Consider the following 144,179-nt stretch of genomic DNA (forward strand, 5'->3'; position numbering starts at 1 on the left):
GTCTTCTGGATAGCTTCTGGTTTGCACAGGAGCTTAATATAAAGCTGGTAATATCTAATGATATATGAAAATAACAAACTAGTTTTTCAAGTGTGTATATTCACATATCCAAAGTCTACCATATTCTAGACATATGAAATTAAGTCCTGGTGTTGTTGCACTGAAATTTAAAAAAAAATAAATTAAAAAATATTAAATCCTGGTGTTTGTTGCACTGAAAGGATGAAAAAGAATGGCTTTTACTATTATGTTGATAAAACAAGCTTGAGCAAATGCAATTTTTGATTTACAGCTACTAATATTTTCCTGCATTAATGCTTGCATCCAGCTTCTGTTTTCTGGGTTTAATTTACTCCTGATTGAAATATACCCTTTAGTAATTCTTCCAAGAAGAGTCTGTGTGGTAAATCTGCAGAGTTTTGTCAAAATATATTTTTATTTAGACTTGCTCTTGAAGTGTACTTTAATGAAACAAAGAATTTTGGAAGCAGGTGGCAGACCTCAATGGCAGGGGAGGAAGACTCCATGCTCACTTCCTCCTACAAACACATCCAAATTACACTTCTTACCAAGCAACTACCTATGAGAACAACTTGAAGACTAGAAGAAAATATTTCCCACAACTAAAGACTTAAAGAAGGGCCAAAACAATTGAGATACAATGAGTGGAGATTCAGTAGAGTCAGAATCAACACTCCCAGGCAGATAGATGACCTACAAATAGGAGGAATATTCCAGCCTCTGAGTCCTCCCAAGGAATGAGTTGTCCAAGCTCCACATCAGACTCCCCAGCCTATGGATCCTTCACCAGAAAGACCAGTTCCCAGAATATCTGGCTTACAGGGCAGAAGGGCTTGTGTATGAAAGAACAAGAGGGCAATAGGAAACAAGTTTTCTTCTTAAAAGGCACACAGACTTTGAGTCCCAGGGCACCAGAAGAAGTTTAAAAGAAGTCCAAGTCAGACCTACCTGCTGGTCTTAGAGAGTGTCCTGAAGAGACAGGAGGAAACTGAACTCCCTTTGGGAGTAGAGATGTTGATGGTAGCCATTTTAGGGAAATTGTTCTACTATAATAACCCTGGTTTAAGCCATTTTGGAATCCTCCCACTAACCTGTGGACTTGGGCTTGCCTGCCTACCAGTGGGCTGTCACAAGGCCTGGGCCACCCAGATCACACAGACATCTATGCAGGACCCATCCTTACTCTCCAGTGGGCTGGCACACAAGTAGGCACCCACCACCAGGGGCCCACATTGATCTTTTTTTTTTTTTTTTTCCTGACTGTGACAAGTCTTAGTTGAAGCACTTGGGATATTTAGTTGCAGTACCTGGGAAGAAAAGTTATGACCAACCTAGATAGTATATTCAAAAGCAGAGACATTACTTTGCTGACTAAGGTCCGTTTAGTCAAGGCTATGGTTTTTCCTGTGGCCATGTATGGATGTGAGAGTTGGACTGTGAAGAAGGCTGAGTGCTGAAGAATTGATGCTTTTGAACAGTGGTGTTGGAGAAGACTCTTGAGAGTCCTTTGGACTTCAAGGAGATCCAACCAGTCCATTCTGAAGGAGATCAGCCCTAGGATTTCTTTGGAAGGACTGATGCTAAAGCTGAAGCTCCAGTACTTTGGCCACCTGATGTAAAGAGTTGACTCATTGGAAAAGACTCTGATGCTGGGAGGGATTGGGGGCAGGAGGAGAAGGGGACGACAGAGGATGAGATGGCTGGATGGCATCACAAACTCGATGGACGTGAGTCTGAGTGAACTCTGGGATTTGGTGATGGACAGGGAGGCCTGGCGTGCTGCAATTCATGAGGTCGCAGAGTCGGACACGACTGAGCGACTAACTGATCTGAAGGTGTTTAGACACGACTGAGCTACTGAACTGAACTGAACTGAACTGAAGGTGTTCTATGGAAAATGTTTTCTCTTCTCTGACTTCTTTCTAGATTTTTCCTTTGTCTTTGGCTTTCTGCAGTTTGAATAAAGTATACCAAAGTATAGATTTTAAAAAATATATTTATTGTCCTTGATGTTCTCTGAGATTTTTAAATATTATTTGGTGTCTATTATTAGATGAGAAAATTCTCAACAATTTTTCTTCAGAATACTTCTTCTGTTGCTTTTGTTCTATGTTATTCTTATATTCCCACTATATATCTGTTCCACTCTTTGTAATAGTCTCATTCTTCTAGCATTTTCTGTTTCTATTTACTATAGTTCTTTTTACATGTTTTCTTTAAGTTTGATAAATTTCTACTGATATATCTTAAAGTTCCCTAATTCTTTACTTCTCCTATTCAATATACTGAGAAGTATATTCAAGACATTATTTATATATTTTTCTTATCTCTAGCATTTCCTTTAGATTCTTAGAGTTTTTCATGATCCATTACAGTTCAGTTCAGTTCATTTCAGTCACTCAGGTGTGTCTGACTCTTTGAGACCCCATGAACCAAAGCACACCAGGCCTCCCTGTCCATCACCAACTCCTGGAGTTCACCCAAACTCATGTCCATTGAGTCGGTGATGCCATCCAACCATCTCATCCTCTGTGTCTCCTTCTCCTCCTGCCCTCAATCTTTCCCAGCATCAGGGTCTTTTCCAATAAGTCAGCTCTTTGCATCAGGTGGCTAATCTTGTAATTAGGTATAAATCTTTAGTGCGCCTGGGTCCATGGGCTGTGACTTTCACAAAAGTCTGAGATTTTGAGGTTCCCCCTTCCCTCCATTTTTAGCTGAAACAAGAAGGGTAGAATGGGCTTGAGGTGGGTATATCCATTCTTCCAAGTCAGTTAGGCTTTGGGAAAATATTTTTATTCGAAGTCAGGCATTTGTTAGGAGCATGATACTTTGTGCATATTTTGATATTTTTATTCCTCCTACAGCTGGAAGCAAGATGGAATTTTTCTTTGATCTTCACCCCAAGAATCTGGTAGGGCTAAATGGTAAAATTTATGATAGTGTGTCGGTCCTTTTAAGGTTGGGCCTCCAGGAACTTTTTCCTTCCAACTCACAAGTGCTCAAGTCCAAAAATTAGTCAATTACTATTTAAGTGCTTATCATTTAAGCAGGTTCTGCTCCCAGAAAGCTGAATTCTCTGTTCTGTCTTTCTAGGTTTTGGAGTGGTGATTCACCCTGTTACCTCAGTTCTCTGAAAAATTTAAGAAGAGATGTTGATTTTAATTTTTTCAGAATTTTTTCTTACCTGAGTATGGAGTGATGCCCTTCAAAAAGTCTAAACATGTCAAACTATAATGTGGAATCTGACAGTTTTCTTTCAAAATTTTGTCTTTGTCTATGGTGTTCTGCAATTTTAGTGAGATATGTAGTGCATTTAATTTTATTTAGTTTGCTTGGTATACGGTATACATCTTTAATCTGGATAGTTATCTCATTCTTAAATCCTGGAGTATCCTTAGACTTGAGCTCCTTAATAATGCATTCATTTATTTCATCTCCTTATCTATTTCTCTGGAACCTCTGATTCCATCTTTCATATCTCTTAACCCTTTCTCTCATAATTTCCATTTCTTTAGCAAGCTGTAACAAATTTTTTAAAATCAATTAGCCTATTCTTGAATTCTTTCTTCAGTTGAGTGTAATCAGTGGTTACCCACTGAAAGTAAGCTTTATATATTCAAAACTGAATTTTCATTGCATAATTGTTCTAGTTGATTCATTTTCAATTAAACTATTCTTTCTTATAACATTCTATTCCTTCATTATGCATACTTTTTTTTTCTTTTTCCTGAAATCATTAATCATTTCAGCAATGATTTTGTAGGCTCTCCAAATGATTTCCTTATTTATCATTCTTGGTACATTAATTCTGTTCATTGTGTACACTAACTCTTCCAAATAAAATTCCATTTTTATTTATTTTTATTGTGAACTTACTTCAATGGAATTTGATCATTCTGTAGAGTGTTGCAAAGCCTGTAAAATGAACAATTTATTATACAGGAGTTTTAACTTTATTCCAAGTCTAGCCTCCAAAGATTGTAGCAATCCAGGATCAATTTTCATTTAATTTGGAAACTTGTGGATTGATGCATAGTAAACTCATTCTCCATTTGGATTATAAATCTTAATGAAGAAATGTTTGGCTTTTCAATTCCTCATTGATAATATTTTATTTTTCTACACAATGCTGTAGAAAAGTGCCAAGATTTCTCACCATTTCACTAACTTTGACTTGAAATTTTTCTATTTTATAAAAAATGAAATTTCTTTTTTTATAAAAAAATATCTTCTTGAGGTTCAGATTCTAAGAGGCACTTAGGTATAGCTTCCTCATGTTGAATGGTCAACCAGTCTCCTGTCCTAGCACTTGGACCTCAGTGTCCTACCCTTGGCTCAGTACGGTGTATGACAACACCTTGAGCATGGATCACATTCAGTTCAGTTGAGTTTAGTCACTGAGTCCTGTCTGACTCTTTGTGACCCTATGAACCACAGCACACCAGGCACATCCTGTCCATCACCAACTCCAGGAGTTCACCCAAACTCATGTCCATTGAGTCGGTGATGCCATCCAATCATCTTTTCCTCTGTTGTCGCTTTTTCCTCCTGCCCCCAATCCCTCCCAGCACCAGGGTCTTTTCAAATGAGTCACCTCTTCTCATCAGGTGGCCAAAGTATTGGATCTTTATTTTCAACATCAGTCCTTCCAATGAACACTGAGGACTGATCTCCTTTAGGATGGACTGGTTGGATCTCCTTGCAGTCCAAGGGACTCTCAAGAGTCTTCTCCAACACCACAGTTCAAAAGCATCAATTCCTTGGCACTCAGCTTTCTTCACAGTCCAACTCTCACATCCATACATGACCACTGGAAAAACAATACCTTGACTAAATAGACCTTTGCTGACAAAGTAATGTCTCTGCTTTTTAATATACTGTCTAGGTTGGTCATAACTTTCCTTCCAAAGAGCAAGCGTCTTTTAATTTCATGGCTCCAATCACCATCTGTGGTGATTTTGGAGCCCAGAAAATTAAGTCAGCCATTGTTTCCACTGTTTCTTCATCGGCTTGCCATGAAGTGATGGGACCGGAAACCATGATCTTAGTTTTCTGAATGTTGAGCTTTAAGCCAACTTTTTCACTCTCCACTTTCACTTTCATCAAGAGGCTCTTTAGTTCTTCTTCACTTTCTGCCATAAATGTGGTGTCATCTGCATATCTGAGGTGATTGATATTTCTCCCTGCCATTGTGATTCCAGCTTGTGATTCCTCCAGCCCAGCGTTTCTCATGATGTACTCTGCCTATAAGTTAAATAAGCAGGGTGACAATATACAGCCTTGACGTACTCCTTTTCCTATTTGGAACCAGTCTGTTGTTCCATGTCCAGTTCTAACTGTTGCTTCCTGACCTGCATACAGGTTTCTCAAGAGGTAGGTCAGGTGGTCTGGTATTCCCATCTCTTTCAGAATTGTCCACAGTTTATTGTGATCCACACAGTCAAAGGCTTTGGCATAGTCAATAAAACAGAAATAGATGTTTTTCTGGAACTCTCTTGCTTTTTCCATGATCCGATGCCAGTGGATGTTGGTTGGCAATTTGATCTCTGGTTCCTCTGCCTTTTCTAAAACCAGCTTGAACATCTGGAAGTTCACAGCAGTGGTTACATCCATCACTCCCTTTTTTATTCTCTAGTTCAGACAGGTTTTTATTGCATTTCTTTAAGTTCAGTGATGTAATGATTTTTGTCATTTTAATTTATTCAGCATCTCAATGTGATGGGGTTGGAAAGACATTTGTGTGTACTCAGTCAGTCATCCCACTCAAAATCATGACTTGACTGTATATATCATTTTAATGTGGATATTTTTCCAGAATTAGTTTTAAATTTTACAAGGTCTTTATTAGGATATGTGTGCTCACTTGCTTCAGTTGTGTCTGATCCTTTGTGACCTCATGGACTGTAGCCCGTCAGCCTCCTCTACCCATGGGATTCTTGAGGCAAGAATACTGAAGTCAGTTGTCATGCCCTCCTCCTGTATATCATCCCCACCCAGGGGTCGAACCCATGTCTACTGCCTCTCCTGCATTACAAATGGATTCTTTACCCACTGAGCCACCTGGAAAGACTTTGTTTAGAATAGCATCATGGTCATATGAAAAGAGCAAGATCTCTGGAATAAAACCATTCTCACTTGAATCCTCACCTAAAATTTTCTGGCCATAGAGAAACTATTTAAACTTTTGAATTTGATTTAAAATAACATAGTAGAATACCACTTTACTTTTTATCTTGGACTCAAAGGAAACAAGAAAAGGAATATCCTATTCCTAGCACTGATAAAACAATGATAGAAGGACTTATGAGACACAACACATAGAATTAGTTATAAAATTTGTAGGGCCCAGTGCAAAATGATAATGTGAAGTGCCTTTTGGAAAATTAGTGCAAATTTTAAGACATTAAAAGTATGGCATTGAAGCAAGCACCAGCAACGTGCTTGTGGCCCATGGGCACAATGCTTATAAAACCAGCTCTGATGGAGTATTTGGAAGAGATTCTAAAGGCAGTAGTGCTCAAACGGGGCACAAGAAAGTCCTGTAAGGGGGCTCTGCAACTATAGATCACAAATCTGTATAACACAGATTTTCAAAATTAATGGCACATATGAATGGGAGAAATCATTAGCAAGTTCAGAGGGATTTCTTTCAGTGAATGTCTTGTGGTAAAGACTTTGGATTGAGACTCTGAGCTTGCACCCCCGCCCCACAACTTCTGGTCATATGGACTTGGACACATTATATAACCACTCTGACTTCTTCATCTTGAATGTTTAATAGAATTTACCAGTAATGTCCTTGGTTTCTGAACTTTATTAGTTCTGACATGTCCCTCTTATTGAGGGTGCACTGAGACCTATCAGTTCACCAAGAAGAGGATGTACATTGAGCACCTAGTTTCAGACTATTGAAAGCCATATATATATATATATATATATATATATATATATATATATATACAGTCCTATGGGTTTTCAATTGCAATCCCTACTGGCCTTCAGTCCAGGAAATCTGGAGGTGTCTCCTGGATGACAGTGGTAAAAAATTGTGACACCAAATATATATATATATATATATGAATGATCCTTTCTGGGAGAAATTTTAGCTGTAGCAAGGCCACAGGGGTGCACAAGGATAATATCTTACTGCTTACATTCTCTAGAATGCCTCCTTAGCCTCTGGATGTATTGGAAAGCTGAAGCCTATACTTTAGGCTACAGCTCTAGGCTATATAAACAGGCCTTTCATTATTTCATTTGTTATTTATTTATTTTACAGGAAAACAGGAGTTATGATTTAGTCAGCTGTGTGTGTGATACCCTGGGGATGGAGGCCTGCCAAGTAGTATCTTTCTGATTGTCCCAGTCTGGGCAACTCAAGAATGTCAGCCCCCTTGGCCACCAAGTAAGGCAATCAAGTAGCCTGTATGGATTGTATGTGTCCAGTGGTTTTAGCTAGGCAGCCGGAGAGTATAGGGGACACTGAACATTCACTAGCTTCAGAAAAACAGCAGGAAAATGTCTTGACTGTATACACCTACGAGTTTCAGTAATGCATTGGTGGGTTAGTGCTCTGCCTACGCACATGTGAATTTTAGGCTGGAAGGAGGAAAATGTCATGATCAGTCAGTTCCAATAAGGAATTGAGGAGGTATTGCATCTGTGGGTACTCTCCAGCTTTAGTAAGGCAATGGGATAGCATCCCAATCCATCGCCCCTCTGTGTCTTTCAAGGCTGTGAAATGGTGTCACCTCTGAGCTCACTTACCAACCCTCGCAGGGCATGTGAAGAGTGAAATAATGGTATCTGCCAGTACCCCTGCCACCCAGGAGAGTTTCAACTATCCCTTGATCCTCAACAGATATTTTTGGATGAGTTTCCTTCACATAGAGTTTAGACACTTTCAAACTTTTTCCCACTGGATCTCAGAGTAAGTGGAACTGCGTGTGAGCCCTCTTAAAAGAGGGTCTCATTTTCTTAAAGTATTTCTGTGGGTGCTTAGTCACTGAGTCATGTCCAATTCTTTGTGACCCCGTGGACTATAGCCTGCCAGGTTCCTCTGTCCATGGGCTTCTCTAGGCAAGAATATTGGAGTATGTTGCCATTTCCTCCTCCAGGGGATCTTCCCAACCCAAGGACTGAGCCTGTGTCTCCTGTGTCTCCTGCATTGCAGGCAGATTCTTTATCTACTGAGCCATCAAGGAAGCCCCTTGAATTTTAGTTCTGTTCCTTTTCTCTGGCAGATATTTTGGGCCTTCATTTCTCCACTACAGATTCCAAGAGCATCAACCCCTCACTCCTCCAGGGGAAGCAACAGACTGATGAGATCCCTCCATATTTTGTATCGTGTGTCACCACACCAGGGGTTCACAGTGAGACTGTCTTTGCTTTGTCTTGATGTGGTCCTTTATCCTTATCTTGTGAAGAAGCAGTTCATCTATTTTTTTTGGATCTTTTTCAGCGAGGAATAATTCACATGTAGATGTAGATCTGGTGGGTCCAGGGAAAGAGATGCGTTCAGGATCTTCCTACGCTGCCATCTCGGACTCTTCCACCTAATTTTATTCCTTTCTGTTCTTTGAATATTTTCTTTTCCTGTTTGTAGTCACTCTCTTCTCTTTTTAAATTTAGCTTATTCTTCTATTCCTAGTTCCTTAAGTTTGGAGCTTAAATCATTTATTTAACACTGTTCTTCTTTACTAAGTATTAATGTTATAAATTTCCCTTTAATCACTGCTTCTGCTATTTTCCACATTTTTGTTATATAGAGCTTTCACTTTTATTCCATTTAAAATATTTTATAACTTCCCTTGTCACTTCCATTTTAACCCTTCAGTGATTTAGACATAAATTATTTAATCCCCAAATATTTTAAGCTTATCAAATATTACTTTTGTATTAATGCTATTATATACTATAGTCTAAAAAAGACTTTGAATAGTTTCTAGTCTTTTAGATTCACTAGTGGTTTTCATGGCCTAGAATATGATTTATCTTGGTGAATGTCCCAGGTGTTTTTGAAAATATTTTCTATTTTGATTCATGCTGGTGCTGCTGTTGCTAAGTCGCTTCAGTTGTGTCCGACTCTGTGCCACCCCATAGACAGCAAGCCCACCAGGCTCCCAGGTCCCTGGGGTTCTCCAGGCAAGAATACTGGAGTGAGTTGCCATTTCCTTCTCCAATGCATGAAAGTGAAAGTGAAGTCACTCAGTCGTGTCCAACTCCTAGTGACCCCATGGACTCAGCCTATCAGGCTCCTCTGTTCATGGGATTTTTCAGGCAAGAGTATTGGAGTGGGTTGCCATTGCCTCTCCATAGTTGTGCTGTATAAATGACAGTTTAGTTCATTTGTTGACACATTGATTCAATCTTCTATACTTTTATTACTTTTCTATCTACTTGCTCTATTGATTGTGGAAAGAGATACTGATGTTTCCAACTATAATTGTGGAATTGTTTATTTCTTATTTTAGTTCTACCAGTTTTTCTTTCATTTACTTTGAAACTCTGTTACTAAGTGCTATTTAGGAACCATGACAGTTATTGGACAATTGATTTTTCATAACTGCTTAATGTCTCTTGTTATCCTTAGTAATAGTCATTGTTCTGAAGCCTACCATTTATCATATTAATATAGTTATTCCAGACCTCTTTTGATTATTGTTTGCATGGTATATAGTTTTACATTTTCTTTGACTTTTGCATTTACGTGACTTTATATTACAGCTGAGTTTCTTTTATACAGCTTTTGGTTGAGTCTTTTTTATTTTTTAAACAGTCAGGTAAAATCTATCTTTAAATATCTATTTAGATCATTTACTTTCTATGCAGTTATTTATATCAGTTTCTTTAGATCTTACATTTTATTACTCATTTTCTCTTTATGTTTTTTTTTTGCCTGTTCATTGCCACTTTATTATTTTTCATTTTATAAATAAGTTTTAGCATTTTAATTTATATACTAAGCTTCTAGTGATATTTCTTTGTATTACTGCTTCATTCTTTGCTTTAAGGATTACAACATACATATGTCTAGCCTTTTGCAATCTAATTGGCTTAATATTTTAATACTTCACATGAAATTTAGATGTCTTAAAAACATGTAAGACTCCTTACTATTATCACTCTCCTTCATTTTATAGTTGTCAAATATATCTATATACACTTAAACCTACTGTCAGTGTGGTAATTTTTATTTTCCATATTTATGCATATATTTACAAATAAAAAATTTGAATATACACATAAATATTAAATATATTTTATGTGTATATTGGTGGCTCAGAGGTTAAAGCATTTGCCTGCAAAGTGGGAGACCTGGGTTCTCTCCCTGAGTCGGGAAGATCCCTTGGAGAAGGAAATGGTAACCCACTCCAGTATTCTTGCCTGGAGAATCCCATGGACTGAGGAGCCTAGTGGGCTACAGTCCACAGGTCGCAAAGAGCTGGACACGACTGAGTGACTTCACTTTCACTTTAAATATACACATAAATATTAAAAATAAAAATTACCACATTGACAGCAGGTTTTTATTTTCAGTTCAGTTCAGCTCAGTTCAGTCTCTCAGTCGTGTCCAACTCTTTGCGGGCCCATGAATTGCAGCACGCCAGGCTTCCCTGTCCATCACCAACTCCCGGAGTTCACTCACACTCACATCCATCAAGTCAGTGATGCCATCCAGCCATCTCATCCTCTGTCGTCCCCTTCTCCTCCTGCCCCCAATCCCTCCCAGCATCAGAGTCTTTTCCAATGAGTCAAGTCTTCGCATGAGGTGGCAAAAGTACTGGAGTTTCAGCTTTAGCATCATTCCTTCCAAAGAAATCCCAGGGCTGATCTCCTTCAGAATGGACTGGTTGGATCTCCTTGCAGTCCAAGGGACTCTCAAGACTCTTCTCCAACACCACAGTTCAAAAGCATCAATTCTTTGGCACTCAGCCTTCTTCACAGTCCAACTCTCACATCTATACATGACTACTGGAAAAACCATAGCCTTGACTAAATGGACCTTAGTGGGCAAAGTAATATTTCTGTTTTAGAATATGCTATCTAGGTTGGTCATAACTTTTCTTACAAGGAGTAAGCATCTTTTAATTTCATGGCTGCAATCACCATCTGCAGTGATTTTGGAGCCCCCAAAAATAAAGTCTGACACTGTTTCCACTGTTTCCCCATCTATTTCCCATGAAGTGATGGGACCGGATGCTAGATATAATAGTTTGAGAACTAAATATTTATACGTATATTTAGAGACTTCCCCAGTGGCTCAGTGGTAAAGAATCTGCTTGCAGTGCAGGAGCCGCAGAAGACTCAGGTTCAATCCTTGGGTCAGGAAGATCGCCTAAACGAGAGCATGGCAATCCACTCCAGTATTCTTGCCTATAGAATCTGATGGACGGAGGAGACTGGTGAGCTACTGTCCAAAGGGTTGCAAAGAGCTGGACATGACTAAAGAGACTTAAACACACATGCACATGTGCATATCTGAAAAAATATGCACATAAATATTATAAAAATAATAGTTATATATTGACAGAAGCACTCCCACCCAAGTCATGGAACTCCCTATTTGAGTTTCACAGTCGGAAATGGCACGAGGAAAGATAAAAATAAAATATGGATACCCCCTGCCCTCTTTGGAACATGTGGTCTGTTTTTCCTTATTCCTGTGGCTAGAAAGATGGGATTTCAATTGGAGATTTAGCCGACAGCATACTCACTGCTACACAGCCTCATGACTGGGGAGTTCCTTCAAAGTAAAGCACAAAAGAAACAGAAAATTGAGAATCCAACCCACATACAGCTTGTTCTCATATTTTTTACTTTTATCTATAGATTACTTGTAAGGGTCCTCAGGTAGTTGATTTTTTGCTTCTTATCCAGTTGCTTAGCAGAAGACACAGACTAAAGAGGGTATACTTGGCTGAAAGAAACATAATTCCATGTATGTTTCCCAGGATGATAAAAAGAGTTATGACAAAATGAAAAACTACTCATGTTATGTGTAAAATAGAGCACATGACATATTGATTTCATATAAGACTTTGGATTTATTCAGTAAACAAGATATACAAGTTTTATGTAAATTTAATGAAAAACATAGTATTTAAATTGAAATGTACTGTGTGAGGATAAATTTGCATCTGTGAATTGCTAGGGACCAGATAAACTGGATATCATGTGAATCTATAGAAAATGTTTCTCCTTGACCTTTCTGAGTAAATTTTACTGCTATGATGTGTACTGCATACTTAGTCATTAAAAAAAATTATCTTTACTAAAAAATACACATGAGAAACAAAAGGACATGCTTAAATGGAGTTTTCATGATTTGACACATATGGATTCTGGCTCTTAAATATTTTATTAATTTGTTTTTTAAATGATGCAAAAAATACATACAGTGGAATTACAGAGATTGGCGTTTAGGATTTAAACTTTCAAAGGAATGATGGACAACAAGCATAAATGCTATACCTATAAAAGAGTGATTTGACCTCTGTAAACCTTGATTTCATCATCTCTAAAAATGGAATAATAACTTTACTCTTTGTTAAATTTATTTGGCAGGTTATATAAGCAAGCATTTACAAAGTACTTCACCATGCTTCTAGTGCTTGATGCTCAGTAAATGACTGTTGATGTCATTATTATATGCCAGTATTATATCAGATACTAGGGAAATGAACCATAATGAAAACACATACCAAGTCTGAAGAAACAGTAGAAAAACATACTAGTGAAAAGCTATGTAACCACATTATAATCAAGTTATTGAATTACAACACAATAATTGTAAAAGCTTTAATATAACAAATACAACTGAACTTGGAGATGGAAGCAAAAGGCCATTTTCCTATGTATGTTATCTCACACTATCTACATGAAGTTTTCCATCAGTATGAAAAAAGATTATGTAAAATGTTAAAAAAAATGAGATCTCATCAATGTTGGGATAAGAAAAATCTCTAAGGTATTTTATTATGAAGATGCAGAGATACAAATGATTGTATGTGATTATGCTGCCATTTGAGTAAAATTAAATACACTCATGCACATATATATGATTATTATTGTAATGATATGTAGAGAAAAACCACAAACAGTATTTATCCTGGAAGAGAGTTGGGGTACAGTAACAAAACGGAGATTTGCTTTTCAACTTAGTTTTCAAAATATTTTCCATTACTTTATATTATGTCTATTTAGAATTTTAATAACACAGTTAGGGAAAACATAATATTGGAAAGTATTTTGATGTATTAATAAAATGTATATAGAGTAGTCATTCAATACCTAATTAATAGCATCACTTAATTAAAGAGTTCCTTCTAAGATCCATCAGCTAATTAAATTTTTTATTTATTATTATCATCCTTCCAAAAATCTTGGTGAATTTCCAGAACTTCCTTAGGGTGTCAGAAATATTCATTGATCTGCATACAAACTAAACTATTTATCAAATGTCTTACAATTTTCCAATATTTCTACCATTCCTTTCATTTTTCCTATAGTTTGCTAAGCTCAGAATGACATTCTCTGCTTCCTTTATGACTTTTTTATACCTGAGTGAAGAAAGGATTTCTGAGACTCCAAAGTCCAAGGGCTTTACTTGAGTAAACTTTGCTCAGGTAACCATGCATCTCTCCAAGTAGGTCACCTGGACTCTGGATTGAGGCCATCACTTCATCTTTGCTGCTCTAAGACATACATCGGGTCTCTTGGACTTTTCCAATATTTTGGTTTGACTTCTGCATGGCAGCATGGCATAAACATATTTTATATATGTGTATTTTGTCACAAATATGTATATATTTTTAAAATGTGCATATATAAATTATGTATATGTATACACATATGTGTATACATATACATATATATGTAATTTCGACCTAAAGCACATTGGGCCTTCTATAACACTCATGATTTTAAAGTAAGTTGTTAAACTATAGGAGTTTGAAGCAGACGCAGCAGGCTGCCTATTAAATACCCATTTTCTCTTTGTGCTTACTAAGACAGCCCCAGTTCTAATTGGGGTGACATTATGCTTTGCTAAAAATATGCTTTTTACCAAGCCATCTGGCTGCTAGGTAACAGCAATGTTGCACAGTTCTGTACAGGGCCACCCCTCAGTAGTTCAGGGCTCCAAGCAAGTGTTTTGTGGGCCTCTCTTTCTATAAGCAGTTTGATTAAAAATATATTACAGACTTCTGGTGAGCTGTATTAGACATATTTTCCTATTTCTCCTGATGAATGCAACTTAAAATCCTGATTATTAAATATAAAACAAACATAGAAATATGCTGAGTGGTGAAGAAAAGTAGATAGCCTGTCTAGGAATATGGTAACAAAGGGATGATATAAGGTATAAATCCTTTCGGTTTTCTCTTTGTCTTGTATATACCAGACTGTGAAGCCAACCACACAGAAATGTCAATGGACACAGATTTAAGAAAAATAAATAAAAAATAAACAAGAAAAGCATGCTTTCTCTGTTAAAAGGCCAAGAAAGGATAGACATGCAGAGCAAAAAGTTTTGGAAATAACCACTCTACTCCAGTAAAACAGCACATTGAAAAAAAAAAAAAAAAAAAAAGGAAGGACCCCACTCTCAATTCCATCAGCAAAAACTGAGTGGAAAACCAAAATTTCATAAGGTGTCCCAAACTCCTGGTCAGGGTGATGTCAGAGAAGGCATGGTCAGGAGCCAGCACTCTCCTCACCAAAGATCTTGGAGTGTCTTAACAAGCTCGCTGCTCTGTTCACACTAAGTTGACAACGTAAAGGACATCTATACGTCTCTCCTGCCTATGAGTAACAAAAAGCCTCTTTCCTGCCTGCTTGGAGGGATGGCAGAGGGGCTCTTACGGAGAGTTCCATTTCTACTAAGGCTTACTGAGAACAGTGCTACCTTCTCCATGGTGTCAGTGGAGGCCACGTGTAGAACAATAAAAGTACATCTCTGTCCTTCCTAGCCAGGTTGGTATAAGCGGCTGCCTAGGAAGGAATTTGGTCTACATATAAACAGCTCTGAGGAATGTGTTTTTTTATTTTTTATTTTTTTCCACTTTGGCTACAAGGCTTTTATTCAGTCAAAATGAGTATGACAAAACCCAAAATGGGGCAGGTGGCCCCCATATCCCCTCCCACAGATCCAAGCTTCTTAGGGGGAGGGGGTTCCAGGAGGAAAGGGGTGTGGAGACGACACTGCAGGGACCAGGGGCACTGCCTGGGAGGGTTGAGGTGCCTGGGTCTCAGGCCCAGCATTGGGGAGAAGGGACGATGCCCTTCCCCAAGTCCACAGGTACAAGACTGCAACCTTTCACGAAAATGCCACCAAGAGTACCTTCTTCAGCAAATTCACTAAAGTTTGGGACAGGCGTTCCTAGAGGGTTGGGAGTCAGGGATTTTATGATCTAATCTATACTTAAGGAATATACATTTTTTTCTTAAAAAAAGTTTTGTTTCTTCTATTTAAAAGTATGTTTGAGTGTAACCAAAAATACATATTTGTTTCCATTTAGTTTTTCCTCATCTCTAAGTCTTTCAAAAAGCAACACAATGGAAAAGAGAAATAAGAAGTCACAAGAACACAAATCCTTAAACACACCTTGTAGAAAAATAGTTACCAGCCATAACTGCTGATAGTGCTTGCTCCACTGCCCAGGGGGTGAGTCAAGCTGGCAGTGTCCCAGGGAACAGAGAGCTGGCACCCCCTCCCACACACACACACCCACACGCACACAACCGACACACACAGTACATTTCAGGGGCCAGTCTGCTCCAGTAGCTCTGCGGGCAAGACAGGGGGCAGGCGGGCTGTGGGGTGATGGCCCTCCCTTCCAAGGCCTAGGTTCAGAGAAGGTCCTGGGGGTCCCAGTAAAGGATGAGTTGGCTGAGAGGGTCAAAATGGGAGTGGACGGGCAGATGAGATGGAGCCCTGGTAGCATGCTGAGAAGTTTCAAGTCTAGAGCAACAACTTATACTTTCAGGAACAAATTTTCCTCTTATTTTTAGAGAGGAGCCAGGAAGGAAGGTCCAGTGATACAACACAGGCCGACCAAGAACCAGTGAACCTCAAGGTAGACGTTTTCTTTAACACCTGGAAATTGGGACATGTTTTTGTTTTTGTTTTTTAACTCTGGACTACAATGTGAGGAAAGAAGAGGTGCCCCTAAAGGGGCTTAAAGCAGGAATGCATGCATTCAGGGTTCTGTGGAGCAGGGTGCTGAGGCCATGGCCCTGCTCCCCCAAGGACATACATTCCAGCTGAGGTAAGCACTGGAAACCAAAACAGCAAAACTCCATCCTGAGAAAATAAAGTCGTGGAGAGTGACAGTGTCAGGCACCCAGCCACACCAGGGGCATTATTTTTGTCTAATTCACCTTCCTCTCTCTCTCTCTCTTTTTTTTTTTTTTTTGATTTTATGTTTGTTCTTTTTTTTTAAAGGAAAACATTAGTTCAGTTCCAAGTCATGTGAGTACAAGCAGAGGTGAAGGGGGGTCTTGGCCCAAGGTGGGGGCTCCTGCAGGAACCACTCTGGGTCCTTGGAGGGGTTTCTTGCTGAGGCTCCTTTAGGTCTTGACAATAGAGGGTCAGTCAGGACAGAAATGCAGAGAAGCCCCTAGGTGAATTCCACATAAAAGGAGAAATCTTGCCTTTAACCTGAGAATGCGGGGTTGCTCCCTCCAGAACCTGCCGGACACTGGCTACTGTCCTGAGGGAGCTCGTTGGACAACCAGTCCCCCACTCAGGAGGCCAGGGCCTATGTCCCCTAGAGTGACAGGGAAGCGGGGGCCTTGGCTCTGGTGTCATCTCCTCCAGAAGGTGGAACCCCTGAAGCAGCAGCATGGAGAGCTGGGTCTCCTCACACAGGGGCAGGGCCTTGGGGAACAGCTGTTCCAGTTCCTTCGTGTCCACACGTTTCCTGCCTTGAACCAGCTGGCCCCTCTCTCCCTGTCCCACCCCATTCAGCGCTGGGACACCAGGGTTCCTCTGGCTCCAGGGGCCCTAAGTTGGGGAGAGGTGGTTTTCCACACCCTTACTCAAGAGGACCCTGCCCCTTTGGCCAAATAAAAGGAAGAGGACACAAAAGATGATGCAGGTGACCTCAATGTGGATGCCGATGACAATGCCCATGGTGGATGTCTAGTTGTGGCCTCCTCTTTCCGACAGTCACATAGTGGGCTCAGGGGTGCCCTTTTAGATGCTCCCCTCAAAGACACAAAGCAGACTGTGGCATTGCCATCCCCATGCTGGCTGTAGGCAAGCAGCTTCACATGGTATACTGCAGTGGGGTCAAGCTGGCTTAGGAGATAAGAGGAGACAGTTCCAGGCAGCAGGATGGGACCTGTGAAGGGGGCTTTGCTTGCTGGGTGGTAAAAACACCTTGAAGCCACCCTCTTGCTAGGCCAGTGGGTTCCAGGGCTCCCACAGTAGCTACAGCGTGGAGCTGCCCAGGACCCTCACTGACATTTGAGGAGGGAGTCGCAGTTCGCCTAGAGTACTGGCCAGGGTGGGAGTGAAGGCTGAACTGCACCCGCCCCCCTCCACTCCAAGGTGTGTAGACTTTGATGTAGAAACTGTAGGCAGTGGAAGGCTCCAGGTGGCTCACCAGGTGCTAGAAGGTGCTCTTGCTGATGACTTCCTGATGCTCCAGCTCTAGGGAGTCGGCAGCCTTCCTGATGTATAGACCCACAATCTCCTTGGTCTTCACCAGGGGCTAGGTCCAGGACACGTGGACTTCAGTGGACAACAGGGGCCTGCAGCCCCTCAACCCATAGCAGAGTCAGTTTGAGAAGCTGACACTGTTCTATGAGAAGCTGACACTGTTCTCAGCCACACACTGGTAAATGGCCTCATCTTCCAGGCGATTCCAGAAATGGTCAGGGCCTCTGGGCTCCAGCACCTGTCCATTCTTCAACCACATCACATGAGGGGGCAGCTCACCCTGGGCTTGGCAGGTGAACATGGCTGTAGTCCCAGCCAGTCTGGAGATGGACTGAGGGTGCTGGACAAACTCTGCTGGGCCTTGCACCACCAGCCGGCTCTGGGCCCTTCTCCTCACCCAGGTGCCAGGCCTTTTGGCAGCATAGACATAAAGACGCCTGAGCACTGGACAGTCACCTCTGAGATGATGAAGTTCCCCATGCCTGGCACCTGGGTGCCCTCTTCCTCGATGGGGTGTTCATGCAGGGGACTCCAGGACACAATGGGCGCGGTAACACACTCAAGCACGGCAGTCTGGTGCACAGTCAGGGTGAGGTTCTCAGGCCCCACAAGGACTGTAGGCTCCTTGCGGCCCCAGAGCCCAAGCTTGTCACGGTGAAGACTCCGCTGTCCTTGGATCAAAGGCCGGTTATCTGAAGCACCCTCTTGGGCTGCAGTGTGTACCTCTCCTCGTCCATGTCACTGAGGACCTTGTTCTTCTCCCAAGTGATGAGGGGTTTGGGGAGCACATGGATTTGGCACTGGAAGCAGAACACACCGTCCTCCTCATTCCCAGTGGCCTAGGGATACACTTGGAAGTCTGACATGGTTGCAGCCTGGATTCAAGCCTTCCGACTGACCACCAGCCCAAAGTGGTTCTTAGCCACCCAAGTATAGTTCTCCTTATCTGAAGGGCTGCCTCCTCCATCCAGCAGGAAGTGGAAGATCATCAAGGACCTATTGTCCAGCACAGGGGAGTGGGGACTGTCCAGCAGCTCCACCTCATCCTTCTTCCAGGTGATTAGCACTGGAGGAGTCCCCTCCACCTCGCAGCCCAGCATTAAAAACAGGCTGCCTGGGGACTGCAACATCACTGCTTGGCTCCACAGCAAATGCCATTTCAACAGAGTGGTCAAGACCTTCACTCGCTGCAGGCAAGAGCAGCAACATCAGCAGCGGCAGCAGGAGCCAGGACGGCAGCTCCGGGGCGCGGTGCACGGAGCAACAGTGGGGCTCACGGTCTGCTAGACTCGGCGACGCCCAGCTCTGGGGTCTCTAGCAGGCTCACAGTGTTCCGTGGGGCCAGTGCCAAGGCTGAGCCAGAGGGGCTGGGGGCTGGGGCCCAGTGCTTGCCTCAGAGCACTGAGGGCGCAGGGGGAGCACTGCCCCTGGAGCCATCTTGCACCCCGGTGATCAGGAATGTATTTTGAAGAAAGAAATCTCAAGTATTGATAATTGAGTCCACCAAAACCCCAAGATATAAAATCAACACCCTAAAATTAATTGCATTTCTATACTAGCAATAAACTTGCAGAATCCAAAAATAAAAATGCAATACCATTTACAACTCAAAAGAAAAAAAAAAAAAGAAAAAAAGAAACCCAGAGGTTTAAATCTAACAAAACACATGCAGGTAAACTAAAAACTATAAAAGATGAATGAAGGAAACAAAAGACTATCTGAAAGATGAAATACATTATGCCTCAAAAAGAACCTAAATAAATGGTGAGACATACCATGGATTGAAGGGATTCAACAAAGTTCAGATGTCAATTCTTTGAAAATTATTATACAAGTTTATCCTATCAAAATGTGAGCAAACTTGTTTTTTTTAATTTTTTAAATATAAATTTATTTATTTTAATTGGAGGTTAATTACAGTTTATTCTAAAATTTCTATGGAAAGTCAAAGGAACTACAATAGCCAATATTCTGGTAAAGTAGATTAACAGAGTTATTTAAGATTTATTGCATAGCTTCAGTAGTCAGGATGGGACTCAGGATAGACAGACAGATCTATTGTGCAGAATAGAGAATTCAGAAACAGTTCCATACATTTACAACCAACTGATTTTTGACAAAGGTGAAAACACTTTAACAAATTGTGCTGGAGCAATCTATACTCATACTAAAGAATTATACTTCAGCTTAAACTTCAAAACTTACACAAAAAGCGTGGAATGAATGATAGATTTAAGTATAAAACTATAGAAGTATAAAAGTTAAGCGATAAGATAACATAGAGAAATATTCTGGACTTGGGGCTTGTTGAAGAGTTCCTAGACATGACATAGAATCCACAATCCATCAATGAAAAAATAGACATCTGATTTTATCAAAATTAAAAACTTAATCCATTTAAGGTTTAGAACTTGGTGAGGAGTTCATTGATATGACACCAAAACCATAATCTAGTAATTAAAAAACAGAATCTAAATTTATCAAAATTACAAACCTAATCCAACTGGAAATGGGAAAAGCCATGAAGGGACATTTTATTGAAGAGAATTTTTAGATGGTAAATAAACAAAAGAAAACATGTTTAACATCACTAACCATTCAGTTCAGTTCAGTCGCTCAGTTGGGTCTGACTCTTTGCGACCCCATGAATCACAGCACACCAGGCCTCCCTGTCCATCACCAACTCCCGGAGTTCATCAGACTCATGTCCACTGAGTCAGTGATGCCATCCAGCCATCTCATCCTCTGTCATCCCCTTCTCTTCCTGCCTCCAATCCCTCCCAGCATCAGAGTCTTTTCCAATGAGTCAACTCTTTGCATGAGGTGGCCAAAGAGAATGGTAATTTTATACCACAATGGAATATCACCACACACTTCATAGAACAGCTAAATTAGCAACAGTGACTAAATATCAAATGCTGGCAAGGATACAGAGAAACTGGATCTCTTATACATTGCTGATGGGAATGTGAAATAATACTACCATTCTGGAAAATAGTTTGACCTTCCCTTAAAAAATAGGTTAAACTTACACCTAACAAATGACCCAGCAATTATTTGGGCTTCGCTTGTGGTTCAGATGGGAAAGAGTCTGCCTGCAACGTGGGATACCTTGGTTCAATCTCTGGGTTGGGAATATCCCTGGAGAAGAGAATGGCTACCCATTCCAGTATTCCAATCAAGAGAATTCCATGGACAGTGGTGCATGGCAGGCTACAGTCCATGAGGTCGCAAAGAGTCGGACATGACTGAGCAACATTCACTCAGACTCACTGGGCAATTATCTCAGCAAAATGAAATCTTATGTCCACATAAAAACCTACACATGGTTGTTCATAGAAGCCCTATTTGGAGTGATCAAAACTGGAAACAACTCATAAATTAATGGTTAAACATCTGTGATACTCTGGAATTTCACTTAGAAATAAAATTGATTGAATTACCAACTTGAAAGGATCTCAAGGGCATTGTGTTGAGTGAAAAAGGTCAATCTCAAAATGGCCACACACTACTTAAGTATATTTATATAGCATTCTCTAAAAAAAATATTATAGAGCTGACAAAGGAATTAGTGATGGCCAAGATTTATGAAATTTTGGGGGAGAGGTGTGTATATAAGGATAAAAAGGTAACATGAGAGAGTCACAGATGTAGAAAACAATCCTATGGTTACCAAACTGGGGAAAGGGAGTCGGGATGAATTAGGAGATTGGGATTGACATATACGTACTGCTATATATAAAATGGATAACTAATAAGGGCCTGCTGTATAGCACAGGGAACTATATTCAATACTCTGTAATAGCCTAAATGAGAAACGAATCTAGGAAAGAGTAGATATACATATAACTGATTCACTTTGCTGTACACCTGAAACTAACATAGCACTAAAAATAAATGACCCAATCAAAAAATGGGCCAAAGAACTAAATAGACATTTCTCCAAAGAAGACATACAGATGGCTAACAAACACATGAAAAGATGCTCAACATCACTCATTATCAGAGAAATGCAAATCAAAACCGCAATGAGGTACCATTTCACACCAGTCAGAATGGCTGCGATCCAAAAGTCTACAAGGAATAAATGCTGGAAAGGGTGTGGAGAAAAGGGAACCCTCTTACACTGTTGGTGGGAATGCAAACTAGTACAGCCACTATGGAGAACAGTGTGGAGATTCCTTAAAAAACTACAAATAGAATTGCCTTATGACCCAGCAATCCCACTGCTGGGAATACACACTGAGGAAACCAGAATTGAAAGAGACGCGTGTACCCCAATGTTCATTGCAGCACTGTTTTTAATAGCCAGGACATGGAAGCAACCTAGATGTCCATCAGCAGATGAATGGATAAGAAAGCTGTGGTACATATACACAATGGAGTATTACTCAGCCATCGAAAAGAATACCTTTGAATCAGTTCTAATGAGGTGGATGAAACTGGAGCGATCATACAGAGTGAAGTAAGCCAGAAAGAAAAACACCAATACAGTATACTAACACATATATATGGAATTTAGAAAGATGGTAATGATAACCCTATATGCGAGACAGCAAAAGAGACACAGATGTATAGAACGGACTTTTGGACTCTGCGGGAGAGGCAGAGGGTGGGATGATTTGGGAAAATGGCATTGTAACATGTATCCTATCATGTAAGAAATGAATCGCTAGTCTAGGTTCGATACAGGATACAGGCTGCTTGGGGCTGGTGCACTGGGATGACTCAGAGAGATGGTATGGGGAGGGTGGTGGGAGGGAGGTTCAGGGTTGGGAACTCATGTACACCTGTGGTGGATTCATGTCAATGTATGGCAAAACCAATATAGTATTGTAAAGTAAAAGAATAAAATTTAAATTAAAATAAAATTAATAATAATAATAAAAAAATAAATCAACTGTACTCTAATAAAACTTAGTAAAAAAGATAATGAGGAAAAATTTGTGCTGATGGAATGGTTCTGAATCTTGATATAGTGTGGTGGTGATTACATGAACTTATGCATGTAGTAAAAAGACAATGACAAATCCTTGGATTTGATATTGTACTCTAATTATGCAAGATGTAACACTTGGGGAAACTTGGATGAAGGGTATGGCACATGTCCCTGTATTATATTTGTAACTTTCTACAAGGCTGTTATTATTTCAAAATAAGAATGCATATTGATATATATTATATACATACATATTATATGCATGTGCATTATAAACATAATTTTATAAATAATGCATAGCATACAAAGCATGTTATATATAATTGATTTAATGTGTCCATATAAAGTATACTGATTTACCAATTGATATATATGGCAGTGTGAAAAGAGAGGTTGTTACCTGTTTTTTATTATCCAATAAGTATATATGAAGATTCTTCATGAATCCGAACCAATGTGAGGTGTGGCAATACATGCTGTCTACTTTCCTTATAAATGTTCTTACTGAAGGACCCTAGTTTACTCTTGAGCTTTTTCCTCTGCTCCTTTTTTATAAAAATAGGAGTTTTCAGGGGAACCTAATACATAGTTTATGTCTCTCAAATGCTCTGCTTTCAGTATTGACTTCACTTGGTTCCCTTCTTGATATGTGTTGCTTTTCTTTATGAGATTAACTGTTCTCTTTGTTCACTGCCATATTCCCTGGATCTAAAACATATTAAGAAATCACAGTAAAATTTTCAGTGTCTGGATGTGTAAATATGCACTAAAGAAATTAAACAAATGTTTTTCATATGTGCCAACAAAGTACAAGATGGTCTATGTTGGGTCTCAGAAGGATATATAGGCATCAAATGAAAACATGTGAATGGCTTCACCACCCTTTTTTTCTTTTTTAACATTTATCTTTAAAAATTTTTTATTGAAGTACAGTTGATTTACAATGTTGTGCATTTTTTTAAATTAAGTTATCCTTTGATTGATTAATGAGACATTGTACCTTTGCTTGATTTCTGTAGTAAGTATTTATAGGAAAACTCAAATTATTAATCAAACAGAAATATCTTTTAGGCATTTAAATAAACAAAAAGAACCATGGTGAGATAAATTTCTAAATCCAAAAGTTTTGGAAGAAACAGTAAGGATGAAATAAAAGGACTGCATATGTATTTTCATTTTATTTATTTATTTGGCTGTGCCAGGTCTTATTTGCAGCACATGGAACCTTTTTTAGTTGCTGAATGTGGAATTTTAGTTCCCTGCCCAAGGACCGAACCTGGGGTCCCTAAATTGGGAGGGTGGATTCTTAGCCACTGGACCACCAGGGAAGTCCCAGGAATATATATTTTTAAAATAAAAGAATGTAGGGAAATGAAGAGGAAGAAGGATAAAAAAAACAAACTGAAATACAAGAGGCAGAATGATAGACAGGCTGTACAATGCTCACCCTCATCTTAGTCATCCATAATAACTCTTGCATAATGAAAAGCTTTTATGTAACAACATAAGAGATTCATCCCGCAGGACATGATTCAGTACAACAAAAATAAAATAAAGGTAATTAGTTCAATGATTTTTCAAGGAGAAACTGGCTGTTCTGCATTGTGCCATGTTGTGATATGCCTGTAGGAGGGACAATAAAATGGGGAAAGAAAAGATAAATGAAAAATGAACTTAATTAAGAATACATGTCATCTCCAGACAAACTGATTTAAATCATCCAAGTTGTAGAAAAACAATTTTAAACATGCAACAATTTATAGACTATTGTTTGTTAATCTGACCTAAGAAATCTAATGAAGATGACCTTTCCAATCAAAGGCCGAGGGAAACTTTGTTTTATAAAATGTTGTATAAAATTATCCACGGGGACTCCCCAGGTGGTTCAGCAGTTCAGACTCCATGCTTCTACTGCTGAGGTCATGGGTTCCACTCTTGTCCTTGAAACAAGATCCTTCATGCCAAGGGATAGGAGGCTTCCCAGTTGGCACAGCGGTAAAGAATCCGCCCACCAACACAAGAGACATGGGTTCAATCCTTGCCTTGGGATGATCCTCTTGAGTAGGAAATGGCAACTCGCTCCAGTGTTCTTACCTGGAAAATTCCATGGACAGAGGAGCCTGAAGGGCTGTAGTCTGTGGGATTGCAGGGTGTCCGATATGACTGAGTACAAGTACAATGCTGCATGGCACAGCCGATAAATAGACAAAACAATATAAAAACTGGAAGAATGTCATGTATGGATGTAAGAGTTGGACTATAAAGAAAGCTGAGCACTGAAGAATTAATGCTTTTGAACTGTGGGGCTGGAGAAGACTCTTCAGAATCACTTGGAGTGCAAGAAGATCAAACCAGTCAATCCTGAAGGAAATCAGTCCTGAATATTCATTGGAAGGACTGATGTTGAAACTGAAATTCCAGTACTTTGACCACCTGATGCAAAGAACTGACTCATTGGAAAAGGCCTCAATGCTGGGAAAGATTGAGGGTGGGAGGAGAAGGGGACGACAGATAGTTGGATGGCATCACTGACTTGATGGACATGAGTTTGAGTAAGCTCTGAGAGTTGGTGATGGACAGGGAGGCCTGGTGTGCTGCAGTCCATAGGGTCACAAAGAGTCAGACACAACTGAGTGATTGAACTTAACTAATAAAAACTGGACTCCAGCATAGTTAATATTTTTAATTAAATATAAAACTATAAAATTAGATTTTTCTAAATATCAAGGCACCAGAAAGTAAAACAAAATAGTAATTAAAAGAAAATGTAGTATTTGAAGGACCAACTAGAAATGAATAAAAATCATTAGTTTGAAGGGATAGATGAGAACAGAGTTAAAGAGACAGAACTAAACACACAATGTATATGCTATTGCTTTTTGTAGTTTTGAATTCGGAAACATAAATTATTTACAATCTCAAAAATGGAAATGAAATTGGAAAATAAGAGACCTAGGTACATAAACCAGATATTAAAAACTACAGAAAGAAAAAAAAAAATGACCCACTGTCAGGAAGCATTTAACAGGAGGCTTCCTGCGTGCTGTTTTGGATCTGTCATGAATCCTCTGTTCCTTATTAATTCCTGAATATTCAGGAATTAATTGGAGCAGCAAGCTATTCCTGGGGGCTTAGGAATGTATGTATTTCCTTTGTTAGTTTTTCCATATGGTGGTAAGTAACTATTTACGACTCTCTTCCTTCTTATGAACCATACGGTAAAAGTGATTATTTACAAGCCTCTCTCTTTCATATGGATGACCTCATCTTTCCTTAATAATTTGTAAGTTTTGATTTTAACTCTGCTGAAAATAGCTAAATACTCAAACAATGTTGAATAAAACACCTTTGCTCCATCAGAGCTTTGGTCCCCGTGTCTTCTCTCTCTCTCTTCCCTTCTCTCTCTTTCTCTCTCTCTCATTCTCTCTCTCTCTCTTTCAGGCTAATTCTCTGGAGCACAGAGGCCTTCTGAGTTCACTTTCTTGCCCGGGCTTCTAAGACCCTCTCGAGAAGGTGGTCTACGCCTTCACCCCATCTAGAACTGCCTGAGGCCTTCATGGACAGAGCAAGCCCTGTGTCAGGGACTTTACTGGTTTTCTGCATAAACCAAGGAATATCAGCCTCTTTCTCTCTCCTTTACTTTCTTATCATTGACTCTGGACCACCAGATTCTGGTCTGCTAAAGGATCTCAACAACCCACCACAGTTTTTGCTATTTTTTTAGACATTTAATTTTGAAATCATTTTGGTTTACAGAGAAACTGCAAAAGAAAAGAAAATGAAAGTGTTAGCCCCTCAGTTGTGTCTGACTCTTTTCACCCCATAGACTGACTGTGAACCTGGATCTCACTCCTTGCAGGCAGATTCTTTACCATCTGAGCCACCTGGGAAATCCAAGAAATTGCAAAAGTAGTACTAATTTTGCCCCACTTACCCCAACATTATCTCATGTAATGTTAGTAGATTTACAAAAACTGTGAAGGTAACATTGTCAGAATACTATTAATTTTATTCAAATTTCACCAGTTTTTCTCTTTATGCCCTTTTTCTGTAAATCTCAATCCATGATATCCATTGCAGTTGGTCTTTATGATTCCATTTTCAAGGTTAACACATGGATGATTTTTTGGTTTTTCCTTGTCTTTCATGAGTTTGTCAGTTTTGAAAGGTACTGGCCATCTATTTTTTATAATATCCCCCAGTTTAGGTTTGTCTAAGGTTTTGTCATGATTCAATTGAGGCTATAGATTTTGAGGAAGAATAAATGATAAGGGTCCTCCACACTGTGTCAAACAGGGGTATATGAACTCACTATGAGTTAATTCTGGTGATCTTAACATTGACTATTGGCTAAAGTGGTACTCGCTAAGTTTTTCTACTGAAAAAAAAAAAGTCATTTCTCTTGCCAGAAGTTGCTCTTTTACAAGTGAGATACAATCCAGCTGACATCCAAGGGGAGGGAGCTAAATTTCACCTTTCAGAAGGATGGTTATCAAGTAATAAGTGGACATACTAATTAGCTGTTAAAATCAACATTGTTGTTTTCCAGTGCTGTCCGCTCTTTGTGACCCCATGGACTGCAGAACACTAGACTTTCCTGTCCATCATCTCCCAGAGTTTGCCCAAACTCATGTCCAATGAGTCGGTATATCAATTAACAAATAATTTGAGGAGATATTTGGATTCTATTAAAATAGTCTTTTTCTTATCATAAAGTTTCCCACACTTTTTACAGCATTCATCAGTACATTTTTTTCCCCTGCAGCATTAACTGTAATCACTTTCTGTATCCCTCACTCATTTACCATTCATAATCTGGAATTTTTCTGTAGGCAATGTGTTCCCTCTCCCCATTCATTTATTTATTTATGCTACTATTAATTTACATCAGCATGAACTCCCTGATACTTGCTTTATTATTTTGATTGTAATTCAATATAATTATCATGATTTATATTGCTACTCAGATTGTTCCACTGGAAGCTATTTCACATGCCTTCTTTTTTTTTCCCCTTCCTTACATTCGAGAACTAGGTGTGTCTGACTCATGTTTCTTGCTTTATTGCTAGAATTAGCTATTTTGTTGAGTTCTGTTCCTTTTTTACAAATTAAACTTTATTGGAGTATAGTTGCTTGTGGCTCACCTGGTAAAGAATCTGCCTGCAATGCTGGAGACCTGGGTTCAATCCCTGGGTTGGGAAGATCCCCTGGAGAAGGGATAGGCTACCCACTCCAGTATTCCAGTATTCTGGCCTGGAGAATTCCAAGGGCAGTCCATGGGGTTGCAAAGAGTCAGACATGACTGAGAGACTTTCACTTTCACTATAGTTGCTTTACAATGTTGTGTTAAGTTTCTACTGTACAGAAAAGTGAATCAACTATATGTATGCATATATGCTTACTTTTTAAGATTTTCTTCCTGTTGAGTAGAGTTCCCTGTGCTATACACTAGGTTCTCATTAGCTACATTAGTTATCTATTTTATATATACTATCAATAATGTGTATATGTCAATCCCAATCTCTAAATTCATTTCACGCTCCCCTTCTATCCTTGGTGTCCATCCTTTTGTTTTCTGTAAAGAAGATCACTTATACTATTTTTCTAGCTCCACAAATAAGTGTTAATGCATTTGTTTTTCTCTTTTTGACTTATTTCACTCTATATGATAAATAGTGTTATCTGTATGGTGAACGGTGTTTAGTGTTTAGAAACCAAATCTGTGTCCCAGGTTTTGTTCACTCTACTGTGTTATCTTTGCATGATGTTCCCTTGGTATCTCTAATTTTCTTAAGGAGATCTCTAGTCTTTCCCATTCTATTGTTTTCCTCTATTTCTATGCATTTATTCCTGAGGAAAGCTTTCTTCTCTCTTGCTATTCTTTGGAACTCTGCATTCAAATGGGTATATCTTTCTTTATCTCTTTTGCTTTTCCCTTTCCTTTTTTTCACAGCTATATGTAAGGCCTCCTCAGAGAGCCACTTTGCTTTTTTTGCATTTCTTTTTCTTGGGGACGGTCTTAATTCCTGTTTCCTGTACAATGTCGAGAAATCTCTGTCCATAGTTCATCTGGCACTCTGTCTATCAGATCTAGTCCCTTAAATCTATTTCTCACTTCCACTGTATAAGTCATAAGGGATTTGATTTAGGTCATACCTAAATGGTCTAGCGGTTTTCTCCACTTTTTTCAATTTCAGTCTGAATTTGGCAATAAGGAGCTCACGATCTGAGCCACAGTCAGCTCCTGATCTTGTTTTTGCTGACTGTATAGAGCTTCTCCAGCTTTGGCTGCAAAGAATATAATCAATCTGATTTTGGTGTCGACCATCTGGTGATGTCCATGTATAGAGTCTTCTCTTGTCTTGTTGGAAGAGGGTGTTGGCTATGACCAGTGCGTTCTCTTCGCAGAACTCTATTAGCCTTTGTCCTGCTTCATTCTGTACTCCAAGGCCAAATTTGCCTATTACTCCAGGTGTTTCTTGACTTCCTACTTTTGCATTCCAGTCCCCTACAATGAAAAGAGCATTTTGGGGGGTGTTAGTTCTAGAAGGTCTTGTAGGTCTTCATAGAATCATTCAGCTTCAGCTTCTTCAGTGTTACTGGTTGGGGCATAGACTTGGATTACCACGATATTGAATGGTTTGCCTTGGAAATGAACAGAGATCATTCTGTCATTTTTGAGATTGAATCCAAGTACGGCATTTCAGATTCTTTGTTGACTATGAACCACTCCATTTCTTCTAAGGGATTCCTGCCCACTGTAGTAGATATAATGGTCATCTGAGTTAGAGTCACCCATTCCAGTTCATCTTAGTTTGCTAATTCCTAGAATGTTGATGTTTACTCTTGTCATGTCCTGTTTGACCACTTCCAATTTGCCTTGATTCATGGACCTAACTTTCCAGTTCCTATGCAATATTGCTCTTTACATCATCGAACGTTGCTTCTATAACCAGTCCCACCCATAACTGCGTGTTGTTTTTGCTTTGGCTGGATCCCTTTATTCTTTCTGGTGCTATTTCTCTCTATTGATCTCCAGTAGCATATTTGGCACATAGTGATACAGGGAGTTCAATTTCAGTGCTCTATCATTTTGCCTTTTCATACTGTTTATGGGGTTCTCAAGGCAAGAATACTGGGAACATTTTGTGCAAAGATGGGCTCAAAACTCAGCAGTGGCCACAGGATTGGAAAAGGTCAGTTTTCATGCTAATCCCAAAGAAAGGCAATGCCAAAGAATGCTCAAATGACTGCAAAATTGCATTCATCTTACATGCTAGAAAAATGATCCTTAAAATTCTCCAAGCCAGGCTTCAGCAATACATGAACTGTGAAATTCCAGATGTTCAAGCTGGTTTTAGAAAAGGCAGAGGAACCAGAGATCAAATTGCCAACATCCGCTGGATCATCCAAAAAGCAAGAGAGTTCCAGAAAAACATTTTTTTCTGCTTTATTGACTATGCCAAAGCCTTTGACTGTGTGGATTACAATAAACTGTGGAAAATTCTGAAAGAGATGGGAATACCAGACCACCTGACCTGCCTCTTGAGAAACCTGTATGCAGGTCTGGAAGCAACAGTTAGAATTGGACACAGAACAACAGACTGTTTCCAAATAGGAAAAGGAATATGTCAAGGCTGTATACTGTCTCCCTGCTTATTTAACTTATATGCAGAGTACATCATGAGAATTGCTGAACCAGAGGAAACACAAGCTGGAATCAAGATTGCTGGGAGAAATATCAATAACCTCAGATATGCAGATGACACTCCCTTATGGCAGAAAGTGAAGTAGAACTAAAGAGCCTCTTGATGAAAGTGAAAGAGGAGAGTGAAATTGTTGGATTAATGCTCAACATTCAGAAAATGAAGATCATGGCATCTGATCTCATCACTTCATGGCAAATAAATGGGGAAATAGTGGGAACAGTAGCTGACTTTATTTTTCTGGGCTCCAAAATCACTGCAAATTGTGATTGCAGCCATGAAATTGGAAGATGCTTACTCCTTGGAAGGAAAGTTATCATCAACCTAGACAGCATATTAAAAAGCAGAGACATTACTTTGCCAACAAGTTCCATCTAGTCAAGGCTATGGTTTTTCCAGAGGTCATGTATGGATGTGAGAATTGGACTATAAAGAAAGCTGAGCATAGAAGAATTGATGCTTTTGAACTGTGGTGTTGGAGAAGACTCTTGAGAGTCCCTTGAACTGCAAGGAGATCCAACTAGTCCATCCTAAAGGAGATCAGTCCTGGGTGTTCATTGGAAGGACTGATGTTGAAGCTGAAACTCCAATCCTTTGGCCACCTGATGTGAAGGGCTGACTCATTGGAAAGACCCTGATGCTGGGAAAGATTGAGGGCAGGAGGAGAAGGGGACGACTGAGGATGAGATGGTTTGATGGCATCACTGACTCCATGGACATGGGTTTGGGTGTACTCCGGGTGTTGGTGATGGACAGAGACGTTTGGAATGCTGCTGTCTGTGGGTAGCAAAGTCTGACACGACTGAGTGACTGAACTGACTGACTATGTTATCTGTATCTAGACCATCACAACAGAGAAAAAACATAAATTGTATGTATAACAACCCATGTAGACACTATTATATTTATTTCCCTTTATCTATGTATGATAAAATTACCTAGAGTGCATGCAGATTCTAATTATAATCTAGTATGATGGAATTTATTCTAACCTGCTCATTACTTTCTTAAGCAAAAACTACCATTTTTATTTTCCCTTTCCTCTGCAAAGTAAAGGTTTTGGCTCATAGATAAAAGAGACAAGATTGATCTGGGCCAATATCCTCTCTGAACCATCATCATCAGAGAATCTTTCTCAAAATACTACCACTTTTCCTTGTGATGAGAAGCCTACAAGAGGATCAAATTCCTCTTTGTTCAAGATCTCTTTGCTAGCCATCAATTAGGCTTTAGCAATTTATTAACAATTTCTAGCTTAATCTCCTTTTAAACTTGCATAGTCTGGCAATATCTGCCCAAACAAGCAAATCTTCAGGTTCTGTATCTCCCTGAAGGTTCCTGTCTCTCTCCATATCTCATGACAGTTGTATACCTTTCAACCTTATTTTTCTAATGGATTCTAGAAAAGAAATTGATTTGCATTTTTTCCAGGATTCCCTTATTATAAAGGTGATAGCAATGCTTTTGCTTGCTCTCTCTACATCTCAAAGGTGAAAACTTCCTCTCAATTAAATTTTTAAAATGGCAAAATGATTTTATATCCTTAGAAGGACATACTCTAAGGACAAACATAGAGAAATCTTAAACTTCAATTAGGTGGTTTATTTGTAGAAGTAATACTGGTATTGTAATTCTGAAATTATTTTATGAACATTGTAATATGAAATAAGTAGGTAAATATATTAATATTCATAGGATCCAAGATTTCCTCTGTAACAGAAAATTAAAAAGTGAAGAAAGGGAAAAATCTTCCAGTTGCAAATTTGAATTAGAAATGCCAACATGAACTCAAATATTTATAAGTATAAAAATAAATACATGTTTTTTCTAACTCTAACCAATGAAATGTTAGTATTTTCATCTAACACAGTTATTTGCTCTAAGTACCATTTCCTTCTGAAAGTTCCTGAACCATTACAAAAGTAGGTTGTTTTGAATATGGGGCAGGAAAAATATGGTACCAGCTTCAAGCACTTTGGCCAAAAAGCAAGCAGGTCCCCAAAGACTAATGAGAGCACACCTGAAAGGAAAATATGTTATAATAAGAAAGCTATCATTTTGTAATGATTAAAGTAATACTTAGGCAGGCATCATCATGCATGCAAAATCATTTGTTGTAAGTATTTAGGCTGCAAGACAATATTATTATCTCAAAATATCACCTCATAAACTGCTTACAAATTGTAATTATGAAGGTGTGAATGTGAAGTCGCTCAGTTGTTTCCGAATCTTTGCGACCCCATGGACTGTAGCCGGCCAGGTTTTTCTATCCATGGGATTCTCCAGGCAAGAATACTGGAATGGGTTGCCATTTCCTGATCCAGGGGATCTTCCCATCCCAGTGATGGAACCTGGGTCTCCTGCATTGCAGGCAGACTCTTTAATATCTGAGCCACCAGGGAAGTCTATGAAGGTACAGTATACTTTTAAAATGGAGATATCTGGTGCCTATCAGCTTAAGCAACTGATTAAATTTGCCATCACCGATTTTGGGGGAATCTGAAATCATATGTCTTCTGGCACAATGCAAAAAGTGTACTCTACATCAAAAAGAAAACTCTGCGGAGTTCTCTTGTCAAAAAATGTTTAATGCAAAATAGATCATGAGTAAATAACCTGGCAAATACAGAATATGACTGATTATACAGTATAATGGGATTTGATTTGAAACTTTAAAAGAATCATATAATGAAAAGAATGGGACTATTCTAAAATTAGAGATTAGAGACAATAATCAAATGAAATATATAATCCTTGGTTGAATCCTGAATTTTTTATAAAAACATTGAAATCCACTTTCAGAGTAAATGAGGAAATGTGAATGTGGAATTGACATTTGGTGATAACAGAATTTAACTGAAATGTTAGAAGTGGGATGATATCCCTTTGGCTATGTAGGAATTTAGTCTTAAAAGCCACATGCAGAAATATAAAAGGTAGAAGGTTATATCTTCACCTTAAAAGTTAGCACTATACACACACAGTCATGCACATGTGTACATACAATTTGTATGTGAATAGAAGGGGAAGAAAACATGGTCTGTTGTATTCAAACTCCTTCAAATAATCTTCTAAGGTTCTCTACTCAAGAATGAAAGCTGATCTTGTTTCCTAAGGCTAGAGCCAAAGAACAAGTTATATTGAGATTATCATTTCTTTATGCATTTATTAGGAGTTTAATTTTGACCTTACCAATTGTCAGGTGCTATCATAGGACAATCATGTTCAATGCATTGTTGCTAAGATGACAACAGTCAGAAACATCAGTTTCACAGCTGCATCTCCCAGATCTACTGAATCAGAAGCTCTGAGGTGGGGCCCAGCAACATGTGCTTCATTAAGCTATTAATGTAATTCTTTGTAGAATAAAATTTTAGAAGCATATAGCTAAGGTAAAGAAGATTTTATATATATATATATATATATACACACACATATATATGATGTTTGTTCTTTGTGATTTACAGTAAAGTGTTGGAAAGAGTAAGGAAAACAACTGCAAAATAAAAATAAAACATTTCCAGAGTCAGAGTCACGAGACGTGTAATATAACAGCAACAGAGTACATGCTGCTGCTAAGTCACTTCAGTTGTGTCGGACTCTGTGCGACCCCATAGACGGCAGCCCACCAGCCTCCCCCGTCCCTGGGATTCTCCAGGCAAGAATACTGGAGTGGGTTGCCATTTCTTTCTACAATGCACGAAAATGAAAAGTGAAAATGAAGTCAGTCGTGTCTGACTCTTAGTGACCCCATGGACTGCAGTCTACCAGGCGCCTCCATCCATGGGATTTTCCAGGCAAGAGTACTGGAGTGGGTTGCCATTGCCTTCTTCTAAAAGAGTACATACATGCTGTTAAAGCATAAAAATCCATATATGTGAATTCTAAGATGCATATCTTAACTAAAGTAAAATAAATAAAACTTTAATACATCTTAAATAAAAATAGACAGCGTGTTAAAAAAGAGACATCACATTGCCAACAAAGGTCCATATAGTCAAAGCTATGTTTTTTCCAATAGTCATGTACAGATGTGAGAGTTGGACCATAAAGAAGGCTCAGCACCAAAGAATTGATGCTTTCCAATTGTGGTGCTAGAGAAGACTCTTGGGAGTCCCTTGGACAACAAGGACATCAAACCAGTATTCTTTGATTTTCTAAAGGAAATCAACCCTGAATATTCATCGAAAAGATTGATGCTGAAGCTGAAACTCCAATACCCTGATCCAAAGAGTCAAATCACTGGAAAATACCCTGATGCTGGAAAGATTGAGGGCGAGAGAAGTGGATAACAGGGAATGAGATGGTTAGATGGCATCCCTGACTCAATGGACATGAGTTTGAGCAAACTCCAGGAGATGGTGAGGGACAGGGAAGCCCAATGTGCTGCATTCATGGAGTCTCAAAGAGTCAGACACAATGACTTAACAACTATAAATAAAATAAATGGTCAGTTCTAAGTAGAAGTAAAGACGTTTTCTCCATGGAAAAGATAATAACTGTGAGTCAAATCATGACCTTGAATTGGCCACATCAGGAGGGCTTCCCAGGTGGTGCTAGTGGTAAAGAACCCGTCTGCCAATTCAGGAGATGTATGAGATATGGGTTCAATCCCTGGGTTGGATCCGCTGGAGTAGGAAATTGGCAACTCACACCAGTATTCTTGCCTGGAGAATCCTATGGATAGAGGAGCCTGGCAGGCTACAGTCCATGGAGTCACAAAGAGTCAGACATGACTGAATGACTTAGCACAGGAATCTAGTACATTATACAACTTTTAGATATTCTCCCAAATAGCCAAACGTTGATTCCGGGCTTCAGGACTGCCTTCTTCCCGGGTAGTATTATAAAGCATGGAAACCTTTTCTGTTACCTTGGAGGCCTCTAGAACCAAAACCTTCTTCTGACCTCAGTGGGTGATGGGGAGGCCCTGCATTCTTATTTCTTTTAAGTCTAGCTTGTTCCTTCTGTGAATTCTACCACCAAGGCAAAATGGTGACTGATGTTGACTGCCCAAGATTTTCTCACTGTTCAGTTTCCCGGTGCTATCATCATCCAATATTTGAATTCTTTTCAATGTCCTACATAGAATTAAAAGAGATACTTTTAGCCACCCTGCCCAAACTCTCAACAACATACCTGGATTTTAATTACCAGTAAAGGTGAAACTAAAAATGGAATCAACAATGGTGAATTTTAAAAGTTTCTGTTTCTTCTCTACTTTTATCATAAATTCTGATGACTTTTTAGTCATTACCATTTAATATCATTTTCTTTCTCTATCACTCTGTCCTCTATATATAATATATGATATGGTTTTAAATATTTATTTTGATATGCATAATGCATTGCATATATGAATGTGTGCAAATAAATACCTGTATACATTTAAACACATTTATTTTTTAAGTGAATCTACACATGTATTGAGGCTCTCCAGAGAAACAAAATCAGCTATATTTAATTATTTAGATTTTTTTGTTCCTTATCTTTGAATTGTCACCAAAGGTCATTTGGGGTTGCAGACACATTGTGAAGTATCACAGGAAAAGTGAATCAGTAGGAGACAGGATAATGGTTATCAGTTACACCAACTATTTTCTTACAGGGAGGAAAATCAGCCATGGTAAAGAAGATCACTGGTTTTGCTGTGCTGGACAAACAAGAGGAAAGGGTAGTCTGCGCACAACCTGGGGATGATTCTTACATACGGCAGAAGTAGTGGCCGTGGCCTCCATGCCTTTCTCATTGACCTGTAGCACCTTGGACAGGTACAAGTCTCTTTTTCATGACACCCAAGAAGAGGAGCCCTGGCCTGCTAGAAGGCATCAGACATTGAAGAAGATATGAAAACAGTCAACGAGCACAGGAAAAGTGCTCAACATCATTAACTGCTGTGGGTTAGTCGCGCAGTCATGTTTGACTCTTTGCGACCTCATGGACTCTAGCTTGCCAAGTTCCTCTATCCATGGAATTCTTCAGGCAAGAATACTGGAGTGGGTTGCCATTCCTTTCTCCAGGAGATCTTCTCAACCCAGGGGATCGAATCAGGATCTTCCCTAGGCAGATTCTTTACTGTCTGAACCACAGGGAAGCCCCAGATGAGTCCTTCCCAGGATGTGAAGAGCATCCTCATGTTTCTTCTATAGCTTAAGTCTAAGGAGGAAGTCTTCCATCTCTTATTCATCCATCATACCTTGTTTTATCAATTATATTAATTTCTCAGAAGTAAGTTATTTTTCCACCCCATGCACAATTGGTCTTTTTCTTTGGAAGCACGTTATACCTATTTAGCTTCTTGCCAATTAAGAGAAGCACCAAATTCTTGGTAAATAGTTCTTCTATATATGTCCTTTCAAAGGTAGATTCCTCAAACATCACTTACACAGAACTGTCTTCATTCTTGCAGACTTTCAATGGTTTTTCCTCTGTCTGAAATTTGTTAAACTGATGATCTTAGTTTCCTGTGAATTAGATGGCTTTCACAGGAATCAGATTAGTTCCTGAATTAACTGAATTTGCAGATGACAACTTTATATTTTCACTTTTTATTTCTTGGTGAGCCAGGTATGTCTGTGTTTTCTGAACTCCTCTTTAAAGTTGCTAAGGTCGGATTCTTCCATCTCTGCTTGGTAGAATTTGCAGCAGCTATCTTTGAAAGATGAGAGGGAATAATAAGACTTTTTTCCAAAGAGCCTTTTGGCAGTTCTAAGCAGGTACTGTGCATCAGTCCTGGGGACTTTGCTGAAGCAACTGGAAGTCCTGGTGGACATATTCACCTCTGATTCCACTTTTACTTAATACCTGGATTGTAGTTTTTCTATGTGCTCCCATGAAAACCATGGGCAGGTCAGAAAAGATGCTCTTGGGGAGAAAAACATGTTTCTCAGTATCAGTACAAGTCAAAGTATATTATAATACACTTATGTATAACATAATTACATTCCTTAATGTAAATGTTAATTACATTGAACATATGTATATAAAAATGTGTACCCTATAATCCTATAAACACGCTATTATTACCCAGTAGCATATGTATGTGTGTGTGTGTGTACTTTTCTTCCTTTGGAATAAGGAATTGACTCATGATTATGGAAGTTGAGAAGTCTCACAGATTGCAGTCACTAAGCTATAGAACCAGGAGAGCTAATGGTGTTGCTTCAGTCTGAAAGCCAGCAGGTTGGAGACCCAATTCGGGAGGATCGAGTGTTTCAATTTCAGGGCAAAGCCAGACAATGACTGATTTCCCAGTGAAAACATTTGAGCAAAAAGAATTTTTCTTACTCAGGCTTTTGGTTCTATTCAGGTCTTGTTGTTTAGGAGGAGACTCACAGTGGAGCGAGCAATCTCCTCTACTTATTGCACTGATTGAAATCCTTATCTCATCCAGAAACACCCTCATAGAAATATCCAGAGTACTGTTTGACCAAATCTCAGACACTTGTGGCTCAGTCAAATGGACATATAAAATTAGCCATCACAACACAAAGTTAAATATAATTAATCTTTGTATTCAAATATGCACCAAGAATATAATTTCCTTTATTAAAAAAAAAAAAAAAAACTTTAAAAGCAGATATTACCATTTGAACTGAAAACCTGCATATATTCTAGAGAAGAAAATTCTCTACCTCCTGCTCATGTTCCAGGCTAAGATGCTTATCTTACATGATTGATAATTGAAAAAGAGATCCTGGAAATGGGTCAATGGAAAATCAGAAAGCCTCCTAAAGGTGAACTCCTTTAGAAGTGGCTGATCATCATCAATGGGTCCTTCACCCACCCCTAAAAGCAAGATTCACTTGTGTAATGAGTTTGAGCTTTTCTCCAAACATTTTTTACCAGGAAGAGAAATATTTTGTCTTCGGATGTTTCTCTCAGTGTCATTTTCTTTCATATTCTAATTACCCACTAAATACACTAAAGTATATTTTATATTAGAATAAAGGTGAAATGAAGTCCCTTTTAAATCAACATGTGGAATGATTCCAGAAATGATTTACATTCATTCTGCAAGACTTTGCCACGTATGAATCTGCCACATGGGAATTTTTTTCTCCTCAAACTGCCGACTTTCTTACTAAACCACTGAGATGACAGTTTATTTCTGAGCCCAAAGCTCATATTATTTTTCTTTTTTGCAGAATGCTTATAGGCTTCAAAGAGGACATACAAGGAAAAAGGGCTTACCTTAGTTCTTGAGAACTGAGGCAGAGGTGCTTTTTCAGCATTTAACAATACTAAGAAGGAGAAAAGATGATCATAGCTGACTTTTCATAGCAACTGATGGCAGGGGGCAAATTGCTAAATCAAATAGAAGCCACATGCTCTCACACATTGTCTCCTATGAGTCTTCTTTCTTGAGCACAGATGAGGAAAAAGAGATGTATTGCTATCATTTTATTCTGCTATTATTTAATCAACGTTCATCCAAGACTACTGAAACTTTGCTAAGTAAAAATAAGTACAAATGTGAATCCTTTGCTTTGATCTTGTGGAATGCCTCTTATATTTACTTTGAATTAACTCAGCGATCACTTTCTCTGAATACTGTTAAAATACCTTTAGAGTCACAAATTTACTTATGGCTCTTATCTTCTAAGAGTTTCTAAGCCATGTAACCTAGGACTAATGCAGACCATATAGAGAGGAGGTGATTTCCTCTCCTTTTGCACACAGGAAATGTTCAATAAATGTGAGTTGGTATCATCATTTTCATGAATACTAGTTATTTTTTGCTCCCTCATATCTCTGCTGAAACCTGTTGACCATCCCAATGCCACCAACAAAACACACACACCTACATCCTGGTGAAACAACAGCATCCCACCCACCCACATTTACACTGGGAGAAATCCAACTGAAAGATTCCACACTGATCCACTCATAAGAGGGTGAATGTATATCCCTGTGCCTGAAGACAAGAAGAATGCCATGCTTGCCTACTCCCCAAGCATAAGAATACAGGCTAAGAGGAAAAAATAAATTTTCTACTTTTCTTCATAATACCAAAGTGTACCTGTATAATGTAAAGGAATAAGCCCAGATTTTTAGAGTCAAAGAGTGAAAGTGTTAGTCACTCAGTCCTGTCCAACTCTGTGACCCTGCGGACTGTAGCCCACCAGGCTCCTCTGTCCATGGAATTCTCTAGGCAAGAATACTGAACTGGGTTGTCATTCCCTTCTTCAAGGAATCTTCCTGACCTAGGGATCAAACCCAGGTCTCCTGCACTGCAGGCAGATAGTCAAGAAGACCTGGGTTTGAAACTCAGCTCCCTGCTTATTAGATCTGTGAGATGAGTTTAGTATGCTTGTCTAAAAAATGGAGCTAGTGATAACATTTCCTAAAACAGTTCCTGCCCCAACTCATTTCTCAGGAAATAAAATCAGTAACTATCAATGGGTACAGTCTTTGTTAAAAGTTTCATTCATTTCCTTATAATTAAAAGTCAGGAGACTGGCCTAGAAATCTTTTTGGTATCTTATGGCACTATGTTTTAAATTGTTTTATAGATAGATTCCTGAAGTTCCTAGCTATATGATGGTCCTTAGATAGCCTTTGGAAATTGCCATCAATCTTTTTTCACTATTGTCCCAGTAATGTAATTTCACTTTCATTGAATACCTTTGTAGGTTGCCAGAGCTCTGTAGGCTTAAGCGTGGCATTTATGAATTTAAGTAGCTTCACTTCATGAGTTGGAGCCAAGATAAGGATTCTGCTAGATACTGGCTGTTGCTGCTGCTGCTGCTAAGTCGCTTCATTCATGTCTGACTCTGTGAGACACCATAGAGGGCAGCCCACCAGGCTCCCCTATCCCTGGGATTCTCCAGGCAAGAACACTGGAGTGGGTTGCCATTTCCTTCTCCAATACATGAAAGTGAAAAGTGAAAGTGAAGTTGCTCAGTCGTGTCTGACTCTTAGCGACCTCATGGACTGCAGCCTACCGGGCTCCTCTGGCCATGGGATTTTCCAGGCGAGAGTACTGGAGTGGGTTGCCATTGCCTTCTCTGAGATACTGGCTACATTTATCCAACTATATGCTTAAGAACTGGGAGATAAACCTAGAATGGGTTTACAGACCCATTCTGAGACTATCTCCTTTTAAAACTATATCAACTCTGCTGTTTACAGCAACACACTTGTTCTTAGGGATTATTATAGTATGTGAAGTAAGTCAGAAAGAGAAAGACAAATATGATATCAGTTGTATATGGAATCTAAAAAAAATTATGCAAATGAATTTATTTACAAAAACGGAAATGAATTCATGGACATAGAGAACAAACTTACGGTTACCAAAGGGTAAAGAGAGGAGAGTTAAATTAGGAGTTTGGGATTAGCATATACACACTACTGTATATAAAATAAGTAAACACCAAGGACCTACTGTATAGCACAGGGACCTATACTCAATATTTTATAATAACCTATAAAGACAAGGAATCTGAAATATATATATTTGCTGTACACCCAAAACTAAGGTGACATTGTAAGTCAACTACCCTTGAAAACAAAAACATAAGAATGCCATCAATCATGAGTGGGGAGCCACATTTTTTTTAATAGTTTCTGTAGTTAATGTGAGATTTGAAAAGAGAATTGGGCAAATTTTGAAAAGTAAAGCAAGTATCAGTCTTTCTCTTTATACTGAGCCTGTAGCTTTTACTATTCTAAACCAAACATCCTGGCAGCACTTCCCCATAGTTCTGAAATTAGGTATTTTTATTTTCATTAAATTGTATATGACTTTAAACAAACACATAAAAAAGCATCTGAAGATAAGAAGAAACAGACTGTGCATTTGAGCTCCCAAGAAGACAATAAACAGAAATCCATTTGGGTATTTATTTAGTCAAAGATTTCACAATTTCCCACTAGAGGGGAAAAGCAAAAGAATTCCTTCAAATACACAGCTAAATGCTGTGCTCAGGCCGTCTGACTTCCTGTTTCATTGTTGCTGTGCCTGCAACAATGCCACACAGTGGGGAAGACGATATATGCATTAACTCTGCATGCATTAACATACTGTTAACCATACAGGCAATGCTGTTCCTTGGACCTCTGGAACTTTTCATCTTGCATGACTGAAAACCACCTCCCTGTTTCTTTCACCACCCTCATCCCTGGGAAATGACCATTCTGCTTTCTGTTTTAATGATTTTGACTATTTTAGATACCCCAGATAATCGAATCAAGCAGTATCTGTGCTTCTCTGACTTGCTTGTTTCATTTAGCTTCATGTCTTTGGCATGGATGAAACTTGAGGACATTGTTTGAAACTTTTGATCAGAACCTATAGTCCTAGTGTACCAAAACATTCGTTTCTTTTACACTAGATAATACTGGCTTGTTAAAACTAAATATAATTTACAGCACTAAAAGTTAAATAAAATCACAAAAGAAAATAAGAAAAATTCATTCTTGGGACTTCCCTGGTAGCCCAGTGATTGAGACTTTGCCTTCCAGTGAATGGGGGTGTGGGTTCAATTCCATGTGCCTCACGGCCAAAAAGAAAAAGCAACACAAAACAGAAGCAAAATTGTAGCAAATTCAATAAAGACTTTTAAAAAGTGGTCCAGATAAAAAAATCTTAAAAAAAATGAAAAATGCATTTTTCTTTCTTCAATCAAGTTTTTGCTGTTGTTGCTATTAAGTAACTCTCCCTATTTCATTTCAAGTAGTTTTACAATGTTGTGAAGAAATGCAATAATATTTTTTGCCACAAAAATATATCTTAAGCATTTCAGCACAGTTAAAACCAGATAGAACCTTTAGGTAACTGCAACAATAGTTAAATCGGTGGCCAAAAAGAAAACTGACTCTGTTAGAGGACAGGACACAGAGAGAAAAATCAAAACTTCTAAACTCCTAAAACTGGTGGTATCAAAATGCACACCGACTGGAATTATAGTTAAAATTTGTTGGTCTGACATAATCACCTGTTTCCATATTATTATTTCTTCCAATTAATCGAGGTATTACACCTGATGTTCAGATATGCTAAGTCATTTCAGTCATGTCTGACTCTGCAATGCTATGGACTGTAGCCTACCAGACTCCTCTGTCCATGAATTTCCCAGGCAAGAATGCTGGAGTGGGTTGTCATTTCCTCTTCCAGGGTATCTTCTGTACCCAGGGATTGAACTCCTGTCTCCTACAGTGCCTGCATTTCAGGCGGATTTGCAATGTGACATGAACAAGATTTGGAGTTACCAGTCAGGATTTAAATCTTGTACTCAGTTGTTACATGACTTTGGATTACTTAGTTACTTACTTTGTTAACCTTGCTTGTCTAATCTGTAAACTAGGTGCTGGTATATGATTCCCAGGTTGTAAAGATTAAATAAATGTATACAAATGTATACATGTATAAACTAATGTATATAGCATATGGCATAGTTCCAATCACATCGCACACAGATTCTTTACTATCTGAGCCACCAGGGAAGCCCCACCAATCACATAGTAGGAATTATTATTATTATTTTTTTTAAATCTTACAGACACCTTTGGAGGGCTTTGCAGTGCTGTTTCCTTCTGCCTACTTTTAAAACCAAGAGGCCCTTGGCATAGGTTCACCTTGGAATGACTCACGGTCATCAGATAACTTCTTTCTTTGAAGTCCTCTATCAAATACTGTCAATGTAATTCAAGGGGCAATTAATCACTTACTACTTATGACATCTGTTCTCCTGTTGTCTTGTACTGCTAATCAGCTGCTTGATTTTCAAATTAACTGTTGATGACTTTCTTACCTCTCAATTTATAAGCACCTTGAAAGCCGAGACTGCTAAGTATTGTCTTTCCAGTAAAGTTTTAGCAAATATAATAAATGGGAAAGCATATTTTTAAAAACAAAGCATGCTTGTAAAAAGCTGTATTGAATAAATTACTCAGGGGCTCCAAATTTACACAGAATAGTTTGTCCCTGTGCTGAATATTTCCATTCAACTACAAGTTTACAATATTTAAAATTTTCTGTCATTGTGTGTTCTTTAATGTGTCTGCCTCAAGCAGTCCCTCTCCACTCAGCTTCAGGATTTCTAAATTGTTCTCTCCTGTAACAAATCAATTTACATATCAGTGAATTTATTTTATACAGCTTGAAGCTAACAAATTCTGTGAAAATAGTTTTCCTTAGTACCACATAGGACTTATAGATCTATTTTCTGGATGAGATTTACATCATTGTTTTTCAAATCATTTTGAAAGTGACTTTTCAAGTCACTCTGGTTACTTGTATTGAACCATTTGGAACAATTGTTAAAGGACCAGACCGCAGACATGCTGAAATATTCTGATTAATGGAATAATATGTAATAATAGCAATGTTGTTGTTTAATGGCTAAGTTATGTCCAACTCTTTTGAGACCCCATGGACTGCAAACTTCCAGCCTCCTTTGTCCATGGGATTTCCCAAGCAAGAATACTGGAGTGCATTGCCATTTCCTTCTCCAGAGGATCTTCCCAAACCAGGGATCAAACTCACGTCTCCTGCACTGGAAAGTGGATTCTTTATCATTGAGCCACCTAAAAAGCATTCAAAGTGAAATCATTCAGTCGTGTCCAACTCTTTTTGACCTCATAGACTGTAGCCTACCAGGCTCCTCCGTCCGTGTGATTTTCCAGGCAAGAGTACTAGAGTGGGTTGCCATTTCTTTCTCCAGAGGATATACCTGACCCAGGGATTGAACTCGGGTCTCCTGCATTGTAGGCAGACGTTTTACTGTCTGAGCCACCAGGGAAGCCCTAAATCATAGTTCATTTCAGTTCAGTCACTCAGTGTGTCCAACTCTTTGCAATCCCATGAATCGCAGCACGCCAGGCATCCCTGTCCATCATCATCTCCCAGAGTTCACTCAAACTCACATCTATTGAGTCAGCAATGCCACCCAGCCATCTAATCCTCTTTTGTCCCCTTTTCCTCCTGCCCACAATCCCTCTCAGCATCAGAGTTTTTCCAATGGATCAACTCTTCGCATGAGGTGGCCAAAGTACTGGAGTTTAAGCTTCAGTATCATTCCTTCCAAAGAACACCCAGGGCTGATCTCCTTTAGGATGGACTTGTTGGATCTCCTTGCAGTCCAAAGGACTCTCAAGAGTCTTCTCCAACACCACAGCTCAAAAGCATCAATTCTTCAGCACTCAGCTTTCTTCACAGTCCAACTCACATCCATACATGACCACTGGAAAAACCATAGTCTCGACTAGATGGACTTTTCTTGGCAAAGTAATGTCTCTGCTTTTCAATATGCTATCTAGGTTGGTCATAACTTTTCTTCCAAGGAGTAAGCATCTTTTAATTTCATGGCTGCAATCACCATCTGCAGTCAGTTTGGAGTCCCCCGAAATAAAGTCTGACACTGTTCCCACTGTTTCCCCATCTATTTCCCATGAAGTGATGGGACCAGATGCCATGATCTTAGTTTTCTGAATGTTGAGCTTTAAGCCAACTTTCTCACTCTTCTCTTTCACTCTCATCAAGAGGCTTTTTAGTTCCTCTTCACTTTCTGCCTGCCATAAAGGTGGTGTCATCTGCATATCTGAGGTTATTGATATTTCTACCGGAAATCTTGATTCCAGCCTGTGCTTCTTCCAGCCCAGCGTTTCTCATGATGTACTCTGCATAGAAGTTAAATAAGCAGGGTGACAATAGACAGCCTTGACGTACTCCTTTTCCTATTTGGAACCTGTTGTTCCATGTCCAGTTCTAACTGCTGCTTCCTGACCTGCATATAGGTTTCTCAAGAGTCAGGTCAGATGGTCTGGTATTCCCATCTCTTTCAGAATTTATACAGCTTGAAGCTAAAAAGCATTATAGTAATAGTTATGATTATATAGTCACAACTGCCAAACAAGTAATAACAGACAACTCAAAGTTTGATAATTTTGATGGACTTAGTGTTTAGACAACGTACATTCCACTCCCTGTCACTTGCGTACTTCATGCCTCCTCCTCTAGATTGCAAATTTTAGTGACACCTTCCTTGCATGAATGGTAATATGTCAGTTGTAGAGTCTGGATTAGAGATTAAAGGAAAAGTGAAAAAGAAGAAAAGACAAACAAATCACAACAGATAAAATTCTTGCTGTTTCTTTTTATGACACTAATTCTTTTATTTATTTATTTTTAAAAATTGATGTTACTTATTTGTGGATTTAAATTAATTATTCATTCCATATGTATTTGGTGGTTTCCTTGTCAGGCCTTATATCATGCTTTTCTCTATAGTTTTTCTCATTTTTTTCTGTTCTTAATATATTATGGGTAAGCATATATATGGGCTTCCCTGGTGGGTCAGTGGTAAAGAATCTGCCTGCAATGCAGAAGACCCAGGATCAGGAAGATATCCTGGAGGAGGGCCTGGCAACTCACTCCAGTATTCTTGCCTGGAGAATCCCATGGACAGAGGAGCCTGGCAGGCTGCAGTTCATAGGGTCACACAGAGTTGGACACGATTGGAGTGACTAAGCAGCAGCAGCAGCAGCAGCAGCAAGAATATACATACATGTGCCTATTCATACCCACACACAGCCCACAGTGTGTGAAGTCCACGCTATATACAGATTATAAACTAAAAGCTTTGTACATGTCTATAACTGCTCAAATCTCACAAATACTATCACTAATGATGGGAATCCAGTGCAGAAACTGAGATAAGTAAAATAAAGTAAGTTAAACAATATCACCCAGCTGGAATGTATCAGAAGAAAAATTTAAACTCAAGATTATCTTTGTCCAAATCCACACTATTAACTTTTAACTTCTTATAGAAATCTAAGACTTTTAGAATTTCTCCTCCACACAATATGAGCTGCTGCTGCTGCTGCTAAGTCACTTCAGTGGTGTCCGACTCTGTGCGACCCCAGAGACGGCAGCCCACCAGGCTCCCCCGTCCCTGGGATTCTCCAGGCAAGAACACTGGAGGGCGTTGCCATCTCCTTCTCCAGTTCATGAAAGTGAAAAGTGAAAGTGAAATCACTCAGTCGTGTCCGACTCCTAACAACCCCATGGACCGCAGCCTACCAGGCTCCTCCAATCATGGGATTTGCCAGGCAATAGTACTGGAGTGGGTTGCCATTGCCTTCTCCGACAATATGAGCAACTCCTAAGTAATAATTTATATTATGCATGGCATCTTTCACCAAAAAGTAAGTTGTTGTGTGTTGGCAAAGGAAAATAGTGTTATCTGATTTCTGACAGCTGCTTTTCTATGTATTGTAAGGAGTAAGAATTAAAGTGTTAAAAATATAGGTTAGTTGCTAGAAAATCTTTATATATAAAAATGATGTACCATCAATAAATACGTATTTATGTTTAATACAGACACCAATCAATGATCTTGTACTTCCTTGCCACTTCTCACCAAAAAGTATTTTGTATGTGCTAGTATTGATGATGATCTTGTTTGTAGAGAAACAATTCCTTTTGAAGTTGGCTTAATAGGCAACACAAATAAAGAAAGAAACAGAAGAATTCTGAGAGCCATATGTATACTTTGACGGTCAAGTTGAATAATGGATATTAACACAAACTGTGTTATAACATGAGTGAATTATGACAAATTCAAAAGCTTCAAATACATATAGCCACACACTCAGAGAAAGAGAGATGCCTAGCTATGTAAAAATAAATTCATAGGTGATATAACATTATGATATTTTGTGTATGCCAATGTCTTCATGTTTCCATGTCTATTCTCTTCACCTTTGTATGAAATCATCTTCCTCTCATATTTGCCTGATTAACTCCTGCCTATCCTTCAACAAACAGTTCAACAGCTCAGTGTTCACCTTTTTCAAGAATATTTTCAAAATCCCCAATTTCCTCTCCCATGAGTTTGGAGTGGAGGCTATGTTTGCAGCCATCATGAAATTAGTAATTGGGACAGTCTCCCAATACAGACCATCTATGCATTAAATATTGCCTACTATACCCTGATAAATATTAGAGTGAATTATCTCTGTGATTTTCATCTGTGTGGTTATAAGTTTCCAGAGGATGGGGACTTTCTATTTTACTAGGAACAGTGCACAAAATAGGTATTCTTAATTGTTTGCTCAAGATAGGAAAAAATAATGCTTGCAGACTTGAATTTCAAAATATTTCCTATATATCTCATATAATACAATGGTTGATTATACATACACAGATATGAAAAACAAACAAACAAAACATGTCCATCTCCCTATACAAATTTAAACCATTTCCAAACAAGTTTTGGTCAAAATAGAAACCTGACTTAATAATGGAGAGAAGTTTGTCCTTCTACTTATTAGTGTTACTCCTAATTAAGTTCTGTTCTACATTTTTTAAGACAGCAATTTTCAGATTTTTGTTTGTCTAATGAGATCCCTCAAATGTGGAAAAGTATTTTTTGTATATTTTGTGAAAGTAAATAACCTATCCAAACCAGCAGTTAATCAATGGAAGGAACAGAAGTATGACCAGAGTTTTGCAGCATCTCATCACTTGGCAAAATAACTTGAGAGTTCCATACATCATTTGCCATATGTATTGTTTGCTCTCTTTTGGTTAAATGAAACACTATAGTGACCATAGTGTCAGTCGCTCAATTGTGTCCAAATCTGACTACATGGACTGTAGCCCGCCAGGCCCCTCTATCCATGGAATTTTATAGGTAAGAATACTGGAGTGGGTTGTCATGCCCTTCTCCAGGAGATCTTCCAGACCCAGGGATGGAACACAGGTCTCCAACATTGCGTGCAGATTCTTTACTGTTTTGAGCTACCTGGGAAGCCCATAAATGAAACACAGACCTCAAATAAAACTTCAAATGTCTTTTCCTTTTGCTCTGCTTTTTTTTTTTTGGGGGGGGGGTCCCTCTTTTGAATCATTATGATGCTAAATGATAGTTTGTGGAAAATCAACTCTCCCTGGACAGTAAAGAACTTAAACTTTGGGTTATTGTCCTGTGGTGGTAGGTACCATCTCTGTTTTTCTGTGTGTGGGTGTTTTTGTGTGTGCATGTTATTACTTTCGTTGTGGATTCCTTGGACCTAAACTGTGAGGACTCTCATTAGATGTGTACACTGCGTATCTTGAATGAAATTCTCCTTTGACATGGCAGCTATTCCTTATCCTCATAGAACATTCTCAAATCTTCCTTCTAGTTAAATATAGTACTTACACATTTAATATCTTTCAATTAAAAATAAAGGGCAGAAATATATTCTTACAAACAGAGTGCCTACCATCTGATGTCTAACATTCTAGAAGAAAGCAGAGAATGCCAAATCTGAGGGCTTTGTTTTTTCCCACACTATTTCACTTGCAGCTGAGAAGTTCAGAGAATTCATGAATTATCCATGAATGACATAAATGGGTATTTCAGATCATCTAAATCTAGTTTTTCTCTAATAATTGTAGCTTCATACCCTTTTTACTGTAGTATATTCTAGTTATAAATATCATATGGATTTAAATATATTATTATTGCATGAAACAGAAATAATTGGAAAAGTTGTTTGAATTTGCCTTTTTTCATCTTTAAAATGGGAATAAAATGGTACCTGTCTTATTATATTATTAAGTTGATTCATTTTATTACATTTTAAAGCATATAAATCATGCCTGTCACACAGTTAAAGTTGTATAAATGAATAATACTTAAGAAAAATATATTACAATTTTTCTACAAAGTTCACTTAAACAAAATTCTTAACATTTTTTGATGCAAAGGAAAATATACAATGTTTAATTACAAGTGCTACTTTGAATTTTTTTTATTTTTTTAAGAGCATGTATTGTCAAGAAATGCATTTAAGTATAAATCACTATTTTGCAATGCAGATCCAAACTTATATTAAACTATATACTGAACTTTAATCCAACAGGCAAAAAGTGCTTTCAGTTGTTTTTAATTCTCTTTTTGATGCTTCGAGTTCTTTTTATAAACCATAAAAATAAACATATTCTGTTTGATTTTAGAAGCATTTGCTTAGAAATAACATATTATAGATTAATTGTATTCTCATTAAAAAATTAGACATAATTGTCTTTATATCTTCACTACCAAGCACAGATTTTGTAGTACTAGAATCGCCCTGAATTAGTAAATTTGTGTGATCAAATAGATGAGTCTAAGGTAACTGTAGAATATCTTGAGGCAAATTTGCACAATTATCAACTGTATGCTCATCTTCAGTGTTATGCATTTGTACTCCTGATATTTTCCATGTCTAATCACTGAACTCTAGCATATTTTAAAACAAAATGTAAAACTGAAGATTAAAAACAATTTATAGAATAAAACAAAAACATGACTCCAACTAATAAACTGTATTATAGCTCTATGGTACTGCTGCTGCTGCTGCTAAGTCACTTCAGTCGTGTCCAACTCTGTGAGACCCCAGAGATGGCAGCCCACCAGGCTCCTGCGTCTCTGGGATTCTCCAGGCAAGAACACTAGAGTGGGTGCCATTTCCTTTTCCAATGCATGAAAATGAAAAATGAAAGTGAAGTCGCTCAGTTGTGTTCAATTCTTTGCAACCCCATGGACTGTAGCCTACCAGGCTCCTCCGTCTATGGGATTCTCCAGGCAAGAGTACTGGAATGGGTTGTCATAAGTAGACACATTTTGTAGATGGAATGAAATCGGTTCCCAAGGTATTGAATAAATGCATGAGTGAAATGAGTTGATACTTCCAGTTTAGTTGCCTACATCCAAGTATGCCTGAAGTTCATGTTCTCTTATCAGAGGCATATTAATGCCAGGTTCCATTCTCATATATACCCATCTTTTGAGCACCTACCACAGTTTATGGTAGTGATCTATAGGTCTCCAAAGCAGACAGCACTGTTTAGTGTTCCAGTTTTCCTGTGGTTACCAGAACACTCCACAGTGTTGTCGAAGACTAGAAGTTATGTATATAATGGTGGCTTATGCAATCTGATTGTAATATGATCTGAAATTTTGACACACTGCAATTTAAAATATTACTGTGTGGCTGAGTTTATAGATTTTAAACTGGTTATCACTTTTTTTTTTTTTTTTTGGTCAATAAGTGCTTATATTTCACCCAAGATGCTATTGCAGGTAACCATCAAACTGCTGTTTTCAGATATACAAAATTGAATAAAAGCATTTTAGCACGCTGCATTACTATACATAGAAAACTGGTGAATATCTTCAGACACTAAGACTAGGAAATAAAATAAATTAACAACATTTGTTAATATGATTATGTATTACTCAGCAGTAACATGCTGCTTTTAATTGGTGAACCTCCTTCCCTCAGCCATTTTCTACCTGCTTACTCAGCACTAGCAAAATAATTCAGATAAAAGTTGGGAAGGGGAATTAAGGCAGGTGTGAGAGACCCTTTAGTTATCTGATTAATCAAAAGAAGGATTTAAGTAATTTTCTGCCTGACTAGAAACTAGAAAAGTGAAGAAATGAGCTAACCTCCATGTGCAGGCAATGACCTTGTTACCGACTGAATTGTGTGCTCAAAAAATCTATATGGGCTTCCCAGGTAGCACTAGTGATAAAGAACCTGCCTGCTAATGCAAGAGACACATAAGACGCGTGAATTTGATCTCTGGGTGGGGAAGACTCCCTGTAAGAAGGCATGGCAACCCAGTCCAGTGTTCTTGCCTGGAGAATCTCATGGACAGAGGAGCCTGGCAGGCTACAGTCCGTAGGGTCCAGAACACGACTGAAGTGACTTAGGAGGAATGTGTGATCTTCTTTCACTAGAAAGAACATGTCAAATAAGTCTAATCCATATTGTGGGTTTTCCAGGTGGCTCACATGGTAAAGAACCCACCAGCAATACAGGAGACCCTGGTTTGATCCCTGATTCATGAAAATCCCCTGGAGAAGGAAATGGCTACTCCTTCCAGTATTCTTTCCTGGAGAATTCCTCATAGTCCATGCGGTGAAAAAAGTTGAACACAACGGAACAACTAACACTTTCACTTTCAAAATCTGTATATTGAAGCCCTAACTAAGGCAAATATATTTGAAGATGGGGCCTTGAGAGAGCTAACTAAGAAAAATGAGGTCGTAAGAGTGGGTTCAGAATAAACAAGGGATTGATATCCTTGTCAGAAGAAGAAGTTAGTTAGCTAGTTCAGTCGCTCAGTTGTGTCCGACTCTTTGCGACCCCATGAATCGCAGTAGGCCAGGCCTCCATGTCCATCACCAGCTCCCGGAGTTCACTCAGACTCACGTCCATCAAGTCAGTGATGCCATCCAGCCACCTCATCCTCTGTCGTCCCCTTCTTCTCCTGCCCCCATCGCTCCCAGAATCAAAGTCCTTTCCAATGAGTCAACTCTTCGCATGAGGTGGCCAAAGTACTGGAGTTTCAGCTTTAGCATCATTCCTTCCAAAGAAATCCCAGGGTTGATCTCTTTCAGAATGGACTGGTTGGATCTCCTTGCAGTCCAAGGGACTCTCAAGAGTCTTCTCCAACACCACAGTTCAAACGCATCAATTCTTTGACGCTTAGCCTTCTTCACAGTCCAAGTCTCACATCCATACATGACCACAGGAAAAACCATAGCCTTGACTGGACGGACCTTAGTCGGCAAAGTAATGTCTCTGCTTTTGAATATACTATCTAGGTTGCTCAAAACTTTTCTTCCAAGGAGTAAGCGTCTCTTAATTTCATGGCTGCAATCACCATCTGCAGTGATTTTGGAGCCCCAGAAAATAAAGTCTGACACTGTTTCCACTGATTCCCCATCTATTTCCCATGAAGTGATGGGACCGGATGCCATGTCTTCATTTTCTGAATGTTGAGCTTTAAGCCAACTTTTTCACTCTCCTCTTTCACTTTCATCAAGAGGCTTTTTAGCTCCTCTTCACTTTCTGCCATAAGGGTGGTGTCATCTGCATATCTGAGGTTATTGATATTTCTCCTGGCAATCTTGATTCCAGCTTGTGTTTCTTCCAGTCCAGCGTTTCTCATGATGTACTCTGAATATAAGTTAAATAAGCAGGGTGACAATAGACAGCCTTGATGTACTCCTTTTCCTATTTGGAAACAGTCTGTTCTTCCACGCCCAGTTCTAACTGTCGCTTTCTTACTTGCATACAGATTTCTCAAGAGGCAGGTCAGATGGTCTGGTATTCCCATCTCTTTCAAAATTTTCCACAGTTTATTGTGATCCACACAGTCAAAGGCTTTGGCATAGTCAATGAAGCAGAAATAGATGTTTTTCTGGAACTCTCTTGCTTTTTCCACGATCCAGCGGATGTTGGCAATTTGATCTCTGGTTCCTCTGCCTTTTCTAAAACCAGCTTGAACATCTGGAAGTTCATGGTTCACGTATTGGTGAAGCCTGCTTGGAGAATTTTGAGCATTACTTTACTAGCATGTGAGATGAGTGCAATTGTGCAGTAGTTTGAGAATTCTTTGGCATTGCCTTTCTTTGGGATTGGAATGAAAACTGAGCTTTTCCAGTCCTGTGGCCACTGCTGAGTTTTCCAAATTTGTTGGCATATTGAGTGTAGCACTTTCACAGCACCATCTTTCAGGATTTGAAACAGCTCAACTGGAATTCCATCACCTCCACTAGCTTTGTTCATAGTGATGCTTTCTAAGGCCCACTTGACTTCCCTTCCAGGATATCTGGCTCTAGGTGAGTGATCACTCCATCATGATTATCTGGGTTGTAAAGATCTTTTTTGTACAGTTCTTCTGTGTCTTCTTGCCACCTCTTCTTAATATCTTCTGCTTCTGTTAGGTCAATACCATTTGTGTCCTATCGAGGCCCTGTTTGCATGAAATGTTCCCTTGGTATTTCTAATTTTCTTGAAGAGATCTCTAGTCTTTCCCTTTCTGTTGTTTTCCTCTATTTCTTTGCATTGATCGCTGAGGAAGCCTTTTTATCTCTTCCTGCTATTCTTTGGAACTCTGCATTCAGATGCTTATATCTTTCCTTTTCTCCTTTGCTTTTCACCTCTCTTCTTTTCACAGCTATTCGTAAGGCCTCCCCAGACAGCCATTTTGCTTCTTTGCATTTCTTTTCCATGGGGATGGTCTTGATCCCTGTCTCCTGCACAATGTCACGGACCTCATTCCATAGTTCATCAGGCACTCTATCTATCAGATCTAGTCCCTTAAATCTGTTTCTTACTTCTACTGTATCATCATAAAGGATTTGATTTAAGTCATACCTGAATGGTCTAGCGTTTTTCCCTATTTCTTTATTTAAGTCTGAATTTGGCAATAAGGAGTTCATGATCTGAGCCACAGTCAGCTCTTGATCTTGTTTTTGTTGACTGTATAGAGCTTCACCATCTTTGGCTGCAAAGAATACAATCAATCTGATTTCAGTGTTGACCATCTGGTGATGTCCATGTGTAGAGTCTTCTCTTGTGTTGTTGGAAGAGGGTGTTTGCTATGACCAGTGCATTTTCTTGGCAAAACTCTATTAGTCTTTGCCCTGCTTCATTCTGTGTTCCAAGGCCAAAATTTGCCTGTTACTCCAGGTGTTTCTTGACTTCCCACTTTTGCATTCCAGTCCCCTATAATGGAAAGGACATCTCTTTTGGGTGTTAGTTCTAAAAGGTCTTGTAGATCTTCATAGAACCATTCAACTTCAGCTTCTTCAGCATTACTGGTTGGAGCATAGACTTGGATTACTGTGGTATTGAATGGTTTGCCTTGGAAACAAACAGAGATCATTCTGTCTTTTTTCAGATTGCATCCAAGTACTGCATTTCGGACTCTTTTGTTGACCATGATGGCTACTCCATTTCTTCTGAGTGATTCCTGCCCCCAGTAGTAGATATAATGGTCATCTGAGTTAAATTCATGCATTCCAGTCCATTTTAGTTCACTGACTCCTAGAATGTCCATATTCACTCTTGCCATCTCTTGTTTGACCACTTCCAATTTGCCTTGATTCATGGACTTGACATTCCAGGTTCTAATGCAATATTGCTGTTTACAGCATCGGATCTTGCTTCTATCACTGTAACATCCACAGCTGGGTATTGTTTTTGCTTTGGCTCCATTGCTTCATTCTTTCTGGAGTTATTTCTCCACTGATCTCCCGTAGCATGTTGGGCACCTACTGACCTGGGGAGTTCCTCTTTCAGTATCCTATCATTTTGCCTTTTCATACTGTTCATGGGGTTCTCAAGGCAAGAATACTGAAGTGGTTTTCCATTCCCTTCTCCAGTGGACCACATTCTGTCAGACCTCTCCACCATGACCCGCCCGTCTTGGGTTGCCCCATGGGCAAGGCTTATTTTCATTGAGTTAGACAAGGCTGTGGTCCTAGTGTGATTAGATTGACTAGTTTTCTGTGAGTATGGTTTCAGTGTGTCTGCCCTCTAATGCCCTCTTGCAACAGCTACCATCTTACTTGATTTTCTCTTACCTTGGACATGGGGTATCTCTTCAAGGCTGCTCCAGCAAAGCACAGCCACTGCTCCTTACCTTGGACGAGAGGTATCTCCTCACCACTGCCCTTCCTGACCGTCAAAGTGGGATAGCTCCTCTAGGCCCTCCTGCGCCCGCGCAGTCACAGCTCCCTGGATATGGGGTGGCTCTTCCTGGTCACCGCCCCTGGCCTCGAGCACAGGGTGACTCCTCTCGACCATTCCTGCACCATCGCAGCCTGGCACTCTCGGCCGCTGCCCCTGACCTCGGACGTGGGGTAACTCCTCCAAAATAGACTTCCTAGTTGTTAATTCCATTGATTCAATTAGAGTACAGTCTAGTGTTTTGTTTGTTGGAAGAGTCTCAACAGTTGCCAGAAGCCAGAAGATTAAAATTACATTTGGGAGATCAACTCTTTACCAGGACATCTGTAAATTTAAATTTTTTTTTCTCCATTTGTTCAGTCAATCTATTCCTATAATTGGAAAATAAATTATCTTGCTTGTAGAGTTAGAGCTATCTTGATTCAATTCTGGGTCCATACCATCTTTATGTTTTAAAGTTAATGTGAATTAAGTTTCAGACTGTATCTGCCAAGACTAACACACCACTTCACACTTCTGATCAGTGAAGACCTTATAGGAACCTAAAGCCCTACCTATCACCTGTCTCCTACCATATGGAAAGTAGCATTTTCTCCAGTTGTCCAGAATCTAGAGACAATGGTTCTTTGAGAGGTTACAGTTGTCCCATCTCACAGTCTCAATAAATTCAGACAAGTTAAAGCTAGAAGATGGTAGAGAATTCTATTGCAAGCAGGCAAAGAAACTACAAAAAGAATGCCTTTATTTATCTTACTTTTAGTGTGCTCAAAAGTAGCTACAGGAGGCATTTCTGTTGTTGTTAGGAGAGTGGCAAGTGAAGGCAGTAGTCAGTAGGAGTTACTGAAGAGGCAGAGTCTGTGATGAAGAATCAAATATTGATTTTGACACAGAGGAGTAGGTATTTTGGAATCAGTAACTGTGGCTGCCTCAGGGAGTCAGGTGGAAGAAGCCCACTGGGAGTTCAGAAAATGCCAGGACCCAGCCACAAGTAAACCAAATCCAAACAACTGGGTAAATATCACCCAAAAATGTTTTCAGTTTCAGCTGTCACATAGTCAGCAGTGTCAATGGCAGGGTTACCAGAGGAAAAAAGAAAGGAATAAGAAACTATGACAGTAGGACAAATCAGCCTTTTTGTGTCCAATTAGTGGTAATAACTAAAGAGAAATTTTGGGAAGATATTCTATCAAACTGATGAAAGAAATAATACAATGGATGGACCTTGACATTATCACTAAGTAAGTCAGAAAGAGAAAACACAAATACCTCTTACATATGGAATTTAAAATATGACACAAATGAACTTGCCTATGAAACAGAAACAATCTCACAGACAAAGAGCAGACTTGTGGTTGACAAAGGAAAGGAGTAGGCAGGGGAGGGAAGGATTAGGGGTTTGAGACTAGCAGATCCAAACTATTATATATAGAATGAACGAATAACAATATGAAAAGGAATGTATGTACGAATCACTATTTTGCACAAAAATTAACACAGCATTGTAAATCAACTATTATTCAATAAAATTTAAAAAGATAATTATGCCAAACTGAAAACTCACAAAATCAAAATACAAAACTATCATGAAAAACACCTGTGTAACTGAAATAATAGGTGATTATACTCCAGTTCTCTTGCCTGGGAAATCCCATGGACGGAGGAGCCTGGTAGGTTACAGTCCATGGGGTTACTAATAGTCGGACACGACTGAGTGACTTCACTTTCATTTTTCACTTTCATGCATTGGAGAAGGAAATGGCAACCCACTGCAGTGTTCTTGCCCAGAAAATCCCAGGGACAGAGGAGCCTGGTGGGCTTCCGTCTATGGGGTCGCACAGAGTCGGACACAACTGATGCAACTTAGTAGCAGCAGCAGGAGCATATCCTAAGTATCGTAATCAAAATGAAAGCAAATATTATGAGTTCTTTCGCACCTTTAATCATGAGATGTTAATGAATTAATCTACATGAATCTTTTACCCAAGAGACCCACTGTCTTTCATGACCTCTACAGAGTACACAAACTCAGAATTGTGGTCAGACGTGGACATCTATTTTTATTTAAGTGCACCATCCTCAACCTCCAAATGTGAATAAAATATGTACTCTATACATTCCTTACTGTTTAAGTATGATGTGTCTTTTTTCTCACAATCTATAAAAATAATTGTGACTAATTACATTCTGCAGTTTCTAGCAGTATTCTACGTATTACTTCTAGATGTATTACAGATATTTTACATAAGCTAAATATGGTAAGTATCCTACAAGCAAACACGTTCCATTGCAAGAGCACATTCATTAATCTAATTTGTTTGTAAGTCCAACAGTGTTAGCCTAGGTATCCAACTACTCTAATTGGCTATATAGTACTGTACTATAATAAATTTATAGTACTTTTCACACAGATAATATATTTAAAAAAACAGAAAAAAATTAATCTCATGGTAAAATACTTTGAAAATTATAACAGTACTATAGAATAGCCAGCACACAGGGGCTGGCATCAAGTGAACAGGCAAGATGAGTTACCAACTGGAAGAGGGAGGTGGGAGATGGTAGAGCTGAAGGACTATAAGAAACAGGAGATGGAGGGTAAGCTGCAATTCCATTCACTCCTGATTTGAAAACACAGGTTCTGTCTGGTTCCTTGCTGGATTCAATTCTATCTACCCTCTTGAAAGAATGATCCAATAATATCTGGATTGTGGGTCTTTTTTCTCATCATAGGTGACATGATAGCAAGTAGCAATCGATTGCATTCTAAATGGCTGTTGCAAGTTTCATGTACCATTCTACGTTCAGGTTCTATGTCTCAAAAACTAACAGTACCTCCTCAAATAAAGAAAATCTTGCCATTTCCTGCATGGTGAATCTCTTTGGTTCATCAGTTACTTCTTCTTCTTCTTCCCTCTCTTTGTCTTTTCTCTTGTAATGTACACAAAAGCACAACCACTTGCAAAGGATAATACAAGCCAAACACGTGAAAGGACACTTGAACACATATTAGCATCTTTGTAAGTTTGCAACTTGAAAGTTCATATGTAGGGGACTAACTGTGAATGGTTTCCAATAAGACAATATTTAGGAGCTCAGTTATCCAGGGCTTTAATGACCCTTTGTGTGTGCTGACTTCAGTACTCTATATATCACAATCTCATCTTCAAAGACTTGCTCTAGTCCTCAGCCTTTTATAGAGAATTTTGTAGCTATTAAGTCCTGTAAATATGTTTTATTTTTCTTCCAAAGTCTCACTGCCCTTAGAATAAATTCTTCCATCAAAAATTTGCTTTCTCACTTCAGAATGGACATGTGAGTAGCTCAGCAACCCGCCTCGCAGTGAAGTGAAAGTGAAAGTGTTAGTCACTCAGTCATGTCCAACTCTCTATGACCCAATGTGCTATAGCCTGCCAGGCTTCTCTGTCCATGGGGATTCTTCAGGCAAGAATACTGCAGCGGGTTGCGAATCCCTTCCCCAGGGGATCTTCCCAACTCAAGGATTGAACCCAGGTCTCCCGCATTGCAGACGGATTCTTTACCCATCTGAGTTACCCCCTCCCTGCTTCTCCCAGTGAAACAACCATTTCCTAAGAGCACATAGAAAATGAAGAAATGTTTAATCAAGAAAATCTACTAAATATGTGCAAGAATAGTGAAAATTTGGGAGAGAGGGGTAATTTAAGCCATGATCTACTCCTCTACCCATCCCCGTACCCAACTCAGTGTGAAGGAAATTCTACTCTAGATGACTTTAACTATGACCAACAACACCCTGCTGTCCCAGCACCTAGTTTAGAGCCACATTTTGTCTCCAGGAGGCATAGGCAGCCAGAATCTCTCATCTTTCTCCTCAGCAGTATATTGCATCTATTCTAGGTAGGTGGGGCTGATCTCAGAAGAAATAGCAGTGAGTGGTGGCTTGAAGCAAGATCTTAGTTCCCTGCCCAGGAACTGAATTGGGAGAAGGCAATGGCACCCCACTCCAGTACTCTTGCCTGGAAAATCCATGGACGGAGGAGCCTGGTAGGCTGCAGTCCATGGGGTCGCGAAAAGTCAGACACGACTGAGCGACTTCATGTTCGCTTTTCACTTTCATGCGTTGGAGAAGGAATTGGCAACCCACTCCAGTGTTCTTGCCTGGAGAATCCCGGGGACGGGGGAACCTGGTGGGCTGCCACCTCTGGGGTCTCACAGAGTCGGACACGACTGAAGCGACTTAGCAGCAGCAGCCTAGATAAAAACCAGGAACCCCAGTCGCTAGTTCATCAGGGCCTAGAAGGTAGAAAGAAAATTCCCTGGCTATTTGTCCTAGTGAAAAACGCATTTCTCAAGGAGGAAAAAAACAAAAGCAGAGGCAAAGTTTATTATTAGAGATGCAGCACAAGCGGGAAAGCACACGCAGAAGCAAGGCAGAGAGACACACCTGGAGAGAAAGGCTGTAGCATCCTCCCAATGAAGAGAGTCACAGGAAAGAGATGGTTAAGTCATTTATATAGGGCAGTTCTTCTGGGTCTTTGCTACTGTTGACCAGTTATCTGGTTTCTTTTTCCACACTTGCCTTGCCCTACGACCTTCCCTAACAGGTTTCCAAGATGAAGTCCAGCTCAGAGGCCTATTGGGAGGGGTCTTGGCATCACCTATTATGGGGTGGTGCCCCTTCTTTCTTCACCTCCAAGGAGCCTAGGATGGGAAATATGTGACCAAACAGAGTTTAGCATCTCTCTGTCCCTGCTATTACTGTTATCTTAAAGTGTCCAGTTATGTATCCTGTCCCTGTTGTTATTTCTATCTCAAAGTACAGACAGGAGGCTGGTCATAAATATCTAGCCTGAAGACCACTTGCTTCCTGCCTCAGGAAATGCAAACAGCAGACTAGTTGAAAATGCCTTACCTGGAGCCCATCTATCTCCTGCCTCAGAACCAAGAGAATCCAAATCTCCTCACCCACTAAACCCCCATTCATGGGGCAAAAGCTATAACCCAGGTGCAGCCATTTGAGAATACTTGGAATTTATTGTTTACCCCAGCTTGCTTGTATAATACATTAGTAGTTTCATTATGAAAGGATAAACCAAGAAGATCAGGGACTCTCATCACCATGAAATACTCCACCTGTAGAGTAGCAGGTTCCTCTGGGAGAAGCAGACCCTTGTTCCAGAGCTTCAGGCCCAATGCAATGTCATAGGTATTCTGCCCAAGGACAACGCGTACTGGAAGAACAGAGATTTCTGTAGCTCTTCCTAAGGAGGTAGACTTTATTTAGAACATCGCTTGCAAAGTTTATGCTTAAGGAATATTTTGGTGGTAAGCAGAGAAGAAAATGTTAGTAGCTCTGAAATAGTGCTGGCAATAAGCAAGATGTAGTAAAACTGGCTCAAAATTATGCAAAGAGAAGTAGGAAAAGAAACAGCTAAGAAGTCCCCTCCTGAGACTGAGGAAGTCTCGGAGACAGGCAACACTCTGTTCACGCAAAATTGCCACTTCAATTGGATTAGATTGTGGAACAATTTATATCCCCAGGGTGTTTTCAAAAACAATAGTACAGTCAGTTAGCACTGTGTGGAGGGTAACAGCTGGGTTTCCATACCAAAAGAGGCAGACCATCTATAAGTTTCACTGGAATTTCAGAGATAGAACTCTCTTGAGAGAGTTTGGCTAAGACCACACTTATTCCTGTTGGTCAGTTGACTGTGCACAAGCCCATCAGAAGTTACAAAGTGTGGGGGAAATAGGCTGCAGCCAAGTTCTTAAACAATAACAGGCCCTTGGGGGTGAGGATGAGGACTAGGATGTGGTATCTAGAGAGTGACTACAATTCATTATCGAAAATGTCCAGTTTTCAACAAAAATAAAGAGACATGCAAAGAATAAGGAATTGTGATCCATAGATAGGAAAAACAAAATGCAAGCAATAGAGACTTCCTTTGAAGGTGTCAAATGTAGAACTTAGCAAAGATGTCAAAGCAGCTTTTACAGCTATATTCAAAGAAATAAAGGGATCTGTGTTTGTGTAATTGAATGAAGGTGATAACAATGTCTTACAAAAAGGAAAATAGCAAGAGCTAGAAATCACAAAGGGAACCAAATGGAAAATCTGCAGTTGAAAAGTACAATATGCTAATCAAAATGGGAAATTCACTAGGAGACTCTAGTAGATTTGAGCTGAAAGAAGAGAGTGTCTACAAATATGAAGATTGAGAATATACATTCTGAAGAACAGAGTGTGAAATGAAATACTTCCTGCCATATCAAGAGGTTAAAAAAAAAAAAAAAAGCCACAGCTATCTGCAATTTCTGGCCTCCTAGTGTGAATGTGTGCTAAGTCACTTCAGTCATGTCTGATTCTTTGAAACTCCATGGACTGTAGCCCACCAGGCTCCTCTGTCCATGGGACTTCCCAGGCAAGAATACTAGAGTGGATTGTCATTTCCTACTCCAGGGGATCTTCCCAACCCAGGGATTTAACCTGCATTGACAGGCAGGTTCTTTACCACTAGTGCCACCTGGGAAGCCCTGATGTGAATGAGGGCTCCCAAAAGCAAACACAAGGGCTGCAATCCAGCGGATGCCACCACTACCCCCAGGGTGCCTGCTAATGAGCTGGGGGTGGGGGATGCAAGAGGCACCTATCCACCTCACCTGCAACCCCTTACAGTGACAGAAAACAGGATTTGGCTCCAGATAGCTGAGATACATATGAAAGGAATGGATTCAGTGAGCCCAGAGGCTTCCATCTTCCCATACACAGAACGCTAAATTCCTTCACTTGATATCTTGTTTTCCTTACTACTTAAGAATCTTCACTCTTTAGACTGCCTGCCTCCTTTGTTGCAAACTTGTGTATAGTCTAACTCCCTCTCCTACCTCCTGAGAATAATTTTCTCCGGGCTACTGTGATGCTGGTCTTCTCAGGTGGTGCTAGTGATAAAGAACCCACCTGTCAATGCAGGAGATTTAAGACATGCAGCTTTGATCCCTAGTTTGGGAGATCCCCTGGAGGAAGGCATGGCAACCTACTCCAGTATTCTTGCCTGGAGAATCCCATGGACAGAGGAGGCTGCTGGGCTACAGTCCAGAGTCGGACACGACTGAAGAGACTTGGCATGCCTGCAGGCACTGAGACGTTGTGTTCTGGGCTCGGAGTCCTTAACATCCCCACCAAATAAAACAACTCTCTATTTACAAGTTTTGACTAATATTTTTTTAGTTGGCAAGAGAGGAAACCAAATGAAGAAAAATGAACAGAAACTCAGAGAAATGTGAAAACCACCAGGGGCATCCACATAAGCAAAATAGGGGCACAAAAAGAGAGGAGAAAGGCAAAAAAGTAAAAAAATATATTTGGACACATAATGGCTGAAGTTCTCAACTTTTATAAAAATAACCCATCTGAACAACAAAGGAGTTATATGAACATCAAAGAGTTATACACCTAGACCCATTATTGGTAACATATTGAAGGACAAACAGAAAATTTTGCAAGTAGCCAGATTAGTATCACTCATTTTGTACATGGAAACTCTGATAAGACTAACAGCAGATATCTCATCCTAATTATACTCTTCTTTCCCATATAAAATATGGATAAGTAGTTCTAATGAATTATTTATTTGAAAAAATAAGACACGCCACATAAAGGTATACTTCTAGATGACAGAGTGTACAAAGGTGCTTGAAAACAACTCCCATAATATTTTTACCTTTACTAGATGACACATATAGTTTTAATATATAAGCCACAAGTCTTAATGTGTAAGTAATTTCAGTCTTGAATACACAAAGAAAATAGAAGATAGCAGCAAACATATTTATAATGCAGAATGCATACAGTGAGTGCTAAGTATTGTACAAATTGGTATAGGCTATACTATTTTACTTACCACATGGCAGACTTTGCACATAGAACTCTCTCATGGTTACCAAGATGCTATTGAAATTAAAATAATAATTTAAAACTTTATAAATTTATATATGTGAAACAATGAGAAAGTAGTCCCTCATTAGATTAGAGATTTCAACAAAATTTGGAAGCACAAGTCCCAGCTTGATAATAGACTATATCTGGGAGGTAACTGATCGATCCCATCTAAATTGAAACAGGTACTGTATGTTTTGTAATCCCAACTTAGATACATCATTTTCTGACAGTTCCAGGATCCCTGCACAAATGACCACTAATGCAAAGCTCAGTCCATAAGGTCTGTGTGTTCTGTCATATCAGTTTCCATGCATAGGATTCCTACTCCCTCACTCTAAAGAATAAGTAGACATATAAAATAAGCTACTTATACAACATGGGGAATATAGAAAATATTTTATAACTATAAATTGAGTATAACCTTTTAAAACTGTGAATCCCTATGTAGTACACCTGTAACATATAATAATATACTTCAACATACTTCACTAAAAATAAATAAAATAACATAAAAGTGGACATACAAGTTTCAATGTATGTTTGAAGGAAATCATTAATATGAAAAGGCTGAGATAAAAGCACACGAAACTTGTATCAGGGTAGAGATAAAATTGAGAGAGTATAACCGTTTAAAATACATAGCTCAGCAGGGATTTTTAGGGAGGTGAAACTATTCTCCCCAGTACCATTGTAGACACTGGACATTATGCATTTGTCAATACCCATTGAACTGCATGGCGCAGAGTGACATCTCTGCCAAAACTCTAGCTGAACATGGGATTAAAGAACAGCAACTTCAGTGAACACACAAAAGAAGGAGTAGTCTTTGCAAAAATACTTAGGAAAAAAGAAAATCAGCAGAATATGAGAGAAAAGGAGAGATTCAAGGATTCCGATGACTCCACATATGAATTTAAAGGGGGAGGAGATAACAGAAAAAATGCAGAGAAAATAATTAATATAATTTCTAGTAGCTTAAATAACTCATGTGTAGATACAATAATATATCTGTTGTCATAAGTCTTTCTCAACTGGTAAGACTTCAGATCAAAAGGGCTGAATACCAGTGAGGATAAATATTTTGTTAATGATCAACAGTTAGGCATATTGCTATGAAATTTACCACAATAAAATGATGTCCTAAAATTCTTCTAGCATGGTAGAGGAATGTGAAACATTTGATATAAGATATCTGACTTGAAGAGAGAATTCATAGGGCCAGGACTCCATCTTAGGCTTGTTCATGCTGATTATGTTCGGCCACCTATCCAATGGACTCTGAACTCTGTGTTTAGTGCCTATGGAAACTACAACAGAAATATAAGAACCCCTCCAGAGAGGGAAAATTTGAAGATCATACCCTGGTTCAGTTCAGTTCAGTTCAGTTCAGCAGCTCAGTCGTGTTCGACTCTTTGCAACCCCATGAATCACAGAACGCCAGGCCTCCCTGTCCATCACCAGCTCCCAGAGGTCACTCAGACTCATGTTTATCGCGTCAGTGATGCCATCCAGCCATCTTATCCTCTGTCGTCCCCATCTCCTCCTGCCCCCAATCCCTCCCAGCATCAGAGTCTTTTCCAATGAGTCAATTCTTCACATGAGGTGGCCAAAGTACTGGAGTTTCAGCTTTAGCATCATTCTTTCCAAAGAAATCCCAGGGCTGATCTCCTTCACAATGGACTGTTGGATCTCCTTGCAGTCCAAGGGACTCTCAAGACTCTTCTCCAACACCACAGTTCAAAAGCATCAATTCTTTGGTGCTCAACCTTCTTCACAGTCCAACTCTCACATCCATACATGACCACTGGAAAAACCATAGCTTAGACTAGACGAATCTTCGTTGACAAAGTAATGTCTCTGCTTTTGAATATGCTGTCTAGGTTGGTCATAACTTTTCTTCCAAGGAGTAAGCGTCTTTTAATTTCATGGCTGCAGTCACCATCTGCAGTGATTTTGGAGCCCCCCAAAATAAAGTCTGACACTGTTCCCACTGTTTCCCCATCTATTTCCCATGAAGTGAAGGGACTAGGTGCCCTGACTTTAGTTTTCTGAATGTTGAGCTTTAAGCCAACTTTTTCACTCTCCTCTTTCACTTTCATCAGCAGGCTTTTTAGTTCCTCTGCACTTTCTGTCATAAGGGTGGTGTCATCTGCATATCTGAGGTTATTGATATTTCTTCCAGCACTCTTGATTCCAGCTTGTGCTTCTTCCAGCCCAGCGTTTCTCATGATGTACTTTGCATACAAGTTAAATAAGCAGGGTGACAATATACAGCCTTGATGTACTCCTTTTCCTATTTGGAAACAGTCTGTTGTTCCATGTCCAGTTCTAACTGTTGCTTCCTGACCTGCATACAGATTTCTCAAGAGGCAGGTCAGATGGTCTGGTATTCCCATCTCTTTCAGAATTTTCCACAGTTTACTGTGATCCACACAGTCAAAGTCTTTGGCATAGTCAATGAAGCAGAAATAGATGTTTTTCTGGAACTCTCTTGCTTTTTCCATTATGCAGCAGATGTTGCTAATTTGATCTCTGGTTCCTCTGCCTTTTCTAAAACCAGCTTGAACATCCTGAAGTTCATAGTTCACATATTGCTGAAGCCTGGCTTGGAGAATTTTAAGCATTACTTTACTAGCATGTGAGATGAGTGCAATTGTGTGGTAGTTTGAACATTCCTTGGCATTGCCTTTCTTTGGGATTGGAATGAAAACTGAGCTTTTCCAGTCCCGTGGCCACGGCTGAGTTTTCCAAATTTGTTGGCATATTGAGTGCAGCACTTTCACAGCATCATCTTTCAGGATTTGAAACAGCTCAACTGGAATTCCATCACCTCCACTAGCTTTGTTCATAGTGATGCTTTCTAAGGCCCACTTGACTTCACCTTCCAGGATATCTGGCTCTAGGTGAGTGATCACTCCATCATGATTATCTGGGTTGTAAAGATCTTTTTTGTTCAGTTCTTCTGTGTCTTCTTGCCACCTCTTCTTAATATCTTCTGCTTCTGTTAGGTCAATACCATTTGTGTCCTATCGAGGCCCTGTTTGCATGAAATGTTCCCTTGGTTTCTAATTTTCTTGAAGAGATCTCTAGTCTTTCCCTTTCTGTTGTTTTCCTCTATTTCTTTGCATTGATCATTGAGGAAGGCTTTCTTATCTCTTCTTGATATTCCTTGGAACTCTGCATTCAGATGCTTATATCTTTCCTTTTCTCTTCTGCTTTTCACTTCTCTTCTTTTCACAGGTATTTGTAAGGCCTCCTCAGACAGCCATTTTGCTTTTTTGCATGTCTTTTCCATGGGGATGGTCTTGATCCCTGTCTCCTGTACAATGTCACGAACCTCAGTCCATAGTTCATCAGGCACTCTATCTATCAGATCTAGGCCCTTAAATCTATTTCTCACTTCCACTATGTAGTCATAAGTGATTTGATTTAGGTCACACCTGAATGGTCTAGTGGTTTTCCCTATTTTCTTCAATTTAAATCTGAATTTGGCAATAAGGAGTTCATGATCTGAGCCACAGTCAGCTCCTGGCCCTGTTTTTGTTGACCGTATAGAGCTTCTCCATCTTTGGCTGCAAAGAATATAACAATCTGATTTCAGTGTTGACCATCTGGTGATGTCCATGTATAGTCTTCTCTTGTATTGTTGGAAGAGGGTGTTTGCTATGACCAGTGCATTTTCTTGGCAAAACTCTATCAGTCTTTGCCCTGCTTCATTCCATATTCCAAGGCCAAATTTGCCTGTTACTCCAGGTGTTTCTTGACTCCCTACTTTTGCATTCCAGTCCCCTATAATGAAAAGGACATCTCTTTTGGGTGTTAGTTCTAAAAGGTCTTGTAGGTCTTCATAGAATCATTCAGCTTCAGCTTCTTCAGTGTTACTTGTTGGGGCATAGACTTCGATTATTGTGATATTGAATGGTTTGCCTTGGAAACGAATAGAGATCATTCTGTCATTTTTGAGACTGCATCGAAGTACTACATTTTGGACTGTTTTGTTGACTATGATGGCTACTCCATTTCTTCTAAGGGATTCCTGCCCGCAGTAGTAGATGTAATGGTCATCTGAGTTAAATTCACCTGTTCCAGTCCATTTTAGTTTGCTGATTCCTAGAATGTCAAAGTTCACTCTTGCCATCTCTTGTTTGACCACTTCCAATTTGCCTTGATTCATGGACCTGACATTCCAGGTTCTAGTGCAATATTGCTCTTTACAGCATCGGACCTTGCTTCTATCACCAGTCACATCCACTACTGGGTATTGTTTTTGCTTTGGCTCCATCCCTTCATTTTTTTCTGGGGTTATTTCTCCACTGATCTCCAGTAGCATATTAGGCACCTACTGACCTGGGAAGTTCTTCTTTTAGTATCCTATTATTTTGCCATGAACAGTATCAACAGTATGAAAAGGTATGCTGGTTACTCATCGCCTAAGAGAAAGCATACACTAATCCCCCCCCCCCCACCTCCGGATAGCCCATAAATTTTTTTGTACCTTTCAGAATGTAAACTCAGGCTTATTGATTATTGGCCAATTGTTTAACTGTTTGAGCACATAACACATGAATGTTAGGGTTATTGGGATTGTATTTACCCTTCCTTTGTTTTGTACTTCTTTAGGAATTTGGAGTCATGGGTTCAGACAGGTACACATGGGGTATAAAAGATTTTCACAAATGTCAGGGTTCTTGGCTGAGGAAACTCTGCCTTGGGCCCACCAGTGTAATAAACTGCACTTCACTATCTGCATTGTCCTTCTGAGTGAGTTTGTTTCCCAGAATGCATGGCTACAACATGATGAATGGACTTCTGCAGTGTCTCAGTGGTAAAGAATACACCCACAATGAGGGAGAGGTAGGTTTGATCCCTGGATGGGGAAGACACCCTGGAGGAGGGCACGGCAACCCACTCAAGTATTCTTGCCTGGAGAACCCCTTAACAGAGGAGCCTGGTGGGTTACAATACATAGGATTGCAAAGAGTAGGACACAACTGAAGTGACTTAGCACACATGCCCTCACATCTAATGAATAACATCAGCAGCTGAACTTAGCAAGAAAATCCTTAAGAGATAGCTAGAGTTTCTGAGTGAAAAACAAAGGTATTATAATAATAACATTTAGAGTTATTGAAAAGTTTCTGTTCCCATTGCCCACAAACCACCAGCAACAAAGGGCCTACAAAAGTCTGAGGAAAAAAATTTGAAAATAAACTTGAGCATAAGCTTCCTAAAATATGTATTCAAGATGTGGCAATTACAAAGATATATCTGTTCATGCACACTTTCTTAGGGGGATACTTGAAGATGTATCTAACCAAAGTAACTGTCACAAAGTGAAACATGTAAATTATAATCACAGATTTTAGTGAGGAAATCTCAGGTAGCCAGTGTCAATAATCCTGGCTAGTATCTTATTTGGTCTGAAGTAGGATACAAATTGAAAGACTTGCATGAAACATGTTTGTCAGAATAAAAATAGAATGATTTCAGTAAAATAGATAACATAACTAATGTTGCCAGATATCCATGATGTAATGAATTTAAAAAAGAAAAAATAATAATATGTATGTAGATTGTGTTAGGGTGTGAGCTAGAGACAATTGCTCAGTCCTGTCCAACTCTGCAAACACATGGGCTGGAGCCTGCCGGAATCCTCTGTCCATGAAATTCTCCAGGCAGGAATACCAGAGTGGGTTGTGATCCCCTTCTCCAGGGGATCTTCCCAAACCAGGGTTTGAAACTGGGTCTCCCACATTGCAGGGAGCTTCTTTACCATCTGAGCCACAGAGGAATTTGGGGCAGTGCCAGGCTGGATGACTCACAAGCTGGAATCAAGATTGCCAGGAGAAATATTAACAGACTCAGATATGTATATAATACCACTTTAGTGGTAGAAAATGAAGTGGAATTAAAGAGCCACTTGATGAGGGCAAAAGAGGAGAGTGAAAAAGCTGTCTTAAAACTAAACATTAAAAAAATGAAGATCCTATCACTTCATGGCAAATAGATGGGGAAAAAGTGGAAAAGGTGACAGAATTCATTTTCTTATGACCTAAATCACTGTGGAGAGTAACTGCACCCACGAAAATAAAAGATGTTTGCTCCTTGGAAGGAAGGTTATGACAAACCTGGACAGCATATTAAAAAGCAAAGACATCTCTTTGCTGCCAAGTGTTCATATAGTCAAAGCTATGGTTTCTCCAGTACTCATGTATGGATGAGAAAGTTGGATCATAAAGAAGGCTGAGCACCAAAGAAGCAATGCTTTTGAACTGTGGTGCTGGAGAAGACTCTTAAGAGTCCCTTGGACAGCAAGGAGATCAAGTCAGTCAATCCTAAAGGAAATCAGTCCTAAATATTCACTGGAAGAACTGATGCTGAAGTTGAAGCTCCAATACTTTGGGCCACCTGAATCAAAGAACCAACTCATTGGGAAAAACCCTGATGCTGGGAAAGATTGAGGGCAAAAGGAGAAGGGGGCAACAGAGAATGAGATAGTTGAATGGCATCTTCAACTCAATGAATATGGTCTGAGCAAACTCTAGGAGAAAATGAAGGACAGGAAAGTCTGGTATAATGCAGTGCATGGGGTTGTAAAGAGTTGGACATGATTTAGGAACTGAACAACAACAACAATAAAGAGAAACAAAGTTGAAAAAAATAACTCCGGTGGAAACTAACAAAAAAGCTAAGAAAGACACAAGAAACTTGTTGCTCAAGTAAAGCAAACTAAGCTGTGTCATATTTTCAGTGGAGGGAAAAGGCAGTCCAAATATTCTGATTGTCATAGGAGTTGTGCACTGAATTTATAAAAAAGAAAATGCAATCCAAGGAATATATTTGGCTTTATCATGCACATTATTTCTAAAAAAACTAACAATAAATCATCATATAGTGATTTTCATGTTACAAACTAAATATTTTAAAAGTGCAGAAACTTTAATTATGATTAAATTTTTATGAAACTAAATATTTAAGTATTTAAGTAAGTAATGTCATCCTTAAAATAAAAATATGCAGATGACAAAGTCAAGAGGTAGAAGCAGCGAATAAGAGGGATTTAGATAGGTTAGAATGTGAATATATCAATTCATAAAGGAAGAGGTTAAGAGATATAAAACTAGTAGAATAAGAAATACACAATTATATTACATGTGGGTAATCTACATGGTGGTGTATGTATATTGTATAATGAAGCCATTAGAAGAAGAAAGAGTGGAGATACAGTGACAAATTTGGAACCTAAGGAAAGGGGATGAGGACATTTAAGCAAATTTTATAAGAAAATCCACATATAATTGCTAAATTCATGAATAAACCAATAAAGGCATAAAAATGTTATTTGCAGCTAATTGAAAGTGTCTACCTCCACTGCCTATGAACTCCCAAAAGCTGGATGCCAGGCTCTGCTAGGAGACCTTGCTAAGGCTATTCGAATACATCCTTCCTTTTAATAGCAAAGGAAAACCATTAGCAAGTTTATCTTCTAAAGGGAGGAGAGCCCTCAACACCTTGAGGAGCAATGGAAGAAATATCCTTGACCCTAACAGGTAAGAGGAAATAGAGGTAATTGGCCCCCACTATGTTTATGTTCTGGAACCAATACAAATGCTCCTCAAATGTAGTTCTTGTCCTTTGCTAGTGCAGGAATGTCATGTTGCCTGTCTTGGAGGAAAATGCAGAATAAGGCTTTAGAACTCTGCTCTGTAGCATTTAAAACCTTGCACAGCAAATTGACAGAATGATTGGATGTTTGTTGACTGCAATAATTGTTTGTAATTTTTATGTCTTTAGTTTCATGTTTCTATTTCAACATGGCATAATATATATAATAGTGTCAGTCCATCTCATCCTTCCCCCGCGACAGCTAGAAAACCCTGCTCTATAGCCTTTAGTCACCATCCATCTGTGGTTTATTTCAGGTTCAAATGACTAGTGCCTAACATAATGGCTGCCATGTAATTGTCACTCAAGTAATATTTCTGAGTGAATGAATGAAGGAAGCAATGCTTGAAACACAATAAAATTAGTTATCATTTATTCAGTGTTCCAAAATAAAAACTGGCCACCTCTGGGGAGCAGATCTGGGATATCAGACAGATGAGGGAAGGGGGATTCCTTTGACTGAAGTCTTGTACATAGTTTCATTTTACCTAAAATGTGTTCAGAATTAAGGCTTTTAATTGGAGAAGAAGACTCTCCTTAGAGAGATGAAAAAGAGTGTGAGCAGGCTCCATAGGAGTAAGAAAACTTGCATCAGAGGGGAGGGAGTGATTTCTGACTTTGACTTTGTTTTTAGGGAACATTATGGTGAATGCACGTGAAGAAATGGTAATTGCAATAGTTTAGACATCACCATAAAAAATTAACTGAAAAAAAGACAGAAAAATCATAATTCATAGTTTAGATATGTTTTGTTCTCTTTCCATACAGACAATAGAAGTTAGCATTCAGTAAAATGCTAGGATTGTGGGTGTATATCTTTTGTTCTAGACACAGTATTATAAAATAGTTTAACTCTGGGAAAAGCAAGATAATTCAGTCATATCTATGAGCATATCAAAGGCAGGCACCATGACTTTTTTCTTTCATTACATTTGATGATGATTAACATTTCAAAAATCAGAATTTTCTTCAAAGCACAGTTATGAACAAATCCAGAAAAGAAGAAAATAGCCATCGTCCTTCCTCTCTCTGTTAACATGAAGTTGTCCAACATCAGCTGCAATGATTTTGTATTTTTAAACACAGAAGCTTTCCCTTTCTCTAAAAAAGATTTCTCCTTCTCTAAAAAAAATAATGTGATCATTGGTTTGGGAAGATCCCCTGGAGAAGGGAATGGCTACCCACACCAGTATCCTTCCCTGGAAATTTCCATAGACAAGAGCCTGGCAGGCCACAGTCCATGCAGTCACGAAGAGTCAGACGTGACTGAAAGACGTTACAACATGACACAGCAAACAATGTGAAAGCAGGTTGCTTAAGAGGCACCTTATTTGATCTGAATCTTCCACAAGAAGGACTGAATGAAATAGTAAAGAATGTTCATTTTTTTGCCTTCTCTTGTTGCTAGTCTCACAGTTTGGGTAGACATGTAGAAAATACCTACTATGTGTAGGGCTCTATGGAACTCACTCAAATGAAGGGAAAGAACAATGAAAGTGCCTGTTTTGAACCTATTTTCAACATTACTAACAAGATGGGAATCATTAGAAGCAGCTTTAACCACCATACGAGTAGGGGGAAAAGCCACTTATCTTGCAGTGAGAGATGAACGCCATTGTAAATAGAGCTTAGAAACTGTGAATTAGAAGATGCTGAACTTGGAACTCTTCATGCTCATACAAACTGGAAAATGGTCATTTTATTCTCATCCACTTTTTATGACACTCAAGAAAAAATTGCTTCCATGTGCAGAATTATTGTATTCTAAATATATGCAACATGAAAAATGTGAATTCTTCAGGGAAATTTTCCCTTAGGCCTTCAATCTGATTTTGAAATGGATGAAGTAAATGGCTGTATTTCATTATTGAAACCCCCCTAGGAAGGTATTTTGACTTGCCTAGTAAATTGTGAATGTCATGTTGATTTTCTTTTTATTACTGCATTAGAGGATGGTATTGACTCCTTGCGAAAATCAGGCATGTGGAGAAATAAATGTCTGTCCTTAATCTTCTCTCTTCTCAGTGTTAAGAAATAAGGAAGAACTGATATATTCATACTGTGCTTGTAGCTATGGCTACTTACCCTAACTCCTGACATTTCAAAATACTGATACATCATACAGCTAGAAAATAACATAAAAGCTTAGTAATTTCAACTGAACTTCACACACTGTCTACATGTCCTTTACTATGATCAACCGTTCTTATCATTCATAAATTACATTGTACAAAAAGATTTCATGTATCATTGGAAGACTGAAGAAGTCAAGCAGGTTGCCCAAAACCATTCAGTCAATAAAAAATGGACTTTGGAACCTGCCTCCTGTCCCCAAACCACAGCTTCTTCACAAGAGAAATCAGGATATATCCCTGAAAGTTAAGCCTTCCTGCAAATGTCACTCTTAAAAAATTATGCTTTCATATTGCAGAGTTAGTTCGCTGTGGTTGCTTTCTCTTGCTGCAGTGAGTTTTCAAGTTTCTGTGTTGGCAGTGTTTCTGTCATTTGCATTTTTAAAGGATTAGCTGCTACTGCACCCTTAGTCATAAGGAGTACAGTATTTTAAACTCAGAGTATCTTTCAAACACCTCTTCTTTCCCCAAGATCTCCACCTGAACTTCAAGTCAATACCTCTTTCCCAACTACTTACAGATTCAGTTCAATTCCAGTTCCTCATGTGGTTTGAGTGGGCTGAGTCAGGGAGTTAGCAACGATTTCAGCTCCATCTTCCAGATGGTCAAGAATTCACAGTTGATTTATCTTTTGGATATCCTGTCAAAGTCTGAGACACCAGCACCTTTATATCTCAGCATATGAAACATAATCAAGAGTATACATCTTTTTCTCTAAGATCATTGTCAGTAGTTCTCAGAGAGTTGCACCTAGAGTAGCAGAATTAGCTAGAAACTTGTTATAAATACAAATTCTTGTGTCTGTTCCCAGACTTCAGACACTCTTTTAACAAAGACCCAGGTGATTTTGATGCATAAAGAGTTTGGTAATCAATTTCCTCTTTTATTCTGTATTGGCCCAATTTATGGGACTGGTTTGAATTTTAATCCCACTATGAAACAACCGTGGTAAATGTATAAACAAAATCTTTGATTCACATAAATACAATTTTAGAGTCCCTCAAATATTGCTCTAGTGTAGCTTGCATTTCTGAATAAGTTCTGAAAAGTCAGATTCAAACTATAAATATATATGCACTACTACACAAGCATACACTAACCATAGGCTTAGATTTACAGTCTTTTTGTTGATGATGGCCAGTATATAATTTTACTCTGAAAAGAAGTCATTAATTTTTTTTTTTTTTAAACTGAACCATGGAAAACAATCTAAGTGTTTTGGCACTAAGAATGTTCAATATAGGTAAATTTAATTCTAAAATTTTCTCTGCTGCTGTTCATGGACTTCTATTATCTTGGCAGAATCATAACTTGTAAAAATGACCTTGTCCTAATTAGCAAATACCTAAAATATTTGCAATTTAAGAATTATCTGCTGCCTGTTTATTAGAATAAAGCTATATGAGCACAAATAGAGATGGGTTTCTTTGGTGGCTCAGACAGTAAGGACTCTTCCTGCTATGGGGGACACCCAGGTTTTATTCCTGGGTTGGGAAGATCTTCTGGAGAAGGACAGGACTACCAACTCCAATATTCTTTCCGGGAGAATTCCATGGACAGAAGAGCCTGAAGGTCTACATTCCATAGGGTCACAAAGAGTCAAACACGATTGAGCATCTAACACTTATAATAGATACACAAATGGAGATAGGTTAGCCAAAGAGGAATCTAATATTTGGCCATACGATTGGATATAAGACAAAGGATAAGATTCATTCATTCATTCTGCAAATTAGGAAATATAAGCTTGAAATTGAAATGATAAGAAACATTATTTTGGTCACATTTGAGGAAGACCTGAAATCGTTTCTTCACCATTATGTTGAGAAATAAGAGAACATGCCAGGGCAAATTAGATGTTATCTAGTTATGCCCCTTATTTTACAAATAAGGAAACAGAGACCAAGAAAGGGGGATAAATTGGTCTCTTGATTATATAGCAGGAGAGCAGTAAAATTTTCAGTTTCTTAAGAAAGACACTTTTGAGATGCATGTGCATCTCAAAGGTACAAAAAAAAAAAAAGGAGGGGGATTTGCAATTGCACTTTTAGTAAACACTCTAAAAAAGGAAGGTATGGGGGTTATCATCATCATGCATGTGTGCTAAGTCACTTCAGTCGTGTCTGACTTTTTGCAACCCTATGGACTGTAGCCTGCTGGGCTCCTCTGTCCATGGGGTTCTCCAGGCAAGAGTACTGGAGTGGGTTGCCATTTCCTCCTCCAGAGTATCTTACCAGGCATTGAACCAACATTTCTTATGTCTCTTGCATTGGCAAGAGGTGGGTTCCTTAACACTAGTGCCAACTGGGAAGCCTTCATCAATTGCTCATTTCAGTTCAGTTCAGTTCAGTTGCTCAGTCGTGTCTGACTTTTTGTGACCCCGTGAATTGCAGAATGCCAGGCCTCCCTGTTCATCACCAACTCCCAGAGTTTACCAAAACTTCTGCTTATTGAGTCGGTGATACCATCCAGCCATCTTATCCTCTGTCGTCCCCTTCTCCTCCTGCCCCCAATCCCTCTCAGCATCAGGGTCTTTTCCAATGACTCAACTCTTCCCAGCAGGTGGCCAAAGTATTGGAGTTTCAGCTTCAACATCAGTCCTTCCAATGAACACCCAGGACTGATCTTCTTTAGGATGGACTGGTTGGGTCTCCTTGCAGTCCAAGGGATTCTCAAGAGTCTTCTCCAACACCACAGTTCAAAAGCATCAATTCTTCGATGGTCAGCTCTCTTCACAGTCCAACTCTCACATCCATACATGACCACTGTAAAAACCATAGCCTTGACTAGATGGACCTTTGTTGGCAAAGTAATGTTTCTGCCTTTTTTTTTTTTTTTTTACTTAATTTCCTTTTTTTTAATATAAATTTATTTATTTTAATTGGAGGCTAATTACTTTACAATATTGAATTGGTTTTGCCATACATCAACATGAATCTGCCATGGGTGTACACATTTTCCCCATCCTGAACCCCCCTCCCACCTCCCTCCCCATACCATCCCTCTGGGTCAAAGAATAAATTCTCTGGATCCTTAGAACTTCTTCAGGCAGGTGTTTCATAATAAGTCATCCTAGGGACATTGCCTTATGTTGCTAGAAGCCTTACTAGAGTTTGGACATCTCTTAGTGCAGATGTTTGGACAGAATCATTATGTGTCAGGGCTTCCCAGATGGTGTTAGTGATAAAAAAATTAAAAAAAAAAAAACCTACCTGCCAATATAGGAGACATAAGAAACATAGGTTCAATCCCTGAGCACAAATTTTCAATCCCTGAGAATATCCCCTGGAGGAGGAAATTGGGTATCCAGTATCCTTGCCTGGAGAATCCTATGGACAGAGGAACCTGGCAGGCTACAGTCCAAAAGTTCGGACATGATTGAAGTGACTTACTACACATGCACTCTCCGGTTATGTGTCAAAAGTTGGCCAATTTTCAGCCTCAAACAGGAAATAACCTAATCATTCAGCAACAGGATAACAGATACATAAACTCCTCAGCAATAAAAAGGAATTAAGTTGCAATACTCATGACAACATACAGGTGCATGTTCAGTTGTTCAACCTTGACTGACTCTTTGCAACACCATGGACTGGAGTCCACTGGGATCTTCTGTCCATGAAAGCTTTCAGGCAAGAATATTGGAGTGGGTTGCCCATTTCCTACTCCAGGGGATCTTCCCCACCCTGCGACAGAACCCAAGTCTCTTGGCTTTCCTGCATTTTAGGTGAATTCTTTACTAACTGAGTCACCTGAGAATATTGAGGATATGACTAAACTTCAAAGTCATAATACTCTGTCTACAAAGTAAGCTGAACACCAGAGTACATCCTGTGTGTTTCCATTCACATGAACAGGTGAAATAAAAAAGAACGAAAGAAAGAAAAGAAAAAGCAGTGATGGGAAAAAAAGGAAATAAAAATAATTTCTCTGAAGACAAAAGGGAGATTTCTTTGTGGTGTTTCTCTTGGTCTTCCATTTGTAACACTTCTCACATCGATCTATAATTATCACTAACTTTCCCTCTGAGCTCTTTGTGTTTTACTTACCTCCAACCTCTACGAATTTTTTCAAGCCTTGGTGCAGGGTTGTGGACAAATTAATTTTCATGGGACCAAACTAGAACCTTGGTGTCACTGAGTTTGATGCTAGCATCTCCAGGGAAGAGTTCCCAGTTGTGCCTTCTTTCTTCTCTTAGCAACTAGCAAAGAGGGCTTGAGATATAGCTGTACTTGGATATCAAGTTTACTATCCATTTGAAATTATCTCAAAGGCCATATCCATGTAACAGTATAAAATTTCTAGCCAGATGAAAAAGAAAATAACACAAAATACCCCTTATTTAATTATAGTAATAAATGGACAAAGTATAAATTTCAGGGCTGGAAACTGCTGAAAACTTGATAATCCCCTAGAACTTCTCCTGCCTAACCACATAACCTTGGAAAGAAGACTCATATTTTTTAAATAAAAGATCTTTGTATAAAAGATTAAAAAAATAAAAGGGATGCCAGTCTATTTCAGTGATGCACCAATTCATGCAACAAAGTCTTTGATAGCCATAGAAAAATGCTGTTAAAGATAGAAAAGTATCTCTTAAAAACAACTCCAAAAAGTTTTCACAGGATGATATCTGTTAGGTGCTATCACAATGAGGAAATGAGAGAAGAAAAAGATGGTACTGCTTTACGTTTTCGGTTGCAATTTATTTAGAGAGGAATGCTGATTTGTCATCTTCTTTCAAGAGATGTAAAAATGTGAATGCTCATTAGGTAAGAAGATATATAGCGAGGCCAGAGATAACTAATGAACCTAAGATGAGAAAATATGACAGGACACTACACGTTTGAATGGGAATATAAAACACACCATGTGTTTCATAATTTTAACAGTCTGGCCAAGGCAAAGGTTTCCAGGCCATTGGTTAGGCACTTTATTCCTTTCCTTTTTTATACCTGTCTGAAGATTCAGATCAAGAACACACACATATTAAATATTGGGACACAGTAAAAATGATTTGAAAAATAGTGTAACTAATGAAAAACCGTAAATGTACCCTTGTTTGTAAAAGTGAATCCAACCTCATTCACTTTACCATTACACTTTGGTGGTATTTATTTTCAGTTTTCTTTTTCCTTTCTCTCTAAATGCTATTTCTAAAAATGCCAAGTAAACAAATACCAAAATGCATGGTATATCAATACAATCTCTGCCTTTCCTTTGAATAAATACTTTGAGTTTATTCTCTCCCCAAGTCGATAACACATGAATAAATGGTATCATGTGAGCAAATAATTTTAAACTCTAAGTTCCAAATCATGACAAATATCAGCTCCAGTTTTTTATCCAACCCAGGTCTCACTTGCTGGGTTGGACCATGCCATCTGATGATTGACAGGCAGGTACAGGACACAGGCACTAGCACCCTTCTTCTACTAGTGTATAGCATTGGGCTGGATTTTTTGAAATGGATGGGTAAAGCTCTTAATCTTATATATCTTTCAATGCTTTTCCTTGATTGGAATTTAAGAAGCCTGCAGAACTTCTTAGGAAAGAATATAAATGTTCCTGAAGTGTTTCAAAACCATCAATTCAAAAGGTCTAAATCAGCACCAACAATGACAACAAAAACGTGTCACTTTCTGTTGGAGGGAGAAAGCCAGATTAATAAATAAAAAAGCATATTTTCCTACATGGTCCACTGACTAATTACACAGGCAGGAGCCCCTGAAAAGAAAGGAATCAGAAGGAAACCCTAACAACCAGTAGAATGGGAGGAAAAGAATGGTAGTTTCACATCTGTGACTCCTCTGATAGATAAAAATATAGCAGATATTTAAAGCAATGTAACCTACCATAAAATATAATGCAATTTGGTAGTCAATAGTATTTTAGCACTCTAGTTATTATGTACAGCATTTTATTGGTTAAAACCGTTGATAATTATCATTAATAGAAGACCTAATTATTCAGACCTGCATTTAATAAGGAGACAAAAAGTCATGATATGATATAAATTGTATCCATCAAAGCACTGTATAAAGTTGATATCCCTAGGTCATGTGTGTGTGTGTGTGTGAATAAGAACTACTGAGAATAACTGAAAATGGTTATAAGGATGACCTGAAGTCTGAACAGAGTGCTGGTGCTTCCTTAACTGCACCCTCCCAAACCTCCCGGATTCTAGGCTTCACTCTTTTCTAGTTCTTTTGCTTTTAAGACTGTCCATGCTTTACACGGCATTGACTGTGTGAATTCCAGTTGCCACAGTTTAGTTAAACATTGGTGCCCAACTACACCATCCAAGTTCTAGTTACCTGGTACTTTGACAGTGAGTCATTAAGTAACGTGCGAACTTTGCAGCTAACTCTTCCATTCACAGATTACGTATGCACATGGCAATCAATGACCAATCACATTCTATATTTTAAATTTTTTACCTTATTTTTATTTCTTATTTTATTTTATTTTTTGGCCATGCTGAGCAGCATGGGGGATCTTATTTCCCCTACCAAGGATTGAACCTGTGCTTCTTGCTGTGGAAGTGCAGAGGCTTAACCCTTGGATCACCAGGGAAGTTTCCATATAGCATCTTTTACAGTCTGTGTTGACTGGTCACTGCACATCTGCTCTGAACTAGAAATGATGCCACTGTGTGACCTCTTTGTCACTCAGTTATAACCTTGTGTGGCATTTTACAAAAATAGATAATGAAAAGAGAAAGTTGACCAGAAAGATGAAAAACACAGCCAAAAAGAAAACAAAATGTGATAGTACTAGAAGTGAAATTCAAATCAAAATTTATTTTAGAAGAAATAGCTGACCACAGAAATGTTGACACAATTACGATTTGTGAGACTGAACAGATTTCAGTTAAAAGACTTCAGTAAGAGTGTGTTTCTCACACAAATGAAAAAAGTGGTTGTGAAGAAAAAAATGAAGATGTTTCTAAAACCTCCACATTGAAAGCACTCGCAGGCTTATTTCACAAAATTAAGAACAAACAATGAAATGCTGGCAAGTTAAACAAACATAGAAAACATATAGCTATTTACAAAGGCATAGAAAAGATTCTTATTCTATATTCTAAACTATATAAATAGAAGGGAAGTACTTTTTGTAAATAAATGAAACTCATTGATTCTCAGTCTTTCTAATATTTTAATGTGCTAAATAAATATTAGCTTTACTATTTAAAAAAATACTATTTATATTATACAACTTATACAATTTTATAAGTTTAAAGGTTTTGATGAAGTATTTTTAGAAAGTCACAAAACAATCATAAATTTCCTCCTTGAATATTACAATCACTTTGTCAGCTTGTGTGGTAATCTGTATGGTCTTTCATGCAGATGGCCTCTTATGTTGCTGCTGTTTTTGGTCAGTTGCTAAGTTGTGTCTTACAATTTGCGGGCTCCCTATACTTAGGGTTTACACGGACACATGTGCAGTTTATTGTCATCTTGTCTGCCAAGAAAATGGCTACTTGTCCTTCCATATCCATCCCCAAAATCACCTAAAGAAAGTTTTCTTTCACTTTCAGATAGTGTTATATTCTTTCTGAATTATAATCTTTTGACATAATTTCCAGGCCCCGATTAGAGTGTTTTTAGAAGTGTTTCCTCTCAAAGCTATGAATTTCATAAATATTTATCTGTGTATACATTAACACAGAGCAACTTATCTAGAATAATATATCCCTGTGTAATGTTTATATAAACGAGTGAATCTGCTATTTTCTTTTGGTGGCACACTAGAAGTCACTGATATGATAATCACAGTTTCGTCTGTTCATAATTAATACCAGCTGCCCTCAATGTGTCCCTGTGACATTTTCTTTAGGCCCAAGTGTTAGTCACTCAGTCGTGTCTGACTTTTGGAGACCCCAAGGACTTTAGCCTACCAGGCTCCTCTGTTCATGGGATTTCCAGGCAAAACTACTGGAGTGGGTTGCCATTTCCTTCTCCAGGAGATCTTCCTAACCCAGGGATCAAAGCCAGGTCTCCTGAATTATGGGCAGGCTCTTTACAATTCTGAGCCACCAGGGAAGGCCCTGGTGGTATTTTTTTCTCGCCCAAAGTTGCATTAAATACATAGAAAATTTGGAATTTAGAAACTAGCCTAGCACATGGCTGCTTCTGAATGACACTATATTAACTCTTGATTCTGCCAATTTGATAACTTTGGAGAGAACAATTTTGATGGGGTTGTATGGCTGCAAGCCTGCTTGTATCGTATGAAAGGACTCTAAGAAGCGAACTTCCTACTTACATATTGTAGATAAAACACACTTAACAATTTCAGTCTCTCAAAGCACCATTAATAGCAATTAATGTTTTTTTCTTAAAGACATAATCACATGAAGACAAAAAGAAATGAAGGAGAAACCGAAGTTCTGGAACAGAAATTTATTGAAAAGCAAAGGACCATATGGTAATAGTTATAAGACAAGAAGATGTGTGATTATATAAAAAGCACATGCAAAGATATTCAAAGCCACTAATTATAAGGAAAATGCATATCAAAAATCAATGAGATACCATACCACACTCATTAGGATGACTATTACAAAACTAAATAAATTGTTTTAAAAAAGGAATACTTGTTAACAAGGATGAAGAGAAATTGGAACTCTTGTGCATTATTAGTAAGAGATATCAAATGATGTAGCCACTGTGGAAAATGGATGTCATTTTTCAAAAACATGAACACTAAATTACTCTATGATCCAGCAACTCCACTTCTGGATATTCAGTTCAGTTCAGTTCAGTCGCTCAGTCATGTCTGACTCTTTGTGACCCAATGAACCGCAGCACGCCAGGCCTCACTGTCCATTACCAACACCTGGAGTATACCCAAACCCATGTCCATTGAGTTAGTGATGCCATCAAACCATTTCATCCTCTGTCGTCCCCTTCTCCTCCTGCCCTCAATCTTTCCCAGCATTAGGGTCTTTCCAATGAGTCAGCTCTTTGCATCAGGTGGCCAAAGGATTGGAGTTTCAGCTTCAACATCAGTCCTTCCAATGAACACCCAGGACTACTCTCCTTTAGGATGGACTGGTTGGATCTCCTTGCAGTCCAAGGGACTCTCAAGAGTCTTCTCCAACACTACAGTTCAAAAGCATCAATTCCTTGGTGGTCAGCTTTCTTTATAGTCCAACTCTCACATCCATGCATGAGTACTGGTAAAATCATAGCCTTAACTAGACAGACCTTTGTTGGCAAAGTAATGTCTCTGCTTTTCAATATACTGTCTAGGTTGGTCATAACTTTCCTTCCAAAGAGTATGTGTCTTTTAATTTCATGGCTGCAATCACCACCTGCAGTGATTTTGGAGCCCAGAAAAATAAACTCTGACACTGTTTCCACTGTTTCCCCATCTATTTGTCATGAAGTGATGGGACCGGATGCCATGATCATAGTTTTCTGAATGTTGAGCTTTAAGCCAACTTTTTCACTCTCCTCTTTCACTTTCATCAAGAGGCTCTTTAGTTCTTCTTCACTTTCTGCCTTAAGGGTGGTGTCATCTATCTGAGGTTATTGATATTTCTGCTGGCAATCTTGATTCTAGCTTGCGCCTCGTCCAGCCCAGTGTTTCTCATGATGTACTCTGCATATAAGCTAAATAAGCAGGGTGACAATATACAGCCTTGTATTCCTTTTCCTAATTGGAGTCAGTCTGTTGTTCCATGTCCAGTTCTAACTGTTGCTTCCTGATCTGCATACAGGTTTCTCAAGAGGTAGGTCAGGTGGTCTGGTATTCCCATCTCTTTCAGAATTTTTCACAGTTTATTGTGATCCACACAGTCAAAGGCTTTGGCATAGTCAATAAAGCAGATATAGATGTTTTTCTGGAACTCTCTTGCTTTTTCTGTAATCCAGCGGATGTTGGCAGTTTAATCTCTGGTTCCCCTGCCGTTTCACTTCTGGATATATACTTCCCCAAATTTAAAAAAAAAAAAAAAAGACTCAATGGATTATTTATATAGCCTTATTGATAGTACCATTATTTATAAATACTAAATTTATAGGGTGTCTCAGCATTAAAACTCACCTGCAATGCAGGAGGCCACAGGTTCAATCCCTGCATCTGGAAGATCCCTTGGAGAAGGATATGGCAACCCACTGCAGTATTCTTGCTTGAAGAATCCCATGGACAGAGGATTCAGTCCATGGGTCACAAAGAGTCAGACACACTGAGCACCCACACACAACATGAGCATGAGGAAAATTCAGATTAATACCAAAGAGTAAATTCTATTTAGTGTTAGTCATTAACTGATTTCAAACTAGTGGAGTATGCAGGTTTAAATCAGAGCTGAGAATCATGGTTATTGCAAACACTCATCAGCAGATGAATGGATAGACAAATATTGGACACAAGCTACAGAACAGATGAACTTTGAAGACAACCTGCCATCTGCCCTCTTAGAGTAGTAGACAGCACATCAGTCTCATAATCTGAAGGTCCTAAAAACAGTCTGGTAAGTGAAATAAACCAGCCGGAATAGAGCAAACATATCCAGAGTAGAGAAATTCGTAGAGACAGAGAGAAGAACAATTATTTCCAGGCTTTGGGAGAAGAAGAAATGGGAAATTGTTTGTATTTAACAAGCACAGAGGTATTCAAGTGTGAGGTTCCAATGTACATAATTTTAACATGCAAGGACTAAAGTAACAACAAAATTACCTCCAGTGCATTCTTTTTGAGAAAGCTATTGGAGAATTACCATCCAAAACTGTTTTTTAAGAGTAAATAAATAAAATGGGGGACATGAGGCTGGAAGCAGGATATACGTCACAGGAAGCAAGGACAAGAAATTGCAAGAGAACAGTGAAGGCACATTTCAGCAAGACTGCTGTGGACAAGAAGCAAAGGGAACCCTGGGTAGCTGGAAATGCCAGAAGTGATGAGATGCACTTCTTCGGAAAGATAATGTGAATAGACTGAAGCACTGAAAGTATTTTGAGGAGATTCTTTTTGGCAAAGAAATCATGTTGAAATTTTGAATGCAGAAAGCTAACGGACAAATCAACATTTAAAAAACCATGCATGTGAAGTAAAGTAAGTGTAATTATAGTTTACTATCACACAGTGGTAAATAGTATATAATAGACACAAAATATTCAACTTGGAGTATTTACTTTTCAATCAAAATACAGTATAAAACTTGGAGTATGGAGACGAATGCAAATGTTCTACATAACAAGGCAGAATAAAAATAATAGCTTTTCCTAATGGGAGAGAAACTGATTGATAAAACTTAACAAACTAATAACAGCAAATCAGTATGTTGTCTTTAGAGACACAAAGATAAATACGATAATAATTGGAGAGAAAATAGGGAATGTTGGTCCAGTGCAGGTAGGTGGATGGATTGGATGCTGGAAACTTGTGGATTTTCTCATGTGAGGCTTCTGTTTTTTCTCAGAGAGGTTCTTCAGCTGAAAGAAAGGATGGACGAGAAAGATGGTGATGAATTTAAACCAAAGCGGAGTTTGAAATAAGCATCTGGAAAAGAGAGGGGTGAGCATGTGTAACAATAACACGTGTGTATGCTCACTTTTGTCTTTTACAATCCTCTTTTTATGGTATCTCTGTAATGTGCTTGTGCTACTGTGCTCAGTCACTCGGTCATGTCTGACTCTTTGTGACCTCATGGACTGTAGTCTGCCCGGCCCCACTGTCCATGGATTTTTCCAGGCACGTATACTGAAGTGGGTTGCCATTTGCGACTACAGGGGATCTTTCTAACCCAGGGATCAAACTGCGTCTCCTGCATTGGCAGGTGGATTCTTTACCACTGAGTCACCTGGGAAGCAAATCTGACTCCATACTGGATCTGTTCCTTTCCCTGTGCTTAGTCACACTGGCTCTACACCTTTCCTAGAAGGATGTTGAAATATACAGGGTAGCCCTTTCTCAAGGCTCTGACCTTTAAGGCTATAACGCTTTTTCGTTTAACAGGAGGCTTCCTGTGTGCTGTTTTGGATCTGTCAGAATTCTCAGTTCCGTATTAATTCCTGAATATTCAGGAATTAAGAGGAGGTGCAAGCCTCTCCCTGCAGCTGAGGAATCCAGGCATTTCCTTCCTTAGTTTTTCTATACGGTGATAAGTACCCTCTTCCTTTTTATGAACCATATGGTAAAAGTGATTATTTACAACACTCTCTCTTTCATATGGATGACCTCATGTTTCCTTGTAAGTTTTGATTTTATCTAAGCTGAAAATAGCTACCTTGTAAGCCAGGATAAATACCTACACAATGTTGACTAAAACACCTTTGCTCCATCACAGTTTCGGTCCCCGTGTCTTGCTTTCTCTCTCTCTCTCTCTCTCTCTCTCTCTCCCCGCCACCCCCCCCCCGCCCCCCTGCCCCCGCAGGCTATTTCTTTGGAGCACAGAGGCTCTTTGAGTTCACTTTCCTGCCTGGGCTTCTAAGACCCTCTTGAGAAGGCTCTCTGAGCCTTTACCCCATCGAGAGGATGCCTGAGGCCTCTGTGAACAGAGCAAGCCCTGTGTCATGGACTTTATTGGCTTTCTGTGTAAACCAAGGAATATCAACATCTTTCTCTCTCCTTTACTTTCTTATCAGTCGACTCTGGACCACCAGGTTCCGGTCCATTAAAGAACCTCAACAATACAGAGATAAAAAGTTGCAAAACCGAGAATAACATTTGTGTTGTTGGAGGCTTACAGGAACATACTGATCTGAGGACTTCAACACCAAACAGTTTGCAAAACTAACCATGTCCCTCCCTCACCTTGCCTTTTAAAGGGCTTTGCTGAAACCCTGCAAGGAGTTCTGTGTTTGTTTGTTTGTTTGTTTGTTTGTTTGTTTGTCGGGGGATGGGCAGAAGCTGCCAATCTTCTTGCATGGTCCTACAATAAGCCTTTCTCTGCTTTAAACTCTTGACGTTTTGATTTGCTTGGAATCACAGTGTGTCAGGCACACAAATTTGCATTTGGTATCATATCTAAGTGTGAAACTTAACTGAAATAAAGTGATTTGCATGTAACTTTCTTTTTTCCCATAATGTCAAGTTACCAAACTTGTTTCTGTTTTCTCTTGTTCATATTGTTTGCCTGACATTCATTTTTTCATGTAAAATGTTTGACTGAAAGAAACTGTGCACAAGTGGTGGTCTAACTGCCTTTCACATTTAAAGATGTGAACTTGAAATGAATGGTTCTCTGAAGTCCAAGTTGCCTAATTGGTTCTCAAATCCAGACAGTCTGGGGTCATCCTTCACATCTGTCGTGGTTGGTGTGGACTTCCCTCTGACGGGCATTATTTCCAAATGGGATTCTGACTTCTTGATGACCTCCTGTCTTGATGACCTTCTGCCTCTAATTTATACAATTCCAGACTCTTTCACAAAATTTAGCTTGTAAATATATATTGTCAATTTTTTAATAATTTATGACATTTATAAAGGCTTCCCTGGTAGTTCAGATGGTAAAGAATCTGTATGCCATGCAGGAGATCTGGGTTCCATCCCTGGATTGAGAAGATTCCCTGGAGAAGGGAATAGTTTCCCACTCCAGTATTCTTGCCTGGAGAATTCCACAGCCAGAGGAGCCTGGTAGGCTGCAATACATGGGATTGCAAAGAGTTGGACACGACTGACCAACTAACACTTTCACTTCTTCACTTTCCAAACATTTCTCTTTTAGTCTCCAAATTAGTGAGCACAGATTTCTCCATAAACCTAGGACTGACTAATAAACATGATCATATTGGCCTCTCCTCTCCTTGTAAGAATGTTTGTGTATGTATTGTTGTTGCTAAGAGTAGAAGAAGAGTCCAACCTCAGTTACAAGGGGGAAAAAAATCTCCTTTTAAAATCACGCATCACAAAACTTCTATTTAGCTATTCACGGCAGGAAACTCAGTAAAAATTATTTAAAGCACATTAATTCAAATCAGCACAGCCTACCTCCGTGAGAAAGTTGTTGCATAAAGGGAACAGTTCCTCTAATTAAATCTAAAAACTCTACAGCTGTGAAACTATAAATTTTTATCTATGCTAGCAGTAGCTGTAAAAATGATTCTAAATTAAAATATTAACTTTCCCCCCTTACACACAATAAAAGACTTAAAACTTCCATAAAATGAGTCATATTATTTTGGCCTTTCTAAGTGGATGCCCTGACTTTGGCAGACTTTTCCTACCTCAGAATAAAGTGTTTACTTTTCATCATAATGCCTGAGCTTACTTTTTTTTTTTGGCAACAGTTTTCGTAGCATGACTTAACTATAGAAAAACTCACATTTTTAATTTTTTCTTTCTTTCCTTCTTACATTTTTTTTTTTTTCTCTAATTGGTTGTTCCTCACTGGCCAGTTGCAACAAACAAGAACATCTGGTCTGTTGCTGGGTGAATAGTTAAATCTCCTCTCTCCAGGATAAAAAAAATCTGTTTTCAGACCTAGAGGATAGACTTTACACATGTTCAAGTAAGCATGTCCAAAACCTTGGCTGATCCTGTGCATGCATGTTCAGTCGTGCCCAACAGTCTTGTCATGGTTATAGTCCTGCCAGATTTCTCTGTCCATGGGATTACCCTGTCCATGGGAATACTGGAGCGGGTCTCCATTTCCTCCTCCAGCGATCTGCCCAATCCAGGATCTCTTGTGCCTCCAGCATCGAGGCAGGCAGGTTATTTACCACTGAACCACCTGGGAAGTCCAAAAAGAGAGAAAAATTCTCCCCAAAATAATTAATTTCCAGAAAGTCATCAAAGAGAATGGTAAAATTCTATGGAACAACAGACTGGTTCCAAATAGGAAAAGGAGTACATCAAGGCTGTATATTATCACCTTGCTTATTTAACTTATATGCAGAGTACATCATGAGAAATGCTGGGCTGGAGGAAGCACAAGCTGAAATTAAGATTGCTGGAGAAATACCAATAACCTCAGATATGCAGATGACACCACCCTTATGGCAGAAAGTGAAGACGAACTAAAGAGCCTCTTGATGAAAGTGAAAGAGGAGAGTGAAAAAGTTGGCTTAAAGTTCAAAATTCAGAAAACTAAGATCATGGCATCTGGCCCATCATGTCATGGCAAGTAGACGGAGAAACAGTGGCTGACTTTATTTTTCTGGGTTCCAAAATCGCTGCAGATGATGATTGCAGCCATGAAACTAAAAGACACTTACTCCTTGGAAGGAAAGTTTAGGCCAACCTAGACAGTATATTGAAAAGCAGAGAGATTACTTTGCCAACAAAGGTCCGTCTAATCAAGGCTATGGTTTTTCCAGTGGTCATATATGAATGTGAGAGTTGGACTATAAAGAAAGCTGAGCACCAAAGAACTGATGCTTTTGAAGTGTGGTGTTGGAGAAGACTCTTGAGAGTCCCTTGGACTGCAAGGAGATCCAAACAGTCCAAAGGAGAAATACCTCCAAGGAGATCAGTTCTGGGTGTTCATTGGAAGGACTGATGTTGAAGCTGAAACTCCAATACTTTGGCCACTTGATGCGAAGAGCTGACTCATCTGAAAAGACCCTGATACTGGGAAAGGTTGAGGGCAGGAGGAGAAGGAGATGACAGAGGATGAGATGGTTGGCATCATTGGATGGCATCATTGACTCAATGGGCATGGGTTTGGGTGGATTCCGGGAGTTGGTGATGGACAGGGAGGCTTGGTGTGCTGTGGTTCATGAGATCACAGAGTCAGACATGACTGTGCGACTGAACTGAACTGCAAATTATAGTTTTGAACACTTGAAAATAAACAGATAATTAAAAGTTACCGTTTGCTGAACTGGTTCTGTTCCTATAAATTTCACTTTGTTTGACCCATTCTATCATTTTTGCAAACAATTTCTTCCTATACTCACAAATCTGGGTATATTTGGAGAGTATCTAAAGATCATTGCAGGCTTTAGTGTGACTTGTCACAATCATCTCACCTGTGTAACATCTAACATTTTGACCTTAACTGATTCTAGAGTTTCTGTTGTTTGTACAACAAATTGGAAAGTCTGGTGATCGTGTCTTAAAATGATGTGTGTCAGTGGTGTGATAAGGGTCCACATATGTGCACTCATGGTCTATTGACTCCTGCAAAGGGTTCCAATGCTTCCAATCCTCACCTTGAACTATCATTTGGTGAGGGTCAGGGAGGTATTCCATAAATTACTTGGGAATTCACAATAGTTTGAAAACAGAAGCATGGCAACCAAAATATATTTTCAACAGTTTCTTTGACCCTGACTTTTTCTTTGACAAAAGGATTAGGAGGCAAACCATATATATGAAAATTTGTTTTTCTGACTAATAATAATAACATTATTAGCTATTTCCTCTTGACAGCCATTTTTTAAATACCTTAATCAAATTCTGGTCCTGAAGTAACAACCGCAATTCATTCATTCATTCATGAAATTCTCTCAGCCATGTCTGACTCTTTAAGACCTCAGGGACTCTAACCTGCCAGGCTCCTCTATCCAAGGAATTCTCATCTCTACACGGTCATCACCCCTTTATTCCTCTTCCCTAGAGTCATAGAAAACATATATTTTACTCTATTGTGTTTATTTTTACATTTGCTCATGGCAATGATTTTTGACATTTTCTAATATGAGATTTCCCATTCTAAGATGTATTTTCATATTTGCATTTATACATATATGTCTATATATATATATATTTGTTTTTATATAAGTGGTTTGATTTGCACTTTTATCCTGGAACTATCAGGAATGGAATTTAAAAATTTTTTTAATTTATTTTAATTGAAGTATAGTTAATTTACAATGTGGTATTTTCAAACATACAGCAAAATGATTGTTATACATATATGCATTTTTTATTTTAAATCTTCAGTCTGTCTTACTAGCAATGGGTACATTTATGAATTATTTATCTTCCATGAAAATGTTGCTAGATTACTGATGAGCTGTATAACTGATAATAATTTGGAATCAAGACTATTGAGTACTTCTTTTGTTCCTGCTTATACCCTGAAAGTGAAAGTGAAAGTCACCTAAGTCGTGTCTGACCCTTTGCAACCGCATAGACTATACAGTCCATGGAATTCTCCAGGCCAGAATACTGGAGTAGGAAGACTTTCCTGTCTCCCAGGGATATGTCCTACTTCATCATATTGATAGAGGAATAATAGTGAATTAATGAAGACACAGGTTTGAAATCAGAGACTGCTGTGGTGAATCTAGGTGCTGTGTCCTTGGACACTTTCCTTAAATCCATATTAACCTGTGAATCCTAGTTTACTAATTCAGAACATTGGAGCATTGAAAGCTGTTGTGTGCAGGCATGATGATACTCCTTCCCTTTCCTCAGAGGATCAATGAATCAGTCACTACAAGGCCCAACACATGTTTCATATTTGTTTTTTGTTCAGTAATATGGATGCCTCAATAGTGATATTATAAACTACCATATAAACCAAATTATTTGAAGATTGCTTAAGCCTCAAATACATCTGAAAATACTGCAGGAAAACAATGGAAAGAATGTGAATGGCCTCTGAGAAATTAACTAAGATCTAATCAATTCCTAGACTAGCATTAAGTAGAAGTACTAATACTCCTATTTAAGGTACACTACTAGCAACAATGGAGAAGGAAAAGGCAACCCTCTCCAGTAGTCTTATCTGTGAAGTCCCAGAGACCGAGGAGCCTAGTAGACTATAGTCCATGGGGTCACAAAGAGTCAGACTTGACTGAGTGACTAACACTTGAGCCTGAGGAAAATGCCACAGGGACACATGGTGAGCAACTGGTGTTATTTATGAACACATACAACTACAGTCCATGGGCAATAGTCCATGGGGTCACAAAAAGACAGGTCTTAGCTACTGAGCAAGCACACACTAGCAACAATGTTACCATTGTATTTTGTGTCTCTAGTTCACTATGTATGATGACTGGCAAACATCCTATACCTATCTCAGCTATAGCCTCTCCTATAGTAATGTACAGGGAAGGCTATAGCTGAGATAGGGAAGACTGACAAAAGAGGAAGACAAACATTTTGTTCTATATTTTTATCCAACTGTCAAACACATAAACTGTCATCTGGATCCTTTAAATACTGGGATAAGCCACCTTAAATAGCTTGCATGTGTGTATTTTAAGTAGCTTCTGTTGCATCCGACACTTTGCGGCACTGTGGACTATAGCCCATCAGGCTCCTCTGTTCATGGGATTCTCCAGGCAGGAATATTGGAGTGGGCTGCCATGCCCTTCTCTAGGGGATCTTCCTGACCCAGGGATCAAACCCACATCTCTTTTGTCTCCTGCATTGGCATGTGGGTTCTTTACCATTTGCATCACCTGGGGAGCCCCTTAAATAGCCTACTTACCCCTAAAGATATTCCTGCAAGATGATACACATCAAGATAAAAATTACAGTGATCTCTGCCTTATCACAAAAGGTTAGTGGGATTTCAAATACTCATTCAAGAAGCAGAAAGGTGTGAAGTATTCCTGAGAAAGACTTCTATTTAAAAATATTTAAGATAAACTGTATTCTCTTCAAGTTTCAGCCATCTGGAAAATTCCTTTATGCCAATTATCCTAGTCTTTGGTAAGGCCATGTGAACAAGGTACTCTTTTGCTTGCCTGATGAAGAAAAATAAGTTAATTGCTTTAAAAATTACTCTGATCATATGGGCATGAAAAATGATTGAGAGAAACATTTGGATATTATAGACTTGTTCTGACTTTTGGAATCTTAGGCTTTGCACTTCAAGTACTAGCTAAATTTCCAAAGATTTCAAAGCTTTCTCTATGTAATGAAAGTCACAATACTTAATTCATAACATATATTTAATTTGAGGGTAAATGATTCTAATATATGATGTACTTAGCAAAAAGAGGTATACTTTTTAAACTCTCATTAAATGGTGTTTGTGGTGTTAGTATCCGTTGCCTTTTGCATAATGCCATTCCGAATAAACATGAATATTCTTTTATACGAACCAGTGAAAAATAAAGAGATCTATTTTATTTGTCCCTAATTTTCCTGGCTTCAATCCTACCTTACTGCCCTATTATCATAAGGAAATTACAGAAAATACATCAAGAGTAAGAGGTCTAATGATGTTGTAATAGAGAGGCAAATGACAGCAAACTTCCTAAAAGGACGTCAATGCCTGAATTCTGGGTTTTCCTGTATGCCTGAAATGTGCCAAATGTCTGAAGGAGTAGGGACTTTAACCTACCAGACCCCGCAAATGAACTTGTTTGCCTTCCAATTCTGGATCAGATTTTGGAGGTGCTAAAGAAATTCAAATTAATTTCATTTTTGCTTTACAACATGTTGTCATCAGAGATGATACATATTGAACTAATGGGACTAATTAGCCCCTTGAAATTTAGCTCCATCCACACCAGCTTTCCTGGGATCCAGGATATTATTAAGTATGCAGATGTGCTTAAATGCCTAAACATTTTGAGACATTGTCTCTCTTTTGAGACAACATAGTATGAAGGAATGTGCACTGACATGTGAATCAGGTTTTTGTTTTCGTTATTCATTTATTTAAAAAATTTTTATTGTGACATCTGTGCTTTACAATATTGTGCCGCTTTCTGCCATACATCAGTATGAATCAGCCATAGGTATACATATGTCCCTTCCTTTGCAAGCCTCCCTCCCATCTCACATCCCATCCGACCCCCTTAGGTTGTCACAGAGCACTGGATTGAGCTCCCTGTGTCACACAACAAATTCCCACCAGACATCTATTGTGCATAGGTAATGTATATGTTTCCATGCTGCTCTCTCAATCTGGTTTTTCATGGTAACCAGTCTCTGGTGATCCTTGGCTCCTGTACCCATGCATGTGTTGAATGGGTGGATGTGATCCTCTGTGATTTTCAAGGCTGGGTCATAGCAAGCACCATTGTTTCCACTGTGCATTCTTGGGTTTCTCTCTCTGAGATGCTGACTACATGCCAGGAACACTCTCAAACAACCCCATGGAGATGTCCATATGGTAAGTGACTGACTTCCTACCGACAATCAGCGACACTTCCCAGCGTGTGAGTGAGCCACCTGAGAAATGGATCCATCAGCGCCAGTCAAAGCTCAGATGACTGAAGCCATAGGAGCCATCTCTCTGCAGCCCACTAGAAAGCCCCTATTCCAGAACTATGCAACCAAGCCACTCCTTAGTTTTTGAACTAAAGACACTGTGAGGGATCGTTCATTAATTACAGTTGTTTAAATCCACTACTTGTTCTAGGTGATTTGTTATGTAATAAATTAATACAAGCCCTGGGATCTTTGGCAAGTAGTTTTCTTTCTTCTTTCCTTCAGTCCTTCCTTCCTTTTTTCCCTCCATTTCTCTCTCTTTTTAATTCATTTTCTTTTAGCTCAGTGCCCTATTTGCAAAATAAACAAGGTAAACACCTACTTCACATGACTCATTTTATTTTGTTTTGTTTCTGTTTCAGATTAAATGTCCCAGTCTGTTTATAGAATCTGATACATATCAGTAAGTACTCAACAGATGCAAGTTGTTTTTGCTTCCCTCATTTACAAAAAAAAAAAAATGCATTATCTTTCCAAAAATACCTGGTACTTATAAGAAGAGATACTGAACTTTGGTTCAAGTTCCCAGAGAGTGAGATAAATATATGTATAATGTAAATCTTAAAGGTGCTATAGCAGAATGAGATTCTAAAATACCCTGAAATGTCAGACGTTTTCCCCAGGCAATGAAAAAACATTTGTCCAAAGAGCAAATGCTAGTTCCAAACTAGGGAGGCAGTAGCGTCAACCTTCATATCATATCTTTGCATGTTTGAAGACCAAAAACGTCAGAAAAATCAAGCGTGTTCAGGAATTAGAGTGAAAGGTGATTGTGTGCACTAATACTATGCCCAGTATAAAGGACAAAGTGACAAAGCGACGTTGCTTAGTCATGTCCGACTCTTTGCGACCCCATGGACTGTAGCCTACCAGGCTTCTCCATCCATGGGATTTTTCAGGCAAGAATAACTGGAGTGGGTTGCCATATCCTTTTCCAGGGGATCTTCCCCACCCAGGGATCGAACCTAGGTCTACCTGCATTGCAGGCAGATGCTTTACCCTCTGAGCCACCAGGGAAGCCTATAAACTATCATATGGAGACATCCGAAGCGACTAAGCTTCAGAGATCTGGATGTTCTGCTGTGACATTTGCTGTAAGCCTTGGTCATGCTGCATGCATACTGTCATTCAGTTGTGTCTTTTTGTGACCCTATGGACTGTAGCCCACCAGGCTCCTCTGTCCATGGGATTCTCCAGGCTAGAATACTGGAGGGGTGGCCATGGGATCTTTCTGACTCCAAGATTGAGCCCACATATCTTGCTTTGGCAGGTGGATTCTTTACCACTACTGCCACCTGGGAAGCCCTTTGTCATGCTGCTTGCTGCTTGTTTGCAGTGTGGCTGTCACCTCATCATTCATTCTGTGTATGCTAACTGGAAATAGGAAGTGGAAAGGGTCAAGGAATACAAGAATATTCTTCAGATGTTACCCCTGATACAAAATTTCCAGCTATATCACATTGACCAGATTATATTACATGATTCCCATAGAAGCCTTGACCATTGAGGAAATGGGCTCCTGAACTCAGCACAGATGTGTGTGTGTGTGTGTGTGAGTGTGCATGCTAAATTGCTTCAGTTGTGTCTGACTCTTTGCAGCATCATGGAATGGGCCTGCCAGGCTCCACTGTCCATGGGATTCTCCAGGCAGGAATACTGGAGTGGGTTGCCATGTCCTCCTGCAAGGGATCTTCCTGATCCAGGGATTGAACCCACATCTCTCATATTTCCTGCATTGACAGGCAGGTTCTTTACCATTAGCACCACCTGTGAAGCACTCCTAGAGGAAAAATAGGGCTATGTTCCCCTAGCCTCTGCCCTCAACATTCTCATTAACTGATCAACACAACTTAATTTATGTCTATTTCTTTTTAAAGGCATCTTATTTAATATATGTTGTGATTGATTTACATTGATTTCACACTCAGTTGTACTATAATGCATGCCTGAATTAAGCTTATCTATCTAACACATATATATTCTCCAAAAGGCACACCATAGCTTACTTGTGCTTAGGGATACTAGACAACAGTTCAGCACTAGGTTTACAGGTCATTTTAAATGGTGAAATTACCAAGAAGAAACATACAAATGTGGTACTAAATATACTTAGAAAAGGACCTTATTTACTATATGAGAGATGAATAAGACATCAGAGCTTTTACCTTTGATTGACCTCAGCTGGGGCTATGTCTACAGCTCAATTTGAATTTTTGCTGCTCTGTACACAACTGGGAGTGCCCACAAAAGCACCATGAGTATTGATTTGGGGTTATAAATAAATTTTAGTGAGTAGGTGAATTAATGCCTATGGAATATGTGAATAATGAAGATCAATTGTATTTATTTGGTGCCAATTATGTTGGGAAAGAGGAAGAGAATCTGACATGTACAACCACTAATTTAATTAAAAGTACGTATTAGAGCTGGCATAAATATTTAATTTCTAATGCCAGAAATGTGGAAGGATGTCCCACAGAAGAGAAAAACCACAGTAATGGCAATACTATGTTATTTCTCTATGAATCTTCTGATTTTCTATTTGATGAAGAAGAAAAAAATAATATTGGTTCACATGAGGGTTTCAGGTAACTTTGAAATAAATATATTATCTACTGTCTTTTGTCTTTTAGATGATTCTGTATCTATCTTTCCTGTTACAATTCCATTCACTGAGGCTACACATGGGAGAAGATACATTCTGTCTGAAATCAGATTAATAGATGATCTATCCAAACATTGTTCAATTTATCTATCAATATCATTGGGGCCTAAACTTGTCTGACCATCACTGAAGAAGGGAAAATGCAGATTTCACTGTTGATTAAGCGAACAATCATTCTTGCCTTATTTAAGCAGCTAGACTAAGGACTGGGAGTAAAGACTTACTCACATTCATGTGGTGTGCTTGCATTGGGTGGATGCCTAACATAATGGCACCTATATCTCATTCCTATGCCAAGGCTTGGCAATGTCTTCTTGGGAATCTATCACACACTCAGTTATTGGTTAAGTGTTGTACACAGTAGATCTAGGACTTAATAGATATCCCTTGCACTTAAAGAAGCTAATTATTTTGAGGGAGTAGAAATGATTTATAAGCAAAAACGAATCAGACAACAATCATACAGAATCTACAATGATGTTGTATGTGGCATGAGACTGATGAGAAAGTCTTTATGAAGGAAAGAAGCCTTGATTTTTGTCTTTAAAAAGAAACAGAAGGTATTATTGGCTTCAAAATAATTCTAATGTATTGTGTTTTTCAGTTGACCAGTCATGTCTGTCTTTGTGACCCTATGGACTATAGCACACTAGGCCTCTCCACCTCTCACCATGAATGGAGTTCATGTCCATTGCATCAGTGATGCCATGCACCCATCTCATCCTCTGATGACCTCTACTCCTATCCTCAATCTTTCCCAGCATCAGGGGCTTTTCCAATGAGTCAGCTGTTTGCATTAGATGATCAAAATACTTGAGTTTCAACTTAGCCATCAGTCCTTCCAATGAGTATTCAGGGTTGATATCCCTTAAAATTGACTGGTTTGATCTCCTTGCTGTCCAAGGGACTCTCAGGAGTCTTCTCCAGCACCACAGTTCAAAGGCATCAATTTTTCAGCACTCTGCCTTTTATACGGTCCAGTTCTCACAACTGTACATGACCACTGGGAAGACCATAGCCTTGACTATATAGACCTTTGTTGGGAGAGGAATGTCTCTGCTTTTCAACACACTGTCTAGATTTATCACAGTTTTCCTGCCAAGAAGCAAATGTCTTCTGATTTCATGGCTGCAGTCACCATCAGCTGTGTTTTAGAGCCCAAGAAGAGGAAATCTGTCACTACTTCCACCTTTTCCCCTTTTATTTGCCATGAAGTACTGGGGCAGAATGCCATGATCTTAGATTTTTTAATATTCAGTTTTAAGCCACTCTTTGACTCTCCTCCTTCACCCTCATCTAGAGGCTCTTTAGTTCCTCATTGCTTTCTGCCATTAAAATGGTACCATCCACATACCTGAGGTTGTTGGTGTTTCTCCCAACTATCTTGATTCTAGCTTGTCAGTCACCCAGTCCCACATTTCTCATGATGCCCTCAGTGTATAGGTTAAACAAACAGGGTGACAGTAGACAGCCCTATGGTATTCCTTCCTCAATCTTGAATAAACCAGCTGTTCCATACAGAGTTCTAACTATTGCTTGTTGACCTGCATACAGGTTTCTCAGCAGACAGGTAAGATGGTGTGGTATTCCCATCTGTTTAAAAGCTTTACTTTATTAAAAAGTATCTTCTTACTGTTACTCCTGGAAGCACTGGGGATGCAAGAGTGAACAAAACTCATGGATAAAATAAATAGGATATAATGAGTAACTAAAGTATGCAAGTATCCTACTGTAAAATACTATATATGAAAAAAGTGAAAGTACTAGTTGCTCAGTCATGTTTGACTCTTACGATCCCATGGATTGTAGCCTGTTAGGCTCCTCTGTCCACAGAATTCTCCAGGCAAGAATACTGGAGTGGGTAACCATTCCCTTCTCGAGGGAATCTTCCCCTCCCAGGAATTGAATCCAGGTCTCCTGTATGGCAGGCAGGTTCTTCATGGTCAAAGCCAGCAGGGGAGCCCCCAGGATACTAAGTATATTGACCATTAATTCTTGCAATAATACTGACAATAGACATTTTATTAAATAAGTACAAAAAAAGCTATGCATCATAAGTCATCTATCGCTGGCCACAGACAGGTAAGTGGTATTAAAGATATGACAGTAAGTAGCACCTTGGAAAGGGGTGGGGGCTTGCCTAGTGGCTCAGTAATAAAGAATCTGCCTGCAATGAAGAGACTCGGGTTTGATCCCTGGGTTGGGAGGATCCCTTGGAGAAGGGCATGGCAACCCTCTTCAGTATTCTTGCCTGGAAAATTCCACGGACAGAGGAGCCTGGTGGGATACAGCCCATAGGGTCACACAAAGTTGGACATGACTGAAGTAACTAAGCAGCAGCAGCAGCAGCAGCTGAAGAGGTTTGTTGCAATTTGTTTTACTAACCAAAACCTGAAATGTAATCCTAAACAAAATTTAAGTATGGGACATATATATGTTACTTGATTCTGAAGATTCTTGAAATTCAGAGGGGTAATGAGAGTGAACATATAGGACAAATTTTCCAAAAAGAGAGTTAAAAGTAGGAAATAAATGTTTCGGCTAATATGAGGGAAAGTGGAATTATTTGGTTCTACATAAAAGATCATTGATTCAACTCTAGGAGAGCACATGTTGTGATTCTTTTTTCATTAGTAGATTCTGTCCCATCAAGCCTGAAATGGATTAGTGAAAGATTAAGAGTAATGATTAGTTGGAGAATAAAGTTGATTTTAATATATGTCTAACATTTAAACAATCCGTTAGAAATATAAACACAATCAGCTGCTTAAGAAAGGGACAAGGCAAGAGAATCTGATCAAAAGATAGATTCAGATTAGACTACAAAAGGCTTCCCTTATTGTCAGAGATTTTTCTCATCTCATAACTCTAAATTCTCCCTTCAAGTATTTCATATGTTTAGCATTTAAAATATATAAATATATATCTTATCACTCAAGTCTGGGTAAAGTTGTATTAATTGATACATTATCCATTTAACTACAACTTGAAACTTACTGGTCATAACCACAAGAGTGAGCTCATTTGGAAAATTATCATTCTGAATCTCTTATAAATAGCAAATTGAATCTGGGATTAAAGGTCACACTGTTACTATACCCAGGTTGTAAGACAGTCAGTGATGCAGAAAGCTACAAACCCCTTGAGGAGTATTAATAAAGAAATCAAATCTTAGATTTTTGAAAATATTGTTTTGCTTGTATCACATAGAAAATGTTTAATAACATTCAGTTTAGTTCAGTTCAGTCACTCAGTCATGTCCAACTCCTTGCGACCCCATGGACTGCAGCATGCCAGGACTCCCTCTCCATCACCAACTCCCAGAGTGTACTCAAACTCATCTCCATTGAGTCGGTGACACCATTTAACCATTTCATCCTTTGTCTTCCCCCTCTCCTGCCACTTTCAATCTTTCCCAGCATCAGGGTCTTTTCAAATGAGTCAGTTCTTCGTATCAGGTAGCCAAAGTATTGGAGTTTCAGCTTCAGCATCAGTCCTTCCAATGAATATTCAGGACTGATGGACTGGTTGGATTTCCTTGCAGTCCAAGGGACTCCTAAGTGTCTCCTCCTACACCACAGTACAAAAGCATCAATTCTTTGGTGCTCAGCTTTATTTACGGTTCAACTGCCACATGCATACATGACTACTGGAAAAACCATAGCTTTGACTAGACGGATTTGTTGGCAAAGTAATGTCTCTGCTTTTTAATATGCTGTCTAGGTTGGTCATAGCTTTTCTTCCAAGGACCAAGTATCTTTTAATTGAACAGCTGCAGTCACCATCTGCAGTGATTTTGGAGCCCCCCAAATAGTCTGTCACTGTTTCCCTATCTATTTGCCATGAAGTGATGGGACCGGATGTCATGATCTTAGTTTTCTGAATGTTCTGTTTTGAATCAAATTTCTCACTCTCTTCTTTCACTTTCATCAAGAGGCTCTTTAGCTCTGCTTCACTTTCTGCCGTAAGGGTGGTTGCATCTGCATGTCTGAGGTTATTGATATTTCTTCCAGCAATCTTGATTCCAGCTTGTGCTTCATCTAGCCCAGCGTTTCTTATGATGTACTCTGCACAGAAGTTAAATAAGCAGAGTGACAATATACAGCCTTGACATACTCCTTTCCCTATTTGGAACCAGTCTGTTGTTCCATGTCTAGTTCTAACTGTTGCTTCCTGACTTGCATACAGATTTCTCAAGAGGCAGGTCAGGTGGTCTGGTATTCCCATCTCCTGAAGAATTTTCACAGTTTGTGGTGATCCACACAGTCAAAGGCTTTGGCATAGTCAATAAAGCAGAAGTAGATGTTTTTCTGGAACTCTCTTGCTTTTTCTATGTTCCAACAGATGTTGTCAGTTTGACTTCTGGTTCCTCTGCCTTTTCTAAATCCAGCTTGAACATCTGGAAGTTCGCAGTTTAAGTACTGTTGAAGCTTGGCTTGGAGAACATTAAGCATTAATTGCCTTTATTTGGGATTGGAATGAAAACTGACCTTCTCCAGTTCTATGGCCACTGCTGAGTTTTCCAAATTTGCTGGCATATTGAGTGCAGCACTTTCACAGCATCATCTTCTAGGATATTAAATAGCTCAAGTGGAATTCCATCATCACTAGCTTTATTCTCAGTGAAGCTTCCTAAGGCCTACTTGACTTCACATTGCACGATGTCTGTCTCTAGGTGAGTGTTCACACCATCGTGATTATCTGGATCTGAAGATCTTTTTTGTACAGTTCTTCTGTGTATTCTTGCCACCTCTTCTTAATATCTTCTGCTTCTGTTAGGTCCATACCATTTCTGTCCTTTATTGTGCCCATCTTTCATATTCCCTTATCTCTGAATAGCTTTTAATATAAAAGTGAAATATTTTAAGGGAAAGAAGACAACTGTCAAGAAACTTACAGGGAAATGGGTAAATGTTAATAATAAAAATAATCCACATGAAGGAACTGTAAAAGAAAAATAAAATAAAATAAACATTTTAATCACTGTTGTGGGCTGTATTGTTTCTCCCTTGCCAGAATTCATTTGTTGAAGCCATAATCTCCAATTAGACTGTATTTGGGGATAGGACATACAAAGAGGTAATTAAAGTTAAATGAAGCCATAAGGGTGGGACCCTATTTCAAGAGGAATAGTGTTCTAAAATAAAAGGAAGAGTTATCACGGGGTCATTCACACAGATGAAAGGCCATGTGAGGACATGGTGAGAAGGTGGCCAAAGAGAGAAGCCTCATAAGAAGCTAGACCTGCTGATCTTGATCTTGGACTTGTAGTTTCCAAAACTGTGAGAAAAGAAATTTATGCTATCTAAATTACCCGATCTGTGATATTTTATTATTGAAGCTCTAGAAGATAAATGCAGTTACACACAACTACAGTTACACATTTCTGATGGTTTAGATAAATAGTGATAGACTTCTTGTTGAAAATACTTAAATTTATTTGATAGTATGTGACTAAAACTTTGCTGAAGTGTGATGGGGTAAAGCAATGGAAATAATGCAGACAAAATACAGGATGAGGCACCATTTTGTGTGTCTCAGCTTTGGTTCCTTTTGGAGAATTAAAAAATAAAACCTACCCTGAGAATGTTTTTATTATGAGCTGACATTCATAGATATGTTACCCTAAATATACTTTGGACGTGATTTGATTTAGCCCCTGCACATGAGAGAAACAAATTTAAACCTTGTCTGAATGAATTCTGTTTAAACAGACATGATTTATATATTTTACTTAATTATTTATTTATTTTAATTGGAGGCTAATTACTTTACAGTATTGTAGTGATTTTTGCCACACATTGACATGAACCAGCCGTGGGTGTACGTGTGTTCCCCACCCTGATCCTCCCTCCTGCCTCCCTCCCCATCCCATCCCTCTGGGTCATCCCAGTGCCCCAGCCCTGGGCACCCTGTCTCATGCATAAGACCTGGACTGGCGATCTGTTTCACATATGATAATATACATGTTTCAATACTATTGTCTCAAACCATCACACCCTTGCCTTCTCCCACAGAGTCTAAAAGACTGTTCTATACATCTGGGTCTCTCTTGCTGTCTCGCATATAGGGTCATTGTTACCATCTTTCTAAATTCCATATATATGTGTTAGTATACTGTATTGGTGGTTTTCTTTCTGACTTACTTCACTCTGTATAATAGGCTCCAGTTTCATCCACCTCATTAGAACTGATTCAAATGTATTCTTTTTAATATCTGAGTAAGATTCCATTGTGTATATGTACCACAGCTTTCTTATCCATTCATCTGCTGATGGACATCTAGGTTGCTTCCATGTCCTGGCTATTATAAACAGTGCTGTGATGAACATTGGGGTATACATGTCTCTTTCAATTCTAGTTTCCTAGGTGTAATCACAGACATAATTTAAAGAAACAAGAGAAAAATATTTCAAATAGTTCAAAACTTGCAAATTTAAAATTGCAATTGTGCATCAAAAATAATCAACTATAAATTCAGATTCACAAAAAATTGCAGATTGAAATTTTATAGTATATAGCATTGAATGAAATGATTAAATATATAATATCAATATTATAACTATGACAAAAGAATAAGAAATGAAAATTATTCTATTCTGACTAGAATAAAAAGAACTTCTAGAATGGAAAAAAGGAAAACTATCTTAAGGAATATCTAAAACTGAAAAAACCCTCTTCAAGGTTTAGAAGTCCAATAAATGCTAATTTCTTCAGAGGATATTAAAGACCAAAAACATATTTAGAGAAACCAGAAAAACAAAGAGAAACTGAAACTTAACATGATATAAAATACCAGTTGCCACTATGGAACTCAGAAGAGAATAGCATAATCTAACACAGAAAAATATATTAATTTAAAACTCTATAGACAGGGAGACTATATTTCAAGATTAAATGTGAAAAGAATACATTTTTAGAAAAATCAAAATCCAAGTTTGACAGTATCTTAGCTACAATAAGCATAGTTTAAAACTTTGATCTCATGTGAAAGGAATAAGTTCTTAACGGAATATTTTCAGTGCAAGAAGAAATGAAACCTAAAGAGTGTTCTATATATGTGTTTAAAGATAATAAACAAAAAATAAATTATTAAATGACATATTAGAAAAATTATAGAATCAAATATGCATAACAATCCCATATGAGACAGGAAGGGTTAACATATTTAACATATTTTAAAAACCTACTATTTGGGGAAAAAATAAAAGTGGTGTTTAACTTTAGTATTTTATGAGCCATAAATAATGGCTAAAATGAAATTAAGTTTATAATTTATAAATTAACAGAATAAAAAATAGAATTTGAGACTCTGCAATGAAAAGAAATAAAGAAAAATAAATTGTAATACTAGAACAAAGGTTCATATAGTCAAAGCTATGGTTTCTCCAGTAGTCATGTACAGACATGAGAGCTGGACCGTAAAGAAGGCTGAGTGGCAAAAAAACATGCTTTTGAATGTTGTTGTTGGAGAAGAATTTTGAGAGTCCCTTGGACAGCAAGATCAAACCAGTCCATCCTAAAGGAAATCAGTCCTGAATATCCATCGGAAAGACGGATGCTGAAGTTGAAACTGATACTTTGGCCACCTGATTCAAAGAGATTCATTGCAAAAGACTCTGATGCAGGGAAAGATTGAGGGCAAAAGGAGAAGAGGGGGACAGAGGAAGAGATGGTTAGATGGCATCATCGGCTCAATGGATATGAGTTTTAGAAAACTCAGGATGATAGTGAAAGACAGAGAAGCCTGGTGTGCTGCAGTTCATGGGATCACAGAGAGTTGGACAAGACTGAGTGACTGAACAACAGTAACAAGTAGAACAAGAAATTGTTAATTTGTCTTGCAACATATTAGTAAGCATATTAAATGTAAGTAAAATATAAATTTGTATGACAGTTAAAAAGGCAAATCAAGTCAAATGCTAATTACAGCAAAAAATGTAAAAGAACCCCAAAAATTATGAGTAAAAGTACAGGAAATTGTATACTATAAAATTATTAATCACTTAATGACAATATAGTTATAGCTGTGTTTATTAATTATTAATAAAAACAAAAATTAGACAACCAAATTTCACTAAGAGATAAAGAGGGTCTTAGCTTTTTAATGATAAGAGGAAGTTACTACAATTCTGAACTTTTCTGCCCTTAGCATTATAACTTCAAATACAAAACTAAAGACAGAAGTAAGCGTATCTATAATCAGAGATGAAGATTTTCATAAACCTGTTAGTAAATAACAAATTATCATGTGTGATCTAACATAATATTCACCACAATAAAGGATATACATTCGTTTTAAGAAGATATACAAAACTGATGAAAATTGGCATAGTTATATGACAATTTTGTATAAATTTAAAACATTTTGATCAAATAGATTATATTCTCAGACACTAATGCATTTACTGAAGCAATCAGTAAAAAGGCAAAATGCAAATTCAATTTTCTCCATATGTTTAGAAAATTCAAAACATACTTAAATATAAAATATAACCTAGGGACATCTGAAAATTCTTCAGTTCAGTTCCGTTCAGTCGCTCTGTCATGTCTGACTGTTTGAAACCCCATTCATGGACTGCAGCACGCCAGGCTTCCCTATCCATCACCAACTCTGGGAGCTTGCTCAAACTCATGTCCATCCAGTCAGTGATGCCATTCAACCATTTCATCCTCTCATGTATACCCGTGGCGGATTCATGTCAATGTAGGGCAAAACCAATACAGTATTGTAAAGTAAAATAAAGTAAAAATAAAACCTAAAAAAAAAAGAAAGAAATCCTGAGCCCCAAGACCTAGCTAAGCCATGATGAAATTCCTGACACACATAAACTGTGAGATAAATGTTTGTTAACTGTGAGCTATAAAAAATAAAAAAAATAAAAATAAATCCTTAGAAATGAATAATATTGAAAATATACTTTACAATTTTAAAGGAGAACTTTTACTGGGATAAAACAAAGATTGAAAATCAATGCAGGATAAACTGACTAAATAATGATGAAAAAATGCATCCAAAAAAAGTACAAAAATAGGTAAACACCATTACAAATTTTAAAAGAGCAATGCTACAGGGACAGAGAAAATAGAGATAATATCAAAACTTTGTGCAAAAAATTAAAAGTAAAAACTTAGGAGAAATGAACCATTTATAGAAAAATATAAAAGATCAAAATGGTTTGATAATATATTGAAATGTTTAAAATAGTTTTCCGAAAACTATTTGCAGAAAAAATACAAGAACAGATATTTTCATGTCCATTAATATATATTTTTATATACTCTACAAAAGAGTCAAGGAGGAGCTATCAAATTTAACCAAAGTATTTTCTATAATTTTTAATTATGGTAAAATATACATAATATAATATTTGCTATCTTACCAGATTAGTACCAAGAACATTCACATTGATCTGCAAATTATTGCTAGAACACTTTCTCTTTTGCAGAAATTAAACTTTATACCAAGTAAACAACAGTTACCCCTTCTCCCCTTTCCTTTGGCTCTGGGTACTAACGTTCTACTTTATGTCTCTGTGAATTTGACTATTCCAGATGCCTCATATAAGTGGAATCATGTAGTATTTGTCTTTTTGCATTTGACTTATTTCACTTGGCACAATGTCCTCAGGTTTCAGTCATGTTGTAGCACCTGTCAGTATTTCCTACTTTTATAAAGGTTATAAAATTTTACATTTTGACCAGCAGTAATGAGAATTCATTCCCAGTGCTTTACACCTTTGCCAACACCTTTATTCTTTAACTTTAGCCATTCTAATATGTGTGTAATGATATTTCTTAATAATTTTAATTTTCTACTTATTAAAGAACATAAACTTTTTCATGTTCTTATTAGTCAACTGAATATTTGTCATGAATTATCTATTCAAATATTTTGTCATTTGAGAAAATATTAGGTTGTTCATATTTTATTTTTTCTAAGAATTATTTAAATCTACTGGATATAAGTTGATTTCCTGATATATGTGTTGTCAATATTGTCTCCTAATATGTTGCTTGTGTCCTTTTTTTCCTTAATGGTCTTTCAAAGAGCGACACTTCTAATTTTGATGAAGTACAATTTATCAAGTCAAAAAAAGGTAAAAGTGTCAATGTGTTAATTGACTCCAGAATATTATAGACTTAACACAGGAAAAGTTTATCTTACTCACATGACATAATTAGTTTGGATTGGCTGGGGAATTTACTCAGTGCAGTTAGTCAGAGATTTAGACTAAAGAAGTTTTACTTTGACATATTCAACCATGATCCTATCAGCAGAGGAAGGGAGGATGGTAAACGCACTGGCTCCTTGTGGACTTTCTCTGTGATATAATTCGAGTTGTTTCTTCATGTGAGTCTTTGCTCAAACCAAGTCACATGACCATACTTAATTTCAAAGCATGTGGGAAAGTTTGGTGTGTCTATGCTACACAATATGGATGTCAAATATCATATAACATATATGAAAATGGTATCACTGATATCCATTTACAATGCTATAAATTGTACCTTAAACTTTCCAATGGTATGAAGTTGATCTATAGTCTAATTATTTGGAACATCACTTATTACTCTGGAATAAGAGCTTACTCTCTCTCTCTCTCTCTCTCTCTCTCTCACACACACACACACACACACACACACACACACACAAATATATGTTAAATCAATAAAAAGAAGACAAATAGCACAGAAAGAAAAATAGGCAAAGATGACATTGAACAAGAGGAAATGTAAATGACCTATCAATAAGTGAGAACACACTCATTTCTTTTCTATAATGCACAGCAAAGCTACGATGTGATATCATCCACACTTCACAGACGGACACAAATTTAAAACAGAATTATTAGAGGCTCTCAAGGAAAAGGAGCAATGGACATGGTGGCAGTGTAAACTGATAGTACCATTTTGAATAAGTGAAAAACCTAGATCACAGCTACGTTGTTCTCAAATATATATGCCAGAAAAACTATTGCATATGTGAATCAGGAGATACACAAAGGCCTATTTACAGCAACAATGTTTAATACATCATACTTTAGAAACTACTCAAATGTATACCTACAGAATAAAAGCTAAATAAATATGGTATTTTCATACAATTGAACGTAATATTGCAGTGGAAAAGAATGGCTTTACTGAGTAGTATCAACGTGAATAATTTTTTAAAATATAACTGTGTGTAGAAAATGTAGTCTACATTTTAGTAGACTTGTAGTCTACTAAATGTAATTTAAATGTAGTCTAAATGTAGTCTTCCTCCTTTGAAATAAACAACTGCTGTTTTTAAATAAAAAAAAGAAAACGTAGTCTAAAATAAGACATATAATATTATTTCATTTGCACACATTATAAAAATTAAAGCTAAATAACATATCATTTATGGATACGTAATAAAAACTTCATTCTTAAAACAGGAAATTGTATAAAATTCAGGATAGTGGTTACACATGCAATGGGTGTTAGAATAAAGACTTGAGGAGGTCTGAATCTTAAACAGACTGGTAACATACTATTTCTTAACCTGGATAGTGTTGACTTGGATTTGCTTTGTTGTGTTTTTAATTTTATTTTCAGGCTGTATACACTTCTTTGTATCTATGAAATATTTAACAATAGTTTTAAAGAAAGAAAAGTAAAACAAACATGCTTGTGCCTTAAATCTTTCAACAATATAGACTTAATTTCTGGATTGCAAATATTTGGAACATGTCCTTCACTCTGAAAGAAGGGCTCTGGCATGATACAGAGAAAGGAACGCTACACTGGAAATCAGGAGATGTGAGGTATAGAACGGTCAGAACCTCTGAAGCAAACTTATTATATTACTTTAAGAAAATGGATTTTTACTATTTTCCTTGTTTGCAAAATGAAATAAATCAAATATACTGATTTTTAAGGACATTTTTACTATAATATCACACAACCAAAAGTATTTTCATGAAGGCAATGGAGACAGAGGACTTTAGAAATCAGAAAAAGCATAGGCTTCCCCTTTTCTATTTGCTAAAGCTTGCAAAATTTTATGTCACAATAATATTTCACATATCAAATAATGCCTGTAAGAAGAATGTATTTTTGAACCCCATAAACGGTTGTATATTGACTTAAACAGGACTATAAACTCATTGTCACAGCTGAGCCGCCCATCCAGATCATTCAGTGCTACTCTCTTAGTGTTTTTCAGCTACAGAAAACTGTTGTAGTTCTTCATCTGTGCACCTCTAAGGAAAAAATGCTAGTTCAGAAGGAAAATAACCATGCTACTGGGAAAAGGGATGGACAGAAAAATAAATAAATAAAAAGTTTGTCATATTCTAGGCATTATGTTAGGCATTGACTAATGTTATCTCATTTAATCTATATAACAAATGTTAAGGGTCACAATAAACTGTGGAAAATTCTGAAAGAGATGGCAATACCAGACCACCTAACCTGCCTCTTGAGAAATATGTATGCAGGTAAGGAAGCAACGGTTAGAACTGGACATGGAACATCAGACTGGTTCCAAATAGGAAAAGGAATATGTCAAGGCTATATATTGTCACCCTGCTTATTTAACTTATATACAGAGTACATCATGAGAAACGCTGGACTGGAAGAAACACAAGCTGGAATCAAGATTGCTGGGAGAAATATCCATAACCTCAGATATGCAGATGACACCACCCTTATGGCAGAAAGTGAAGAGGAGCTAAAAAGCCTCTCGATGAAAGTGAAAGAGGAGAGTGAAAAAGTTGGCTTAAAGCTCAACATTTAGAAAAAAAAGATCATGGCATCCGGTCCCATCACTTCATGACAAATAGATGGGGAAACAGTGGAAACAGTGTCAGACTTTATTTTGGGGGGCTCCAAAATCACTGCAGATGATGACTGCAGCCATGAAATTAAAAGAAGCTTACTCCTTGGAAGAAAAGTTATGACCAACCTAGATAGCTTATTCAAAAGCAGAGACATTACTTTGCCGACTAAGGTCCATCTAGTCAAGACTATGGTTTTTGAGTGGTCATGTATGGATGTGAGAGTTGGACTGTGAAGAAGGCTGAATGCCAAAGAATTGATGCTTTTGAACTGTGGTGTTGGAGAAGACTCTTGAGAGTCCCTTGGCCTGCAAGGAGATCCAACCAGTCCATTCTGAAAGAGATCAACCCTGGGATTTCTTTGGAAGGAATGATGCTAAAGCTGAAACTCCAGTACTTTGGCCACCTCATGAGAAGAGCTGACTCATTGGAAAAGACTCTGATGCTGGGCGGGATTGAGGGCAGGAGGAGAAGGAGACGACCGAGGATGATGGCTGGATGGCATCATGGACTTGATGGACGTGAGTCTGAGTGAACTCCGGAGATGGTGATGAACAGGGAGGCCTGGCATGCTGCAGTTCATGGGATCCCAAAGAGTCGGACATGACTGAGTGACTGAACTGAACTGAACTGAAGGGTAGTTATTTTTATCGTTTATATTCTATGAAAGTGAAGTGAAAGTGGCTCAGTCGAGTCCAACCCTTTGTGACCCCATGGGCTTTACATGGAATCCTCCAGGCCAGAATGTTGGAGTGGGTAGCTTTTCCCTTCTCCAGGGGATCTTCCCAACCCAGGGATTGAACCCATATCTCCTGCATTGCAGGTGGATTCTTTACCAGCTGAGCCACAAAGGGAGCCCAAGAATACTGGAGTGGGTAGCCTATCTCTTCTCCAGAGGATCTTCCTGTCCCAGGAATCGAACCCGGGTCTCCTGTATTTCAGGCAGATTCTTTACCAACACAGCTATTAAGGAAGCCCAGATAGAAGAATTGAGGATTTGAGAGGTGATTGCCTTTGAATTTGATACTAACAGTTTGCATACCAAAAATCCCCTAGCTTAATTCAGATATCACACTCAGTTTACTTATTGAACCAATGTTACACCTCACTCCTTGAAACTGAATTAGTCAAAAATTTCAAAATGATTTAGATGAACAGATGATAATTCATAGAACATAATTAAGTGCAATAAGGCTATTTGGGGTCTTAATCATAGGGAATACATCTCTCCTTAATAATTACTTTTTAATAAACCTAGGAGCCATGGGGTCCCACAGTGTTTATATGCTGGTCATCCTACCCCCATTCTCCTGTGAAACTACTTGTTTGACAGATAATTTATGGCAAAATAGCCTTATTCTCGTTAGACCAAGCACTGTGGAAACTGAAGCTTTAAGAAGTTTAGTAACTCACTGAGCACACACAGCCCCAGAATGACTGACATGAATCCAAGAATGTTTGATTGGACTTCAGAGGAGCCTGTGGAAGGAGCTTGGAAATTTTGACCAGAAAACATGACTTTTAGTATCAGTGTCTCTCTTTGCTTTTCAACTTTGGACAAGATATCTAACAACCCTTCATAGGTGTTGTTTCTAAAATGTTACTGACCTCCTAAGATTGCTTTGAAGATTGATGCTAGCATATTGTTTTGCACTGAGTGTTTAATATATAATTTTATTGCTTATCTAAGTTAAATTACATGACCTTCTGGTCCTCATCAAATTAATAATCAATATAATTAATTATTCAGCCTATACTAAACTTTCAAACACTTTTATAAACCTTTGCATGAAAGTGAGTGAAAGTGAAGTCGCTCAGTCGTGTCCAACTCTTTGCGACACCATAGACACCAGGCTCCTCCGTCCATGGGATTTTCTAGGCAAGAGTACTGGAGTGGGTTGCTGTTTCCTTCTCCAGGGAACTTCCCTACCCAGGGAGCAGGCAAGATATATGTATCTACTTGACTAGTTAAGTAATTCAAGGCTAGTAGATGATAAGGATCACCTATAACCTATTACAGGGATATCAGCAAAGTTATGTCCTAAACTGCACAGTTTCTCAATGGCAGGATAATTTCTTTATATTCAAAAATGTATGTCAATGATAGATTATATAATACAGGGCATGAAATTTTATTCCTTCAAAGCCTCCTTTATGACCATGGACACATTCAATTAACTCTCTAGAATTCAGTAAAAAAAAAAAAAAAAAAGGAATAATAACATAAATTCTCTGATATGATATAAAAATAAATAATGTATAGCATGGAGAAGGAAATGGCAACCCAATCCAGTATTCTTGCTTGGAGAATCCCAGGGACGGAGGAGCCTAGTGGGCTGTCGTCTATGGGGTCGCACAGAGTCGTACACGACTGAAGCGACTTAACGGCAGCAGCATTAAGAACAGTGACGGCTACTGCTACTGCTAAGTCTCTTCAGTCGTGTCCGACTCTGTGCGACCCCATAGACGGCAGCCCACCAGGCTCCCCCTTCGCTGGGATTCTCCAGGCAAGAACACTGGAGTGGGTTGCCATTTCCTTCTCCAATGCAGGGAAGTGAAAAGTGAAAGGGAAGTTGCTCAGTCGTATCCAGCTCTTAGCGACCCCATGGACTGCAGCGTACCAGGCTCCTTCGTTCATAGGATTTTCTAGGCAAGAGTACTGGAGTAGGGTGCCATTGCTTTTTCCGAAGAATAGTGAGCAGATAGAAAATATAGAGCAAAAAGGAGCTGTGGTACAAATGAGAAGAAATTGTTGAGTAATGTTAGATAATTCTCAAGTTTATAAAACTTAGACTCAAATGTTCTACCATGGAAATTAAATTAGGTATTGGCATTCTTTTGGAAATTTCAGAACTACCAAGATAAAAAAATTGTTTGGAGCTAACTTTCTATCAGAACTATAGGATAGGAGAAAAACTACCTGATTTCAATTATCTAAATTTACTTGAAGATATATTTTTCCCCAAGAAAAAGAAATGCAAAAAGCAAAGTGGCTGTCTGAGGAGGCCTTACAAATAGCTATGAAAGGAAGGGAAGTGAAAAGCAAAGGAGAAAAGGAAAGATATAAGCATCTGAATGCAGAGTTCCAAAGAATAGCAAGGAGATATAAGAAAGCCTTCCTCAGTGATCAATGCAAAGAAACAGAGGAAAACAATAGAATGGGAAAGACTAGGGATCTCTTCAAGAAAATTAGAGATACCAAGGGAACATGTCATGCAAAGATGGGCTCGATAAAGGACAGACATGGTATGGACCTAACAGAAGCAGAAGATGTTGAGAAGAGGTGGCAAGAATACACAGAAAAATTGTACAAAAAAGAGCTTCACAACACAGATAATCACGATGGTGTGATCACTCACCTAGAACCAGACATCCTGGAATGTGAAGTCAAGTGGGCCTTAGAAAGCATCACTATGAACAAAGCTAGTGTAGGTGATGGAATTCCAGTTGAGCTGTTTCAAATCCTGAAAGATGATGCTGTGAAAGTGCTGCACTCAATCTGCCAGCAAATTTGGAAAACTCAGTAATAGCCACCGGACTGGAAAAGGTCAGTTTTCATTCCAATTCCAAAGAAAGGCAATGCCAAAGAATGCTAAAACTACCACACAATTGTACTCATCTCACATGCTAGTAAAGTAATGCTCAAAATTCTCCAAGCCAGGCTTCAGCAATACGTGAACCGTGAACTTCCAAATGTTCAAGTTGGTTTTAGAAAATGTAGAGGAACAAAGAGATCAAACTGCCAACATCTACTGGATCATTGAAAAAGCAAGAGAGTTCCAGAAAAACATCTATTTCTGTTTTATTGATTATGCCAAAGCTTTTGACTGTGTGGATCACAATCAACTGTGGAAAATTCTGAAAGAGATGGGAATACCAGACCACCTGACCTGCCTCTTGAGAAACCTGTATGCAGGTCAGGAAGCAACAGTTAGAACTGGACATGGAACAACAGACTGGTTCCACATAGGAAAAGGAGTACATCAAGGCTGTATATTGTCACCCTGCTTATTTAACTTATATGCAGAGTACCTCATGAGAAACGCTGGGCTGGATGAAGCACAAGCTGCAATCAAGATTGCTGGGAGAAATATCAATAACCTCAGATATGCAGATGATACCACCCTTATGGCAGAAAGTGAAGAACTAAAGAGCCCCTTGATGAAGGTGAAAGTGGAGAGTGAAAAAGTGGACTTAAAGCTCAACATTCAGAAAACGAAGATCATGGCATCTAGTCCCATCACTTTATGGCAAATAGATGGGGAAACAGTGGAAACAGTGGTTGACTTTATTTTTTTGAGTTCCAAAAATCACTGCAGATGGTGATTGCAGCCATGAAATTAAAAGACGCTTACTCCTTGGAAGGAAAGCTATGACCTACCTAGATAGCATATTGAAAAGCAGAGACATTACTTTGCCAAAAAACGTCCGTCTAGTCAAGGCTATTGTTATTCCAGTGGTCATGTATGGATGTGAGAGTTGGACTATAAAGAAAGCTGAGCACTAAAGAATTGATGCTTTTGAACTATGGCATGCGTTCCCAAACATGAACCCCCCTCCCACTTCCCTCCCCATAACATCTCTCTGGGTTATCCCCATGCACCAGCCCCAAGCATGCTATATCCTGCATCAGACATAGACTGGCGATTCAATTCTTACATGATAGTATACATGTTAGAATGCCATTCTCCCAAATCATCCCACCCTCTGCCTCTCCCTCTGAGTCCAAAAGTCCGTTGTACACATCTGTGTCTTTTTTCCTGTCTTGCATACAGGGTCGTCATTGCCATCTTCCTAAATTCCATATATATGTGTTAGTATACTGTATTGGTGTTTTTCTTTCTGGCTTACTTCACTCTGTTAATCGGCTCCAGTTTCATCCATCTCATCAGAACTGATTCAAATGAATTCTTTTTAATGGCTGAGTAATACTCCATTGTGTATATGTACCACAGCTTTCTTATCTATTCATCTGCTGATGGACATCTAGGTTGTTCCAATGTCCTGGCTATTATAAACAGTGCTGTGATGAACATTGGGGTACATGTGTCTCTTTCAATTCTGGTTTCCTCGGTGTGTATGCCCAGAAGTGGGATTGCTGGGTCATAAGGTAGTTCTATTTGCAATTTTTAAAGGAATCTCCACACTGTTCTCCATAGTGGCTGTACTAGTTTGCATTCCCACCAACAGTGTAGGAGGGTTCCCTTTTCTCCACACCCTCTCCAGCATTTATTGCTTGCAGATTTTTGGATCGCAGCCATTCTGACTGGTGTGAAGTGGTACCTCATTGTGGTTTTGATTTGCATTTCTCTAATAATGAGTGATGTTGAGCATCTTTTCATGTGTTTGTTAGCCATCCATATGTCTTCTTTGGAGAAATGTCTATTTAGTTCTTTGGCCCATTTTTTGATTGGGTCGTTTATTTTTCGGGAATTGAGCTGCAGGTGTTGCTTGTATATTTTTGAGATTAGTTGTTTGTCAGTTGCTTCATTTGCTATTATTTTCTCCCATTCAGAAGGCTGTCTTTTCACCTTGCTTATATTTTCCTTTGTTGTGCAGAAGTTTTTAATTTTAATTAGATCCCATTTGTTTATTTTTGCTTTTATTTCCAAAATTCTGGGAGGTGGATCATAGAGGATCCTGCTGTGATTTATGTCTGAGAGTGTTTTGCCTATGTTCTCCTTTAAGAGTTTTATAGTTTCTGATCTTACATTTAGATCTTTAATCCATTTTGAGTTAATTTTTGTGTGTGGTGTTAGAAAGTGATCTAGTTTCATTCTTTTACAAGTGGTTGACCAGTTTTCCCAGCACCACTTGTTAAACAGATTGTCTTTACTCCATTGTATATTCTTGCCTCCTTTGTCAAAGATAAGGTGTCCATAGGTGTGTGGATTTATCTCTGGGCTTTCTATTTTGTTCCATTGATCTATATGTCTGTCTTTGTGCCAGTACCATACTGTCTTGATGACTGGCTTTGTAGTAGAGCCTGAAGTCAGGCAAGTTGATTCCTCCAGTTCCATTCTTCTTTCTCAAGATTTCTTTGGCTATTCGAGGTTTTTTGTATTTCCATACAAATCTTGAAATTATTTGTTCTAGTTCTGTGAAAAATGTGGCTGGTAGCTTGATAGGGATTGCATTGAATTTGTAAATTGCTTTGGGTAGTATACTCATTTTCACTATATTGATTCTAGTGCATAATCTTTTTAAGAAATAGCCTTTACTTTCTATAGCAGTTTTAGGTTTATGGCAAAATTGAGCAAACAGCACAAATAATTCCTATATACCCACCCCACACCCGCCCCTCCCCCACACACAACTTCCTTCATTATCAACATCCTACAACAGAGTGGTATATTTGTACAATTGATAAACCTACACTGTCACATCGTTATTAGCCCAAGTTTGTAGTTTACATTAGAGTTCACCCTTGGCATTGCACATCTATGGTTTTGACAAAGGCATGTGTCATGTGTCTCTGTCCATAATCATACTACCATGCAGAATAGTTTCACTGACCTAAAAATCCTCTGGGCTCTGCCTGTCTATCTCTCTTCCCACTCTAAACCAAGTAGTTTTCCAGGATTTGAATTATTTTGAAACTTTACCCTAATGGATAATTCAAAAAGTTTTATAATTTTACCTTTTTTATTTAGGTTCTTGATTGATTTTACATTTTTATATGATGTGAAATGGTGTCTGACTTCATCATTTTTCATACATATATCTGGTTGTCTTAGCACCATTAGTATAAGAGACTATTCTTTCTCCATCAAATGTGTTTGACACCCTTGTCAAAAATCAATTAATCATAGTATCAAGTTTCTTTTTCAATATAATTTTGATTATTCACCTTTGAGTATGTTGTTAGCTGTGAGATTTTGTAAATTCCCTTAATCATCTTGTTTTATGAGATTTTCAGTCAATGAATAATAAATTTGCCTATTTAAAAAATATATTCAAAGAGACAGCTTATTTTTATTAACTTTTTCATCTGTCATTTTATTTTAGCCTTTTTTTGTTGTTGTTATTTCTTTCATTTTACTAATTTTGTGCTTAATTTAATCTTCTCTTTAATTCCTTGAGGGGTAAAGTTAAGTTGTTTTGAGATCTTTCTTGTTTCTTTAATGTAAGCATTTATTACTATAGATTTACTCTCAAACTGATTTTGCTGCATCCTATAAGTTTTGGTATGTTGTAGCCATCACCAGTTCAATGGACATGAGCTTAGGCAAATTCCAAGAGATGGTGAGGGACATGGAAGCTTAGCATGCTGTAGTCCACGGGGTTGCAAAGAGTTGGACATGACAACTGAACAGCAACAATGTTTCCATTTTCATTTATCTCAAGATATTTTTTAATTTCTATTTTGATTTCTTTTTTATATTATTAATTCTTGAGTGACATCGTACAATTTTGACATATTGGGAGATTTTCCAACTTTTCTTTTTGTAATTGATTTTGTCATGTTTCAAGAAAGATTTATATGATTTAAAGCTTCTTAAATTGATTGACTTGGTTTGTATACTAACATAACATCGATCCAGGAAAATCTTCCAAGTGCACTTGAAAAGAGTGTATTTCCTACTGCTTTTGGATAGAATATTCTATATATGTCTGTTAAGCCCATCTGGTTAATGTGTTGTTTAAGGTCAATGTTTCCTTTTTGATTTTCTGTCTGGAGGATTTATCCATTGATAAAACTGGAGTGCTAAAGTTCTCTACTATTATTTTATTGTTGTCTTTTTCTATCTTAGGTCTTTTAATATGTGTTTGATATATTTAAGAACTTCTATGCTGGATATATAAAAATTTACAAATGTTATGTCCTATTACTGAATTGTCCTAATAGCATTACATAATAACCTTCTTTGTCTGTTATTTCAGCTTGTTTTTTGAATTTTATTTCATCTAATCTCTGGAGAAGGAAATGGCAACTCACTCCAGTATTTTTGCCTTGAAAACTGCAGGGACAGAGGAGCCTGGCAGGCTATAGTCCATGGGGTTACAAAGACTCAGCCGCAACTGAAGCAACTTAGCACACATTTCATCTGATATAAGTATAGCACCCTGATTTTCCTTTGGTTTCTATTTGTATGTAATTTCTGTTTTCATCACTTCACTTTGAGTCTGTGTCCTTATATCTGAGGTGAGGCTCTTACAGGTAACATGTAGAGGGGCCATGTATTTTTATCCATTCAGTCACTCTATGTCTATGAATAATTTAATTCATTTACATTTAAATTAATTATTGATATATATATATACTTATTGCCACTGCATTCATTTTTCCCAGCTATTTTATAATTTGTTTGTTCCTTTCTTATTCTCTTGCTCTCCTCCTTTGTGATTGAGTGATTTTCTGTAGTAGTATGCTTAGATTCTGTCCTTTTTTGTCTTTTGTGTAACTATCACAGGTTTTTGATTTGCAGTTACTGTAAGGCTTGAGTAAAACAACATATGTTTATAGCAGTCTATTTTAAGTTGATAACTTAATTTCAAATGCATTCTATAGCTCTACACTTTTATTTCCCTACCACAGTTTATAATTTTGATTTAACGATTTGCATAATTTTATCTTATGCATCCAACAAAATATTTTAGTTACAGTTATTTTTATTATTTTTGCCTTTTAACCTTTATACTAGCTTTAAAAGTGATTAACCCACCACCTTTACAGCTATTATATAGCTGAGTTGAAGATCTCCTGCAGTAGGAAATGGCAACCCACTCCAGTATTCTTGCCTGGAAAATTCCATGGACAGAGGATCCTGGCAGACTATAGACCATGGGACTGAAAGGGTCCGACACAACTGAGAGACTAAGTATGCACGCAGGCATGCACTATACAATTACTTATCCCAGAAGGATTTTTACTTTCGTATATTTTCCTTTTACTAACTAGCATCCTCTCATTTCACCTTAAGAAATCTCATTTAACACTGATGATGAACTCCTGTAGCTTTTTCATGTCTTGCAAATTTTTAAATTTTTTCTTCAAGTCTGAAGGGCAATTTTTCTGGGTTGAATATTTTTGGGTTGCAGTAGTTTGTTTTTGTTCTTGTTTTTTTCAGCACTTAAAGTATATCATGCTGCTCCTTTCTAGTCTGCAAAGTTTCTGCTGAAAAACTTTGATAGCCTTATGGAGGTTCTCTTGTTTGTAACAAATTGCTTTTCTCTTGCTCCTTTTAAGATTCACTCCTTGTCTTAAACTTTAGACATTTTAATTATAATATGTCTTAGTATGGGAGTCTTTGAGTTTGTCTTATTTAAAACTCTCTGGGAATCCTGGATGTGAATGTATGTTTTATTCTTAAGGATAGGAACATTTTTGGCCATTATTTCTTTGATTAAATTTTCTACCCCCTTTTTACTCTGTTCACTTTCTGAAAACCCTATAATTTGAGTTTTAGTCTGCTTGATATTGTCCTATAAGTCCCCTAAGCTATCTTCACTTTTTTTTTTTTTTTTTTTTTGCTGCTCTAATTGGATGAGTTCCACTGCTCTGTCCTTGAGTTCACTGAATCTTGCTTTCTCTTCATCTAGTTTGAACCCCTCTATTGTATTTTTCAGTTTGGATATTGTGTTCTCAGTCCTGTGATTTCTATTTGGTCCATCCTTATATTCCTTTCTCTTTGTTAAAATTTTCACTCTGTTCTTTCATTGTTCTCCTGAACTCAGGAAGCATTATTTGAAGTCTTTATCAGGTAAATCACTTATTTTCATTTCATTAACTTTTTTCTGAGGTTTTACCTTATTTTTTGTTTGAAAATAGTCCTGTTTTCTTTACTTTCCTTGACTCTCTGTGTTGGTTTGAATGCATTAGATAAAGTAGCCACCTCTCCCAGTCTCATAGTGTGGACTCATGTAAATGAACCTCATCATTTAACTAGCTCCTAGCTCTTGATTGTCTTTCAAACTACTGTGATTGTCTTATTAGTCTACTTTATTTGAAACAACCCCCCTATACTTGACTGTGTGCCCACACCTGTCAGTGTCCCAAGGAGAAGGATGTCAGTCAGCACCTAGATTCAGGTTAAATGGAAGCCAGACTACCGGGCAATAGCATTTAATGTAATCAAATATACCTCTTTGAGGGAAAACTGGGGGATGTGCATTTCCGTCTATACCCTGTACCCTGAGTCATAAAGTGACCACAGGTTAAGAACACTTTTCTTGTTGCTATAAGGAATGTGCCTTCTGAATGGCAGCCACAAAAGCACTGCTAATTTAGGTTTCTCCAAACAGAATTCTTAGCTTGGTAGTTTTTGAACAATCTAAGTTGTAAACATAAACTGCTGATTGATATTTTGAATTCTTAGGCACATTTTACCCTTGGTTCCTTGCCAAAATATTATTTTCCATGTTTCTCATTTTTATTGGGGAATATATTGGGCTCAGTATTTTGATGAAACATAACTCTTGAATATCCCCATTTTATGTAAGGAGATTTCATTAGACATTCCACCTAATATAGGATCTAGTCTTTTTCATCTGTTCCCTTTGTCTCTGTGAGTCTATGAAGGACAAAACTCAAGTCTACCTGGTAACTGTATGCCTTGAATTGAAGGCCACCTGTTGAATTCAGCTTATTGTTCTGGATTTCTGTCTTTTGTTTCTTGCTCTGAATACTTCTTACTTAATCATCAAATCACTGTATTTTAAGATTTTTAAAAATTAACTTTTCCATGTACTTTGAAGCTATTTTTAGAAAGGGAATCATACTTTTCTAGGAAAAAAATGTATTGTACCTAAAAATAATTTTTTTCTTAATTCTCAGAAAAATCATGTATTATGGGACAATGGTGTTAGTTATTAATAGCTCCATTTTCAAAACAGGAAACTTAAACTCATAAAGTTTAAGTAATACCATTGCAATTTGTTTAGTAAGTTGTGGAACTATAATTAGAACACAAGTCTGTTTGATAGAAAAGCCTGTGTTCTTTCCAACACCAATCTCGGTTTGGATATTGTCTAAGTTAACTTACTGTATAATCTGCAAGTTTTCTTACCTATATTATTGGGACAATGTTGGGCAAAGTTGTTTAATACTTAAAAGAGATAATATATCCCTGACGATCTGCACTAATATAGTGAATGATTCACCAGAGAAGTGTCACTGAATAGTTTCTATAAATAATAGTTATAAAAGTATATTTTACATGTATAACACCTATATGTATATTCATTTGGAATTTAACTGATAATTGTGCCATTGGTTGGAAAAAGTTTGTTGAATTCATGCATGAAAATTGAAATGATGAATGACTTAACTTACAAAATGACTTACAATAGTAGCTATCTCTATTAAACATAGCAGTCATGGTTCCGCCTTCACTATCTCCTTGTTCATCAGGCATTTGGAAAATCTATTTTAACCCAGAGGCATAGTGTTGAATGTTTGTATTCCTGAAAGAGTTTAAAACCATTTTCCAAGCATTCGTGTTGTACTCAGAAAAAAGTCTTGGTCCAGTGGTCTGAGCCATCAAACATTGATGGTGGAAGTCTGATCTTGACATTGGCTCCCAGTGCTGCTGCAAGCCAGTCACTTAACCTTGGGTTTCAAATTTTTCATCTGTAAAATTGGGATAAAAACATTTACCTGCCCCTCTGGAAAATGTGAAGATTTCTGAAAGTAAATGCATTAGAAAGTGTTTTGAACGTGAATATGACACCCAAAATAGCAAAAATAAATCCTTTCTTTTCCTTTCTATTCCCACTGGCACTCCCTTTCTCAGTTGGAGAATGAAGTTTTATAGAATGTGTGGTATTCAAAAGCCAAAAAGCAGGTCTCTCAAGAAAACTTCACTGTTAATCACATTGGCCACTGTCAATTAAGCAGAAAGTTGAGGTGATGTTTTGGATGAAGGAGACCTACCCTCTTTATATAGGGTTTCCTGAGATCTGCCTGCTAGAGCTATCCTAATAATATTTAATTTTAGCAGGATGTTCAGAATTTTCCCCTAGAGATATGTTTGACCTGGAAACATATCCGGGCATTTTGGAAGTTTGAAAAAACTACCATCATAATAAATCTGCTGAAATGGAAGTTTATCTCCAAAGTCTTTGTGAGGAAAAAGTAAAATAAAAAAACCTGGGTTTGTATAGCTCAATCTGCTTAGGGCCATTTGTTATTCCTTAAAACAAGTCCTATGGACATGGCCTCTTTCTTACATGCTGGGTGATGATGATTCTTCTCAGTGTCTGACTCGGATCTAGATAGTGAGGCCACTCTGAATAGTTCTCTTGTGAACCCATGAACACTGAATAGAATGCCAGTAGAAGCCAAATAAACATAAGTTTTTATTCAGTTCATGGCTAGTTGGTTTCTCCTCCCATCTTCTATCTGTCCTTTTGCTATTTAGGGAAATATAATTTTTGACAGGGAATTATCAGCAGATGCCCTAGTTTGTATCATTCAACTCCACTGTGCTTAATTTCCTTCTTGTATGACCATTTTTTGTGTTTTTATAGCAAAGTTCAATCTGAGTCCAAATTTTGGGTTTGGCTCTACATTGGCTTGTTTGACATAAGTTTTCTCCCTTTACAATTTTATAATCACCCTATGAGGTTTATAGTCTTTTTAGAGATGAAGACCCTGAGTTCAGAGGGCTAAATAAATTAATCCAGGGTTATACAGTTAATCACAGCTGAAATTGGGATTGGAATTAAGGTCACCTTTTACGAAGGTACATGTTCTTTGGATTATGCACTTTTTCTTTGAGTTGCAAGTCACCATCTGGCTTATCAGCAAGAGTGAAGGCTGGCACACAATTAGAATTGGAGTGTAAACATTATTTATTCATTTGCCAATGAAGGCTATGTTGATGACTTAGACCTGATGAGAAAAAGCATTATGGTGGCAACAATTAGGAGAATTGACATAGAAAATGAAGAAACAGTTTCTTTCCGTATGTTTCTACACATTTATTCCTCATTCTAATATAACTTGTAAAATTATTTTATAGATATTTGTTTATAAGGAAATTTACAACTTGAGTGTTCCAAGCTTCACTTTATTATAAAGGAGCCAGCCAAGCAATTTAATTCTAATTTCCATGTAAATTCCAAGTGTGCTGTACAACTTGTTATGATTTAAAAAAAATGCTCATATATTTGATTTTACATTGATTGTTACCTTGTGATACTCAATGTTTCTACTGCAGTAAAATGATGTAATTGTGTTGTAAAACTGTCTTCCTGGGTGAAACTATTTGTTTTTCTTTTTTTACATTCTACCATATAAAGCATATCATTTCATATATATGTATTTCTCTGTTTAATGGGGGAAAATCACCTATCAGTTGGTTATAAAGACATCTTTGAAAAATGGATATTTTCATAAAAACTTATAAATAAGGTTTTGAGAGGAGGGTAGATTAATCCAGTCAATCAGACATGCTAAGGCATCCTGCATATCTTAGAACCAAACTCCTTGATTGTTGGAATTATCATAGTATCCCATATCAGCACAGGAGCTCAGACAAATGGATGCAAATCTGAAGATAGCATGAGTCAGGAACAAAAGCAATTGCAACCAAAATGGTAGTGAGAATATTGTGTCTAATTTTCTCTCACTCCAGCATTTTGTTTGCATCTTCAAACAAATAACAAATACTATGTGTCAGAAACTAACAATAGCAATCATACAAAAATGAGAAACATTGAAGACATATTTCATTCATAAATGAGACAGTTAGTAAACCCGGAGTCAACGAATCAACTAAGAATGGTGGTAAATACACTATGATTATCATCTGGGGATTTTCTCTTTTACATGGTTCTGCATGTGAATAGGAGCAGTTTCAAAACTCATCTTCACTGAACCTAGTGTGATCACCAAACATTTATTTTCAGAATTGGTAGCAAGACCTACAAAAACCCTATCAGGCACCACAGCTCTGAGCTGATTTTTTTTCTGGTGACCTTCATCCAAGTAGTGAATGGATTCAATTTGTGTCAGCACCCACTTTATCATGGACACAAAAATGTGAACGCTAAAAAGCCAAAGCCAGATTTCCAGTTACTATCAGCTCATATTTAGTCATTTGAGAAAGGTTGTAAAGATACTGTTTTCAGTTTTCATCCTGATTTAGGGAAGCATCCTCTTTCAGGGTTCTATGTTTCTGCATTAGTCATTCTAGAAGTTCTATAAATATGTTTACTTTTAAGTTCTATGAAGGAAGGGATACAGTGGTTGTGCCCATATAATCAAACTGACCGGGTGGCTATGCAAGATTGAATTATGTAAATAAATCCTTTTGTTTGTGGCGTTTTATTTTTTAAAACTGTTTAAATTTCATTCAACATATATGTAAACAGAACTGGCCTGCTCTTTAGCCATACTAGAACTTGAGACAAGGAGAAAGTGGAAGTACTAGAAAGTATTTACAAAAGAAATGGTAAAAGCTGAAGATTAAAATGTATCAGGAGCTTTGCATAAGATACCATATGCATCTTCAGTGCCACTCCCTCAAATTATTATTTTCATTTTACAGTAGAGTAAGGATGATATAATCTGCTCAATTCACCAAAATATTGATAGATCCAATACTTATAGAACAGTTGTTGATACCAAGGACTGTAGCTGTTACACTCTATGGTGTGTCCTCCTCAAATAAGAGTAAAATCACGCATGTGCTGTGCTGTGCTTAATCGTATTCGACTCTGCAACCCCGTGGACTGTAGTGTGCCAGGCTCTTCTGTCCATGGGGATTCTCTAGACAAGAATACTTGAGAGGGTTGCCATGCCCTCCTCCAGAGAATCTTCTCAACCCAGGGATTGAATCTAGGTCTCTCACATTGTGGGCAGATTCTTTACCATCTGAGCCATCAGAGAAACCCAAGAACACTGGAGTGGGTAGCTTATCTTTTCTCCTGGGAAACTTCCCAGCCCAGGAATCTAACTGGGATCTCTTGCATTGCAGGTGGATTCTTTACCAGCTGAGCTACCAGGGAAGCCCCAAATCATGTATCATTACAATTTATCTTTAAAATTAACAGATCATTTTGATCATGCTGACAATTCCTGAGTACTTATCAAGAAAGGAACTATGAGACACCAATACACGCCAATAGACTGAACACTTTTTGCTTGTAATTTGGAAATTGTTGGGAGACCAACACAGTTACTGTGTTGGGCACCAGAAGGAATAATGACTCATACTTAATATTTGGACATAAAACCTGAAGGGGGTTGAAAATATATCTATTTCATGTTGTCCTATTTCTGGACTATTTAACTTAAAATTTAGTAGATTTATTATAAGATGTTCTCTATAAAGATATTGCTAAACAAATTACTAATGTAAAATATCACAGAAGTCATATGTTTTAATATACTTTGAGACAGCAATTGTATATATTCTGGTAAGAATTTTGGAGAAGTGGAGAGTAGATTTTATTAATTGTATAAAGATATAATTATTTCAAAACTTGTAAGTACTTTTTCTTAACAACTGCAAAGATGTAGAATTCTTTCAGTGACAGCCAGCCTGATAGCATGCAGATGAAGCTTTGGGAGCAGATGTGTTCATGCTCAGTAGATCAGTTATGTCTGACTCTTTGTGACCCCATAGACTGTAGGGGTCACCTACAGGCTCCTCTGCCCATGGGATTTTCCAGGCAAGATTATTGGAGTGAGTTGCCAGTTCCTATTCCATGGGATCTTCTTGACCCAGGGATAAAACCCAGTTCTCCTGTGTCTCCTGCATTGGCAGGAAGAGAGAGCCAAATTCTGGAACTACTACCTACTAGCTTTGTGGCAATGGCTTATCGAAAACCTCTTCAGTTAACAGATATGATCAAGAGACTTATATGTAAAGAATCAATGCAATGTCCATCAATTAGATATTTTTATTTTAAAGAATAACATCTAGGCATGTAATCTGAAAAACAGATTAATAGCATTTGTTAATCAAGAGGTCTGTAAATAAACCAAATATTTAAAATCATCTAGTATAGCACGTGGCCCATTGTAAACTCTCAATAAACATTAATTTTTCTTCTTTATGTCATTAATTCTTACGTATTTAAGCCAAGTCTGCTCAGTGGTAAAGAATCTGCCTGCCAATACAGGATACGCAGGTTTAATCACTGGGTTAGCAAGGTCTGCAGGAAAAGGAAATGGCAATCAACTCCAGTATTATTGCCTGGGGAATCCCACAGACAGAGGAGCTTGGAGGGCTATAGTCCATGGGGTCTCAAAGAGTCAAACAAACTTAGTGACTAAACAACAACAACATGGCACTGATAAATATTTTGGATATATATCTTTAATCTCCTTACAGTAAGTTCAATTCAGTTCAGCTCACTTGTTCACTTGTGTCCAACTCTTTGTGACTCCATGAATTGCAGCACGCCAGGCCTACCCAGGACAGATCTCCTTTAGGATGCACTGGTTGGATCCCCTTGCAGTCCAAGGGACTCTCAAGAGTCTTCTCCAACACCACAGTTCAAAAGCATCAATTCTTCAGCACTCAGCTTTCTTCATAGTCCAACTCTCACATCCATACATGACCACTGGAAACACCATAGCCTTGACTAGACTGACCTTTGTTGGCAAAGTAATACGTCTGCTTTTCAAGAAGCTATCTAGGTTTGTCATAACTTTCCTTACAGGAGTAAGTGTCTTTTAATTTCATGGCTGCATTCACCATCTGCAGTGATTTTGGAGCCCAGAAAAATAAAGTCTGACACTGTTTTCACTGATTTTTCCATCTATTTCCCATGAAGCGATGGGATCATATGCCATGATCTTCGTTTTCTGAATGTTGAGCTTTAAGCCAACTTTTCCACACTTCTCTTTCGCTTTCATCAAGAGGCTTTTTAGTTCCTCTTCACTTTCTGCCATAAGGTTGGTATCATCAGCATATCTGAGGTTATTGATATTTCTCCTGGCAATATTGATTCCAGCTTGTGTTTCCTCCAGCCCAGCGTTTCTCATGATGTACTCTGCATAGAAGTTAAATAAGCAGGGTGACAATATACAGCCTTGACGTACTCCTTTTCCTACTTGGAACCAGTCTGTTGTTCTATGTCCAGTTCTAACTGTTTCTTTCTGACCTGCATACAGATTTCTCAGGAGACAGGTCAGGTGGTCTGGTATTCCTATCTCTTGAAGAATTTTCCACAATTTATTGTGATCCACACAGACAAAGGCTTTGGCATAGTCAATAAAGCAGAAATAGATGTTTTTCTGGAATTCTCTTGCTTTTTCACTGATCCAGCAGATGCTGGCAATTTGATCTCTGGTTCCTCTGCCTTTTCTAAAACCAGCTTGAACATCTGGAAGTTCATGGTTCTTATATCACTGAAGCCTGGCTTGGAGAATTTTGAGCATTACTTACTAGCATGTGAGATGAGTGCAACTGTGCTGTAATTTGAGCATTCCAGCTACCCCACAGCCATGGTCAGGTCAGTGGCCAAGAGGAGCAAACCAACGTCCAAGTAGCGGAGGCTGCATGGATGCAGGAGGGCTGAGAGGAGCTACTCCACATTCAGGGTTAGGAGGGGTGACTCATCCAAGGTAAGGAGCAGCGGCTGTGCTTTGCTGGAGCAGCCGTGAAGAGATACCCCACGTCCAAAGTAAGAGAACCCCAAGTAAGATGGTAGGTGTTGTAAGAAGGCATCAGAAGGCAGACACACTGAAACCATAATCGCAGAAAACTAGCCAATCTGATCACATGGACCACAGCCTTGTCTAACTCAATGAAACTAAGCCATGCTGTGTGGGGCCACCCAAGACAGACAGGTCATGGTGGAGAGGTCTGACAGAATGTGGTTCACTGGAGAAGGGAATGGCAAACCATTTCAGTATTCTTGCCTTGAGAACCTCATGAACAGTATAAAAAGGCAAAATGATAAGACACTGAAAGAGGAACTCCCTGGTGCCCAATATGCTACTGGAGATCAGTGGAAAAATAACTCCAGAAAGAATGAAGGGATAGAGCCAAAGCAAAAACAATACCCAGCTGTGGATGTGACTGGTGATAGAAGCAAGGTCCGATGCTGTAAAGAGCAATATTGGAAAAAAAAGAAAAAAAAAAAAAAAAGGCAATATTACATAGGAATCTGGAATGTTAGGTCCATGGATCAAGGCAAATTGGAAGTGGTCAAACAGGAGATGGCAAGAGTAAACGTTGACATTCTAGGAATCAATGAACTAAAATGGACTGGAATAGGTGAATTTAACTCAGATGACCATTACATCTACTACTGTGGGCAGGAATCCCTTAGAAGAAATGGAGTAGCCATCATGGTCAACAAAAGAGTCTGAAATACAGTATTTAGATACAATCTCAAAAACGACAGAATGATCTCTATTCATTTCCAAGGCAAACCATTCAATATCACGGTAATCCAAGCCTATGCCCCAACCAGTAAAGCTGAAGAAGGTGAAGTTGAAAGGTTCTATGAAGACCTACAAGACCTTTTAGAACTAACACCCAAAAAAGATGTCCTTTTCATTACAGGGGACTGGAATGCAAAAGTAGAAAGTCAAGAAACACCTGGAGTAACAGGCAAATTTGGCCTTGAAGTACAATAAGTCAGGTATAGAATTAACTCAAAGCGACAAATAAATATTCTGTTTCCTTTACAGATGTTACTCTTTACAATAAAAGTGTCCAGCTGAGAGACTTTGCATTGGTCCTTTACAAATAAACCTCTATCTTGTCTGTTTTCTATGATTCAAAGTGAATTTGAATTTCTTTAACTCTTCAAATTCAAATTCAAAGTGAATTCGAATTCCTTTAACTTTTGTCATCGCTCTCCATAATAACTCTTCTAACAAACAATAAGATCTCCTGAAATCCTAAACCATCAGATGAAAGACCAGACCTTTCACCAGACACCCAAGAACTTATTGAAAGAATATTGCACATTTAAGTAACATTTGCCCCTTCTCCTTGCTATCTCAAAATATCAAACATGTGCAGACTTTACAGATGTGTCATATAACCTTTTTCTCATTCATGCAAAAGACCTTTAAAATTAATAGCAGGCTCTATACTCATTATTATAATGACATTTTATTGTATAATTTATTCTCTTTTACTTTTGCTATTAGAGAAATTTTCAAAAATCTACCCAAGTACTGATCATTATCTGAAAAAAAAAAAGTCTATGAATCAGCTTTTATTTATCTGAACTTAAGAGCCAAATCATACCACAGAAACAATTACTTGTAAGAAAACACAGTTTAAAATAAGTATTGGCTCATTGCAACTGCAGGGGAGGAGACCACCAAATAAACGTTACACTTCAATCAAAATTTCTTCAAGCAATAGGAATTTCTTGACAATAAAGAAGAGTACAAGAAAGACAAATATTGAATACTTTATCTATTATTTTCCTCTTTGAGTGAAAAGCAGAAAGAGTGACATAGAAAAGAGTTGCCTATAGCTAACATGTTGGGGATAATCCAAGCATTTCAGATCACAATATAGTGTGGGGTATATTGCTTCTAGTTATGGATTAGATTGAATGCTTCTGACAAATGACACCATTTAAATAAAGAATATCTATCCTATCAGCTAGGTTGATTTTCTTTTTTTTTTTAGTGATCGAATATGGCTTTATTGTTTGCTTTTTTATATTTTTTAACAGTTATATATATATATATATATATAAAATATATTTGCTTTGGACTTCCCTAGTGGTTCAGAGATAAAGAATCTGCCTGTCAGGTGTTCAGTCCCTGGGTTGGGAAAAGATTCCCTGGCGAAGAAAATGGCAAGCCACTCCTACATTCTTGCCAGGAAAATCCCATGGACAGGGGAACCTGGCAGGCTACAGTCCATGGGGTTGCAAGAGTTAGACACAACTTAGTGCCCAAAAAACAATGGCAGCTAGTTGTTTTACAGTGTTGTGTTAGTTTATACTGTACAACAAACTCAATCACATATATGTATACATATACCCCACCCCTCTTACTTTTGAATTTCCTTCCCGTTTACATCATCACAGAGACAGAGAGAAGTATTTGATCAGTCTCTCCAGATTCCCCATCTCACTCACAGTCTATGCCTCTCTTGGTTGCTTTTTTGACCTACACAGTGAAAAACAAGCTGCTTTCAAATGAATGGATCTAATACTAGTATGCTTTCACATTAATGAGGTCTTCATATATCTGTTTCAAATCTTAATTCCCTCAGTCTGTATCTCAACACATCTTCCAGAGATAAATGATTTATTAAAGTACAAGTCTTGAGTCTCAGCATAGTAGACCAAAGAGGCTCCACACGGGTCCTGGAATAAAATGCGTGTTCCTCAGTCTGACCTGAAGAGTCCTCAGGACCTTTGGTGGCCAAATCCCCTAGCCTTCTGGCTCACTCACTACTTTATGCAGGGTTTCTTGAATTCATTTTATTTATTTATTTATTTTAGCTCTGAGTCTTTGCTTGGGTTGCTTTATCCCTCTAGAATGGGATTTTACCCCTTCTTCAGATGACTGAAATTCAGGTATTGCCTCCTCCAGGAAAACTGCAGGCAGTCTCACTGTTTTAAGTACACAATCCCATCCAGATCTCCTATGATAAATAACATGTTGTATAAAAATGTGCTCCTTCTTTTTGTTTGTTTGTTTTTTTCCCCCAAATTTTAAAGGACCTTTTAATACAGGGTATGACATAAGGCCTGGAGTAAAGAATGCATAGTTTAAAAATGTATTCTATTGAGCCTCAAAGTATTTCTTTTCTCTGTGTATTGCATTCCTTCCTCTTCCTCTCCCTCTCCCTCTCCCTTTCTCTCTCTCTCTCTTTCTCTCTCTCTATCACACACACACACACTTCTTTCTCATGCTATCACTGTGAACACAAGCACAGAGTTATGTAAACAAAATCATTGTTGTTTTCCAACTGAACCTGGAAGCACTGACATGGAATGACATTTTTCTCTACATCCCATATTTTTTTTTATTTGCAATCTTTACACTTTATGCCCCAATAACACTATATAGTCACAACCAACTCTCCACATCCCTAAGACATCAATCTTGTCAAATCTAATTGAATCAAACCACAAGCAGTTATAAATGGAGTGCAGCTTGACAAATAAAAAGGGAAGAAAATGAAAGAGAAAAGAGGCATGCTTCTAACTGATATTTTTCTTTAAGATATTCTCTTATGGAAATATTTTGTAATTTCCTAAAAATTTCTCCTCATTGTTTCCAAATTCTTTACTAGTCAGAATTTTGCTCTTTATTTAGAAATACTTCTCTATTTTCAACACTGATTTTGATTTTGTTCAAGTTAAATATTTCCAGAGTAGAAATTGAACATGCTGTTTTGTAATATAACATTGTGTACATTTTCACAGGAGGCTAGCCTTGGGTGATAGTTTGTGATTTACTATAGTACTGATGCAGGTCAGGAAACTAACACATCACAATATGCAATTTAACTTGTGGACCCACAACTAGGCTCTATTAGACTGAGAATTTTTGCAGTTTGTAATGTCACAAAATATCTCTACAAAGTTATGCAGTGGCTCCCATGTCACCTGTTTAGCCAAGGACTGTCTGCTGTAATGTTTAGCACCAGATTTTGCCTGCATTACACAATCCATGGAAAATCTTTCTGTTCAAAGCCCCTTCTAACACTAGCTTGCCTCAGTCTTGTGAATTAATTTCACTGACACACTCCTCCTTCTCAGGGCAGTGGTTACTCATGGAGAAGTGGGGGGAGGAGCTAAAAGGAAGCATCATGGGGGGCTTCCAAAATGATTCTTATTCTTTCTCTTGATATGAATGCTGATCATATTGGTGGTGATGGTAAAGATATTCATTTGAATGAAGCTCAAAAAAACCTACATTTATTTTTTTCTGTAATTAGGCTATGCTTGGGAAAAAAAAGATATTTTAAAAGATACATTCTTCAAGAACCAACTATGCATTAACCAGGGTAAGGCATTTTATCTAGGAATGGTAATATTTCATCATATAGGTCAGTAAATCTAGTGGACTTTGCATATGATCTAGCAGTCTTACTCCTGGGCATATATTTGAAGGAAACTTTAATTTTAAAAGATATTTGTACCCTAAAGTTCATTACAGGACTGCTTACAATAGCCAGGACTTGGAAACAACCTAAATGTACACTGATAAAGGAATAGATAAAGAAGATGTGGTACATACGGACAATGGAATATTACTCAGCCATAAAGAGGATGAAATAATGTCATTTGCAGCCCCACTGTTGAAGCAAGAGATTGTCATGCTAAGTGAAATGTCAGAAAAAGAAAACTAAATATCACATGATATGACTCATGTATTCAGAATCTTAAATATAATACAAATGAACTTATCTATGAAATAGAAACCAACTTACCACATAGAGAACAGACCTGTGATTGACAAGATGTAGGGAGGTTAGAAAGAGATGGATTAGAAATTTGGGATTAGAGATGCAAACTATTATACACAGAATAGATAAATATAAGGCTGTACTGTATAACACAGGAAATTATATTCAATATCCTATGATAAATCATAATGCAAAAGAATGTGAAAATGAACAAGCAAATTATATATCAGTTCAGTTCAGCCACTCAGTCGTGTCTGATTCTTTGCAACCCCATGAATCACAGCACACCAGGCCTCCTTGTCCATCACCAACTCCCAGAGTTCACCCAAATTCATGTGCATCAAGTCAGTGATGCCATCCAGCCATCTCATCCTCTGTCATCCCCTTTTCCTCCTGGCCCCAATCCCTCCCAGCATAAGGATCATTCCCAGTGAGTCAACTCTTCTCATGAGGTGGCCAAAGTACTGGAGATTCAGCTTCAGCCTCAGTCCTTCCAATGAACACCCAGGACAGATCTTCTTTAGGATGGACTGGTTGGATCTCCTTGCAGTTCAAGGGACTCTCAAGAGTCTTCTCCAACACCACAGTTCAAAAGCATCAATTCTTCAGTGTTCAGCTTGCTTCACAGTCCAACTCTCACATCCATACCTGACCACTGGAAAAACCATAGTCTTGACTAGATGGACTTTTGTTGGCAAAGTAATGTCTCTGTTTTTCGATATGCTGTCTAGGTGGGTCATACGTTTCTTTCCAAGGAGTAAGTATCTTTTAATTTCATGGCTACAATCACCATCTGCAGTGATTTTGGAGCCCCAGAAAATAAAGTCTGACACTGCTTCCCCATCTATTTCCCATGAAGTGATGGGACCAGATGCCATGATCTTCGTTTTCTGAATGTTGAGCTTTAAGCCAACTTTTTCACTCTCCTCTTTCACCTTCATCAAGAAGCTTTTTAGTTCTTCACTTTCTGCCATAAGGTGGTGTCATCTGCATATCTGAGGTTATTGATATTTCTCCTGGCAATCTTGATTCCAGGTTGTGCTTCAGCCAGCCCAGTGTTTCTCATGATGCACTCTGCAAATAAGTTAAATATGCAGGGTGACAATATATAGCCTGACATACTTCTTTTTCTATTTGGAACCAGTCTGTTGTTCCATGTCCAGTTCTAACTGTTGCTTACTGACCTGCATACAGGATTCTCAAGAGGCAGGTCAGGTGGTCTGGTATTCTCATGTCTTTCAGAATTTTCCACAGTTTAGTGTGATCCACAAAGTCAAAGGCTTTGACATAGTCAATAAAGCAGAAATAGATGTTTTTTTTGTTTTTTGTTTTTTGTTTTTTCTGGAACTCTCTTGCTTTTTTGATAATCCAGTGGATGTTGGCAATTTGATCTCTGGTTCCTCTGCCTTTTCTAAATTCAGGTTGAACATCTGGAAGTTCACTGTTCACGTATTGCTGAAGCCTGGCTTGCCGAATTTTGAGCATTACTTTACTAGCGTGGGAGATGAGTGCAATTGTGCAGTAGTTTGAACATTCCTTGGCATTGCCTTTCTTTGGGATTGGAATGAAAACTGAGCTTTTCCAGTCCTGTGGCCACTGCTGAGTTTTCCAAATTTGCTGGCAGATTGAGTGCAGCACTTTCACAGCATCATCTTCCAGGATTTGAAACAGCCTAACTGGAATTCCATCACCTCCACTAGCTTTTTTCATAGTGATGCTTCCTAAAGCCCACTTGACTTCACATTCCAGGATGTCTGGCTCTAGTTCAGTGATCGCACCTTCATGATCATCTGGGTCATGAAGATCTTTTTTGTGCAGTTCTCCTGTGTATTCTTGCCACCTCTTCTTAATATCTTCTGCTTCTGTTAGGTCCATACCATTTGTGTCCTTTATCGAGTCCATCTTTGCATGAAATGTTCCCTTGGTATCTCTAATTTTCTTGAAGAGATCTCTAGTCTTTCCCATTCTGTTCTTTTCCTCTATTTCTTTGCATTGATCACTGAGGAAGGCTTTCTTATGTCTTCCTGCTGTTCTTTGGAACTCTGCATTCAGATGCTTATATCGTTCCTTTGCTCCTTTGCTTTTCACTTCTCTTCTTTTCACAGCTATTTGTAAGGCCTCTTCAGACAGCCATTTTGCTTTTTTGCATTTCTTTTCCATGGGGATGGTCTTGATCCCTGTCTCCTGTACAATGCCACAAACCTCCGTCCGTAGTTCATATACATATATATATATATATATATATATATATAGGGTTTACTTTTCTGTGCAGAAGTATTTAACACAACATTATGTCAACAATGTTTCAATGAAATAGATTAAAACAAACAAACAAAAAAGCAACAAAAAGAGTGGGCTTTGTGTCTGATAGACTCTAATGAGAGTTCCACCTCTACTCCTTTCTCTGTGTGTGTTCCTTCCTCCTTTTCTGTCTCCCACCTCCTAAATGGAAATTATACTGCCTCCTTAATAGGGTAATTGAGAGAACTGAATCAAATAAATAATAGAAAACCAGTTAGTACAAAAAAAAAAAAAAAACAGTGTATGCTGGCCATTGTTATTAATATCAGCAATACAGCAGCTGAATTAGAACTGGATAAAGAAAGATGAGAGGCTTTTCTAAGGTTGCTGAGAAGTAGTTGCATCAGCAATATTAAGCTTTGTGAGGAGGAAAGAAGACAGGAAACACAAGTGAAATATATGTGCTGTACAGGAAGGAGCAGTGCAAAGTATAGAGATACCAGCAAATGCAGAATTCCCACCAAGACTGCTCTTGTGTGAAGGAGGTTTCAGTTCTTGGCCCCTTGTGGCATGCATGTCCATGAGAGAAATCTGTCAACCATTCTCAGGGTATGCCTTCATTTTCCCTTTAGTATTCTGTTGATTAAAAAGTAATTGCTGTTTCAGACTGTGAATTTTTAATCATTATAACTAGGCATAATGCCTCTTTATTAATCAAAATAGGAACCATTACAACCAACACAGTTTTACCAAACTTATGAGAAATAAGTTTGTTTATTCCTGTAGCATAAAAATCTAGGCTGCAGAATTTGATGAACTCTTGGAAAGCATTCTTTGCCTCCTACTATTTGTGGAAGAATTTTCCCTGAAAAACGTTGCCGATTTGCTTGAACAAGTAATAGTTGGTTTGGCAAGAGATCAGCTAAGTATGGCAGATGAGGCAAAACTTCATAGGCCAATTTGTTCAACTTTTGAAGATTTGGTTGTGTGACTCACTATTAGGCATTGTCCTGGAGAAGAGTTGGGGCCATTTGGTTGACCCATGTTGGCTGCAGACGTTGCAGTTTTTTGATACATCTCATTGATTTGGTGAACATACTTCTCAGATGTAATGGTTTCGCCAGGATTCAGAAAGATGTAGTCGGTCAAATAAGCAGCAGACCATCAAACAGTGACGATGACCTTTCTTTGGTGCAAGTTTGGCTTTGGGAAGTGTTTTGAAGCTTCTTGCTCCAACTACTGAGCTGGTCATCTCCAGGTGTCCTATAAAATCCACTTTTCATGGCATGTCACAATCTGATAGAGAAATGGTTCATTGTTGCAGAGAATAAGAGAAGATGACACTTCAAAATAAGGATTTTTTATAATGGTCAGCTCATGAGGCACTGACTTATTGAGCTTTTTCACCTTTCAAATTTGCTTCAAATGTTGAATGACCATAAGATGGTTGAAGTAGAGTTCTTTGGCAACTTCTTGTGTAGTTGTAAGAGGATCAGCTTTGCTGATTGCTCTCTACCGGTTGTTGTCAACTTTCATTGGCCAATTACTCTGCTCCTCAAATTCAAATCTCTTGTCTCCTCTGCAAAACTTCTTAAACCACTACTGCACTATATGTTCATTAGCAGCTCCTGGGCCAAATGCATTGTTTATGTTGCAAGCTGTCTCTGCTGCTCTAACAGCTCAAGTTGAACTTGAATTTTAAAAAATCACTCGAATTTGCTTTCTGTCTTAGTATCATTTCCATAGTCTAAAATAAATATCAAGCAAACAGCAAGTAATAAGTCACTACCAAAAAAAGTGAGAAATACACATTAAAATAATGTGTAACATAATCACATTTATTTAAGAATGTATTCCATTATCAAATGGCAAAGTTCAACAATGAAAACCACAATTACTTTTGTAGCAATCTAATATATTCCTTTTCTGGAATTACATGGACAGAGGAACCTGCTGGGCTATAGTCCATAGGGTCACAAAGAATCAGGCACAAGTGAGTGACTAACACACACACATAGGCTCTGAGATAGAGAATATTGTGATTGACAGGTCTACATCTCTAGAGTCATGTGTGGAACACAGTACTGAGATTTAGGGAGGTCAATAGCTCATGGTGTGTTTATCAGGTTCTATTCTGCTGTATTACAATGGCCTGGGATAGAATGATAGAAATGCATTCTTGGGTATTTGACATGTATTCTCAGTTATTTCAGATTCTCATTTATATGTACTTTGAAGTAGATGAGGTGATACCTCTAGATGTAAGACACATCCTCGTATGGAAGCTATGGGCATTCCTGGTGGCTCAGATGGTCAAGAATCTGCCTATAATGTAGTAGACCCAAGTTTGATCCCTGGGTCAGGAATATCCCCTGGAGAAAGGAAATGCTACTCACTCCACTATTTCTGACTGGAGAATTCCATGGACAGAGGCACCTGGCAAGCTACAGTCCATGGGGTCACAAAGAATCAAACATGACTGGGTGGTTAACTCTTTCACTTTCACTGGTAGGAAAATTGTATTTGAGTCTTTACACTTCCACCTATTAATTCAGGCTAATTACTAACTTTCTGGCAACTTTTTTTTTTTTCATCTAGAAACTGGGAAAAAGAAAACTGACACCTGAAAGCTGGCTAGCACATTATTCAGTCAGTTTAGTTCTGTTCAGTCACTCAGTCATGTCTGACTCTTTGAGACCTCATGGACTGCAACACGCCAGGCTTCCCAGTCTGCTGGGAGCCAGTGTGAGGAATTCCACCCATGACAAGGTCATGTGGCAGAGGTCTGATGGCAAGGCTAATCAGACCTCAGGTTTTCCCCCTGGAATTTCCTGAGTATCCACCCCCCTGAAAAATAAGAATCTGCCTGCTTTTTCCACTCTTCTGGCATTCTCTGGAAAAAAAGTCAAATCAGGGCTTTAGTCTTCTGCATTTGAAAGGGATGTTTCAGTTAAACCCCCTCTGATAACTCTCTAGCTTGCCTAACAGGTTCCCCCGGACCTCTTACAGCTTATGAATTGCTTACAGCCCCCCAACCACGAGAGGCACAAAGCTTAAAAGCATCTTAAAGATACAGAGCCTTTTCTAAAGTGTTAAAAATTATATTGGTAGAGGGTTTTCACTCTTGACTCAATGACTGCTGCCAGGCCTCCATATTCTTTATCTTTTAGGCACCTGGGAGGATGTTAATCAATGTAAATGGGATATGGAAAAAGATATATAGTAGTTCTGATGTTAGCAACACTAGACTTTTGAGTTAATTACTTCTCTTTGCACTCCTCTTGTGTCCTTGCTATGTAAAAATGTAACTTTATTTAGTGCTTTCTGAGAGTGGCACCAGACTTTGGGAAGATCAACACAAATAAGTCTGGTTGACAAACCCTTATCAGAAAAAAAGCTGTAAAATATTAATTGGCCCTTTTTGGCCAGAAGATGATGTAAATCACCTAAGACGTGTGTATACAATTAGGTATGCAGAGAGAAAAGCCTGGTTTTGATAAGAGTCTGGACTGCTAACACTGCATAATTTTGTATTACCCATTGATCTCTATGTACAAAAAAAGGTATAAAAGGCCTTTCTAGACAATAGGGGCCAGAGCCAATCGCTGGACTGGTTTCCCCCGTGTCTCCTCTCTAATTTCAGGCTGAATTCCCATCTGGAGCGTGGTGGCTCACCATGTCTACTTACTTGTCCCAGCTTTTAAGATCCACGCAAGGGGGAGCCCAAGGCAGGGCACCCCCCGATATTCAAATGGGCACTGGTGGCCCAACGTAGATGGTGCAAGCTCCTTGCCTGGAACTTTATTTTCCTTCCCCGTAAGCCAAGTTATTCAGCCTTCTTTCTCCACTTAATTTTCCCACTATACTATTGTTTCTTAATCTAATCTTATATAAATAAACAAATAAGTCTTTCCTCGCCAATGCTGTCCTCGCTTTGAATTCCCTGGATCCACCGGGGCTGGACCCCAGCACCAGTCCATCACCAACTCCCAGAGCTTGCTCAAACTCATGTCCACCAAGTCAATGATGCAATCCAACCATCTCATCCTCTGTTGTCCCCTTCTCTTCCTGCCTTCAATCTTTCCTAGCATCAGGATCTTTTCTAATGACTCAGTTCTTCGCATCAGGTGGTCAAAGTATTGGAGTTTCAGCTTCAATACTGACATTATTTGCTTACATCATTTAGTAAATAGTACCTAATAGGTAGTAGAATAAAGAGTACTTAAAGAGCTTTTAGCTTAATAGTTGACTGGATGAAATTTTTCATCAATGTACATGGAAGAAGTCTTCCCTCAGAAGATATTATAACAGGTTACTCATCAGAAAATATTTATATATAAAGGTTAAGCAGAGCAAGTTAGAAGACTTCTCCTTTTCCTAGGAGATAAGGAAATCACATCACATCTTCTTCACGTGATGAAGATAAAGCATTTGTTTCGGCAAGGAGAAGAAAAAAAGAAAACATATATTCTAGTTATAGCAGAACAAGTTTGGATTAAGGGGATTGAATAATTGAAAAATTTAAAGTATTCTTTATGGGTATTCAAGATAAAAGCAAAAGTAAATCACAAAATAAATGTGAAAAAGTTGAATAATTTTCATATTTTTCCAATGACTATATCAATGTTTAAAAGTACAAGCTCAGTAGCCAAGTATCATATTATTACAAAATATTTGTGTGTGTGTGTATCCATGAGAAAAAAGTAGAAAAGTTGAAGTACAAATATTCTTTTTAATAATAAGAAATGAATCATTTGTCTCTTGATGTCACACTATGAGTTTACAGAACAAAATATAGATGGAAATTAAATGGATCATTATCAAATCTTAGAAAACAGAAATTCTTCAAAGAAGATGGTTAAATCAGAAAGGAAAGTAATGGTTCAAACATCTAGATAATGAATGAATAAATACAGAAAAAATATTCTACCATATAAAAAAGTTATATGAGAGCTGGAGGGATGAAAGATTGATGCTGTTTGGGGCTTAGCTGGTAAAGAATCTACCTTCAGTGTGGGAGACTCGAGTTGTATTTCTGGGTCAGAAAGATCCCCTTTAGAAGGAAATGGCAACCCACTCCAGTATTCTTGCCTGGAAAATCCCATGGAGAGGATTCTAGCAAGCTACAGCCCATGGGGTTGCAAGAGTCAGAAATCAATGAGTGACTAAACTACCATTGGCATCACTGTCTCCTTTTGCAGTAGGGACTGGGACTTGATGCAGTGGCAAGGGGACTTGGGGTTACCTAACAAGGATAAGCTTGTTGTGTTCTGGTTCCTAATGGGGCTAACTAGGCTATTTCAGAAGTACTGGTTGTCAGGTATCATGTTCATCATCCTGAAGAAGTCTGATGTTGAATTAAACCCATTCCAAGGAAAGGTTTTGTGGAGGGCTTAGAGTGCTCAGATAACCAGTGTCTGTTAAAAGCTACTGATGGGAAAAGATCAGCACTGTGGAGAGTTCCAAAGATGACTAAGTGTCAGATGACATACAAATCTCTTGAGAGTTGACATGGATTGAAGAAGAGGGACAAAATAAACAAGAGTAAGAAGAGCAAAGCAGTGCAGTGAACGACATCAGATTTCACTGACTAACCACTGAATTGCTGTTTTTCTTTTGGCTTTTGCTTTTGGTCACAAAGCTGGTTTTCTGATTTGCCTATAACAGTTGTTTTCATGTGAGATTAGGTCACTTTTAGAGGGAAGAAGGGCTACAATGTTCACATGGCAGTTGTTAAAAAGCTGGTTTATTTTAGATCTGGCTAAGTGGTATGTGTTGTATGGTTGTATATTCTTGGACTTCCCAGGTGGCACAGTGGTAAAGAATCTGCCTGCAATGTGGGTGACCTGAATTTCATCCCTTTGTAGGGATCCCCTGGAGAAAGGAATTGCAACCCAGTCCAGTATTCTTGCTTGGAGAATTTAATGGACAGAGGAGACTGGTGGGCTACAGTCCATTCAGTCTCAAAGAGTCAGACATGACTGAGTGACTAACACTACTACTATTAAGTGGCCTATGTTTTATGGCTGTGTATTCTTGGATAATTGCTTACAGTCTCCATAGCCACCTGTGAAGAGCACTGTATCATTAAATCTGTATTTATCATAACTTAGCATATTTTATTCCTTTTCCCACACCATAAAAAAATTTTCTTATATATCTCCTTATTCTGGAATGATGTGATTATGAATAGGTTTTAAGAATTGAAATCAGACTTTACAAAAAGTTGTGTTATTTCATTAATGTTTTCTGCAACTGGTGGTATAATTTTATAATTATAAATCATTAGCAAATTTGAATGAGGTCACATAGACAAATGAGTGTTTGCTTAACCAAACTTAGGATAAGTTTATTACAAAATCATCAAGAATAAAGATTCCAAGCTAATGATGATTATTTTTAAAAAGTTATATGAGTCTATAAGAAAAAAGCATCAATAATTCAATTAGTTAAGTGGACAAAGTAAAAAATTTTCCATTTTAATTAGGAAATATCAATATTCAATAACATATGAAATGATCTATGACCTCCAGTAATTTAAATAAGTAGAAATTTTAAAAAAACCATGAAATACCTCTTCCAAACTTTCAATTTAATTTTAGCAATACAAGCCTACCTCAAGAAACAAGAAAAATATCAAATAAATAACCTAACCTTGGACCTAATAAAACTAGAGAAAGAAGACAAGAAAGAACAATAACACTCAAAGTCAGTAGAAGAAGAGAAACCGTAAAGATTAGAGCAGAAATAAATGTAAAAGAAATGATGGAAACAATAGAAAAATCAATAAAACTAAAGGTTGCTTCTTTGAGAAGATTAAAAAAAAATAGAAAAACCATTACCTGACTCATCAAGAACAAAAGGGGAAAGAATCAAATCAGTAAAATAAAAATGAAAAATAATTTACAACAGAAAATGCAGAAATACAAAGGATCATAAGAGACTACTATCAGCAACTACATGCCAATAAATGGACAATCTGGAAGAAATGGACTAATTCTTAGAAAAGTACATCCTTCAAAGACTGACCCAAGGAGAAATAGAAAATATGCCAGACTAATCACAAACACTGAAATAAAAGCTGTGACAAAAAAAAAAAAAAAATCTTACAACAAACAAAAGCACAGGCCAAGATGGTTTCACAGGAGAATTCTACCAAATCTACCAAACATTTAGAGATGAGCTAACACCTATCCTTCTCAAACTCTTCGAAAAAACTACAGAGGAAGGAAAACTCATCCTACATGGCCTCCATCACCCTGACACCAAAATCAGACAAAGATAGCACAAAAAAAGAAAATTACAGGCCAATGTCACTGATAGTATAGATGCAAAAATCTTAAAACAAAATTTTAGCAAAAAGAATCCAGCAACGTCTTTAAAGGATCATACACCATGATTAATGGGGCTTATCCCAGAGTTGCAAGGATTCTTCAAAATACACAAATCAATCAGTAGGATACACCATATTAACAAATTGGAAGATAAAACTATATGTTCATTTCAATAGATGTAGAGAAAACGTTTAGACAAAACTCGTCACCCATTTATGATAAAACTCTCCAGAAAATTGGCATAGAAGAACCTACCTCAATGTAATAAAAGCAATACAAGACAAATCCAAAGCAAACATTCTCAATGGTGAAGAACTAAAGGCATTTCCTCAAGATCAGGAACAAGACAAGTGTGCCCACTCTAACCACTATTAGTCAATATTGTTTTGGAAGTCCTACACAGGGCAACCAGAAAAGAAAAAGAAAGGAACTGAGATTAGAAAAGAAGTAAAGCTCTCACTGTTTGCAGATGACATGATTATTTACATAGAAAACCCTACAGATGTCAACAGGAAATTATTACATCTGATCAATGTATTTAGTAAAGTCACAGGATATAAAATTAATACACAGAAATACCTTACATTTTTATACACTGACAATGAAAATCAGAAAAAGAAATTAAGAAAACATCCCATTTACCATTACAACAAAAAGAGCAAAATACCTAAGAATAATTGTTCCTAAGGAGACAAAAGATGTGTATGCAGAAAACTATAAAACACTGATGAAAGAAATCAGTGACAACCAAACAGATGGAGATATATACCATGTTCTTAGATTGAAAGAATCAATATTGTCAAAATGCCTATACTACTTAAAGCAATCTACAGATTCAATGCAATCCCTGTCAAATTCCCAGTGGCAATTTTCACAGAACTAGAACAAATAATTTCACAAATTGTGTGGAATACAAAAGACCCTGAATAGCCAAAACAATCTTGAGAAAGGAAAATGGAGCTGGAGAAATCAACCTTTCTGAATTCAGACTTTAATACAAACATACTCTCATCAAGACAGCATGACACAGGCACAAAAATAAACATATAGACCAATGGAACAGGATAGAAAGCCTGGCAATAAATCTACACACCTATGGGCAACTTATCTTTGACAAAGGTAGCAAGAATATACAATTGAGAAAAGACAGCTTCTTCAATAACTGGTGCAAATAAAAACTGGATAACTATATGTAAAAGAATGAAATAAGAATACTTTATAACATCATACATAAAAATAAACTCAAAATGGATTAAAGACCTAAATGTAAGACCACAAAGTATAAAGCTCTGAGAAGAAAACTTAGGCAGTACACTCCTCTATGTAATCATGGCAAGATTCTCTTTGATCCACCTCCTAGAGTAATGGAAATAAAAACACAAATAAACAAATGGTAATCAATTAAACTTAAAAGCTTTGCACAGCAAAGGAAACAATAAAAAAGATAAAAATACACCCTTGGGCTGGGAGAAAATAATTGCAAATGAAGCAACTGGCAGAGGATTGATCTCCAAAATATATAAACAGCACACACAAATCAATATCAGAAAAACAAACAGCCTAATCAAAAAATGAGCAGAAGACCTAAACAGACATTTCTCCAAAGACACAAATGGCCAATAAATACATAAAATATGTTCAATATAGTTCATTATTAGGGAAATGCAAATCAAAACTACAATGAGGTATCTCACACCAATCAGAATGGCCATCATCAAAAAAAAATTCAAACAATAAATGCAGGAGAAGATGTGTAGTAAAGGGAAACCTACTGTAATGTTGGTGGGAATGTAAATTGATATAACCACTATGGAGAACAGTAAGGAGATTTATTAACAAACTAGGAATAAAACTACGATATAGCCCAGTAATCCTACTACTGGGCATATACTCGGAGAAAATCACAATTCAAAAAGACACATGCACTCCAAATTTCATTGTAATGCTACTTACAATAGCCAGAACATGGAAGCAACCTTGATGAAGCAACAGATGAATATATAAATAGATGAACTGATACAGAAGTTTTGGTATGTATAAGAAGTGGAATATTACCTGGATATAAAACGGAATGAATTTGAGTCAGTTGTAGTGAGGTGAATGAACCTAGAGCCTATTATACAGATTGAAATAAGTCAGAAAGAGACAAACAAATATATATTAACACATATATGTGGAATCTAGAAAAATAGTATTAATATACCTATTTACAGGGGAGTAATGGAGATGCAAATGTAGGGAACAGACATGGACACAGCTGGGGAAAGAATGAGAAGGACAAATTGAGAAAATAGGATTGATATGTATACACTATCATGTGAAAAATAGATAACTCACAGGAAACTGGTTTATAAGTCAGGTGGTCCAACTTGGCACTTTGTAATGATCTAGAGTGATGGATGGAGAAGTTCTATACAGTCAACAAAAACAAGACCAGGAGCTGACTGTGGCTCAGATCATGAACTCCTTTTTGCCAAATTCAGACTCAAATTGAAGAAAGTAGGGAAAACCACTAGACCATTCAGGTATGACCTAAATCAAATCCCTTATGATTATACAGTGGAAGTGAGAAATAGATTTAAGGAACTAGATCTGATAGATGGAGCGCCTGATGAACTATGGACGGAGGTTCGTGACACTGTACAGGAGACAGGGATCAAGACCATCCCCATGGAAAAGACATGCAAAAAAGCAAAATGGCTGTCTGAGGAGGCCTTACAAATAGCTGTGAAAAGAAGAGAAGTGAAAAGCAAAGGAGAAAAGGAAAGATACAAGCATCTGAATGCAGAGTTTCAAAGAATAGCAAGAAGAGATAAGAAAGCCTTCCTCAGTGATCAGTGCAAAGAAATAGAGGAAAACAACAGAATGGGAAAGACTAGAGATCTCTTCAAGAAAATTAGAGATACCAAGGGAACATGTCATGCAAAGATGGGCTCCATAAAGGACAGAAATGGTATGGACCTAACAGAAGCAGAAGATATTAAGAAGAGGTGGCAACAATACACAGAAGAACTGTACAAAAATGATCTTCACAACCCAGATAATCATAATGGTGTGATCACTCAGCTAGAGCCAGACATCCTGGAATGTGAAATCAAGTGGGCCTTAGGAAGTATCACTATGAACAAAGCTAGTTTTGGTGATGGAATTCCAGTTGAGCTATTTCAAATCCTGAAAGATGATGCTGTGAAAGTGCTGCACTCAATATGCCAGCAAATTTGTAAAACTCAGCAGTGGCCACAGGACTGGAAAAGGTCAGTTTTCATTCCAATCCCAAAGAAAGGCAATGCCAAAGAATGCTCAAACTACCGCACAATTGCACTCATCTCACATGCTAGTAAAGTAATGCTCAAAATTCTCTAAGCCAGGCTTCATCAATACGTGAACCGTGAACTTCCAGATGTTCAAGTTGGTTTTAGAAAAGGCAGAGGAACCAGAGATCAAATTGCCAACATCTACTGGATCATTGAAAAAGCAAGAGAGTTCCAGAAAAACATCTATTTCTGTTTTATTGACTTTGCCAAAGCCTTTGACTTTGTGGATCACAATAAACTGTGTAAAATTCTAAAAGAAGTGAGAATACCAGACCATCTGACCTGCCTATTGAGGAACCTATATGCAGGTCAGGAAGCAACAGTTAGAACTGGACATGGAACAACAGACTGGTTCCAAATAGGAAAAGGAGTACATCAAGGCTGTCTATTGTCACCCTGCTTATTTAACTTATATGCAGAGTACATCATGAGAAATGCTTGGCTGGAAGATGCACAACCTGGAATCAAGATTGCTGGGAGAAATATCAATAACCTCAGATATGCAGATGACACCACCCTTATGGCAGAAAGAGAAGAAGAACTAAAAAGCCTTTTGATGAAAGTAAAAGTGGAGAGTGAAAAAGTTGGCTTAAAGCTCAACATTCAGAAAACGAAGATCATGGCATCTGGTCCCATCACTTCATGGGAAATAGATGGGGAAACAGTGGGAACAGTGTCAGAATTTATTTTTGGGGGGCTCCAAAATCACTGCAGATAGTGACTGCAGCCGTGAAATTAAAAGATGCTTACTCCTTGGATGGAAAGTTATGACCAACCTAGGTAGCATATTGAAAAGCAGAGACTTTATTTTGCCAACAAAGGTCCATCTAGTCAAGGCTATGGTTTTTCATGTATGGATGTGAGAGTTGGACTGTGAAGAAAGCTGAATGCCGAAGAATTGATGCTTTTGAAGTGT

At 38.2% G+C, this 144,179-nt stretch overlaps 1 pseudogene; it reads right to left on the bottom strand.

The window, feature by feature from the left end:
• On the bottom strand, positions 15,273-85,405 carry LOC102180354 (annotated as a pseudogene).

This window comes from Capra hircus, chromosome 2 (genome assembly GCF_001704415.2).
Source record: "Capra hircus breed San Clemente chromosome 2, ASM170441v1, whole genome shotgun sequence".
Classification (NCBI taxonomy): domain Eukaryota; kingdom Metazoa; phylum Chordata; class Mammalia; order Artiodactyla; family Bovidae; genus Capra; species Capra hircus.